Source organism: Diuraphis noxia, unplaced genomic scaffold, assembly GCF_037042655.1.
Source record: "Diuraphis noxia isolate RWA-SAM2 unplaced genomic scaffold, SU_Dnox_SAM2 contig0004, whole genome shotgun sequence".
NCBI lineage: Eukaryota > Metazoa > Arthropoda > Insecta > Hemiptera > Aphididae > Diuraphis > Diuraphis noxia.
This window is the reverse complement of record NW_028301714.1, coordinates 10,512,811-10,656,989: the sequence shown is the minus strand read 5'-3', so window position 1 is coordinate 10,656,989 and position 144,179 is coordinate 10,512,811. Positions and strand designations below refer to the sequence as shown.

Genomic DNA, 144,179 nt, shown 5'->3' with positions numbered 1-144,179 from the left:
TAAACTTATTTATTTTTGTGTATTTCAAATTTAAACAACTTATTTTGTATTTGTGTTGTTAAAAATAAAAATAAATGTTACGACACAACAAATATAAAATATTGACTTAAATATCGCGTGTAAAAATTTTGTTTTTTTTTTCCACAAAACCATTATTCTATAGTATAATATCACAATACTACGAAACAACAAACAAAACATTGTTGGTTGTTTACACGGGACCACTGCTTGAAAGCTACTTTGAATTTATTAGTTTTTAAATTTTAAATATAATTTACTAAGTTCATTATTTATTCATCAAGTAGAGTATCTTTAAGTAGGATATTCATTTTTTGTATATTAATATTATCATGTAATTGTCTGTAATTATTTGATATAATATATATCCGCTTGTTATACTCTGGACTTCCACGCGAGTTTTTCTTAGTTAGGCCCACCGTAATTCTCCTCAAGAAACTAAAATTAAACAATAAACAAATAATGAAATATATAAATATTTCAAAATTTTATTAAAACTACATCAAACCTCTTAAAAACGGTCTAGTGGCGTTTTCTTGATAATGTTATAATACTATATCATAGGGTGAGGGTAAATGAGATATGTTTTGTATAATCGGTACTTTCGTACATAGGTATTTAGGTATAAATCGAATTAGATAGGATGTATTGTAATTTTATTAAAATAAATTAATATACCAATAAATATTTACAAAACATTGGACTGCAGGATCCAAAATAAATAATAAGGTACCTATATAATATGCTTAGATACATACATTTCTATTGAAAAATTGGATCTAGTTGGTATCTTGTGAGTTATTTATGTAATTATACATAGAGATTTTTATTAATTATGGAAAAAATAATTAATTGATAAGAAAAATAGGGAACATATTTTACACCACCAGTTTACAAAAATCATTGTTTTTTATTGCAATTTAAAAATTTTCAGAAAAATTATTTTATCATATTAACATTAATAGACATTATAATATATAAACTTCAAAATAATATTTTTATGTTTTTGACCTTTTAAAAGACATTCACAAGTTTCAATTTAATTTCAGTATATTTTTTTTAATTTCTGCATTTTAATTTCAAAAACTTATGAATTTAATACTAGGGTTTCTTCATAAGTTATTATTACAGTTTCTAATTTAAAAATACATATTATAATGATCCATTTTCATGGACGTCTTAATTTCAAATGTTGATTACATCAGATACTTAAGTTAAAAAGTAATGACTTTTCGTTTCAACATTTTGGTTGTATTGTTTAAATATTTTTATCGTGAAAATAATTAAGCTTTTCGTCATTACGTATAATGTTGTTATTAAAATGTTCATTTTTGAGTCATAGCTATATTAATATATATTTAATTTATTCACTGGTTATATCACTATTCTATTTACGTTTTTTTAAGATACGTTTATATTTACTTAGAAATTAGTAACAAATAGTATGTATTATTTTATAAGTTATGCAATGTTTTTAGTATACATTAGATCGTCATGCTATATTACCAGATTACTTAATATACAAATGTTAATAATAAAATAACAAACTCACATAATTAACTCGTATAATTTGAAGCCAGTTAATAATAATATTTTAATACGAATAAAATAAAACAACTATACATAACTATTAATAAGTGGCTTGGCAAAACGCGATTAGTGAATGGTTACCGCAATCAGTCACGTAAAATGAATGAGAGCACGCACTGCCTGCTGCCACTAGTTCCCGGATGGGTGACCATTGGGTTCTTAGTAGCAAAAACCTTGTCATACATACACGTGTGGCCAACCTATCGTACCAACCGTACTAATTCCTATCATAACCCCTACAATAGCTAATGACCACAGTCTCAAGACCAATAAAAATGTAAAAAAATTATAAACACGTAATAGGTATACTTTCAAGAACTATAATTTATTGCTAAACACGGTTATTAATTGTACGTGCTTTAATAATTTTATTGTAATGATTTACAGATTACTGACTCGTATTATATGTCACACTCGGCAAATTTGCTTAGGTTAGACAGAACACAAGGACGTAGAATACAAGCATATATTATATTATTGACATAGCACAATCATTTTTAGGAATATATAACGATTATACTTTGAATATTTATAGATTTAATTTACTAATTGTCAGTGGCCATTTCGATAATTATATAATTTTTTAATGGATAACAATAATTGAATTATACCTAAATATAATGTATATACATGCATATTACACAAATATCAGAATTATACATTATAAGAACTGTATTTATAAACTTTACATATTCAATGAAAAACGTAAAAAAATGAGATATGTTTACAAAATATCTTTGTATGAAATTTACATGCTTTAAAATTGCTTCCATAGATTTGGATTTATCAATGGTTAGAACGATTGAGGCTCTCAGATTTACATAATATAGTAAACAAATTAAAATCATTTGCTAGTTAAAAAAAAAAAAAATTGTCAAATATAATATAATAAAATTACAGAGGAAAATGTTTTTATTATATAGCTGTTTAAGAATACAATTTATAACATTTTCGTTATCGTATCTGAAATTATCTGTGATTAGTAAGTACAGTACATTATACTGTATATCAGGGGTGGCCAAACTTTTTTTGGTCACGATCTACTAAAAATATACTTCACCTTTGAGGATTGACTTTTATAGACAATTTTTTTTTGTTATTGAATAACTATAATTATTATGAAACATACTTGCATAAAGTGCATATAAACATACAATAAGTATTATTAACTAATTACTAATTACTAAAAGTAATATAATAATAATTTCTAAAATCTAATTAAATAAGATCAGTGTTCGGAACGTTCACTAAAAAAATGAATTCGTTCACGTTCACGTTCAGTCCTTAAAAAAGGAACTCGTTCACGTTCACGTTCATGTTTTTTCATACGAACGCGTTTACGTTCACGTTCTTTGAGAAAATGAACGCGTTCATAAGGTCGTTCATATAATTTTTTGTTTATAAATAGTTTACCAGCAGTTTGCATAAAAACCCATAAACATATAGGTCTCAACCCAAAAATAAAAACAATTTAGACTTTAGAGCGTAATATACATTTTCTAAAGTGTCTAAATTATATACATATTAACATATTATTATTAAATAGTATTAAACTATTATTAAATAGTAAATAAATTGAGCGTCTTCAAAATCGTTTAAATTCATTAAAAATATAAACGTCGTTCACGTTCACGTTCTATTTTTACAAAATGAGCGACATTCGCGTATCGTTCACTAACTATGAACGTGAACGTGTGAACATGCGTTCATGAACGACGTTCTTTCCAAACACTGGATAAGATTAATTAACATATTTTTTGTTGATCTAGGCATTGTTGAAGTGTGACATTACAAACAGATATAACTTATCGACAATTCGATAACAATTCGTGCGCGTTTCCCTAAAAATAAATTCTAACATGATCGACTTTGAATCGACCAATCGACCGTTTGGCCGCCCCTGCTGTATATAATGAATATTATATCGTCATCAATCATCCACGCATATACGTTCTAATATTCCGTATTTCTACCCAACAGGAAATAAAAACGAGTGACAAAATGGTCTTTTTGTTTGTTGTAACCATAAATATTTTAAAATCCTATTTAATTTAAAAGATTTGAATACTATTTAGTATCTTAAAAAGGTATCGAAGTCGTATAATTTGTGTCTAATAATATTATCGGTCACCATAAGCCAATGAAAATCTAATTTTTGTTTGGGACATAATTCATTCAATAAAAATATTAAATTTACCTAGTTCTATTCAAATAAATATAATTAACACAGTATACGTGTTTTGTTTTGCAACAAAAACAAAATACATTATTAAACGTTTAAATACTTAATTATCATATTTCAAACATGAGTATAAGAATAAAATTATTCATAAATTAACCAATAATAATTTTCCTCGTTTAGTTATAACGGCTATATAGTAGTAATATATATTTTAAAATTATCTTCTCAAGCAAACAAATTAATTATGTTTCTCTTTGTAGAATATATTATGAATAAGGAAACATTTTATTTCAATTAGAATTTATTGTATAATTAAATGTGTAATTGTACATACAATTTATAACAAATAAATATATATAGTTGAATAATTCATAACATAAAAGTACGATGCGATGTAGGTATTTGATATAGATTAGGTTTTGAAAAAACATTTGATTGAATAATTTCGTTAAAAAAGTTTTTTGACATCTTTGTATTTTTTGAGTTAATATTATAGTCTCTACATTGTGAATTTATTTTTGATAATGTTTAAAACTATTTATCCTTCAATTATTATTACGACGTAGAACGAGTAATATTATGATTGATTACATTTGTTTCCTATTTAATACTTTTTTCCTGTATATCTATCATGTTTATAACAGAGTCTAATGAATTTTACGATTTTTATATTTTATATATCAGATAAATGATTGTCAATTGGTTTTGATACTGGTATCGTTATTGTTGGTTTTTGTATTTTATTAATTTTGTATATTTAGTTTGTAGTCACATTGTTTGTATGATATTGTAGTAAGCCATATAACTATAATAAAGTTAATAGTGGAAAATAGTCTTTAATCCGTCGGCTTTATATTTTGTCCATCAATAATATTAACAAATAGTTTTAGTTCAGTATAGTCAAATCTACATTTTGAAATTTAAATTTATGTCTTAACAGTTGGTCAAATATTATTCAAAGTGCATCGAGGTGTTCTTCAAAAGCTTTACCAAAACACAACAATCATTTAAATAGCAAAAATTAATATTTTTAGGTTAATCATGCCATCATTGTATTCATAATTGTTTTAAATTTTTGAAGTGCATTAGTTTAACCAAAAGGTTACTTGTTGATGTAGAAAACCTAATAATTTCTATATAATTTTAATTTTCCCCAGGCAAGACAAATTTATTTATGCAAATAAATCGCAAATATTGTGTACAATGGGTAAAGAAAAATTCTTTTTTTGTGAGTTTTTTACTAATATATATAGTCTAACACCATTCTATACTCAGAAGTCAAAGGTTGTTTTATATTTTGTGTCTTATGGTTGATATTTTGGTACTAACTATTAAGACAATTATTGAAGAATAGAGATCAAATGAATATTAAATTATGCCAGCTCCAATAAATCTTTAGTTTGTTTTTCAATTTCTTTTATTTCAGAAAAGTTCAATCTAAAATTTTAAAAATTTTCTGGAGTGCCGTCCGTTAATTTTATTTCTTTACACTCTGCATCTACTTCACCTAGATCCCATTTATTGGTTACAAAAAAAAAAAATTATTTATTTAATACTACTGTATTCATTTGCCAGTTTGCTGGATTTTGAAGTCTAGTTTAATATTCAAATTTCCACACCTAATTTCCGGGAGATATGTCGTCAATGTTTTTAAAATTACATATCAGTCGGTAATTATTAAGCATAAAATCAGCATTATTAGACGCCATAGTGTAAATATTCTCATCTCCCATTCGATCATTACATTTATAGTGAAAATTAAAAATGCTGTGTCGTGATTTTAGCGATTTTCGTGTGAGTGGACACCCTGCGTTTAGTGATTTAAATTATATAAAATTGCAGTTACACATTTTCTCCCGTGTTTATGATAATATGCAATGCGGTAATATTATTATCACTTAATAGTGGTTCTTGTATGATTATCAATTTTAAATTATAGTGGTTTTAATACAGTCGCTAAATTTTCGGTTTCCATATTGGAGTTTTATATTTTGTTAATTTTATCAGATCTATAATTTGTTTGTTCGTTATTAAAAATATTAACTAACGCGTGTATACCACAATTATTACGATTTTCTGGTACGTTTTCAAGTTTAATGAACTTTGAAGCTAAAGAAGTTATTGATTTATTTAATGATTTGTATATAATTTGTCTCTTTCATCTCGCGTTTATCCGCTTCTCTAAAAAACTAGATTTTTAATCCAATCTTTAAATTTGGTGAAAACAATTTGTCCGGTCCAATACTATATTACACCAATATATACGATATAAATTTCTAATAAATTCTAGCGATGTATATAAGTGTTTGTCGGTGGTTGGGCGAAGGTAAATATATATTATAGTGAACACGTGACAACAGATAGGTTAAGTATTAATGGTAATGTATAAGCTCCATACGGCAGAGATAAAGTTTGGGTGTGCCTAGAAAATGTGGAAAATCTAATCACGATTTTAATATTAATGTCCGGCGGTAATTGTTTTAACCCACTGGTTGTACCCTTACCTAATTTCGGTAGGAAATCGTATGAATAATATAATTTATTCCAACAGTGACGTGGTGTGGATTACAATACTGCAGAACACGTAATAAATTACACTTTTCTGTTTGTAATTAATAATTATTATATACGAAGCTCGGGGGAGAATAATAATAACGGCCACCTGACCTCAAGTTTATTGCGACTCGCGATATTTTATTATTCATAGTATTGTTTCATTTGCAACTTTTTTTTATTCTATTTTTTTAAGCTACACACCACTATACCTACATCTATCTATCATCGTGGTTAACAATAATGCTTGACCATAATATTTTGTTCTTATCCGACGTGGTTGAGCAATAGCAGCAATAAGCCGCAATTAATTTGTTCGATCACCACATTGACCATTACCTATAGCGTATCGATCACCAGCATTTTCTCTATATCATAACATTTTTGTCAAGTACCTATCTGAGTAAATGTATATGAATACTTTTTGACTGGATACATTTTTATCTGTAACATTTAAGTATTTTAAAATAATTACAAAATAACTGAATTAAAAAATAAAATAAAATAATTTTGCAACGTCGCATTGGATTTCATGTTCTATCGAACCGTCGTTGAATAGGTAGTCAAAATCGTGTTCTTGGTTATTCTGGCACTGAAGTATACCCAAAGAGGTAAAACGTGCGCAATCGTACACCACCGATATTGACGATATCATTCGTTGCCGGATCTCAGTGCAATATAGTGATAACATTATTATTGTGGTTGTTGTATGATGATTGCTGATGGTCAAGGTCCAGACGACGGGTGCCGCATTATTAATAATAATAGCTGCAAAGGTAAGAAGCCTACGAAGACACAAACTGACTGTGGTCTGACCGGAAAATGGATTCCGGAACGGATGTGGTAACTGTGAGCATGGTTAAACTAAGACGTCAATCATAGTGGGTACCGGATGTCGGACAAAGAAATTCGTAAAGCGCATGTCTTACCGCGCATTGTCCGGAGCTGTCTGCTGTTGAGGACCCGAGGTGACGCCGTCATGGCTGCAGAAAACCTACAATTTACATTATTTACAATAATATTTGATACATTCATAATACTCATAATGTTGAGTGCATTACGCGATATAATATACTTATTATGATATTGTATTTTATTAATTATTTATTAACGGCTGAATATTACTCGTCTTCGGCCGCGTGGCGTGTGCAGTTTTTTGCGTCATAACTTAAAGTTATGTTAGAAATGCTGATTATTCTACTACTACTACTACTACTACTACTACTACTACTACTAAATCTGCAACCGAAGACAATACCATTTAAAAACCAAAAAAAAAATTCTATTTCCACCGCGTATCTCAATTCCTAGTTTGAGGAGCACTATAAGATACAAAATTTGGAATTTTGGAAATTTCATACTCGTAGTAGCTTTAGCGGTTCCGATTAGGCGATAATTAATCAGTCGGTGGAAAACGTTATTCTTTGTACGTGTATGATTTAACATTAATATTTAATGTATTATATCATAACACAAATTAGTATATGATTATTATGATTATTATGTATAATTAGTATTAATAATAATATTTATTTTTTTTTGTTATTTTTTTTTTCCTAATGAACAGAGTAAAACTTTTATTAGCTATGATTGTGAAACATCAATTTGTAAAAGTATATTGACAATTGAATTTTTTTTGTGTGCTTTCTATTGCATTTGCAATTTATGTTTATAAATTAAAAACGTTACCAAAAAAAAAAAATATTTTGCTTTACCATATTATTAAGTGGACGTAATACTGGTATTTGTTATCTCCGTTTTACAAGTTCTTATACCTTCTTAGTGTAGTAAATTTACACTCAGCTGGTCATCACGTTTAATTTTTTTTAGTTTAAAAATTAGAGTTAATCATTAAAATCAACCTGTGATTGAAACTTTATGGTATAAGAACATTATTTGTGTTAGTCGTAGGTATATGTGTTTTTTCTACGATATTTAAATATTTACATTTTTAAGTTAGTTATAATTATTTTTAATTTACGTTGTAATATAAAGTTCGATTTACTCTAATCAATAAACTAAACTAAACATAATTTGCTGACCGTACATTTTCTAAGTTTTGCACTTGTTAGACGGAAACAAAAGTTTTATTACATTCTCCTAAATGTTTTAATGTATTCCAATTGAAACTATTGATGAATATATTAAAATTTAATGGACCGAATTAAAAAAATAGATTATTCAACATTTTTATCAAAAACTATTAGATTTTGATGTTCAAGTATAACCGCGAGTGTCAAATGCTAAACTTGTAATAACACATTAATATTGCATGTTAAAAACAACATAATATAAGTTTTCGTTTTATTGAAATTCCATTTTATCGATCTATAATGATTAAAATACCTACTACCAGTACTACCCATGCAACGAAATAATATACATAATATTGTGTCTATAAAATAAATATTATTATAAAATATAGGTAATATCTCAAATCATGTAAGCAAATATTGTTTTAATCTCATTATTTTTAATAATTAAGCGTAATATAGTACATTTGTTTGTTTTGTATGCATTATTATGCAATACTGTAGTATAAGAACGTAATACATTATAAATAGTTTTTGACATTATGTCATTATAACTTTTAATACATTGAGGAAAATAAATTTACTTTAAAACACTCATCTAACTTAGATGATCTAAGACTATACATACACAAATTGATATAAGATCCTTCCTATACATAGACATATTATAATAAGTTGTTTCACTATAGTTCAAAGCAACGATGAAGTCGACCACGGTTCAATAAACATCAGTTTAAGGATTTTGTGGTACGGTATATAACGTTATATAATATTATTTCATGACTTGTTATTAAAGTTTTGTATTTATATTAAACTATATTTATTTATTATTTTTATCACCATACAAACGTTTTATTTGATATACCTAATATCCAAGCATTATATAAATTTTAATTTGTTCAAAATTTCTTAGAACATTATAAAAAATAGAGTTAAACCAAAACGTCCCCACACACAATAAAAACTAAGTACCTATTACTTCTGCATTCGTTTTATAAACAAATTTAACTCATTTTTACAAAATTGGAAATAATAAATTATAACATTCAAAGATATATAAAACTATAAGCATAATAATACTAACATAATAGTGACGACACACAATAATGATTGATAATCATTAATCTATACAGATAACGACGCTTGCAATTGTATCAAGATTCAATAATACTGACAGTGAGAATATTTGTATCGTAATATTTATTAATTAAATTCTTTATTTATACTTAAATATGCTTTTGTCCAAACACAATAATATACGTAATATCGAAGTGGTGACGTCACTGAACCGTTCTTCCCCCGCGCCCACAAGCCATTTTACCAACCACCCCTAACATAGTTATATTATTGTATAACACATCGCAATGTATTGTATCATAAACTGTATGGGTTTTTAAATGAAAAATGAAAAATAAATAATGATATGTACGTCGACGTGATGGATTATAGCGTTTTGTCGCGAGAATGTTGTGCGGAGCAGTCGTTTAATTTTAGTACTGACGGGGTGAACGACCTAATCGAATACGTTGAATTTAGTAGGGGGATATTTTTAGACTTTTGATTGTTTTTCGTGGAAAATCAACGTACAGTCACGACAGACGTGGAATTCGTGGAAATCCCAGTCACGTATCTAGACGCCCCAACACATTGGATACTATTTTCATAGACCTTTTGGCTTTTACTAATGGAACGGCCCTCTTCACGTTTCCACCGTGTCAAGACAGGTGGCGCTTTTCGTTGACCGAGTTACTCTGATACGGTTAGATATACCTACATTATGTTACGGTAAATGATGTTAGATGGAAATTAACGTTATTCGCCGGTTACTAACGTTATTTACCAAATAAACAGGTAATTATCATTATATAAACCGAATAATCACGTTAAAGACCAAATACACAAGTTATTGTTGTTATATAGACCAGTGATGCACGTGAATGTCAAATACTACAATTTGAAAAATGATATATCTACGTATTTTTTATTTTTTATCTTGTTTAATAACATCACTGTACTACTGTACTCTTTATTAGACAAAAATGAGTTATTGTCGTCTCGTTTGTTCGAAAGAATATTTTTCATTTTTTCGTTGAAAGTTGTGCGAACAGTCTGTAATCTGTACATCGATAGCCATTTTAAATAAGTGGTAAATACGATGATAGTTGTACACATACTAAGGTAAGTAATAATCTATATACATTTTCTATAGGTATGATATTTTCAAATGTTTCCTCCACGGCTCCACCGATGTTATAATATGTGTAATAATTGTATACTGTATATAGGTTCAGTGTCCACCTTATCTGTGGCCGATGTTTTATTGATTCACCCAATTAGTACCACAATTAGTTTAGCGATCACTTTATCATTGCTCGTTAGTCGTTGGCCATTATTTTAAAATCAAATCAAAATTTCCCAAATCATACGGTTATTAAATTTATTCACTAGAAAATAACGATAATTCCCACATTCGCAGGTAAATTACGTAAATAACCGGCGAATAACGTTAGTTTCCGATATAACATATATTTTACCGTAACATAAATACCACATACATTTATACTAAGCGAATATATCTATATAATATGTCAGCATATGCGACTTTTAATATTATATTATTTGGTATAGTATGAGCCGGTTTATGAGTATTAAAGATCTATGATTGGTTTACGATGGTAAGTTGTACCTACCTATGATTGAAATATTCAAAATTATTCTGTGCATACTACTTATAAGTCAAATATTTGATGATAAAAAAAAAACACAGTATAAAGGGATCCAATAACAACTACTGGGTTAAGATACTTTCTCAAATTATAATGCTATTTAAAAAAAAAAAATGAGGACTTTGAATTCGTGAGCACATCCATTTCGATATTATTTATCAGAATCAGCTGACTGCCCATATCATAATTTTCAATATTTGATACAATTTATTGTGGTATATTCAAACATGTTTTTATTTTTCATTTTTGTGTCTTTACTTTTTATGTAATATTTTCAAGTTGTTTAAGCCATATTTGTAAATATAAATAACAATAAAGTCTTTAAAACATAACCATACGTTAGTTTAATTAACTATTCATAACTTTCGACATCGTATATTCTATAAAAAAAAATCTCTTATAACAACAGACACAAACTTCCAGGTAGTCGATAAGGACATCAACGCCAAACTTCAAGCAATCCTCTGTCCGGTAAAGTGTCGCTTTTACGCATATATTGTTCTGTGATAATAATCAAGTACACATATGTGAGAACTTTGAATTTGATAACTTTTGCTAGCACATTTTTGATGATCATAAAAATTATTGATATTTGTGTTATCACGGTTATAGCCTAGATAATATATAATAATAATAAAGTATTTAAACGTCTCCCCCTCCCTTGATTCATACAAGTACCTATACTATTAACATTGTCATCACATTATATTCTTAATGTGATTAATAATTTATATTGGACATACATCAATATAACTGTGCCTTAAATAAATATTAAATATTAAATAATATGGCTTATTAAAACGTAAATTGGCGATACATTTGATGTCATTAATATATTATTATTACTGTGCGCCAGTAATAATTTAATATGGATATATCTGCAGATATATACGAACACGGTATGTTGATGTGTAATTTGTAATACGTACATGTTATATAAACTTTACCCAACATGCCTATGCCAAATCATGTCACGGTTAATCGCTAATAGTGAGTAGTGACACATTTGTCAGTGGAGTCAGTGTAGTCACAATATTACAGTGGGACATGTGACTGTGTTCATAAGGGTCACGTCACATTACGGTACTCTCACGTGACCAAAAATCACAATATAATAATTTGATTGATATTTAGTACCTATAATTCATACATAAAAAAAAAAAAATGTTTAAATTCAAATATAGGTATGTTTCTGATTCGAAAGGTATAACGTCGAATATTACTAGCTATATGTATATACCGAATAAACGACAAATCACTACACTAATGACAACACCACGTGGGAGAGTGGTAGAACTATAAATTAGTATAAATAAACATTATCATATATACTGTTCATTTTTTCTTCAAATTTTAATTAAGTTATGGTAATTGGACATTATTTTTTAAATGAAATTCTTTATATTTGATAATTGGAAAAAATTTAGAACTAGAAATTCTGCTTAACACCACAAGTGTTCAAGAAACCTACAATCCCCCCCCCAAAAAAAAAAAACCAACAGCATCATCCAATCAACCTACAGTTATGGCCTCAGTTGTCAAAGCTTAAAAAAAACTGTATAGCTTCTTGCTTAATTTTATTAATAAATCTATTAAAAAATAAATATTTTTCACCATTATATTTAAAACTCTTGAATATACTCGTACTTAAGATATTTTTGGTGAAAATGTTATATTGAGTTTGCTACATCAGATATAACTAGTGTTTGAAAATTTCATGAAATTTAAAAAAATGAAATATTTCATGAAATATTTCAATGAAATATTTCAAATGTGTGAAATATTTCAGTATTTTAATAAATTTTGTTTTTTTTAAAATAAGTTTTATTTTTATGTATAAAGTAAAAAGTTGTTATAATTTACTTTTATAATTTAATACTACTGAAACCAATCACTAATTACCCATTACCTACTCATTACTTCATTAGTAATGGTTTTTTTTTGTATTAATGGTATTAATGTATTATACATTTAAAATAGTATTCAACATTTTTAAATTGATAAAAAAACATACAAAAATGTTTAAATGATACTATATGTCTATATTAAGTATACCGAATGCACACATTAGTGTACCATACACTTCTATAGTTCTATAAAATTAAATACTTATTATAGATTTATATATACAAATATAAATGTAGTATGCAGGTATATGGCCAAGTTTTTAATAGGAATACTAGTGATAACTAGTAGATAACTAGGTACTGAATATAGTTTAGTTTAGTTTAGTAGATATACCTAAAGCCTAAAAGGAATTGATAAATTAATTTAATATAATAATTTTTATTAATAAAAACCATAAACCATGTCTGTACTATTAATAATTGATAAATAACAATCGTTATAATTTGTTTAAAAAAAAAAATACAATGTTTCACGTTTTTGTGAAATATTTCACCATGTAGTGAAATATTTCAAAATGAAATATTTCAAATGAAATATTTCACATGAAATATTTCATACTTCAAACATTAGATATAACGTACATAAACGCCTTTTCATATGTTATAATTTATTTATTGGGAAGTATAAGGAATAAGAGTGGTAAATGATTACCAATTTGTAAACCATGAACTGTAAACATTTGGGTAAATAATTTCGAACAACTTTTAACTAGTTGCGGTCATAATCAAAAATGACGTACTAGTTGCGGTCACCCCTCAAAAAGGTTACATACTAGTTGCGGTCACCTATCAAAAAGGTTACATACTAGTTGCGGTCACTCAAAATAATAACTAAGTATACTAAATAATATAATATAATATAGTTTATATAATAATTATTAATTAAATATGAAATTAATATTTCGTTTATTTATTTAATTTAGAAAAACGTATCAATCAACATTTTCCTTCCCATTTATATCGAAAATATATCATACTTAGGACTGTCTACACACTATTATTTATTGTGTAGGTATGGTTAAAAATGTTGATACTTATGTTTAAATTATTCGAATATTCGAAACTAAGATCGGAGTATACAATTTAATCTATTTTGTTTATAAACGCTGTGTACATTATATCGAAAAATATGTTTATCGTATAATATAAATTTCGCCTGGAATTGGAGTTAATAAAGCTATGACCGCAATTAAGATATTACCTAAATTGGCGTGACCCCGCAACTGTTATATCAGCTGTTTATCTCAAAAATCGTCATGACCGCAACTAGTATGCAGCCACTTTTAAAGGTCCCATCTACGACGAATTAGGTGTAGGTAGGTACTTATTGGAATCTACATTATACTGTGATTATATTTTATCAGTCAAAATTATCTAGAATTAAAAAAACCCGGGCCGCAACTCGTCTGTACCGAAAATAAACTCGGGACGCAATTCGGATAAGACCATTTTTTGTGGTTATCTTCGGGACACCGATTGATTGACGGTCACTGTAAACTTATAAATATTTTCACCAGTGATATTATTGTTTTTAAATATTATCGAACATTCGCGGTTTATAACCCATAAGTTATTACAATAGGTTGCGAAATCACATGACAACGTTATATTATACCTATTTTAAACACTAAGTTACTAAATATTGTTAAACGCGTATATTTTATATGTCCGGCTGTAGACAGTAAAAAAAAACTCCGGATCAATTTCCAAGTGATGCGTTCGAAATATTTCTTGTTACTTCTAAAATTCAACACAAGGCATAATGTTATAATGCATGGCTTCCACATGCAGTTGATGCAAAAAGCAAGTCTGCAGGTGATATTATACCGTCGTCGCTTCTCAAACTAAGTTTTAGTATCCATAATACCTACGGCCACAGAAGGATTGGAAACCGGATAGGTATATATTATAAAGTTATAGAACGTATATCTTTCAACTAACACTGTTCAAAAACGATGGCAAACGTATCGTTTAACTTGGTTATCTTTTGTTCAAACACCCGAATAACTTCATGATAGGTTAGTTCAGGTTTGGTTAAAACATTTGAATTCAGTATACTGCAGTGAGATCCATTAACCAACTAATAATCTACACACATTTAGGGCCAGATAACTATAAATATCAACGTAACATTCTCTTGTGCATTTGGTAGCGGTGTTATAGAGTCGAAATAAAAATGAGTATAATTACCTAAATATATAGCCGTATAATATCGCCATAGTGTTTCATAATACATTTGAACACTTTTGCACTTTAATTTAGGTTTGGCGTGTATTTGTTCACTTAAATGCGTGCATTACCTACCTATACACATTCGTGCTGAGGCCAAATTTGGTTGAATCAAGCACAATGCTTGATTCAACCAAATTCACACTTCTGTTTTATGCAATAATTAAATCACGCAGGTAAAAGGTAACACCGTTTTAGACATCGTCTATGATATTTACCATCGGTTTTGCAATCAGAGTTGTCAGCTGTGGTTTAATGTCACAATGTGTGGCTCAATCTAGCGATCAGATTATAAAACATGAACGAGTAGACGAATTTACTTTTTAGTATATAATATTTTTAATGCAATATCTAGTGCAACGACGCATATTGTCATATTGGAATAATTTTTCCTTTTGAGTTTTTGGACAAGACATCTTGTACTTTTTCTTAATTCTATAAGTAAGTGATAATGCCTTGAATTAGTTTTTACTGAAATACCAAATCGATAATATTTCAAAAAAATAATAGTTATATGCGTACATTTTCATAGGATCAAGCAAATCAACTTCATTTTAGAAGATAGACAATTATAACTTAAGCTATTAAAATTGCCAAGATATTTGAGTTTTCCGATTTCATCACAAAAGAAAAATCAGGTGAGTGTATTTGTAGAAGTTTTGATTTAAATCTTATAAATTTATAATTAAAACTTTCTTTTTCGTTAGTGTCATTGAAAAAGTTTGGATATATCTTTTCCTCTAAATTACGGTGCACTTCAAAACCACCCAAACGTATAGGTATAATACTTTATAAACTGTGCTGAAAATATTAGCAAAAACAGTTTTAATTTATTGTGAAAACTTTGCACTATTGATATGCATTGGTGTATGACTTAAATGGACATAAATATCACAAGTAACAATTAAACATTAAAGTAAAAATAAATTATGAATAATTTACAAAATAACTTACTTTTCTTTCTTCTATACAGAAGCTACATTATTTTTATGTATTGAGAATTCTACATTTTCTAAGCGACAGAGTTTTTTTTAAGTTTATTATCTATTCGTTATATTATCTTAATTGATTGGTCGAATAAAATGTACCTGATATTAAAATATTCATATTCATCATTTTTTTGGTTTATCCGTTAAATATTGAAGAATGTATTAATATTCATTGTTTTTATTTACATAATAATATAACTATTTTGATATTACCTACATAGGTACTTAATATTATACTCTACACTCCTTATCTTATAATTATTATTTATTAATTTTTTCCCCTCTGAATAATTGTAAATACTAAAACGTAGCCGATATCTTACTACTAATATTATTCTAATTGTTATCTATTGCCCAAATGTTAAAAAAAAATGTAATTTAATCAACAATAAGTTAAGATGACTTACGTCAGTAAAACTTTATTTAATAATAAAAATACAAAAAAAAACAAAATAAAATATTTATTTACTGACTATATGTCTATATAATATATTATATATTACACAATTATTCACTACATTATAGTAGCTCCATGTCCCCAGCATACCCCCACTTTGATTTTCGAGTTTAAACACAAACCAATCGTTTGTATCTGTTTGTACCTCACGTCAAATCTTTTGTACCCTCAATGGTTTTCAAACTATCCCTACATCCATTGTAGGAAACGCTCTAGTGATTCCTAAATCTCTTATTGTTTAATTTTAAATATCGACAACGTAATACACGGACGAGTGACGCTTTAGAAACAGTTATTAATAGCTGGCAATAGCAAGCCATGCTGTTATACACATCACATAATGTTATCTAATAATTAGATAAAAATTGCATTTACAAATAAAAGTAACGGTTTAACTGTGTTCTAATGCATTCATACACAATATAGTAATAAATACATTTTAATAAATAAAGAAAAAAGATATTAAAATGGGGTGTACTAATTTTAGAACCACTTTAAATTCTATTATAATATATTGTCTGCAGTATTTTTACAAATCCATTTTAAATGGTTAAAAAATCCATAAAAGCTATATATTATATTATTTAAGGAGCATATTTCATTAACAAGATAAGATATGACATGATGACTTAATAAAATATGCATGGTGGGCAAAAGTATTTTTCCCCACACCAACTACTATTTTTAAATAAAAAATAGTTATTTTCAAAATGGACTATTAACTATTGTTATCGGACAATATAATTATTGAAGTAATTACCATGTATTGTGTTTATACTATATAATACACGATTATCATAAAAAAATTTTAAATGTAAATAATAAAAAATATTCTCATTCTCTACAAGATAATACCTATTGTGTTATTGATGGATATTTACATCTCAGTAGTTTCAGTATTATAGCATTATTGTTACGGTAAATGATTAAACATTAATCCACCACAAAAAACTACGATGAAATATGTAGGTACATAAGCTTGATATATTTTAAGTACCTTGTTAATATTTATTTAACAATTAATGGTGTATTATAAAAAATGATTCTAAAGTTGCACATTTCATAAAACTAAAGTTGGCGATCCCACGGGGCTAAATGTAGGCCACATATAATACACGCAGGACTTGCAGTGTTTTGAAATACGGGAAAAAAGAAACCTCAAAAACATGTAATAAATTATTATATAAATATATTTTAGTGCCGTAGTCATAAAATAATATTATGTACAGTTGAACAAAAATAAGTACAAAACTTTTAACTGAGATACTTCATTATATTATATGGCAGTCATACATTTAATATAAAGTTAAGGCACTTAGACTATTATATAGGTATTTTAGTGGATAATAAAAATTATAAATTTATAATTAATGTGTTTGTGTAAAAATTTTAAAATATTTTTTTTCAAATAAATACAAATATTTTATAAAGTTGTTATGTGTACATAACGACGATAAAACATATTGTACAACGATAAATTGTATTTTAAAATAATGTATACAATATACATTGATACTTGATATAGTGTTTTGTTGGAATCATCATAGTTTCGACGAATTAAATGATTCCTACAGCATTATCATTTAAAGCCATCATGATGATATATGAAGGACGGGATGAAATAATAACATTGCGGATCAGTGAATATAGTACTTATTAAATGCATTATGTATATGTTGTCAAGTATATATACTTAATATGCAATTTCGCAAATTATTTTCCAACCAAACGTTTTATCTAGGAAGTATTTAAAATTTTTTTTTATATATTTGAATGGATTTTTTTAAAGGTTATGTTTTAAAATATTCATATTCTTGCAGAAATATTATTATTTTTATAATAATTATAACTTGTATACAAAAGAGATATGTAAACTATTTTTTGTTGAATCATTAAATAAAATTATGCCATAGCCCATAATAGACGGATACATTGGTCAGTAAAATAATGTTGTATCGGATCGTTTGAAAAATGTTACGCCAGTAAATAATTATCGAATTTTCAATGGTTTCAAAATAATAAATTATAACTCATTTTCCGTGCACAGTTTTTATTTTTATTCTTTTAAATATTAGTTACAACTTTGAACTTAATATTTTTTTAAGCTGTTTACATATTAATATATAACCATATAAGTTTTAAAGTGACTATCAAATAGTATAAATATCAACTTTATAAATTATGTATGTTCACATTGTAAACAATAAATAATGGCAATAATGTATATACATTATTTATTTAGTAATACAGATATACAGCTTGATATACATTTCTATTTATATATTGAAAATAATGTAATAAAACATTTTATAATTTTTTTTTCTATGTCTCCCTAAAAGCTTCAATTTTAAATGTTGACAATATTTTTCGAAATCTAGGAAATTAACCATTATTTTTTAATGTATTAAAAAATGTAATTACTAATGGCCTAGTTGTCGATGTATATTTCAAATCAATAAAAAAAATAATAAAAAAATTTAATTTAAATTTTAATTTTAGTATTTAATAAAAATATTTTATTTTTAAACCTATTGGTTTAAAAACATAATTTACCTACTATATAGTCACTGCATCTTTCAAAATTATTGAAATATGTAAATACTATAGATTTATAAATTAATTAATTGATAATATAAAAAGAGGTCCGTGAGCTAATAATTTTAGGAAAAGTGGTATAGGATGTCCAGTGGAGTCGATTTAAAATGCGGAATGATTGTACAGTTTTATACCAAATTGGCGAGTGTTTATTCCACATAAAATACCGTTTGGAAGAATAAGTATAAAAGGTCGATAGAAAATTAATTTGTGTTATTTTATAATAGTGTCACTAAATATAATGTACATTGTTAATAACTAAAATAAAATCATATAATATGATATAGGTGCATAGTAAAAATAATTAATAATGAACTCGTTTATTAAATGTTTAAAAAATGAAGAATAAAAGTATACAAAAATTAATATAATTCATAAAACGACGACAATTTAGTTTTTACTATAATATATTAGCAAATACCATAATATTATAGGTATATTATGCAGGTATTTTTTTGTTTCAAATCTTTAAAAATATTTAATGTTGAATTCCCGCATCATTTTTCTAAACATTTTAAAAATTATAATCTTCTGAACTCATCAGCTTCAAACTCCACAGCTCTGAGAAAATGACGCTGTGATATTGGCAGTTGTTTATTATACAGGACATATAAACCCGGTTCAGTTTTTCACTATAATAGTGATGAGTACCTTTAAGACGTATATAATTTTGTACCAATAAACTAATAAGTAATTACATTTTAGTATGTGAATACGTTATTTTTGCGGAAAAACTTTTCTATTCATTAATGTGCAGTGCGTCGTTTTATTAATCGTTATAATATAATAGTATAATACATCATATTACATAACATAAAAAGTGCTATTATAAAATTTGAACATTGTATTCTCACAGAGACTGTGATTACAAGACTCGGAGAATTTTCCCCACCAATCTATTGAAGTAATTTTCGTTAAAATTTTCAACCTATTTTTCATAATAATGCAGTTTATAGGTTTCGCTATTACTGTATTAAATGAAATCAGTTTTATTTAAAGTAGGTACACTGAATGGCTACGTGCTATCATTGTGTCTCGAATGGCGAATACTAGTAGGAGCCTAATATTGTTTAATTATTGGCTATTATTATACAGTATCGTATGTCACTTCTATAGTTTTACCAATGGTTAGGAATGCACAACAGATATACAATGTTTGAGATTAAAATTCAAAAACTAAATTTTTTTAAAGACTAATAGTCGTATTTTTTCAATTTATTAGACGGCGTTATGTATAGGCAATATAGGTACATTGTATATATTATTATAACATTTTAAAATATTAATCATTTTAATTTTTTTTACGGGAGAGAGAAGGAGATTCATCAAAATTGTCTTGTATTCAGAATATTCACGCTCCGGTACTTATTTTTGTTTTGCACCATTTTATTGTGTATAATGTATATAATATATGTGTATATTATGTGTATAATGTATAATGGTAAAATTATATTGTGTGTTTCCATACGTGTAATATTTTTGTACTGGATAAAATGAATTCCATAATTTCCTTTGAGCACTTGAGCACTCAATTTTTTTAATCAATTTAAATTACATATTATGATTTAATTATATTTATAAATAATATAGAAATCGCGGTATAACAACGAACAAAAACCTACCAAGACCCACGGTGGTTATTGTTTGATCATCTGATGATTTTGTGGCATTGGTTTGATTATTTACTTTTAAACAATCATATATATTATGTAGCTAATGAATATAGTAACCGTACGTTGTTACCGAAAATTGTGAAATTCGATTTTACATTATTTTAATCTATCGTTTTTTTTTTTTAAATTTATTTTACGAAATTATACAAACCTAGTTAAGTAGCGGGGTAAGTTTTTACACGTCCAGTCAAGGCTATAACAAACCATTGCCAGCAATTTTATTTCCATCGAGATAACAATAATGATGTATCATACAAAAAATTATCAACACAAATATATGACCGTATATCTATAGGAAAGTGTCGCTATAAGGCCGACGTTTAACCTAAAATCTTCAAAACCACCTTTGTTCTTGAATGATATATATAGATATTTTTAAATCATGCTCTAAAAGTATTGTATTTGAAATTTTAATTTTCAGAAAATTTAAGTAATTATACAGCATAATAGTTTATTATACATTTATACCAAACTAAATATTTAAGTATCAAAATATTTTTATTTTAAATATATATTTTAAAGGCATTATTATGAATTGATGACTATATTTTAATCATGGCTGATTTACATTATTTGAGTTTAAAATACGGTTTGATCGGGAAACTGTGTGTGTGTGTGTGTGTGGCGTGGCGTGTTCAGATGAAACTGCGCAGTACCTAAGTGGATGCTCTGATTTTCATTAGAGTCGGGTATCCATTACACCATGTCATGTCCTGTGTGATGTATATGTAATATATGTGGATAACAAAATGTCATAAGTAACATATTATCAACAGTTTCTTGTTGAATTTACCTAATTAACATGACAATGTACATTAATGTGAGAACCTGCAGTCTTGCCAAAGACACTTATTTTGAATAGGTAGTATTTAAAATTCATATTCGAATTCTTCGGCGAAAAATTATTTGAGTTCAAAATTATAAATACTGTATAAACGTATTTATAGATACCTACTTACAAATTGTTTATTTTTTTTCTTTTGCCTTATAAATCAATTGAATAACCGACTTCATGTTATACGTTAATTTTATACATAACATGCATTTTACATCGCATCATTTTGAAGAACTTAAAAATACTCAACTGTTTTCTATGTCAAAGTATTTGATTTTTGGTTGAGTATAATTTATAATATATATTATTTTATATATTCTTGTTTTTTATTTTTATTTAACGTGATCAAAATTAAAATAGAAAAACTGAAAATATCCATTAAAGTAACTACTTGAAAACTAGTATTTGATTTTGATTTTAAATACGGATACTTTGAGAAAGCATTTAAAATATATATTTGAGTAATTAAAAATTATTTGAATACCTTAGCTCAGATACTTTTATTTAAGTAATTTACAACACTCGTGGAAACCCGATGTAAGGCTGACCGACAGAATATACAGCGTGTAACAGAAATATATGACAGAATGCCATAATATATTTTATATGTTTTTATATGTTTCATTTGTCATATCTTTCTGTTACATTCTGTGTCGTAGTGGTTATAGGAATATATTATACATATTCGTGTAGTGTATCGTATCTACGGAGCAAAAATATTGGATGAATGGTCGTCATTACGACATTTTTCTCGGCTTTTGTCTTACTGCAGTTTGAATCCCAATCAATAATTTGTTTCGCAACTTCTGTGAGTGCGTATTATCATTGCAATAATAGTGGTGTGCAGTGCTACCCAATTCCAGCGGACTCTATATAGTATGACCGTTACTCATTTACATAATATATTATATTACCCATAAGTTCTTGTATATTGCCTGTAATGGATATAAGAAAATACTTTATTTTAATATAGTACATAGGGACGCTATTATATTATCGCGCGTAATTAAATTTACATTAAATATTAATATAATTATAAATCGCAGTATTTACAGAATATAACAACGTGTATACGTGTATACTATAGGGTTATAATAGATAGGTAAGTGTTAAGTCTATTGGTGAATACCTATTAGTCGCATAAATTAAACAAAACAAATGTAAAATGTAGTCACAAAACAAATAATGATTAAGGGAGTCAACGAGGCTTAACATTTCTGCATGCGGATAACTATTATTATCAATTGAAACAAATATTTTTGCACATTGTCAGATACATTTAAATAAATAATGGTTACTATAAAATTCATCTTTTATATTGAGAAATGTTAAATAATATCTATAATAATATAATGGTATAATACGTAGATATATAATTATTATAATAAGAACAAAAAAATTCAACAAACTGCAGTTATTAACTTAATTTGATAAGAAAATAAATGGCAATTGATATAGTCAATACGTGTTGCAGTGTTAATAGTTAGAAGGTATGAAATTATTAAAATATATAATATAAATGTAATGTTTATTTATGTTTAATGTATTATTAGAAAACAAGTTAATCAGATCAAAAAATAGTTAAAATAAATTAATATATATATTTTATGAATATATTTATAATATTTTAATAATGTTTTTATCCTAAATATGTCCATATAATATAATGTAAAGGATAAAGATATTACTTAGTTTAGTATAGGTTCTTTTTATCAAATTATAAAATAGCTTGGAGATACAAATACCTATAATAATTACTATAATTTTCAAATTGTCGTATACTCTACATATCTTTCAATAAATATAAGCCTATATATGCTATATATTGTAAAGGGGCCTAATATTATTTTCAAATATATTATACAAAGTTAAATATTCAAAAACTAATCGTTATTAGTTTCGCTTTAGATTCATCAAAATTGTCGATAAAACTATAGGCTTTAGAATTGCTAATAAAAAATATAATAATAGGCCTATATTATAATATAAGTTATAACCTATTTGTTTGAAAAAATAATTTTTATCACTATAATAAATAGATAAGTACCTATATAACCTGTATAATATAAAAACAAATTTAGCATACTACCTAGCTGCTGCCTGCTATTAAATATTAATTTTACTATAAAAAGAAAATTGAGGAACCATAGAAATATTTATGTATATATTGCAATGGATTTTATTATTACCTATTTATTTTTACCATTTGCATTTTACCGTGATAAATAAAGCGTTAAGTAAAATCAGTTAGAAAAAAAAGCCTTACCAAGCCCAAAAATGTATATATAATAATATAATCCTTAAGATTCCATATAATTTTAACAATCAGAACTACAATCTTATTTATTTGTAGTTTATATACCTATATATAATACCTACTATATACCTATAGTTACTATAGTAATGTCGAGCCATATAATATGTTTAAGTCAGGTCCATGTATTTAAGAAAATGTAAATACATTCTAAATATTATATGTATTATTTCATCGATAATATTGGTACGACTCCTTATCGAAATAACATAAAATAGGTATGTCTGTTGTCAATATATATTTGCATTATATGTCTAATGTGTATATATTACAGGGTGTCCCACGTGGATTTACCTATTGTGATATCTCACGAAATAATGGATATCAAAATTCTCGTTTTATAATAAGATTCACAGGGATAAGAACTACAATTATTTCATTTTTTAAATTTATTTTAATATTTTTGTAAAAAAATCATTAATGTCGAGATTATCTTAACCCCCCCCCCCCCCAAAAAAAAAATGTCTATTTAAGATTAAAAAAAAAAGATTATTTACGGCAAATATTGGTTGGATTAATAATAGTATTAAAATTAGTTTTCATCTCAAGTTTAAATTCGTTAATCACTCCACTTATCACTCTTCTTCATACAGTTGTTAACTCACTCGCCACTAAAAGCATTAAATCGCCTTAATTACTTTCGTCAAAATTAATCCATTATGTAATCTGTACCCTATTTATTATATACATATACATATATACTTATTCATTATGTCTATAATCATCAGACCTTAATCGATAACATTTATCTAATATTCAATATTGATGTTAATTAAGAGGACGTGATACCCGCATGTGTTGTCTCTGTCTTACAAGTGCATTATATGTATAGTAAATTTTACATTCAGCAGAACACGTGTAGCTCCGTTTGCTTAAAAATTAGAGTGAATTGACCTCTTATAAAATTTAAAGGTATGATTGTTATCTAGTCAACCTTATATGCTTTTTATTATATTTAAATTTTAAAGGAAGTTATGAGTATTTTAAGATGCACAAAAAATTTACAATTTTAAAATACTCATAACTCGCTTTAAATTTGATATAAAATAAAAAGCATATGAGGTTGTCTAGATAATAGTCTTACCTTTAAATTTTATAAGAGGTCAGTTCACTCTAATTTTTAAGTTAACGAAGCTACACGTATTCTGCTGAGCGAAAAATGTACCATGTTACGCATTTGTAAGACGGAGACAACACTACATGCGGGTATCACGTCCTCTTAATGTGTATACTATTTATTTTTAAGAACTATATTATCTGTATCGCTGCTATTATGTATATTTTTCTTCTATATGATTATTATGTTATCTTGTTTAAAACCATAATTGTAATGTATTCTGTTTCATCGATAGAATTGTAAATGTTGAGCTATCATAGTATTTACGAATAGCTAATGAAAAAATGCTAGAAAAAAAAAAATTAAAGTATTAATATTTAAAATTGTTACAACAATAATCACTTATCACTTTTATCGTTGCTTTTTTATGTAGGTTCTTCAAAAAAGGACGCCAAAAATATGCTTGCCATCTGGGTATTGAGACATTTTTGCGAAAATGAAAGTTATAACGGCGCACATACACACGACCGCGTAAAAAGGTCTTTTTCAAGACCAACAACTGTACGAAACCACACGTTGACAATTTAATTTCACACTTTTGTCAGGGAAACTTGACTGACGAAGGTGATTTGTAAAGAAATAAGTTACAAGAGGCTGCGGAAAAACGCACGTACCAATCAAGTAACCCGCACCACTGCAAAAGTGCGACATTCTCTCGTCACTCTTAATAAACTCGCAACCAACCGGCACCGGAATTCCCCATAAATGCATTATATATAACGGTGCAGCTACAAAACTTAAATCAGTCTTCATCCTAACCCTCGACTGTCAAAACATAATAGTACAATCAGGTGCCACCAGCGGCATACCTTAAGCGTATCCCGATTGTTATATACAGTCGAGTCTCGATAACTCGAACCTCGATAACTCGAATTTTTTTTTTGTCCCTAGGAAATTCCTATACACTCAATGCAATGTTTGTCGCGATAAGTCAAATATAAAAATAGTTGAGCATAGATAACTCGAAGTCATTTCTTACATTTTATCGTTAGAATAACCGGTTTACAATCACAAATGTACAAATGAAATATTATCCTATGTACAACTGTTGTGCTGTAAAATAATCGGCAGTTGCCGTATATCTTCGCTGTGTAGCGTGTACAATTTGTAGTTATGTCTCTTAAACGTAAATTGGTTACATTAACAATTGCTGAAAAAGTGAACATTACCTATAAGTGAGGGGACAAAAAGTGGTAAACAAAAAAATGAAATTTCCAAGCAATTTAATATTCCACCCAGTACACTTTCAACTATTCTGAAAAATAAAGACGATATTTTACAAAAATATGAAACTAATAAAGGGTCCATGAAAAGAATGAAGATTTGTGAGTATTCCGATGTAGAGGTTAGTTTACTCAATTGGTTTATTCAATGTAGAGATTTAAATATTCCAATAAATGGACCAATTTTAAAGGAGAAGGCCGAATTTTTTGCTACTAAACTCGGCCATAAACAATTTAAAGCTAGTCAAGGTTGGTTAAGCAACTGGAAAATTAGGAATAACGTCGTTTTTCGTAAAATATGTGGTGAAAACGCTTCAGTTGACCAATCAATATGTTCTGACTGGTTAGTAAAATACCTACCAATTATAAATCAATATTCCCCCGATGACGTTTATAATGTTGACGAAACAGGTATATTTTATAAATGTTTACCGAGTCAAACATTTGTTTTAAAAGGAGAGAACTGTGCAGGGGGAAAAAACAGTAAAGAAAGAGTTACAATTCTTTTAGGATCAAATATGACTGGCACAGATAAAATTAAAACACTATATTAATTGGAAAATCGGCAAAACCTAGGTGTTTCAAAGGTATTTAAACATATCCATTAGATTATGAATCAAATAAAAAAGCGTGGATGACGAGTGCATTGTTTGAAAAATGGCTGTCTAATTTTGATTAAAAAAATGAGTTTAGAAGGGAAAAAAGTACTCCTATCTTAATTGACAATTGTACTGCTCATAATACAAAAAAGAAATTCAATTCTATCGAAGTAGAATTTCTTCCACCAAATACGACTTCACAACTTCAGCCAATGGACCAAGGTATAATACAGAACTTTAAAATATTATATCGTAAAGAAGTTATTCGCAAAATGGTTAATGATATATTGATATCGATGAAGGTAGATCTTTTTCGATAAACTTGTTACAAACTATGCGAATGTGTTATAAAGCATGGGAAAATGTCGAGAAAAATACAATTGTTTTATTAAATCTGGAATTTCAACTAAGGAAAAAGAAATCAAATATACTCATTTAGAAAGCGACGATGGAGGTTCCGATTGGAAACTTATAGTAGATCAATCTGATCTGATGAAAAATGTAATCTTTTAATAAATTTTTAATTAATAAATAAGGAAATGCGTTTTAAAATTTAATTTTTTTATTTTAATTATAGTTTATAAATATACATATAATACTTCTAATAAAAAAAAATAAAAAAAAAAAATTTCTAACTCGAATTTTTTCGTATTTTTAAAAAAATTCGAGTTATGTAACTCGAAAAATACATAAGTCGAATTAATTTTTATGTCCCTTGAAATTCAAGTTATCGAGACTCGACTGCATTATCATATTATTGTCACCAAGTGGCATATAATATGACGGCCATTTTACGACCGATCCACTTAATTACAGGCTTGCTGCACGTTATCGTTTCTGATGCCCAATCCCGACGATCGCCTGCAGTCGCACACCAGCGACACACAACCCTGAAGTCGACTCAATGACCAACCGACGAATACTCCACGCCGATTAGGACTATAATATAGTCTTCGTGGAACCAAAATTGTTCTTTTCAGGACAACCTCTATATTGTTTAGGTCACACTTATCCGAATGAGACTCACGGAACGGATGCCACTTTCATAAGCGGCCCCGACGTGATCAGATCTCGTTCCCCACCCAATTTATGTACATACTACAAGCTAGTATTTATTATGTATTGAAACACGTTGTTCCTATGTTTGTTCAAGGTTTCGAAGACCGCTACGCCATCGGTCCCCGATTCCTCATTTTTGTACCCATTATATTATATTTACACAGAAATAAAAGGATTATTATTATTTACTAAATACCAACGAGTTCATTTTTACGAGACAGCAGCGCATTTAGCATGCACAATTCAATTTAATTATAGATAAAATAGATAGTTTGGTGAATGATATAAATGCATGTAACCTGCAGGCTGTGCCGTTATAAGATTTGGCGCCCAGTGCAAAATTAAACCGTTAATATACGGTAAGTACGGTACATAAAAAAGCTTTTGTTGCACGAGGTAATTTTTTATATTGTAACATACTTCTATTAACAACTAATATTTTAATACTTTTTTTCATTCCTTTAAATATTTCATATAATGTAAGCTCAGATAAAATGTTAATAAAATAATCAGTTATATTATTGGTATTAATTTATACATTACAGCACCAACAAAACAGAGGCTAAGGTAAAAATCAGCATTATGGCCCTAAATTATTTTTATGGTTATGATTATTTACGATATTTATTAATTTCTATCTTTTTCATCAATAAATACATAATATTATTTAATTTCAGCTATGACCATTTCCTTGGAGAACAAGAAGGATTATGGACATCGCCAAAATCATTAATGAGAATTCGTTGAAGAACACAAACAATATTAAATTAACCAATTGTTTAATTTCTTTTTACACCTATTATCCGTCATACCTACACAGTGACTTAGGCACTCAATGTCTAAGTTATCACTCAATTGTTGTCATATATATTATATTTCCAAATTATATACACTAATATTGTTATATTGGATATATAATATGGCTAAAATTAGACTATAATATGAAAATAATAATGATATTGATTGATTTCTTTTTTTTGATTCATTTGATTCTGCATGCAATTGATTCATCGAGTTCTTATATCATTGTGTTGTGACGGTAATCTGTGTAAAAAGAAATGATCGAATTGGTTAGTTAAATGTTTTTATACTTAAATGCTTATTATTACTGTTACTGTTTGAAATAATATCAATAAAATATAAAATGTATTACATAAAAGTTTTACGTATATTCTATTTGCGATGTATATAGGCAGGTATACATATCTACTGCTTATTGTGTCCATATATTATGCGCTTCCAATAATAATATTATAAACGGCGGAAGACCGGAAGCGATCGCATCCAAGATAATGAGCGAATGCACGCACGAGGTGTGTATAAACTTTTTATCGCACTACTGCAGGCTACGGGTAATTCATAATAATATTATAATATTATAAACATACCTACCTATATACCTACCACCAATATAATATAATAATAATTTCGTTTTTGTAGAGCATAAAAATGTTGCATGGGTATATTATCATACATTATTATTATTATTATTATCAGGTGTTATTATTAAACCTTCCTCGGGCGGCGGGAGAGAAGTCGACCGCGGCGCGCTCCGATTGGCCGAGACGCCGGCAACCGGTCCGGGGGACGTCCATTGGCCCGCCGGTGTCCGCGCCCACAACTCCGGCGTCTTGCCCTCCGGGGGAGGGGGGGAGGGTAATGCCCACGTGCTCGCTGCTTGCTTGGACGCGGCCGCGGCCTTGCACTTCTTCAGTAGTCCGATAGCCGGTCGACACCGACGTCTCGCGCGCGCGTAACCTCCTCCTGCAGTCGCCGCCGTCGTTCTTGTTGCAGTAGCAGCCGTTGTTGTTGTTGTTGTTGTTGTTGAAGCAGTAGTAGTGGTGTGTGTGTGAGTGTGTATGTGTTTGCGCGCGTGTGTATATGTGCGCGTGCGTTTGCCAGTAGTCGTCGCCGCCGCCGCCGCATCAGTATAGTACCACTGCAGACGGTCGTGTCGTTTAGTTTTCGTGTTTTCGTTCGCCGGTTGTTTCTGTTTTCGGTTTATTTGATTTGATTTTTGTATGAAATACGATATTATTATAACACTCTACGTACATTCGCTGTGGCCGACCACAAAAAAGTATATTATTATTATTACATAATAGACAAATATTAAAAACATTGTTTGGCGCAAAGACGTATATATATAGAGGTATATTCGGTACAACGAGACGAAACGTCATGGGACAATTATTAATGTTCGATTGACCGAAAATTCCTCTCCACGTGCCTCCGTACGCAAAGCGCGTCGACCGGATATTATAATAATCGCGCCTGTACGCTGCAGTGCGATTTTGCGACGCACGCGAACTGTGCAGGGACACGCGCTCAGAGGCATAAGTTTTCGGTTTTCGGATCGCCGCCCGCCCGTCCGCAACGTCATGGAAACGTGCGTGCTCATACCGAAAGAACTGTCCTTGCAGGCGGTGCCAGTGGCCAACGTACAGCGGTCCAACAACAACAGACACCACGCGGAGCCCGAGATCACCGTCATGACTAACGTCAACGTGCCCAGAGGCACGCTCATCTACCCGTTCCAGGGCACGGTGCGCATGGACAAGCTGGACGTTTTCTCGTTCTTGGACGACACAGACGTGAGTGCCGCCTATATATTAATAGATCCTATATTACATTTTAATATGACATCATTGTTATAATATCATCGCCGCCGCGCTGCGATTTCAAGTTTATAGGCACCATCACGATTATAACGAAAATGATAGATATAATATAATATAATATAATGAGCAGATACTGTACACGAAGACATTTTAGGGAGCATCCCAACTATATACAGCTGCAAGTTGTACACTTATTACTACATGACATCCCAATAACGATATTGATTATTGCTTTTTTTTTATCAACTGTTAAAAATTCATCTTGCAAATTTTAGATTAGATATTCATAGATGCGGATTACCTATACACAATGATTAAAACAAATAAAATATAACCACCGGTACTACCAGCTGCAGCAGTAGGTATAAGTATGATTATATTGATTTACTTAAGACTAAAATAACAATTTCTCAAATAAGTAAAAATTATTAAGTCATATGCCGGTAGCTATATTACATTACCGGCATAATATTAAGGTATATTATTATAAATTTTTATGGTAGATTTAATAATCAATAATTCAATTTAATGCAGACGCAATTTCACGAATATCTAATATAATTTCTTATTTTCCATTTAAACACCAATCAGTATATTTTAATGAACTTAGGTATTCAAAGCAAAATTAATGTTATGGGCATAATTTATTGTATTTTATTAATGTAATATTATTGTATCTGTTCTCATGTAATGGCTATTAATGATACGTTCTCTCATATGTTCTCCCTGCAGATGCCGCACATACCTATACATATAATAATTATAATAAGCATATACAATTTTCGCGTAAGTTCATCGTGAGCTTATCGAGTCGTGCCAATGTATAGATTAATGTTGGTAAATTAGTCGCATAAACATTATAATTATAAAGTAATATATAATATAATAATACGTTAATCTATATATAGGTACTCACAACCTGCAATGCTGTATACTAAATAGTTAGTATTTGTTATGGAATTTTATGATAGGATTGAAAAAAAAATAAAACACTGATAAGTTGTTGATGCTTATTAGACGTCGGATTGTATATAGGTTATATAGGTAGGTACATCATTTAATATTATACTTATAGTCGTATAATTATCGGTCGCGCATTTGCGATGTCATCGACGAAGCGGTTCAGTGCGTTTCGCCGCAGTGTATCATAATGTAAAAATTATCACCCTCAATACAACACAACAGCTATTAAGTTATACGTATATAGGTATTTATCGTGTATATTATATCGTTCCCCTATTTGGGTACGCGGTCATGGCGCTGTACACACGCGGATTCCCCGTGATTAATTAACTGTGGGATATGCGATGTTGATTCTGACGACGTTGGGTGGATATAATATAGAACAATGAAATTAATTTTAAATATAACATGCAACACGTACATGCATACGATTGCAATGATTTTTTAAACGATTCCCTAGTTGCACTGCCTGCAAACCGTTTAAAAAAATATTTTCATATAGTTACACCTGCAGTTTTTTATTCTTAATAAATAATAATAGAGATGAGGTATTGCATTATAATATTTCCATATATACACTTTATATTTTATCTACTCTATTTTATTACGTACATATATTTCTGTGTACTCATACTCGTATTATATTTTATCGCATATGGGTGCAACTGTATTATTGACGAGAGACGACAGAGGAAATTTCCTTGATGAATCTTTGTCGGAATACTTTGTACTTGACCATGGCGTGACGCAACGTTATTTTATTGTAGTATCGGTTACATACAGTTTTTTCTCAGATTAAAAGAAATATGAAAAATAAACATATGTTGTTTAACTATAAACTATATATAGGTAATATTCATTGATTGATTCATGAGGAAACAACCGCGCAATAGTATTGTTGTGGTTAGAGGCGCTCCCATTTAAAGCGGAAAACACGTTATAGGTATTATCCGTTCGCCGGAGACTTAAACGGTGGCACACTATCATTACTAACGAGTAACGAGTCTTCAAAATAATAATATCATAATATAATGACGTAAAATACAATTTATTGCTATATTATTCCAATAATGAATAATATCGAATATCTTGTGTATCTGTAATAATTACACAAAATTTAATTAAAATAATCCAGTTTTTTTTTTCGAATTGAGATACTCTCATTAAGATTACTTCTTTTATCTAATGTAAAACATATTATACATAAGCAGTTTACGAAGTATTAGCGGGTTATTATACTATGGTTTATTCATCACAAATTATAAAATTTGAGTAATTAATACTACTTTTTTAAAACTTCTACCATTTTTTTTTTTTTTTTTTATAAAGATTATTAAATAATACTAAGTATCAAAATTTTATAGTGATGTATGAATAAAACTCGTTTTATATTTTAAATACTAATAAAATATAAATCATATTTCATTTAATATTTATATACTCAATTAGTTTTATAAATTTATAATTGAGTAAAAATAAAAAAGTTCACATTAATTTAAAATAACTAGTTATATTGTTATTGTTTTTTACGATTATTTTGATTGCCAAATTAACAAACTGAATTCCTGATATATAAGTCTGTAGATTTAATGAGCTGTTAAAATATATTTCCATATTATTCTCATACTCATATATTATAACAAGCTGATATGTGATGTGTTATAAGGTATAATTCTATATTATTGTTTAGACAGATTTCATAAATTTACATAGAAATTAGTGACTGAATATTGTACCTACTTGATTAATGTATATATAATAGTTTTGCGTTAGTCTTCTGATTTTAATTAGTGTTTAATTGAGGCATTGTTCTTTTATTAAAAGAGAAATTCATAATTCTATATAAACGATTAATCGCATGTGTATATTTTTTATGTCATCTTATAGGAGTTGATATTGAATTATAGCCATTAAGAACAAAAAACAAAAACAAAATCGCTTAAAAGTTTTCTCACTAAAATATTCTTCCGTCTTATAAAAATATTCTTATGGTAGGTATATAACAATATTCACAGTTTTGTGAGTATTAGACATAATATTTTTTGTTCGTTATAAAAGTGCACGATAATGTGCAATTTGAATAAAGCACGCACGCCCATAGGTACCTATACCTAACTAAATATTATAATTGACATGTATGCATCAAATTAAAAACTAGAGGAAAGAAAGCCGAAATTTTTTTTTTTTTTGAAACAATATTATGTACCTATATGTATAGCCATCAAGGATCTAAATGCGCGAGTTATGTATATGTGTGTGTGTGTGTTGTTATGTATCGTATATGTATAATATGGTTAACTAGCGAAATCTTACTTAGTTTCTCATAATTCTCACACGTGATTACTGTTTTCACGTGTGTACACACTGCACAGGTGAAACCGCGGCCGGTCATTGTAGACGCGTATACGGCCAGTATACCTGCAGTGTATTTTTTTCCACCAGAAATACGCGTAATTATTATTCTCGGCTTACACATTTTGTGTGTCTTATGTGTCTATGTGTGTGTTGTGTTTCGCTCGAGTTCACGCTATATATACATCGCACAACAATATAATATATAACAAGTACATAGGCACCTGTTATATACCCACAGTACTCAGGTATACAATCATATATATATATATACATACCTATATGCCTAGCTGTATAACGTATAACATGTATAAGTACATGCGCACACATTAGGGGAAGATCATTACTGAAAGTGTTTAATTCTTTTATCTGCAAGTTTTCACACACACAAGTTTCATGGATGTTAATTGCTCCCCGCGAGGTTTACTATGAGACTGCACTGTGAATTATTATATCATCTATATAGATATTATTATTATATGTGTGCGGCTTTCGACTCATGTGTGGCCCCGTCGCCGTTGCGGCCGCATCGTTATTATACTTCCCGTATAATATGTTCCCACGGCGGAATGTTGTATATATTTTTGTCTTCTTCATTGTAATCGCAATGTGTGTGTGTGTGGGTGTGCACGTGTGTGTGTGTGTGTGTATACATATCATATTATGAATCATAAAATAATTACAATTACACGGCCGCATGTGTTGTTATAATTTGCCCGGGTTGTCGGACATTGTTTTGCGTACAACATAATAATATGCATAGGTAGAGTATATACATATATATATTTATTTATTTATAATCTCCTGAAACTACACTGTTGTTGTAGTGTAGATTTATTCTCGAAATTTTTTTTCGGCAGATCGTTAACCTCATTATAATATTATAACTTCGATCTTGCACGCGCCATAGTTTTGTAGCCTATAAACTGCAGCAAGCGAGTGGCGCCTTTAATCGGGGTAGAACTTACATATAATAATAATATTTGGGCATAGGTAGAATAATATATAGACTACACCAGTGTTCCTTAAACTGTATTCCGTGGAACCCTAGGGTTTCACGTAGATCACTTTAGGGTTCCACGAAGCTTAAGTAATTTTTAAAAAAATTTCAAGAAAATTACTTTAAAGTATCCATTATGAAAAAAAAAAAATACTTGTATATTAAATAATAATGTATAAGTCATATGGAATAATCTATCAGCTAACTCTATATTCAATAATCTATACTTCTACTTAATATTATTATTTATTTGTAAATAATTCTAAAAAAAGCTAAAAAAAAGTATAGGGGTTCTAAGGATAAAAAGTTTAAGAAACGCTGGATTACACAGATATTCGGCACCTTTTTAAATTTTTGACAAATGTAATACCAGTTTATATACAGTAGTCTACATCAATATTTAATCGACGTCTTGAATTACGAGACTTGCAATATTTGAGTCACTTGCATATAATAATAAAGATTTTTTTTGGGGGATAAGCCATAGGCGGAACCTGTAAATCACAAAGATCGTTTCAATTCTTTTTTACCTCTGCTACGTTGCCTCTAAATAACACCAACATCATATAATATTAATATAATATTCAACTCAACTTATTGTTGGACCAAAAAGCGTGTTTCTTATCGACTGTCGCACAAATATTATATTAAACATCACAGTGCGGTAGGGATGCAGTTCGCGGTGCAGATTGTCGTCGGTTCCGGCAGCCATTAAAATACGTCTCATAGATCGAAAATGGTCCAATTACCTCGGTATGGCACGTTATTATATGTTCATGGCTATAAAACATATCGGATTTTTTTTCATTATTATTATTATTATTATTATTATTATTATTATTATTCTTTTTTGTCGATGATCTTCGTGTTCTAAATACAGTGTGTCTTCTCTGCGCACGCGGACAATGATAAAATACAAAACACAAAAAAAGTCACATTGACTCGTGTGTGTGTGAGATAGGTTCGATTTTTCACGGTCGGTTCGTGTACTCTGTTGGCACGTACCGACACGCCACGTTTACTCGCGCGACGATCTCCCAATATAGGTACCTATCGATATTGATAAGGACGCGACTGACCAGAGAATGGAAAATAACAACAACAACTACACTCATAAAAAAAATAAAATAAAATAACACAGTAAAAGAAAAAAGACTTTACCGTTTCCATAATAGCTTTGATTCTCATCGTTGAAAATAATATATAGGTAATATGAAAAAAAAAAAATGAGTAAAAATGTCGGTTTTTTCTCGAAACGTTTAACATTTTTTGCCCAATATCGATTCGTTTTAAACGTATCTGCAGGTACCATACATATTATAATATAAAACCGTGCACACGTGAGTGCCACACTAAGACAGAAAACTATACGAGCGAGATTTCGTTAGTGATAACTGATGATAGGTGATAAAATAATATAATATATATATATTCTTCTTACTGATATTATTTAGTATAGCGAATAAGCTATGATAATAGTATACTGTTTAATGCATGCACATATGGAGAGCAAAATTAATCGAAATGGCTGTAAATAAATGAATATGTAAATTAAGATTCTCGTGAACAAGTTGTGACTTAACATTTTTATGCTGCTGTTAATCTCGCAATGTAATCGATTAATCAGCCTATATATATTATATATGGCTTAATGCCTTAGATAGGTGCCTACCTATATTTGAAAATTACCAATCAAGTAATTTTTCTGTTCGTCTTTAAAACGTATCAGTCGTGTGTTTTATTATTTGTACACAAACAATTTTTGCAAACACGTATATTTAATATAACTTTATAGTGTGACCGTTTTTATATTTTATAATAACTACCTGTGTAATTTCATAAAATATAGATATACACTGCATAATACTTGTGCTAAATCTGTTGCTATACATATCAAAGATACCTAAGTATAATAGTGAAAACTTTTAATATAATTTTATCTTTTTCCTTTATTTTAATCTACAAGGTGATGTAATAAGGATTTAATAACATACCTTAAACATAGCCTCTAGGTGCGGAGAACACAAAATTAAAAATAAATAATAATAATAAATATTTTAATAGATATCTACAACTACAAATGTATTACACTTAGTACATATTTGATAGAGGGACACCCAGTATATCATTTGTCAGTGTTGCTTATTCTGTGGACGCGTAACAAGGAGAAAACCAGATGATCTCGATTCGGATCTCTATAGGAACACACGTGATTCGTTCTCATTAAAAAAAACCAGTCCGACGATTTGTTTATTGGATTAAATGACTGATTGTCATTAATCATTGGATTTCTCTTTGAATAGGTAAAAATAAAATAAAACCCGAGCGTTTTTATGATTTACTTGAAAATGAACCATTCTGAAGGAATCCTTCGATAAAAAAAAAATTATATCAAATTAGTTGTGAATATTAGTATAACTGGTTATTATATTCGTTCATTTGTAAGGCATTTTTTAAAATAAATATTCTGAAAACTGCCGTTAACAACAACGCTTCAATACAAAATATAACATCATTAAAAAAAATTCCGATATTGTATAATTTATATAATATAAGTAATGTCTGTACTTATATATTCATTTAAGTATTGCACAGATATATATGATTTCATGTTTGGTTTGATTCAAATATTAAGATAAATTAAAAACAGTAATAATAACTTTATAATCAACGATAAATAGATATATTAAAATAAGATGATAAATAAATTTAAACTTAAACAATATAGTTAATAATTATACTAATGTAATTATTCAAGTAGGTAACCGCACTAACAATTAAATTACCATACAATAAAATATCTTTTAATCGATAATACAGTTTGTATGTGTAATACAATTTAACGAACACGATATTTGAAAATAAAAATAATATTTAAATATTATTTCTTTGAGATTTGCCCAAATTAAGCTGCCAATATATTCAAGCAGATAACGTCTGCTGTTTATTATACCATATACCAATTTCAGACCACAAGACTACTACAGTGGTTTCCCTTTTGGGTAGGTGCACTGCAAGTTTTTTCAGGTGATTGACTAGTGATATGTGTGTTTTCGACGACCGAAAAAAAAAAAAATACAATTGTTTTTATAAATCGATGCGCACACGATTCGTATATATATTATTATGTCTACTACGTATAGTTTAGGTTTAAATATTATTTTAAAAGGGACACCAAATAACGCATAAGAACAAGTAACAACTTCTTAGATGCTCAATACTCACTGAAACGTTTATTATTATAGTAAGCATGGATGAATCGAAAATAAATGAATACACCGCGCGTTATTCTCTTGCCGTACGGTTTTCATAAAAATAATACACACAAATATTTCCTATACACGTATTATATAGGTATATTGTAAACCATTTCAATTTTTTACTCCGGTTTCATATGGTATTTTATAATTTTTTTTTTTTTTTATATCGTTTAATTAAAACGGGCTAAATTGTTTGCTTTGTGATCGCGCGCCGGTGTGAGTTTTAAACGCTGAACGAACACAAGTGAAAACAAAAAAAAATCAACGCCGCCGCAGAATGCGTTTTTTCGCCGCTTCCAAAAACACGCACCAATATAGTATGTTATACATATATATACATATAAGTATGTACATATATTATATAACTAACTATATAAAACCATGTTATGTATATACATGTACCTACGTCCTACACCCTTCCACCGCGCGCGCTTTGAACATGTTTTTGTCACACGGACATTCTTTCGCGGATGCGCCCGTGTGCGGAATTCAAAAAAAAAAAGCGCTTCACCAGACCAAGCCGCGTAAGACTCGCGCTTATATCTCACATGGTATGATATTATTATATTTGAACATATTATTATATGTAGGCACTATATATATTATATATATATACTGATATACTGCTGCGGAGGGCGGCGGAGCATTTCGCTGACCGATAATTTTTTTAGTTTTTTTTTTTTTTGTCGTCTTCATCTCTTTTCGGTTTGCCGTAGGATGGTGTTAATAGGTTCTTCAACCATCGCCGCCGCCGCTACTCGAAATTCCACAGCGTTTGCGCCTTTTCCGCGACCGCCAGTTTGCCTGCCCCGGCCCATGATGCGAAAACGACCCGATGACTATAATATTATAATATTATGATCTTTTTCTGGAGCCTCGTGATGAAGTCTCCCTCGGGCCACCGTACCGTTTATCATTTTCTTGTGGTGTATCTACCTGTGTAATGTTGCTGTACGATACTATATCAAACGTATTATATGTTACGATCATAATAATATAATATTATACGTGTAAGCTACAACTATAACTGTGTAGTGCTGCAGCGTAGTTGGTCGTCACGATGACTATAATACGGTTACCCGCGCCTAACCGCACCCACTCGTGTGTGTGTGCGCATTTTATTCGTATATTATTATTATTGTTATTGTTATTATTTTACCTATATATATATATTATAATATGCAGTGGCTGCGAAAACCTTCGTCCGTCGGAGCAGCAGCAGAAACGGCGCCGGCAGCAGATAAATCATAATATTTATTATAATATATTATATTATAAGGTACATTGGTACAGCCGAGAAGGATACGGTGACAACTCGTGTGCGTGTGTGTGAGCTGCAAGGGAGAACGGGCCAAGTGATGCATGGAGACACGGTGCGCGTTCATACACACAATGGCATGTGATAATATTATATATACAAAGCGAGGCTTCGGCGCGTTATGAAGTACACGCACACATAATATAATATAATATTATATGGATCGAGAAACCGAGTTAAATAGAGAGAGGAGACGTGATATAGAGTGCTGTGGTCCATGCGTGTATGCTATAATATGTATATACAAGACGCGTGCGATGCTGCAGCAGAAAACGGCCTGTGCACAGAACAAATCATAAATAGCCGCCTTATTCCGTCGCGGACCACACCGAGAAGAGAGGCATTCCTATGCGATCTTAGCGCGTGCGTGTGTGTCACATCGTCGTCTGCAGCTCACCACCATATAGCATAAATAATAATCTTCCGCAATATACTATTATATATTATAATATATTGGTACCTAGTTGTAGGTATATAGGCTGCAGTAGGCACAGGCGCGTATGTCGGTTCTGTTTCGGACAACTATAAAACCGTTACAATAATATATATGAGGATGATGATGATGAATATATACGCAAGTTTGCAGCGGGCGATAATAGTGAACTGGACCGGGTTGGTCGTAACCGGGCAAGAGACATAGAGAGAGAATATTAATTATCGTTATAATTATGCAAAGCATTATAATAATAATAATAATGTAAAACGACTTTGGCACGACGTACGCTTTTGTGAAACTATACCGCCGAGAAGAGTTGTAACGTGTGTGTATAATATATATAGGCATGTAGACTTGTCAAAAACTATATATAATATAATATTGTATACGTCGTGCTCACGGTGTGCAAATGACCGCCGCCGCAGCATCAAAATCGCAATATCATAAAATGCGCAGCCTCGTTCGAAATGCTGCCAGCTCACCGAAAATACCGATCGGTGCATTTATTATTTTTCGTTCCTCGGTGGTCATAATATTAATTCGTATGCCCACTCGCGTATATAATATCATAAAAAATGACATGGAACTAGCTGATAAGGCAGCCAACGAAGCAATAACATCACCCAGCTCGGTACTAATAAATAAAATAACATTTCAAGACGCACTCTCAAAAATAAATAATCTAACTAAAAGTCACTGGCAAGGCTCGTGGGAGAAGACTCCAAACACAAATAAATTAAAAGAAATTAAACCGTCAGTCGACCCATGGAAAACTCCCCCATCCTCATCCAGGCACGAAGAAGTAGTTACCACAAGAACCCGGATTGGACACTCTCGCCTAACACACCTACACCTCATAACAAAAGAAGACAGCCCGACCTGCGAACTCTGTGACAAAGCGCTGACAATTAAACACATCACGCTAGAATGCCCAAAGTTCACCAACTCCAGACAAATCCTCGGGAACCCATTAACTATGCAACAAGCACTTGGCGAAGATAACTCCAAAAACATATACGATTTTTTCAAAAACATAGGCTTAGAAAAATTAATTTAGAAAAATAATTAAATGTAAATATACTCTACAAAATCCCTCTATTGTCAAACATAATGTGTCCCCATAGCTTTAAGATGATCAATACTCTTTGACTACTATTTTGTATTTTGTATTTACTGCAGGCTAATAACCTCAGGAGTTGAAGCCTTATTTAAATAAAAAAAAAAAAAAAAAAAAAAAATGACATGACGTGAAAATACCGCCTATCCGCTTTTGATCTCTGCGTTGCAGCCTTTGCGCCATTATTGCAATAATATTATGTATATTATATGCACTTGTCGTGCTGCTATAGCACTGCAGGTGAATTAAATGCATAATAAACGCAGAAGTATTAAAAATTTACGACGATATTCAATCGCGTCAAAAAACATTTAGTTAAAGATATTTAACATACGATATACCACCAGGAAATCAAGGAAACAAGGAATCGCCTATAAATAATACCATTTGCGGTAAAATATCATATACCCGGTATAACCATATGTGCATGTGCAACAGGTGCAGAATTGCAGTTACGATAGTATGGACCATTATAAAAATGATATAAATTATTATTATTATAGGTACTGGAATAATTACAGTGGCGAAAAAAAGCATCATCGGTCCAAGAGGGTGGCCAATATTATAATTATGTTTCAACACATAGTACTATATATATACAATATAGTTGCGATTTGAAATGTATAGGCTCTGCAGGTGTCATCCGTGAATGGGACATAAAGTCGAATACTGTTTGTGGCGTTGAATTTTTCACCATTCTTGGAAAAGCTGGATGCGGCACAACTAGACTGTTTAGGTCTGATAACACTTAGGACGAAATTCATCAAAGGAAAATACAATTTAAAAAAACGATAAGAATGATGATCTATGCGACGTCAGAAGCAACAGCAGCGGCGGTGTAGATACGCCCGACGAACAAGAACAAATAGAGCGTAGTGCATAGTAATATAATATTATAATATTAAAATAATATAATACTGCCGCGTGCACCTATGGCGTTCGATTCATGAGAACATTCATCGATTCAATGGCCGAGGGAGTGGCGGGTTTTTTTTTTCCATTTCGTTGATATGTCCACGCGGCGCGATCTCGTATTATATACACACGTATGTATACAATATGTATACATATATTGTAATGGGTGGTAGTTCAAGATGAGCTGCCGCGTGTTATGTAAATTATCGGCAAACAGAATGAAAACAAAATAAAATAATAACGGCTACTGGACAAAAGCCGCCGCGCGCATAGTACGTACCTACACACACTCGCGCGTACACTTAATACGTTATAAAATAATATATAAATAAATAAATAAAAAGAACGTTTTATTTTATACATATACTTAATATACCTGCATAATATATATACCTACCGTTTAATGCGCATGGTAAAAAATAAATGGAAAGCCGCAGACTGTCAACAGTGCTGCTGCACATTATAATAATATATATATATATATATATACCTACTCCCCCTCCCCATTATAATCGATTCGTATCCGTGATCTTTTTTTTTTTGTTTTTTCATCGTATTTATATATTATTATAAACTACGCCGTAATAAAATAACGTATAATACCAATATAATAATATAAACACACAGGCCGGCCGTTGTTTTTGGTCGATTGGACCTCATTAAACGCCACTGCCGTCGTCGCTACCTGCCGTATACAGTCAATTTATTTTGTTCTGCTATAATTAAAACGCCGTGTCGTTCCCGCGAGACGCGCACCCGCCCCCGCGCACGCGCCGTCGGCACCGTCGGTCGACAAGAACGGTTTTTTCCATTCCTCAACTCCTTTTCGTTTTAATTAAATCGTATTTATTCGTATTCGGTCCGGTGCAAGACAATCACGATCCGCGGTTACCATAAATACGGTTAAGGCCGGTAACCAATACCATGACGGCCCGGGTAAGGTATACCAGGTTCGCCGAGGTAGGTATAATACCTATATGATAATATATATCTCATACAACATAAACCCACCAAAGACGCATCGTCATATACCGCGGTTCGGTCGTGTGTTTATGCGGAAGAAATAGACTTCAAAATAGTTAACGACAACAATAAAAATGTCGTAATACAACTCACTCGATGGTGCGTTTTGTTTCGTCGTCGCGTCCCATAACTGCAGCGGTAGGTTTATAGACTATATGACATAATTATATTATTATGTTTTATACCAGTACCGCGGTAATGTCATAATATTACAAGTATATTGTATATTATACGTATTATAATGACTACCGAGAACTGCCGCTGAATAATTCTGGTACGTCGAAACGCGGACGACGGGGATTATCCACGGCGTGCGATGTACGACGCTTCGTGCCGCGCGATCAATCGACGACATGTTTTTTTTTTTTTTAGTCATCGAACTTTATCTATATTATATGTACATAATATTATTCAGTACTCAGTTTCGTGGAAAAATAACACAACACGGCAAAGCGTATAATATATACGATGATATATACCTACAATAATATTATTATTTTATACGGACACGTTTCCGACGAAGAAGGAATTCAATCGACGCACCGACACGTCGTCCAGCTAACACTATATTACACAGCCGAAAAAAAAGTAAGTTCTCACCGATGAGGTGTCAAATATCCATTGCGTAATACCGTACAATATTATAATCTAATCGGGAACACTCTGACAAGTTGTCCAATAATAAAATAATGTATAATGTGTACCGACCGAGGTATATATCATCATCATTTGTTACCTAACCAACATACGCGTTTTCGGTAATAAATTATCAAGTCGCTTCTGAGACCACTTAAAAACAAATACGGACTCCAATATTATCGAAAGGGTTTTAAAACTGCATACCTATATCACAACATATTATGGGTACGTATACCACACCTGCATAACACTTTATAGTTTATAATAATAATAATATAGTATATTGTACGCGTTGTGTGGCATTATTATTTTGGTATATGAATATAAGATAAGATCGACATGCAAGAATTAAACGCGATTTTAGTTGAAAATATGTTTAGATCACCGATTTTTTACTATTAATTAAATTAATTAAATTTAAGAATAATTTTACACGGTAATTATATTTTATATAAAGTATCAATTAATAACTATTCCAAAGAATGATATACCAATAATATCCACGTAAGTCCCATTTCGTAGAAAGTATACAGATTACACATCTCCATCGAAGTGTACCAAAAAAAAAAAGGCTTATTAACTATAGCTATTATAATTGTTACATACATCTGTAGAATATATATATTTTCCAAAGGGTATATAGGAGTTTAAGTCCCATAGCTGCACCTCCTCCCATAGATCCACGTTTGCGTGCATCTTTTATATTACAATAATATTATATAATGTTTAAATAACAATATATATATTATGAATATTAATGTAAGACCGTACGACTATACGACAACGACTAGCCTGATTATCGGTTAGGTCGATCAATGCCATGTCACGGCCTCGCGGGCTTAGAATAAACCAGCATCAGCCGATTCACGCGCGCGCACGTCTAGTCAAAGGGGCTCCGTCGTCGACCGTCGCCAATGCCAATGCCACTCGCCGTCGACCATCGATCATCGTCGTAGTCGGACTCTCCTTCCGCACAGGTTTTATGTACACTTTATCATTGCAGCTATATAAGCGGTCGAATATGCAAATATTATTTCTATATACAGAGTACATATATATACATATATATAATGGCGTGTAAAGACCAAGTTAATTGGTAGACGTTGTATATGCCTATAATAATAATAATAATAATAATACACATTATCTATATATATACATATAATAATATATAATATAGACAAGGCAGCGACGGTGCTGATCGCGTTCTTAATTATTTAACTGCGCAGACCCCATTAGTACCATATATACGAGTTATACATATTATTATTACTACTACCTAGGTACCTGCGTTACTATATTATGTGTACCTATGTATAATATATGCTCGTTCGGTGCCGTTTGTGTTTTATACGGTGTACAGCTTGTAACAGCGGACGGCGACCTCTGTAAGTTGCAACAGCGGTCACCGCATATATATATATATATATATATCATAGATACCTAATAATAAAAATAATAATAATAATGATAATGAAAACGGCTGCGGTCGATTTTCTTTTCTCTTAAACTCATCAATTACCGACGCCGCTGCTGCCACCAGATTGAAATAATATATCTAATCGATAATATAATATTTAATAGTCTGATTCGTATCCGGTTTATAGCGCCCATATAATAATGTTGTGTCGCCGTGTCCATTATAGTGGGATAGACCCTGCGTGAATCCAATCGGTGGCTTTCGTAAATAATATAATATTTTAATATCTGTGCGTGTTAAATATTACAGACTAGTTTCGAAACTCGCAATTATCGCCTGTAAATTCGTTATTTCCAATGATTGTTTGAACGACGTATAAAATTATAAAAATATGCAAAGGAGAACAGTGATAATACAAATTTCGACTATGCCGATAAAGTGTGATATCAAAATGATTAGCCGGAAATTATTCACAGTTTAATATTATTATAGAGTTGATGGATATACAATAGAACTGTGTAATATTTAAACCTATTCGAACGTACGATAACGTTCTTTAAATGTGATGAACTGATGACTATTACCCGAGATAAATAAAGAAAAGTAAAAACCTACCTACGTATATAATTGATCATTCTAGTAGAAATCGTAATCGCGTCGTATACTTACAATATCGTACACGACTACACGAGTACCTACATATTTATTTATACATATACCTACCTATACCTATAGTTGAAAAACTGGAGTATGGCACATTGTCCCGATGACCTATTATTGCACTGCACCGCGGGTACAGGGCGAGTGGAAGATGCTTACGGAAAGAAGATTGCAAGAAAAAAAAATTATAAAAACCAAGAGTATATAATACGACACGCACACATTGTATATACATGTATATTATATACCTATAACTAGTTCTGCTTCGACGTGAGTGGACTATATGTGTCCGAGCCGTAAAACACGGTGTTCCATCGCAGACGCAGCATCATCATCGGTATAGGTACATTATCGTCGTCGCTTTATGTACATCGGCTTTCTCTTGTCCGCCGTCGCCATCAGTGTGTGTGTGTATGTGTATGTGTATGTACGCGTATTGATGATTAGAACGTTTATCCGCAATATACCTGCAGCGGTGCGGCGTAGGTTATGGAAACTAGATCGAGTGCGATTATAAGTCTTCGTCTATATGGCCGGATACCGACGACTATCTGCAGGTGTATACTGCAATAAACACGACGATGATATATAAAGCACGGTAATAGTATATATATATATGTGTGTGTGTGTGTGTGTGTGCGTTTATTCGATATGGCGTTATAATATGTATTGCCGCGGTGGCAACCCGCGAGACATGTCATAGTCCAGAAGACGGCGTGAAGAATGTCGGAAACGAAATCACTGAAGCACAAGTGCAGGTCGATCGGCGCGTGCCCAAACCAAACCAAACCGTTTCTACAATATTCTACCTATATGAGGATATAGAATATTAATAATTTAAAATTATATCATATCTGCACTTGTAGTACATATTATGTCCATCAATAATATATATATATATATATATATATATAAATAATACACATATGATATTTAGCCGAACACCATACTAGTTTTATATATGTATGTATACCTCGGGTTATAAGTCAAGCATATTATTCTCCTGTATAATATTTTTCAACCACCTGTCACCAACGATGAAACGACTCCAAAATTTACTTTTCAAAAAATTATTACCCAAAATAGGTATAATATGCTTTTTTTTAAATGCATTATCCGGCGTATCCGTTTACTATTACGTACCTATATGTATATCTGCACGTATTTGATTACTAATCAATGATTAGGTTTGCTTGTGGATTAGACATCTATACTCGCAAAATAATATATAATATATACGTATATCTTTAGTTTAACCTATATGATATTTTAATCATAGTAACTTTGGTATTAACATTATATTTATTTTATTGAAGTGCCTACCTATATACATATATTGTTTTAGTTTATTTTTCAGTATTAGGTACCGTCTGTTGTTACTTGTTAGTTGTTGCTATTATTATTATTATTATTATTATTATTATGCTTAAGTCCATTCAACATTACAGTCGTTCATTACGTAATATTTTTATACGAGTAGGTACCTATAATGTGGACATGTGGTGAATATGCTAATGTTTCGTATCTTCCATTGTTCTCTTTAAAGAGAGGTCATCGAGAATGAAGTAACACAGAATTTTTATACCTCACTTATTGATTTACTGCTTAATTGGTTAAACTTAAGAAATACGAATAAATTGAACGACTTGTTTTGTAAACGATTATATGATAATCTTAAATGACGTTGACAACAATTATTGATTGCTTATATTTTTTCATTTACAAAAAAAAACTCATCTGATAATGATATTAATATATTATTAAATCATAACTCGTTCACCGAGTCTTACATACTATTTAGAAACCCCGATATTAAAACGTACTGCATAGGTATTTTAATAAAATTCTATATTTAATAATTGAATGACAGATGCCTACTACTCGTATGCTCAATAGGAAGTAATAAAGATTCACACATATTTTATGTCATCTAAACGTGTCGATGAAATCTATAAATTATATTTTGTGGTGATATCTTTGTTATTATTTCACAACATTTCGTGGTATTCGCGACGTTACTGGCGATAAACGCGTACTAACCTACCTGTATAACAAATAAGAAATCGTAAATTATATTATCTCAACACAATTAACCTTGGCAATTTTTTTTTTTTTGTGTTTCACTTTGTAAACAACTCGAGGTATATTACGGATCGATTAAATTGAGAGCTATTAGTGGACGTACGCTTAAATTTGAAATACCTACTTATAATATTATTACCATACCATTTTTATTCATCTACTGTTCGTGAGCTAATAATATATCTAATAATGTATATGGTATAATAGACTCGGCCGTTTTTAGCCACCAGAAAAGCGTGCTTAGACGCATTACACATAATATCATAGTATTTTGTATAACCGGTGCAGTGCATAGTTAGTCACGTGAAAAATGACCCCTGAGACGTATACGGCGACTAATTATTATACTGGAGGACCGAGGAATAGGTTTCAACCGCTTACCCGGTAATTACCTATATAGGTACAACGCTGCTGCCTCGTCGTAGTAGCAGTCGCGAGAGCAAAGGAAAAAATAAATAACTTGGAAAAGCGAAATTACACACTGGCCGCTGTCGTGTACTCGTGTGTGTCTGTGTACATCCACTTTGCTGCCAGGTGCCTTATGCACATCAGGAATACATTAAAAATGGGAATAAGAGTAGGTATAATATTATATATTGAAGACGCGTGCGTATGGATGACGAAGAAGAAGAAAAGAAGTGGAAAAAAAAAAGGTATACGTTATTATTATTCAAGTAAAGTGGTCCGGCCAGGTCATTCATGACATGAAGATAGGTCCGTCAGTGTAGATATATATGTATAACACGCCCCAGGCGCGTCATACTGTAGCGCTTGGCGTAGTGCTGGTATGATGGTAGCACTCCTACTTCTCCTCTATCCTGTCACCCATAAGTCAACCATCGCCGCTGTCGTGTTATTAAGTGTTATTATTATTATTATTCTAGATATTTTAGATCCCTTCGGGGCTGCGTGGCCACTGAACGTTATGGTTGGCAATAAAATAATAATAATAATCATAAAAATGTAAAATGACCTGCTATAGCCCATCCCCTCACCCGTCACGCGAGTTAGGATGAAACTATCGGCGAATCTATTTATTTTTTTTTAATGTCTGTACCTATATATTATACACATTATATTATGTGCATATTAAAACACTGCGCTTATTCGATACGGTATCGTATCTCCGTGCATGATGTATATAAATATTAAATTCGTACCTATATATTATAATAAGCCCAACACGTCAAGTGCGTATTATAAATATATACCTATCTGGCTATCTGATAAGACACCCGCGGTGAATCGGTAGCGAAACTTATCAGTCGACGTTGTATTATATATACAGCGGTGGCCTCCGCGCCACCAGGTAATAACCGTAATTATTGTACCATACACCGCTGCTGCGGCAGTGCAGTGTCCGATCTCGGTCTTGTCTCGTTCGTCAGCAACTTCGTATATATATATACTTTTTACGAAAACGGAACAGAAGTAACAGTGGCAGCAGCAGCAGCAGCAACATCGTCTAAACATTATTATACACGTATATATATGCGCCGGGAAGACGAAATCTGGAAAGTGGTCTACTAATTATCGGGTTAGAGAAGGAATAATATTATATGTAATATATATATATATATATATATATACCGATATTATATTATATCTAAGAAGATAAAGAGAAAAAGAAAAAAAACATCAGGATTTATACACGTCTCAAACCGGTAGTACTCTCAGGCTCGTATTAACATTTCGCCCGGAGGCTATTGCTTTTAATAGCACGACAGACGCGCCCGTCCGAGTAAAAAAATATTCCGTTCATTTTATATTCATTACTTTTTTTTTTTTTTTTTGTCTCATATATACAAATTTCCGACGGCTTCTGTGCGTGTGTGTGTGTGAACTTTGATTATCGGTTTTTTTTCTCATTCCATTCAATATACTATAAATATAGGTAGGTATAAAAATATATAACTATCGCATCAATTGACGTTTCTGTATGAGTTTTGATCATATTATATACATATATAGGTAAGTAAGCAGATACTGGCCACGCTGTAATATATGTATGCGCTCCTCCTCTAACGTATAATCAGATAATAATAATAATAAGAATCATTTTGCTATATACACGGGTATATTTAAAACCTATTTATACTCAATAATATTAACGGCGGCGGGAAACCAAATTGGTCGGATGCAATAGTAACGCGCAGAGTAATAATAATAAACGAATCGGCAGCGTACTATAATATACGCACTATATTACCTATGTATTATTGTCATTAATAAAAAAAATTATATATATATACAGGTATATGTATAAATTGTGTTTCGAGATGCGAACATCACAGACTCGAACATTACACACGCGAAGAAACGTGCAGCGCGTAGTTGGTAAAACACGTTTCACCTGTTCATTAATAATATTGTGTAGGTATATTATAGATGCGATCGGTTTTTATAGTAGCCCGATATAATATTCCATCATATTATATACGACATGACTTCCAGCTATTATTTTCCACTTACCGTGTTCAGTTTGTCTATATTATAATATATAGGTACCTACCTACGGCGGCGGCGAGTATGGTCCGCTCGTGCAAGTGGTTTGTATAGATGCACTACACCGAAATTTTCTAATAAACATAAATCAAAATGTAGCCTCGTCGTTGTTTTGTTTTTCCAATCAAAATCATAATATTCGAATCGTCGTGTGGTACACTGGTACGTCCTACTAATTATTAGTACGCGTCCTATAATAGTGATAAGGGAATACCTACAATAATTAATAAAATCATTTCCAATAGTTGATGCGCAAGCAATGCGGGAAAAGGGTTTTTTTTTAGGGGGGGGGGAATGAAATAGCCATCACGGGCCGGCGACGATCATCGTATAAATCATGTTGTGATAGGGTACGGAAATAATAATATTAAAATATATCGACTATATACCTACCCACAAAGTAGGAGGAATACCTAATGCGTATTTAACAAATAGGTTATATTGTTATATACCACATTTTCGAGGTAATAATTAAAATTAATACAAATTCTATAGGTTATATTCTTGTTTTATTTCGGTAGTCTCAGTGTAAAAAATTAAAAAAAAAAATTATGCGTATGAAATACCTAGCTGAAATAGATAACAATATTAAACTCGACAAACTATTTACATATATACACATGATATTATGATTTTTTTGTTCTTTTATTCTACGATGAGCCCCACCGCCGCGCGCCGCCGTCGATGCAACAGTTTGGAGGTATTTGGCACGTTTTGAGCAGCTGCCGTTTTTAGAGTCCGAACATATACATGGAATAAAAATATATATACTGCGCGATCAAGACGATAAAGATCGTCGTGAAATTGTTAATAATAATAATAACAATAAAAAAAAAAAAAAAACAAAACAAGCGCGTATAAGATACTAAAATTTATTATTATTATTATTATTATTATTATATTCTGCAGTGTTCTTATCCTGCGCGATCGTTGAACGCCGTCTATATTATACAATATCTGCCGGGTCCATCTGCACACACACACTGAGATGCTCAGATGCGTTATCCGACCGTTTACAAGACGTGGCCAAAGTTATTGCTTCGGCCGACAGATTATCAGTAGATATATATTATATATACATATAACATATTAGAGTTTGTGCATATGTATTATATTATATGAGTATGAGTTTGAGAATGTGTGTTGTGTGTGTGTGTGAGTAATAAACACCGATAGTTGTACTATATACAACTGCAGCCGCCGTGGGAGTCAACTCGGCGGTGGTGACCGGTACATACAGAGCACACAAATAAAACGTGTAAATATTGTATATTATTGCATTCATATAAATTGTTTTAATAAAATACCGATTGGCTACCGCAGATAGTGTTCGCTTTTTATACTCATGACCGCGACCAGCCGTCCACGGTGGCGGCGGTGCAGGCTGACAAATAACGACCACATATAGGCCCGGTGCAACAGTTATTGCAGCACTCGCGCTGCACACACAAACGCATATTATAATAATATTATGCACCAGCCAGTGCGGAAAGTCTACGAGTGCATAATATGTATATCATATATAATGTATAATATGTTGTCGCGTCATTTTTATCACTTCTCAAATCTTTTTTTTTGCTCATTTTATTTCCGTTTTAATCTACATCTCAGAATTTGTTGATCGATTGTGCGTTTCTATACCATTTTATTATACACATTATGATATAAACGTCAACACATTATGCTAAAAATATGAAATTGCGAATAATAATATATACACTTAACTGCTACATCGACCTATATGTTGCTCATTGCAGCCCATACGCCCATACTTACAATGGATAACAATTTATTATCGCGATTCTCTGTATATGTGTCGCATTTAAAAGTATATATGTATCCACCTATACTAATAAAATAAATAACAGTACGCCAAACATTCCAACATCGAGTTTTACATACGTATAACCAATGTAGTATTTTATGTTGCAACTGCTAATTTTTTTAAGTCTAAAACTCATATTTATATATATATATATCATATATTATGCAACAGCATATAATAGCTCAGAAAAGTTTTTAATGCTTTATTTGCGTTTAAATTTTTTCTTTTCATTTATTTTTGTTGTATGCATAATAATGTAGTATATGTTTCAAATTTTAAATTTCAAATGATATACAAAGTAATAATTTACTTTATAATTGTATGTTTATACAAAAAATTTTGTCGAAAAGACATGATGTTTATATAATCACGGTATAGGCAATCTAAGGATAATGTTTACCATTAAAAATTAAACGAGGTATATACGTATATTAGATTTGGTGTTTGGTAATACTGCATGCAACAGCTATCGCTATGGATACTATAGAACAAGTTCAACAGTAATAGCGACCTTGAAATTAATTTTACATAATAAAATTTTATTATATTTTATTAGGTATTCATAATTTCTTCGTTAATAGCATTTAAACGAAGTATAAAATATACTAAGGTGATGCATTTTAGAAAGAAAAAAATACTGCAGTAATCTTGTTTTACCTTTCATTTGAATTTTTATAGCGGTGATGTCACGTAAGAAAATTGTAACTCTAGTAGGTACCTTATTATCTAGTATTTGTATACAATTGTAATGAATTATATATTTGAAGTATATAAGTTCTAAGAATAAGTGACACGTATATGAAACCCAACAGTTTTCCGCATAGTTATACTTATCCAACCATCATATAGACATGTTTTATACCGTATCATTATTATAATTATTTAAAAAAAAAAATACAAATACAGACGTAATAGTTTTTTTTTTCATTAATATAATTTTTATTTTTACGACATTATAATTTCGTTCGTATACACATATATATATATTTAACGGTGTATTTATATCGTGTATCCCCTCGCTCGCGTATCTATATAATTTAATAATTGCATGCAACAGCAGACGTGCGAAAACTTGTTTTATATTTAATATTGTGTATATAATATACATCTAAATTCGCGTTCTGAAGTTAAATACAAACGGTTGTATTTAGGTTTATTCATTTTGAACGAGATATATGCACGCGAGTTTGTATTAAAAAGTATTTATATATATATTTTTTAACGCTATATTATAAGCTCTTGTCAGGTGTCGATTGTGCCGGCGGCGGCTGCTGCTTCGTATAATAATAATAACAATCTAAAATGCAGTGTAGTACGTGTATGCATGTGCGTAGTATGCTCCTTATGTATTATAATACTGATAAGTCCCGATAAACGTGTTTGTCGAATCAGAAACAGCAGCAGCAGCGGCGGCGGCAGCTAGCATTTGGCCAGAACCGGACCGTCGTCGTCGGATGTATCGCTCCCGGGTTACATTTTCAAACCCACGCCACTGATCGAGCATATATACCCTACCCATAGTAAATATATATATATATATATGATAATATCATACACACTGTGAGTACGTTATGATAAATTGAATGTATAGAAAATAATAATAATAAATATGAACGAAAAAATGTTTATATACCTGTATATAGGCTGCACGCACGACGAACAGTTTTTAACTGCCTGTTAAAATTCCGTTGCGTGGCCTATGCACACGATGCTTAATTAAATAGCCCGCGAGATCATTGGGCGTGACCTCAACTATAATATATAATATATTATAAATTACTATCGCGTGTAATCCGCGCATATACAACGACTACGAATGGGTATATCGTATATATATGTAGGTACGATAATATTATAAAAATATATTATATAACCGCCTGGAATAACAATATAATATTATGCGCCCGCGGTGTTTTATCGGTATGCGGTATACCGGTAACTCGGTCTCTCTGGTATACCATTCAATAATAATAATGATGATAATTTGTTATATCCGGTCATTTGCCGCTTGTTTAAAATATTATTGTATACAATATGTGTTAAAGATGAAGTGTTGTTTATGTTTTCGAGTATAATATTAGCGAGATCGTAATTGATTAATTGAGAACATCAGTGAATAGTGTTATGCCGTTGAATGGGCGTCTAACCCTTTGGTCAAAGATAGTCCACCAACACAATAGTCGTACTCACCTCATATAAGCTCGATGTGATTGTGTGTCCAATATCCTCATAATAGTATAAGCTATTTGCATTCGCCGTCCAACTTCGGTCTACGGTCTATTGATATATCGTTTCTTGATCGGTAGTAGATTCGGTCACAGTGTAATTTTACGTATTATATTATGCTATAATCACCGCTTATACGACAAAAATGCAGTCTATACTGTTCAACAAATATATATTTTACATCATGTGCAGCAGTTTAAGATGATGCATATCGTTGGCAACGTGTAGCGAATGACGCTGGTGGAAAACCTAATATAATATTATAATATATACCAATACGCGATTGTACATATAATGATGATGACTTATGCTTCCGATCGAAATTCAGCGTAACGTATAGTGCTTTTAAAACATAATATTTTTTACGTGCGATTCACATCTTGTCGATTAGTCTGATAAAAACTACGGATAACGATTGCGCGTAGAACATATTTTTTAAATGATTGACGCGATCGGTTAGCTTCTAATAGCTTTCGGCGGACGTTTTCGTAAACACGGCGCGCGTGCGTCTGACCCATCGTAGTCCATCAATCACGGTAATATACCATAATATGTGTGTGTGTGTGTGTGTGTGTGTGTGTGTGTGTGTGTGTGTGTGTGTGTGTGTGTGTGTGTGTGTGTGTGTGTGTGTGTGTGTGTGTGTGTGTGTGTGTGTGTATGTGTAGATAGGTAGGCACGATCGCCAGCAGTCGTCGGATCGAAATCGAATGCTATAGAGCCACGCTGCATCGGCTATCCATCCTCTACATAGTGGCGGTGGCATGCACTCACAAAAAAAATTATAGTCCATAGCCGATGCACAGGTGAATAATAGCCAATAGTTAATGATAATAATTCAAATTTTTTTCTGCCTCATTAAAAATATCGGATTCGTTGTGATGTAATGTTGTTCAAAACAATCTGCGTCGTACGGAATGTTTCGAATCCGTAAAAATGACGAATTCTCGATTATCATACACCGACCATTTTCCTGCACATCCGCCTAATAGAAGGTCCATTACTCGTCTGATTCATATAATATATTATTTAGCATATAATACAGTATTCCGCAATACTAAATAGTATAAGAATGCATGAAACATCATAAATATTATATTATTATAATTTATAATACGACGACAACGGATCGACGGGTATAATATTGTAACGCAATTACGTATATTGAAAAATGTACATTTATAATACGCATGTGATAATATTAATGATTGTAAAACTGTCGTCGTGTTATGATATCATGTTCGCGCGATGTATAAAATGAATAATGACGAATAATATTGTCAGTGTACATGCTGTGGAGGTTCGTCCGTCGACATAGGCGCAGACTTGCAGCGGCTGCACTGTCGGGCGGTGAACGACTGACGTCGTCTGTTAATTATCAACTGCCGCCGCCGATAAATTGAAATTGCCTCCATCGTCTGGTCGCCGCTATTATTACCATTATTGTAATACCCAGCAGCTACTATTGCGCGCCCGTATTTATATGTATAATAATAATAATAATAATATTATACATTTATACGCACACGCACACACACACACACATACGAACAAATGCGCGTGAGAGAGCCGTTCATCCGCTGAACCCGTTTAAATTGCTCACAAATTGCCCTCCGGACAGATAGCCGTGCGCAATTTCGAGCACCTCGCCGCGATATATATTATATACTTTAACTTTATATATACGTATAACATGTAAATATATATATATATTTACATGTTATACGTATATATAAGTACCTACTAGTATGTGTATATATATAATGTATATTTCACATATATTTTTCTTCGTCTTCTTCCCGCCCTCTTCTCGTCCTCTTATCCTCATAACTCTTTCTATAATATAGTTCGACGCGTGATACACATATTATATACATCACATTAAAATGATATATATATACCTAATATAATAGCACATCATAATAATATCGTAGTATACTTATATATATATATAAACGCGCAAGGTATATACACGTATATGATATAATTCCATTCTCGTTCGCCGGCAACGCTCTCGTTGTGTCGTGTCCCGATAACGAAAAGGCGGTTTTATGAAATTGGTTTTTTTATATATATGTATATATCTATTTTAAACCAAAGTCGGGCGGGAAATCGTCGGGACGGGGGAAAAAATAAAACGCACTTAATTCCGTGCGTACGTGTGCAACGCGAGAACCAAGAAACGAGCGTCACGTACGAAACACACACATCGTCTCCGACCGCTGGTGATGCGTTCGCGGACGCGACGCGACGATCCCAACCAAACCACGCGGGGGGGAGGGGGGTTTGATCGAGCTACTGCTACTCTGATATTTTTACAATAATCATTTTGTTTTCAATTTTGGCGTTTAACATACGGAATATATTATTTACAAATAAACGATTACGACGTGTTTATTAATATATAGGGCATAAGCGCCACCAATGCCGCAATATCCATCATCCCTTTGTATAGGTATTTTATTTATTTATTTTCATTCTAATTGATATCATCAAAAGATTACTGAGTCTCACTGAGAAAAACTCACGTGGAGGCCTAGGGTTATCTAGTTTAGAAATAATTCTTATTATTATAGGGGTTTTATATTACATATTTTTTTTCATTTTAAATCACATAAATAATTTTTGTAATAGTGTTGTTTAGTATATAAAATATTAAGTTTTAGTGACATTATATAGGTACTCATATCGAGCCAGTGGAAATTTTTAGCTATATATTATTGAATATTTTAATATAATAGGTACCTAGTATCGGCGTTACATACTCGTGCATTATACCATCGATAACCGTCGACGGTCTGCGTGTATGATAATTGGACGTATTTGCTATTTCCACAGTAGATACCTACAATGAAGTATAATTATAGATCCGGCAACGCGTTTTTCAGAGATTCGATCACCAGGTAACGCGTCCCCGAAGCACGTTTGAAAGTTGAAAATCACTGTGATCGTCCTTATATTTTATAATATTTTCATATGAACCGCATTGTCGCATTGACTGCAAGTACATATACATGACAATATTATAGTTATACCAAAGATTCTACTATAAATATTTAATACAATATATAAGTACTAAATATGATTAATATGATTAATTTGAATAATTTTTCCAATATTGTCGTAGACGTTTTTCACGCGCGGAGACTGTCTAAACTGCAAGATTTTAATCCGGATTAAAATTAAATAATTCATCGTGAAGTGTTAGGTGGTAATACGTTAAAAGAAAAAAGGTCGACTCTTGTAGTCTTGTTAACTATTTACACGACAATAACTAAATTAAAACGCACAATTCAAGTACAGTTCTGAATGCATACACATATTGCTCCAAGCAAAAAATAAAATAAAACACAAAATCAGTTTATAATAAATATGCGTAATATTGCGATTTTCACAGTTATAATATACATATGAATGTATAATTGACGAACATTTTTACGTATGTTGGTTTTGTTTATTGCAGGTATCTAGAGAAATCGTAAATAAATGTATAAACAATTATCAAATCTATACTGTAGTATAATAATATATTATATTATATTATATGGTAGTTCATCGAGTTTGATTTTTATTTTAAAAATATAGGTACCTACATAGATATCAGAATATGTATTGATACATTGAAAAACAAATTTACGATATGTGTCTGACCCGAAGGCGTTTCAAACGGTTTCGTTATGCTAGTTAGAAGCATACTTAAATTTAAAACAAAAACAAATACTTATGCGTACGACGTATGATGTATACGTAGACATATAGTATTCATTATATAGCCTATTAACATTGCAACTCAATAATATTATTACTCATGGACATTTACTCGCTGATTAAATCGTCAACAGTTGTGCTTATATTATTGTCGATGAACATATTATGATATATAAATTAACTCTCTCTGAGGATTATAATATTGTGCCTATAGCTGTGGAGTAGGTGAGTGAAATTTTTAAACGTATTTCTTAGTATACCAGCAGATTATTGTAGTATAAAATACACACCGAACTAAATTTGATAACTAATTATCATGGCCTGTGGGTCTAGAGCAGAGGTAGACGCGAGTATATTATAATGATTTTTTTAGTAGGAAGTTTTCAGTAGTGACTTAAAAACAAAATTAAAGTTATGACCTAAAATAATTTAATTCGGAGATGGATAATGCAATAAATTCTTGGTTAAATAAATAATGTTGGAATAATTTTCGAATATAAATAAATTATTAGGTAAAGCTGTGTGTAAAATATTTATCGTTTGAATTGATTTGTTTATTTTAATTTGTTCTGTTATACAAACTGAAGTCGCATGATTGTTTTCGATAAATAATAATCACATCATAACTATTTTTTCTTGTAAAACATGAATTTACACAATTAATAAGAAAAAAACGTGAAATAATTAAAATTATATATAAACCTTCATTGGATGGCGTGTTTTCTATTTAAATCACACAGTTTTGTTTCTTGATTTAATTAATGTTTACAAACTCGATTTTATCAAACCTTACATAAATTTAATAATTTTTACATTATTACCTCAAAGAATTGACATTTTAAAATAGGTATATAATATAGGTATGTTTGAATACTCGTGAAAATGTAATAGCTCGTTATCCAACACAATCGATATATTTTATTATTTTTGTTTTGGAATATATAATTTTATCATTTATATATTCAATCTAAGTAATAATAAGAATCTAATATTTACAATATTTGGATATTTACGTTTTTGTTGAATCGGATTTACATTTTACATTGTCAATGTATATCAGTAAATTTTTCTCCATTCGATTGCCAAATAAAATGATGACATCCATAATCATCGTCAACATAATAATATTTACAGTCAAGAACCATTTACACTCATCAACAATAGTTCTAGTAAAGGTTTTTTTTTACATTACGCACATGACAATAATTTGTTTATTTCGAAATTCTATACAACTTCTGAATAATAGCCAATATAGAAGTCATTAAAATGTATTTAGCGAAACTCGAAAGACGAAATACAAATATAAATTAAACGCGAGTAAGTCACATAGCGAGTGGTGCACGTAATATTGTGTTATAAATTACGCATTAATAACCATCATTCCTCAGAAGACGGTCAATAACATTTTCAGCTCTATATTATAATCGCTTTCAAACCTTTATTTTGACATAATATAATATCGTGAGACTATATAATATATTCGATTAAAATTATCTGATATATATGTATAGCTTCGATATTATTTTTAGCGTATAAGTACCCACTCATAATTTACTTACCTCTACACAAGTATAGATACACATGTGTAACTAATATGACATGCGATAATATTGTCGAGGTAACTTATATACTGTTTAATATTTTTAACTCTGTTAGGTACTGCAGTAGGTATTACGTTTAATATTTATAAATTATTTGATGTACTACTATATTATTCTAATTGTTGTACTGTTATACTTTAATGCAAAATGGCAAACACGTAATTTGTATAAAAATAAAATAAAATATTATAATATAGTGGTTATAGGTATATCGTTAAGTTCGGCGGTCGAGACGACGGGACATAAATTTTTACTATTTGTACATCGTAAACGATTGTTGTTTGAATTGAGTTCTCTCGGAGTGCTCTTATTACGTAGACATATAATAATACAGTGGTACAGTTATACGCATCATAGTTGTGTGCGCGAGAGCGCGTGATGTTATTTTCACGGTGCAGCGGAAATCACTAATGTGTCCGATTGATGCTGCAGCCCGTGATGGCGTTGTTGTAAATAATATAATATAATACAGTTGTAACTTATTTACGGTTGGCCATGCCGGATGAATGCAGGGCCCGAGAGGCGATCGCGATCAGACGAGGTGATGGTTTTGTTGTATACTCAGTCATCCGGTGGGTCACGCGCGCCCGTCAAATAGCGCGTAACCGCGAGCCGCCGTTCTATGGCGTAGTTCTTCTAACAAGTGCCGCGCGCGGTCCTATACTGCGGCGAAACAGTATAGTATATTATAGTCGGTATGTGTGTTCAAAAAAAAAAAAAAAATTTTTTTTAAAGATAAGGAAATAGTATGCAAATTTTACTCTCGTGTTAAAAAACAAACAACGGAAATTGAGAAAAACCGCATAAAAATAAAATAATAACAATATTATTACTATATAATATATATATTATGTTTAAACGAATAAATAATAAAAGCGTTCTGCTTGAAATCGACAACGAGTGCGTGCGTATACACACACAATTTAATTTTAAAATGACGTATATAAAATATATAGTTATGTATAATTATATGCAGGTATATATTGTATATATATATATAATATGGAGATTCGGTAGGACGGACGGGGTGCGAAATGAATGCCGCGAAGGCGTATACATAATAATGGGAGAAGAATAAAAAAAAAAACCGTCCTCAAATCGGAAATTACGGGATGCACATTATATAATGCATATATATCTATATTTGCTATGCATAGTATACTTGGCAGAAGCGTTTAACCATCATTGTAGAGCAAACATTGCGGGCCGATAGGTATACGTGCGTGAAATCGCCTGAAATCCTCGGTGAAAAAAACAACGGCAAATCGTGATCGCGCGTATATTTAGATAGTCAGATTATTTTTGGGCGGTAGTTATGTATATTTATTTGAACGACGAGTGCGTGCGACACCGCGACGGGGTGCGGGTATAAAAAAATGTTTCATGACGGCGGAGACTTCAACGACCGGAACTGCGCGGAGATCGAAGCGTAGTGTTAGGTAGTTTTTCTCGGTTTTCAAAATGGACGTTAACATTTATATAAACGGTATTCTATTGTATATTTTATGTATTAGACCTATGCAGGCGTTTTACGGGTGGAATGTGATTATTTCCACGGTTAAATATTATTTCAAGCTTGATTTGTTTTCTTTAAATTATAGTAGGAAAAAAAATTATCACTCGCTTAATTTATGTCATTCAATACTGATTGACATCATTATATTAGTATATACATTTATACACGCTCGTTGTTGTTTCGTCCGTGAAGAGTGTTAGTTTCAGAATTAATTAATTTCTTTTTTTCTCGTAAATCGAGTTTAAAAAAAAAACCAACATGCCCAAATAGTTGTGTGCAAGCTATTCCAACGCACGTTATTGTTTATTTTACCTACTTGTTATTTATTAATTTGTTGTCTAAAGAATAAAACTACAAAACATTTAGGTCCCTTAAAATCGTGTTAGGTATTGAATCTATATACTACATATGAACGACATGGTATAATATTGTGTCGGCCATAACCGCCCATATATAGGCTACTCTGATATCAAAATACTTTTATATGGAAAAATAAGACCAATGATACCTATATATTTGAGCAAGCGATTTTATTGAAAAAATCATTATCCCATTCTTAAATATTTATATTAAACTATTAATAAACTAAACCGAATTTTTATAACGTATATAATTGTATAGCAATATAAACGATTATTTTTATCAAGCAAATAGGTACATATTTTATTAGTAGGTATATTCACTAGAACGTGCAAATTTACAAGATTGTTTCAATTATATATTTTATATTATAAAATAATCTTGCATCTTTTAAAAATCTAAATGGTACTTCTTATGTTGCCTGTGCGTAAGTATTTGAAATATTTTTATAATTTCATCGCATAAGCTGAGATACCGGTTTATAAGATATATATAAATTATTATTGACCATATCATGAGTAGATACCGACGGACAAAAAAAGTCGAATTTACAGTAATTTGTCATATCGCCTGGTGTTTGAAATTGTAGAGACAGCCATATTCGAGTAAGTTATATTTACTTAAAAATATTATAATATTCTCCTGCAGGTGTTATTCGTCTGAAATTCATTTGAATACCAGTTTTTGTATTTCAACGCTCTGATCTACGCTTAAATACTATATAATAATATTTATAATAACATTGCATACGTTTTATAATACAAAATAATTATTTTTATCGTGAAATCAATTTTTCGCCTAATAGGTTTTCCGTATCGCTGAAACGAACGATATTATCATTATTATATTATTTATTACTTTATTAGTTCTGTGGTGAAATTATTATATAACAAACCTGCAGTAGTCGGCATGCCGAATTTTTCCTTCAATCGATTATAGGTTACCGATTCGAAGTCTCCTGTCGGTATATAGGTCCTATCACGATGGGTTGGTACAACAATAATATTAGGTATACTAAACTGGTAATAGGTACATAATATATATGTACTATAAGATATATTCTGAGCCGCAGTGTATATAACAATCCATATGAATACGTACTTAATATAATATAATAATGGTATATTTTTAACAAGCCGACCGCAGTTGTATTGGTATAACGACGTTACAGCATCGACTCCGAAGTTTGGAACAATGTGGGTTTCTCACGACGATTAATGTGTATATGTATATGTAGGTACCCACGTCGTGTGAGCGTTTGCGTATGTGTTTTAAATTTTTTTTTCTTTCGTCGCTGCATTGTTCTCAATAATTGGGACATCGTGTCTCCGTCGCCGAGCAGTATATTACACCGCAGCAGCAGCAGCAGCAAAAACAGCAACAGCCTACTGCAACAGTTGTAGACTGCAGCTGTTATTATAATTTATTTATTTTTATCATTAAATTATTTCGCAAATGCACCGTTCTCGTTACGTCCGATCGAAAAACAATATCTTATACCGTCCTGCAACACAAACGAACGATGCCCGAAATAGCTAGGAATATATAATATATATATAGGAGGTTTATGCCCAAACATAATAATATAATTCATTGTGTATGGGTAGGACGACGCGTTTTTCGCAACAGACGTGTGAGACAGGTGCTATGCAGTAGGTTGTGAATTATACCCGTAAAAATCTTACAAACGCAACAGCTAGTGAGTGTGTCTTATTATTCGCGGGATGATGACTTGTGCGATTTGCTCAGGTGGCCAGTGCCCGATTACATATTATGGTTTACGGGAAGTTTATTATTCATTTGTCCGTATCGAGATAATCGACCGTATACGAAATACAGATTTAACGTCATGTAAACGAGCACACATTATAATATACTGTGTAATTTAAAAATATATTATCATAAAGTATATATATATATATATAGGTAAAGTGGTTGTATTCGCATGCATTTTGGCGTGTCGGTGGGGCGAGAGCAAAAATTAAAATAAATACGTAAATATCAATTATGACAAACTTCCGCGAAAACATATACCTACGTATATATATGCATTATGCATCATGTATAAAAATATGTTACACTGGTCTAATTAACACGTAACACGCGAACTACAGGCCGGACACACAACAGGTTTAATGGTCATTCAAACCGCATAGAGTCTTTAATATAATACGTACTGCGTATAATAATAATATTATTACTTACGACAGAAATCCGAGACATTTTTTTTCGCAATTATTTTCGATTCTGCGCGCGTTCTGTTGAGTCTCAATCGCTATGAAGGTTTTTCCTTAGAAAAAGCAGTCGCTTAGCGCCTACCCGCACTTTACAATATCATATAGTTAAAACGATCGCATAGCGACACCATCAGACGCCATTTAATAATATCTCTGCAGGAATCTGGACGGCTCTATAGCCGTACACACAATTATATAATATAATAATATTATTAACGGTGAAACGGTCGGCTGACCGTGTGGGGTGGCCGGCGATAGGTCATAAGGCGAGTAAACATCAATAATATAACCGCCTGAAGCATGTTCGTGAATATTTATCTCTCTATTGACCCGTCAAACTATTATTATATAGGTACCGGAGAAAAAGATTTGTGTGCGCCCGTAAAGTCACCACCACCTCTCGGTCACTGCTGAACACTTGTTATATATTTTTACCTATATGTTATTATATTATATTTTATAAGTACATATATATTGCAAGCAAGCCCCTGGTCGCGAATCGTGACGTGAGTAAGCATCCCGCAATGTGTGATTGAGTTTTGCTGACGAGAAAATTATTTACACCGATGACGATGATATCACAAAACGCATCTATCTATCTATATATATATATATATATAGGTATAGGTATATGAGCCTAATGTTTGACATTAGCTTAAATCTATAACACCAACACCATCACCTCTGCCCACTTTATCTGGACACTGGTTGGAAAAATTACCAACTAAGGTATGCGAATTATCATAACCAACTTACAGTTACCATTATTTAGTAATACATTTCCACGGGTTTTTAAAATTAAATTATGAATATGTAGCTGAAGTCATCTTTCGTCATCTATAACTATATGTAGTGGACTAAACGATTAGGATATATTACTACATAATCTCTTAGTCTTTGATCAGATAATCGAACAATTTCGTACGGATTAATTAATCGAAACTTAATTGCACAGAATATTATATTCTGTATGTTATAGGTATACCTACTGCAGATACTGATGCGAAACACGATCGTTAAAAATAATAACGTTTGAGAAGACCACTATTTTCGTGAAAAGCTGTACTTGCAATCATATAATATATTTTATTACAGATCGATAGTAACTGAAATCGTTGGTCTGCGAATTTTCCGAACGGCGAGTGTTGAAACTATAGGAAATACGAAATAACCACAATAACATTATTGTTATGATTTATACTTGACTCATGACCCTTAACATGACTGCAGCATTAGGCCCAGCAATGACATGGTAAAAAAACCTCTTCAAATAATTTACTGGTTTTATTCGGATTTTCACAATAATAACACTCATTACACGGCAATAGTCAACATTATTTATATCTGTTTCAAATATATAATAATCATCGTCCTTTTCCCAAATGTGGCTTGTCGACTGCGCTGCTGGGTGTTAGGCGTGTCGCGTTTTAATTTTATTATCGGGTGCACGAGCAGTGTACTTACATATTATTAATATTATATATTATACACATATTACAGTAATCTGATCGAATATTGTTCGGTGAAACGATATTATGACATTTACATATATAATACATATATATTATATATACATGCACTATCCAAAGCTATGTATCCAAGCTGCTATACGTTATTATAGAATGATATCGTAGTCGTGGTGGCGTGTTCGTGTGGTTTATTAAGTTTTTATTCAATTTTTTTTTTTTTTTTAATTACGATCTAACCGCGTGTTACCTTTTTATATGGTTTCCCCGCGTGCATTCTCATATAATATTCTTATAAGACTTCTTCGGCCACTACATCATATATAGGTACTGCACCGAACTACTCGTCGACATTCGGAGATAAATCATTATGCGCTCAATAACGGTCGCCATTATTAATTTGACTAGACTTCATTTTAACGCGTAACCTACAACAATATATACAACAACACACAACATTATTATAATTTTGCGCATGTGTAGAATACGTGGTTGGGTGTTATTCGCGTGCACCCAACTGCTGATAGACCCGTCCTATTATGTATATAGGTATACCAACTAGTCGAGAGATTATAACCTCTATTTAATAACACATAAGGTAATCGCGAGTTTAACGGCGTATCAGCCGCGTTCTGGGTCGTAATAAATTATCGGCTTACTATCTCGACCCACTGATAATGATCATTGCGCGCGGCGTATAATACGTGTTAATTAATTGGCTATTAATTGTTAGAGCGCGCGCGCCACTTTGTCCGCCGCTCCGATGAGTATTGCTGCGCGAGCTTAAAATCGTTTTGTAATTATTATTACCGTTTGGACGTCGTTGTTGCTGGAGGAAAAAAAACCAAACGTAGGTATACACGACGACTGACAACCAAGAAGAAAAATATATTCAAGAAATCCTATAGAATGTTTTTTTTTGCTTTCAAACATTCAACGACCCGTCGCTTCGCGGAGTACCTACACCGCCGCACTGCATATTTGTCGCTAGTCCGTTATAATTGCACACTCGCCAATCGCCACACACCGCACGGCGAACACGGGGTGAACACGGTCGGCAAAATATGTATACCTATATCGTTTCATCGAGGTTCATCGCGATCGCTGTAAATAATTAATAATCAACCAATTATAAAAATTAAAATTAAAAATTAACAGCCGATTCGAACGACTGCGGTATTCGTCGCGAACGCGCGTATCTCCCAAAAGAAATTATACTCACCGACTCCTCATATCCACGCGGTCGTCGTTGTATCACGTTTTTACATCAAGCAGCGCAACCATGTTTAATGTGAGATTTATCGAGAAATACAATTACAGAACAAATGCAATATTAATTTCTACACTAAAATGTGTACCTATAATATTGTATTATATACCTGTTTTGTAGATATATAGGTACCACTACACTATCAAGCATACAAAAACCCGCTCGACAAAGTTTTCGATAAGCGTCAGACGGCGTTTTATAAATGCGTTTGAAAATGCATTTGAAACTCGTTAACAAATATCGCTTATTATGCCGACTTCCATTATAGGCAAAAACGGTTATCTGCATAAACCATTGTGTATTATAATTATTGTACTTTTTTTCGTTTGCTACCTCATCAACAGTATCGTTTTTTGCTCTTTTATACGTAATGTTTATTCATTTATAAATTAATGAATCTTTTAAAAGGTTTTCGTTTCCAACTGACTCGATATAATAATATATATTATATAATATAAACGTGTATAGCTGCGGTGAGGTCTCGTCGAGTACAGCGCACATAATATTAGTATACACAATATATATGTATACAATATGTAGTATATAATCGTTATCCTAACGAATAAATTCGATCGGACCAGCTTCTTATAATATGTATTTCGTTCACGAACCTAACCATATACGTGTGCGTTTCGATTGTTTCAGATAAGGCACAGATTCGGTTGCTACGACCAGGTGACCGAGGTGAACAGACTCCGAGTGCGTTATTGTAATTGGGTCCGGTTTTTGAAAATCACGCAGCACCATTCCGAACAACATGTCAACGTATTGGGAACCAAAATAAAAGGTACACACATCAACAACCGGTTCGATATTTATGTTTTTATTTCACCGAAATTCGTTTTTATTATTATTTATTTTTATTCACGACGATTACGCGATTATATTCGGGTATCTTGCCGAACCTGTTCGGGATTTAACACCGTGTGTGGATTTATGGTCGGATCGCGAGCGAGCGCGCGCGTGTGTAAACCGAGACCGAGAACCGTCGTGCGCGTTTCATTGCAGATGTTTAAAAAAAAAAAAATGTTATGATTATTACTATTTTGTTTTTACTGAACAGGCGAACCCATGTACGAAGTGATCAAAAACATACCTGCCAACACGGAGTTGATCGTGCACTACCTGCCCGAGCGGCCGGAAGAGATATTCTTCATGCCCGCCGTCCAATACTTGAGAAACACGCTGTACAGACGTACGATGGACACAATTCTGGAAGGTAAGTCTTTATAGATTATAATAATTATTAAAGTAATATGCTATCATTATATACCGTCTTCGTCGCATACAATATGCGTCCCAGTCGAAGATTGAATTCTCGGCGGGTACCTATATAAAATTATATGTAGATATACCCACGGTACGTCGTCGCGCGTGTCTCCTGGGTCAAGTGCATGCCGATGACTGTCGATAACGCCCTTGTACATAATAGGTATAATTGTTAGTTCAACACCACGATCGCCGACTACAAGTCGATACCGATATGAGAAAGATGTTCCGAACGCGATGAAAACCGCTTCGACACAAAATTCCTACACTTCCGATAAGGCCGACGCGATGGTATTTGAGATGTTTAATCGATCGTGCTTTTCCCGGGAGTTTTTCTCGTACATTTTTCGATAGAACGTATACAATGTTAACTTTCCAGCAAAACGCATTTAGGAATTTTTAGTGAGGTGTGAGAGGTACACCACATTTACCCAACACAGAGTTGTCTCAGTAAGATTACTGCAGTTATAATCATTACATCTTAAAACCCCGTAAAAAAAAAAAAGGATTCGTAAGTAAATACGCCACAGAATCGATCGGTGAGTCAAGAAAACATTATCATCAACGTGTAAATTATATTATCGCGACAAAATTCAAGATTCCCGTTCATCGTCGTTATTCGGCTAAACAGCGGCTGTCGTCCGCGCGAATCGACGAGTGACGAGTGTTCGCGGCTTGCTGTCTTCGTATCTATCGTTTTTACGCAGGAGGTTCAATCTCATATTATATTGTAATATATTATTATTGAACATATTATAAACTTAATCTAAATCGTTATATGCTATAAGGAATATATTATTCGAAATTATCGATATTTCAATGACATCGATTACGCGCAGTAATATACGACGCAGGTACGGAGATGTTATCACGCATAATCTCTAGAATTTTCACGAGCAGCTGCCGTGTGGGGACGTCATCACGCGATCGAGTGCGCTGTTCGATGATAATATAAAACGCTATTAATAATATTATTTTATTATGCGAGCCTGTCTGTAAAAAATATTAACGCGTGCAGATCGATCTGTGTACATAAAACCATCGATCCTGCTGCACCGTCGGCAGGCGATCCGATTGCGTCATCGTTATGACATCGCGTATATAAAGCGGGAAATATCGATTTTTGAATTTGACGTGGTCCGGCCGGTCCGGGTACACTGCACGCACGCGCACTCTAAACGATTGCGGCCCGGCGTCAGATCGCGATCTACAGATAGATAAAAAACAAATTACGTCGCTTCCGAGTGCGAGCTATAGTGCTCTTATGGCGGCGGCGGGAACTGCAGGCGACCTGCATTGTCAGTAATTGAAGTCGGTTTATGCGCAGCTACCTACGATTTAATAATAGTAATGTAATATATATGCAAATGGCCGACTAATTGAACCGCGGCGGTCCTTTGGCCGGCGATCGCGCCCGTCTGTGGTTTTACGCGGGAGCGCGATCGCGCGCGCGAGCGCACAAACAGAAGCCGGTCGGAAGTATTATTATGATAATATATTGTGTATTATGTATATATATGTGAAAGACGGCGGCGACGACGACGACTACGACGACAATAATTACATCGGAATCGCGATACACACACATATATATATATATGCGTATAGTTAGGTACCTATCTATACACATATATATATATATGCGTATAGTTAGGTACCTATCTATACCTACTTATATAACAGAGTTACGCATAGTTTTATAATATATATCGTGTGTACGCGCGCGCATATAGACGAATAAACGAACACCGGCGGCGGTGGCGGCGGCGGCGGCGGCGGCGGAAAACAATGGGATCGTCGGCGCCTTTGAGACCCGAGGGGACCCCCTCCGGAATGCCATATTTATCTCTGGCGGCCGCCACGATATATAATATCGCCAAGGTGACGCGGCGGCGACGGGGCCGACAATTCGGTGCATTCCGTCCGGTGACACGACTCCGCCATTATAACCGGCCGGCAGCAGCCCCAGCGGAGCGGTCCGATTGATGCACGCGATGCATTTTTGCATTTTATTCGTACATTAAATGCAATTGTCTCGTTGCTCGTCGCAGTCGTCTGCCACAATGGTCGTCGTCCGCGCCGTTACACCCCACGACAACCTCCTCAGCCGCACCGTCGTATACCCACCACCACCCGCATGCCGAGACCGGACGTCGTCCTACCTATATATGCACCAGCCAGCGGGACGATCGTCGATCTACAGCGTGATTTATCGATACCTGAACCGATGTACGTATACACATATATATTATTATTATAATAGCCGGTCGGGGGCTTTGCGCTTACCGTGTTACGCTCGACCGGGTTACGATTTAATTTTTCGATCGAAAACAGCGCTCGTCGTGACAGTGTGTTCCCTACTTCTCCTCGCCACACGTCCTATTATAGTCGTTGTATGTAGATCGAGGCACGCTTCCTCATAATATTCGTATGGTATTATTATAATAATAGTAATGACATACAAATCGTCGGCGGTGCAATTTATACGATTCCGATATTTTGAACTGTCGATAATACACAACACCACCTGCTGCGCGATTGTCCGTCCGCGGTAGAGAGTCACGTAAATAGCGATACATACATATATTATATTATTTATCGTATATATGTATATATGCAACGCACGCAGTCTAATATGACTCAAGTCTCAAGGATATATGTAATATATATTTACACCTATATATTACTATATAAATAGTCAAGTATTTTTACATAAATGTGTACTCGGTTGCACGCGTTTAACGTGTCGGTCCAGTTACGATCTCAGAGCGTCAGAGCTCTTAAGAAATGACAGTTCTTCAAATAATTATTATTACATATATAATTTTTTTTCACCCATTTCCAACATAGTAATTACTTTATAGAAGCGTTTCACCTCGTAGACCAGTTGCTGTAGAATACTACATCCGGATCTCACTGCAGTCGCGTTTTGCGGATATATTTTATCGTCACCACTGTATAGACATCTTGCCAAAAATAATGCAAATATTAATGTAAATCTTAATCAAACAAAATCTTTGAGAAACAAATAAAATCAAAAACGACCGCGTTCGTCTATGATATATACATAGGTAATAATAATAATAATTATTAATAATATACTATAATATTACTCAATATTACTGGACGAGCCATATCGATCATGATTTCCGTTGCAGTCGGAAGTCGTGACTTGAATCGTTCCGACAATATTATATAGGTATAATAGTACTTCGCTATTACATGTTATTCGAATGTGAAAATTTAGTGATATGATTTCGACTATTGAAATGGAAAAAATTATGAATATCATACATTCCACTGCAGCTTCCCCGATAGAGACCGGCCGACATGGCGGACTGCTGCAGCTATTGTGACGGTCGTCGTGAATCGAGTATACACGTGAATACTGTACGCAACAACAATAATAATATTATTATTATTATTATTATTACGCTCAACATAATAATATAATAATATAAGCGCAAGGTGGAGTGAAAAAAAAAACATAGAAACGCACGCGCGTTCCTGCAGAGATCTATATGCGCGGACGTCCGCGACGTGTCGGTCGGACAGAGTGTTCCCCCCCCCTCAACCCCGCCGAAAGGAATCGGGTTGGCCGCCGCACAAAAGAAGAACGGTCCCGTCCGAAAAGTCACTGCTGCAATAAGCATCATGAGCCGAGGTCTCCTTTCAATTTCAAAACGTGACGTCTGCAATAATGACCCACAAACGCGCGGGGCACACTTCGTCGGCCGGGCCATTGTCTCGGGATAACACCTCGTTTCGTCAATCTCTGAATCTCGACACGAAATCGGTGGCACCGCGTTCCTCGTGCAGCCCGCGCCGCCGCTTGATCCGCGCGCCCGCGATCGTTGGCCACCACGATGTCGTGGGGCCACTCGCGTGGGACCACTCGCGCGGGTTAATCTCCAGCTCATTCATTCTCCTCGCGTATTCTTCGGCCACCATCGCCGCCGCCGTCGCCAGCTCGCGGTCGCCGTGTCCGCCGCCGGAAAGAAGCGGGCAACACTACACGTTCACTCCGTATAACATAACGCAATAATATTACACACGCACACACATATAGGTACAGTGCGACCGTAGTGTATATGGACTATTGTAAACAAGAGTGGTGTGTGTGTGTGTGTGTGTGGGTGCGCGCGGGCTGTACACGTGTGCATGCATCACCTATTTTTTCCATCACCCATTTATCTCTCCACTCGCGGGGCCGAATCTAACAAGCGCGTATACTATTTTATATGTACATTAGGTACGCACGAGCCGCGTCATCCGCATCAACAATGAATTACGATTTCCTACCAGCACCCACCCAACCGTCCGCCGCTCACTAGTTCACCACATTCACGCACCACGTCGACGTTGGCTCCCGAACGGTTCGACCGGCTAATTACGTTTGGTGATCGACGATGAGCGGGGTGGGCGCGGGGTTCACGCTCGTGTCCGCGAGACTGGCGGAAAAACGGCCGACAGACTATATATTATATTATAATATTATAATAATAGCTAGCGTGCTCGAGATGCGAGATGTTGTGAAATACTATATATATATGTATAGGTACATCGACAAACATACGAAATAATGGTTATATATATATTAAGGCCGTAGCGAATCGCGTTTGGCGATCGTCGATATTATATTATTATTCACCGTTTTTAGATAGACTACCTATAATATAATATATTATAATAATATGTTATGTACATCACATTATTCGATTCGATGTATACTATATTACTATATATATATATATATATGATAATATAATAGATACGCGTTATAATAAAAGTATGCATATACGCCTCCATATCTTACCTTTGTAGAACATCGATGATATGCACTCACGACGTTACTAAACGATTTCGTTAATTACGTATAATACCCATAATATATACTGCAGCTGATGATAATAATAATTAACAAACGTGCAACATTTATTTTACTCGTTTCATTATATCCATTAACCGCAGTATTTTAAGCGATTTTTTCCCTATCGAACGTATATGATTTAAAATTTAAAAAAAAAGCCTCAATAATAATTACCGATTAGGTCATCAAAATAAATCATAATAATATATAACAACATATTCCTCTGTTACTACTTGATTTCTTTACTTACACACACGTCTGTCCATAGCAGACATTTCTGGAAATCGAATCATGTCTATATACTACCTAATTATTATATGGTTCTGTCCACTTTAATAATATACATATGTTATCTGTAATTGATTATTCTCGTTATTGTTTTTTTAATGGTTTTTCTTACTCCGGTTACTTACCTATATATAAGCCCTATTTTAATCTTTTTATTCATTTGATGCTTACCTATGTGTATTATGCTATTATCTAAATACTTCCTCCGCTTTCTTTTTTCCTATTTATATCGTCAACATCTCAACGACATTAACATGATATATATTATATATCATTATGATTGTTATCCCCGTTCGAAAAAGTTTTGTTACACCGTTTAATTTTGTATAGAATATTTTAATGCGGTCGACGATCCACATACTCGTTTTTGTGGTAGTTAGGTATTATATCCATTGTAATAACGTACAATACAATATATATATTATATATATATATTTTTTAAATTAATTTACATATTTGTTTGCTTTAATACTTTGGAGGGATCATCGTTCTATCGCTGCAAATATACGTGAGCTCTGCATAATAGGTACCTACTAAAATTTAAATCTCCCACCCCGAAAGTATTTCACCCTCAATTTTCCACAATATTCAATTTTGGCTGATCGCATGATAATTGATAGTATATAGCATCGAATAATCCCGGTGATTCCGCGTAATGAGATGAGACATTCGTACCATCATATATATATATAGCTATATATGACTATTGTTTCGAACGAGCGAGGTCGCTCGGGGACGTCTTCGAGGCGGCGCGGCGTGGGCCCAGAGTAGATTGACGCGAAGTGACCTTGTCCCTAGCCTTATACGCCGGTACTATACAATATGTTATATATTATATTATAATATTACAACGATATGTACGTTTACGGCTACTTGAATTAATATACCGCGTAAAACGGCCTCGAGCGGCGTGTGAATAAAAAAAAAAACGCGACACTGCAAAGTTATTGCTGCAGAATATTATAATAATGCGTTTACCGGGATCGATACAATATTATATTATATATTATATTAACATTATAAACCCATAATAATATATATTATTATACAATTATAATATTTATTTTATTAATTTATAGTATATAGGTAAAATATACACTACGCCGGATGGTGCCAAGGGTATAGGTAGATATATGTATACGCATAATATACCAAATGCGTTGGGTTTTCGTAATCATATGATTTCGTATTTTTACAACGTGTAGGTACAATGTATACATTCTAGGTAAATTAAAACCGATAGATACATAGAACCACATACGTAGTATAATAAAGGTATCCGCGTATACAACGCATGCCGCTGCGTCGAATTTCCAACTACCCTCCACCTTGCAGTCACAAACTCCGCTGTGGATTGTGCAGTCTACACTATAGACCAGCGGTGGTTCACTAACTTTTTTTTTCTACAGTACAATTTTTTGGATCAAATATAACCATGAAAGACAGGACAAAAAATTACTCATCAATCACGAATTTTCGAGAAAAAAAACAACTATTATTTTAATTATAATTTAAATTATTTATAATTATGAACCGTAGACCGCGGTGACCTTAGAAAGTGTCCGCGATGTACAGTTTGGGAACCGCTACTCTTGACCACCAGTATTTAATTAGTATCGATGATCACTCCAACATGCGTATAATAGGAGGACGGCTACGGGACGGAATGAAAAATTAAAACGAAAAATCGAAATTGAAATGACATGGAATCCTACATGATGTGTATGCGTGATGTGCGTCGTGCGAGCATAATATATAATATAATATAGGTGTAGTAGGGAAAAAACGGAGACGGAATACGTTCGATACGAGCACGCTGCATATACGATCATACTCGAACGCATAGGTACGCATATACACGTCCAAAGACCAATATCGTTGTATAATAATGCGTACGGTTTGTCCATTGTTCTGGTGGCTATTGGTGATTGTGCGGCGGCGACAATATATACGCGAGTATTATATTATTATTATTATTATTATTGTATATACGTGCAGTAGGCACTATTATATATATATATATATATACACACACACACATCATACCTATAATATACGCGTACTTGCGTACCTATACGTACCTATACGCCGTGGCCGAGGCGGTACTCACTTCCAAACGGTAGCGGCACGTCCTTCTATTGTTTGGCCGCCGCCGCCCGATCGACTTCGGGCGCGGGTATTGTCCTCGGTTCTTCTCATCCCCCGGCCCGCGCGTTTTCTCCGAGACGGTGACACGGACTTGATTTGCGTCCGTCGCTTCGATGTACTTGTGCATGCACACACACACACACACACACACATATATATATATACATATATATATTTATTCGTGTGTATGTGTGTGCAGGTATATGGACACATAATATAGGTATAACAGCATAAGAGCGATGGTCGTCACGCGAGACCGAGACGGAGGAAAACCGAGTGCATCTATATACGTAATATACATATAATATATTATACGGGATGCATAAGCGTGCAACATTCTATCTCGGAAAATCGACGAATCGCGCATATATTATAATTGCATACCTACTGTTCAAAAAAAAAAACGCAAAAAATAAATTGAAGATTTACGAAAATCGCTTTTTTTTAATCATGTTTTGAAAGAATAAAATATTTGTATTTTGTTTTTCGGTGGTCTCTAGGGGAGGGGTTGAAAATATAAAATTGTCTGATTTTGGTAAGAGATCGCACGTGGAAGGAATGCGCCACGACCACCATCACCAACGAACCATATTATACATGTATTATACACGAACGCCTATGATAGGATGATAATATTAATATTATAATAGGTATGTACCATCATGTAGATGTAGATACATAATAACAATATTTGTGCCCGTGTAGTGCGTACAGATATTATTTAGGAGCGTGAATGGGGGATTTTTTTTGTTTAGTTTTTTACGGGTGCTCTGCTGCTATATATTACGTGCGTTTTTCACGTGATTCAGAAAACGATGTAATAATAATGCGAAAAATGAATTATTATACAATGCTAATAATATAACATATAGTCGCACACAAAATTTACTCGCGGCACGTACAACGCGCATATAAATTTTTGAGGCAGGGTTGTATACGAGTAGGTACGACGATTATGACGCGTCGTTATAATAATAATATACGTTTTATCGTCACGACGTCAAATAGGTATAGTTATATACTATTGAATATTGATAGGCTACTATAATAATCGGCCGCCTGCGCTTTATAATATAATAATACCTATATGTCGAACCGAAATTAGTTGACGTGTCTGTCACCACTGTAAACGCATTGTTCGACGACGATGGTGAGGCCGTCTCTCGGACCACTCTTTCGTAGATCTGGTGACTGTTGGCCCCGTTGGATGGAAGGTTCATATATAATATGCGGGAAGTGGACTGGAAATATCATTAACTCGACGAACACGTATCGCAACTCTTGATGGACAGTTCCGTTATCGCACCAATATAAATACAGTTTTAGGAAGCGACAGACGATTTGATGTAGACCACGGATACCTCATCGTTTTTATAACAATATATTATGTACCTATTGGCTATTTGCACAACGATCGTCGACGAAACGGTTGACTTGCATTGTTCTATATTATATGACTAGCTGTATAGTCGGACGGAATAAAGTACGCACCCATTCAAAACGGAGATAATCGGACAAATTGTCTTCCGAATCATTGGCCTGCTTTTGTCAAAGAGAACTTAAGTTACTCTTCTAAACTCATCCGCCTATTAATCGGAAAAAATATTCCTCTACAGTTGACGACGTGAGATCGCGTATATCGAATCGTGTATCTATGAGCACTGGACCGTCTGGACGCGACACGAACCGTTTCCGCCAAATACGAATATAAATTGACTCTCATACTATTCATACCCATATAATATGTGTATATATAGTCTGTAGTAGAGTAATAATAATAAGCAATAGCATCGACGATCGACGATCGACTTGGCGAGATTATCGTTTTAATTGGAACTATAACGGTGGACGAGACCACAGTGGCTTTTGCTCGAGTCCGCGCGGTTTAATAATAATAATAATACTTGTATAATCGACCGCGTTATAATAATATTCACTTCACCGTAATCACAGACAATGTAGGTATAACTATAGTACTAGCTATATCTATGATAGTAGGTAACTCTACTTCTATATAATAATAGTGTATGTTTTAATAATAACACGTGTCGAATTTAATTTCAATGATATACGTTCAAGCACAAAGTACCTTTTTAAGCAATCTTAAAACAGGAGAGAGCAAAAACCACAATTAAATGTACGTGTTTTCTTGTATATTATATTATTATATGTGTATTAAAGTATATTAATCGGTCTTAGAATTAAGTTGACCCATTATGTGATACGTTGTACAATAATGCGAAGACTATAATATATGTAGGTAACTCGTTTAAACTACTGAATACTGCATTTTGTAAAACCCAACAATTATACAATAATTATCACTTATTGGTGCGCGTCATCGCGAACTACAATACAATTCAGTTTACCTATTATTATTGAATAGGTATTATATTATAATATTGTGTCATCAACCGATGTTTTTATAGATGATTAATGTAAATAATATTATATTATGTGGTTTGATTCTTATTATATTATTCGTTTGTTCCAGATTCACCGTTGGACCTATCCATGTCGTTACTGTCCCGGGCGTTCGGTACGTCTTCCGCGTCATCGGCGTCCTCCCCGCCCAGCGGACTGGACACGGACGAACGCAAGTCGTTGTCCGGTGAATCGTCTTCGGCCAACTCATTGTCCGGGGACACAGCATCGCTGGACCACAACGTGAACATGATCGTGACTCCGGTGAAACCGAGGCCGTTCCGCGGCGAGCGCACCCTGCTTCCGTGCGAGGTGTGCCGCAAAGCTTTCGACCGGCCGTCGTTGCTCAAGAGACACATGCGCACCCACACCGGTATGTTTGTATAGAATTCATTATCTAATTCCCAACCTTTTTTCATTCAACGCCCCTTTTGGATTTTAAAAATCTCATACCACCGTCTCCCCCCCCCCTCGAAATCAATTTTTTCATCCACCTAGTACCTAAAATCTATAGTCCGATAAGATAATTATTTAGAAGTTACTTAGTATATCTATAAATATTATACCTACATAATTCTGTATATTACGTTTGGTATTTAATATTAGTTTTATTTATAATCAGTTATAAACAATAAAAATATAAATGATAGATGAGCGCCCCTCTCAGAAAAACGCTCCTTCAAAATAAAAAATGCTCACTAGTTGGCGGTAGCGCGCACGTTGCAGGGAATCACTGCATTAGAATATAATCAATGTACTGCAGTGCGAATTACATTTAACCTAAATACGGCGGCAACACTAATTTACCCGAACATTTTTTAGCTATTTATAGGAATACCTACCTATGCTGTAGGTATACTTACATATTATATTATCTGAACAGTTTTCGTTTCCGCGGCGGCGTTCCGAAGTGTTTGTTCGATTCGTGACTCCAAAGTATAATATAGTAATATTACATCAAGAAAACTTTTTCGTACTTACTTAATATTCGAATAACATTAATAATAATATAAATAAAAGGTTGGCCGTCATGGGTTATTTCAAGTTACTCGAGACTCGAATATTGTGGCCTCAAAAAAAAAAAAAAAAAATAGAATAGAACTTTGATACTCAATTTGCAAGTATCTCTTAGACAACAATTTCAGTGATGTCTCGTTTAGGCTAAATGCTCAATAATCTGCATTTTTTCGTCAGTGTTACCACTATCGGTAGGTATCACAAGTTTGCAAATATCATGATAAGTTTTTTTTTTTTAAATGATTTTTCTTTTAATTGGTAAAACTGTGCTTAAGTAAACCAATCAAAAAACGTCGTGGCATCAGGGAGAAAAATCACCGAGACCCACAAAGAGTATCATGACGGTTAACCTGTCAACAGTGTCAATAGTCTCAACACTCATATAAACAATCATAATTCATATGATTATTATAAACCGTGCAAAATACAATTTTTAGCCATTTTCCATAATATTCTCTTAAATGACAATCGTTTTGATCCGGACGTAAAATATCGTCCTTGTGACGTTTTAGAGGAGGTTGCCATACACAGCTGCAGACAGTAGATATTTTCTACGTAAATACATTAAATATTATGCAACACTCACATAACATTATACTGTTATTCCATACGTGTATTTTACCTGTACAGCGGGGTACCATGATCCAATGGCGTACGCACTTTGCCGACGACAATATAAACATATAATATAGGTAATATTAACGTGTAGGTACCTAAGTAAACACATAATAATAAATTATTTCCATAAAACGCCGCGATATTATATTATGCACATATCATTATTGATGTGCATTTAATGTAATATATACCTACACAACGCGCATATAATAAAATGTGATCCGCAGATAATTTCAAGTTTGATTGAAATAAAAAATAAAAAGCTGCATCAGAAAGCTTGGGTACCTCAACAGCAACTTCGCCGCATATACATATAGGTATATATGCATCGCAGTACGAGACTGGTCCATAAACATCAACGATTACGATAATAAACGTTCGCATGGGCTCTCCTCTCGGTCGTTTCCCGAGACCGGATGACGATGTTTTTCTTCTCCATATTTTAATTTTTTTTATTATTGTTATTAAATCCATCTTAAGCCTCGCGTATTCAATTCCCACGGCACGGATAAAAATCGACGGCCGCGCGGGTCCTGTTGACCGACATCCATGTGCCGATATAACACCCCGCATATTGTTATTATTATATTATATTATATTATAAGCTAACTCATGTATATGGTGTGAAAAATTGTTTCCTGTAACTATATTATAATACCGTCGCATACGTTTTCTCATGCAGGTGAAAAGCCACACGTGTGTGCAGTGTGCAACAAGGGTTTCTCTACGTCGAGCTCGTTGAATACTCACCGGCGAATCCACAGCGGCGAAAAACCACACCAGTGTGGCGTCTGCGGAAAACGGTTCACGGCCAGTTCTAATCTCTACTACCACCGAATGACTCACATCAAGGTAAGCCTAGTTATAGAGCTTTTAAGACTTTTGAATTTGAAAAAAATATATATATTTTTATATTCCATCTACATAATATAATATATTAGGTGGAATCAGCGGGAAATAGTAGTAAAACAAATTGTCTGTCGAAATACGTTTGCTTAACGATCTATAGGTACGTGTGTTATTCAATGGTATATATAGGTAACTAATATTATATGCATATTATAAGTATATATAGTCTGCAGTAGAGCATAAATTACCCAGTTCGGCCACTATAGAAGGCCAATAAAACCAGACCGTTGACCTCTTATTATAACGACGTCTTATATACTATCCAACACATGAAATTGTTCACGACAGATTTTTCTCCAAATATTGCACAACTATTAAAATCGATTATTAGTATAGGTATAGTTTATTTTAGTTATTATATTTCCGATAAATGTTTTATTTAAATTTGGTTTTTAACTGTGATCGACAACATCTCCATCCCAAATATGAATTTTTCATTAACAAATTGAACATTCTACATTTAATTTCTGTATAGGTAATATATTATAAAATTAAAAAAAATTTATTTTTATACACTCGATTTCGATATCTTATTTTTAATCAAAATATATAATATAGGTAGTCTTCATTACACATTCTTTATACTACTTATTTTGTAAAATATGCTTCCGAATAAATAAATATAGATATATAGGTATATGAAACGCGACGTGTATCTTATATGATTATATAATATATAATATATAGTATATACAATATAATAAATTGTTGTATAATACATGTACATATTTTAAACGCGTATATTGCAGTATAATTATTGCATTATAATCATTTTTTTTTACATATTTAATATTTTAATATATACATATGCTACTATAACGCGTATAAAAATATTGATAAAAATTCGATAATCAATCATTATATTCGAACGGTGGCTCATGGTATAGAATCGAGTTACACTGTTATACGTTTTAAGTCTCGTCGTGTTCATGTATATAATAATAATCGTATTATTAATATTATTAACATATACCCATAAACCGTCGGCCGGTTAACAACTAAACCGTCGTGACTTTAATACAAGAGAGGGCTAAAGACAGGATCCACACCGCTTCGGTCGGCCGCGCGCGCGTGTGTGTGTACTGTATATCATAAACATATACGATGATTTTAATGTTCTAAGACTCACGCAAGATTATGGGTCTTTAATAATACGTCTGAACCTGTCTGTGGGGCATACAGATTATTATTATCTCTGCGCGCGACGGATTGGTTAGTGTGTATAGATTTATTTTCAAACTCAAATAATTATTGTACACGGAATTAAAATTAAAATCGTGTAGAACACGTAACACCGAGCTACTTATTTGTGGCCAGGTCTCCGCACTTGGAGATGGTGTCCGGATACTGGTGGTTTTAATTTCATGTTTTTATTTTTTATTATTATTATGTGCTCGCAATTTAAAAAAAAAAAAAAAAAAAAAAAAAAAAACAGTATAATAAACCAGAATGGTTTTTAATATTTCGATCAATTTTGTCGTAAACACGAAGGAAAAAGTGGTTTCCGACGTGACCCGAACCTTTATATTATTATTAGATATATATTATTATTATGGTAGGTATATGCATTAGGTTATATAGTTTAAATTTGGGACCAAAATTCATCTCGTCTAACCGGTTGACGGCAATATGACGAGTATATCATTATAATATAGTTACTGCACTCATACATATACTCTTTGCGGGATCAGTTGCGATTCTCTTCAGGTGTGTATACACCATACAGTATATGTATGCATACATTTTAAGTATGTATCATGTATGTACATCATTAGACATACCCAATCGTGAGATCGTATAATGTGTAATTATTTTCTTGAAATTATAGTTAATATAGGTATGATAATATATCGATGGAATATTATATGCATAGTGACGATGGGGTCATGTTTATGGCTATGATGGATCACCTAATGGAAAATTCGTTATTTTATCTTATTTTTTATATAACCTTTAGATTTGACTAAAATCTCTAAACTAACTATGATGAGAAACAGTTGGCACGGGAGGAGGTGTATAATACTCTGACTAAAATTGGTCTGTGTTTTACTGGTTTAGATAATAAACTAATTTTGATCCATAAACTCTAAATATATTCAGGTATTATAGGTTTAAGGATAAGCTTACATTGATCCCGTGTAACAGTTACTAAATCGTGGACTAAATATGCTGTTGCAAGGTCGGCTTGCAACTTGGGCGCAGTTGTTACAGTTATATTATATAAAATACTTTATGTGCATACATCCATGCAAATATCTGCACGTACCAACCGTCTTGTTTAATCAACGTAAAATTATATTGTGTGGAAAATAGTACAGGTATAGACTATAAGAACGTCAGAAAGATAATTTGTAGTTGGTGATGTTATTAATTTTAGCAAACAGGAAATTGATCAAAATAATGTAACACTCCACAGCGTCAAACCCCACATCATCATATCTTCAGTCATCTACCATGATAGATGGTAGATAGACTAACCTAACCATTGCAATGGTTAAAAAATAAATAAATAATTGCAAATTTTTATAATTATTATCCACTTTAGATATATATATAAGAAGTATTTTAATGGAACAGAGAACGTATGGTTTTCAAATACACACTTTTTCATAAAAAACAAACATATTCCTCACGAGTCGCTCTGTTTTCTGCATCTAATTAAGAAGAAATTACAAAACAAAACGAAGACCATTCGGGTGGAATAATTAAATCATAAAAAATCCACCATACACCTCTACATGTTCATAGACTTATGACTGATGGGATGTCATGCGCTATAAAAATCGTAATAGCGATAGCAATATGAAAATGATTAACTATAAAAGAACTAAGTTTAAAAACACATAATACCATATACATCTAATTTAATTAATACAGATAAACAGACAATTAAAATATTTAAAAAAAATCTTTTCATAAAACAAAGAAAAATATTTGTCTTAAAATCTTACTATCTTGTTTCAAATCTTAACCATGTCTCCGCGATATTTTTTCATGATAGTTGAGAATCGAAGGATGCGTTTGTATGATATCGCATTCGTCAAACAGTGAATCTGCAACGTGATAATAAAATACGCAAACTTCCATTAATATTTGTATGATTATTATACCGCGGTAATGGTCACTAATTTAGCTGTCTATGCGGATCCTCGAACTCCGGTCGAGTGGTCCATAAATTATTATTGTTTTAATTGCGTTACAATAATATATAATATGTATGAACGGGAAAAAACATCGGACTCAGAGAAAACGGCGGCGCGCGGCAGATGTGTCGACGGAGCCGGTGCATTATATTAGAATTGTACGCAATATATTATGTAATAAATAAATGCGCCTTGGACACGCAACGCACTGGCACTGCAATAAAATATAATGCGAACGGCACGCCACACGACTCCGCGTCAACAATAACAACGATGACACGACGATGTATTACTGCCATCGGTCGGTGCTGTGAAAAAAACAGTGATAATTTTATTATTATTATGGTATTATTGAAATCGCCGTATCGATTGCTCGGCGGGTGCGCGCAGGGAAAAAAACAGCCATCGAAGGAAATCGCGCGCCATCCGAATGCCTCGACAACATTGATATAATATCATTATAGAGCATATTAATTCGTGATACTGAATTATTGCAGCCAACCCCCCCCCCCCCCCCCCCCAAACCATCGATGATTAGTGGTTGGTGGTAACGTATATAACAGTTTGGGTCGTTACCAAAACGGAGTAGAAGCCATCACACATTTGCTCGATCATATTTTGACTTAAACTCGTCACTGCAATAGTTTGAACAAAATAAAAAGTCCAATGGTTCACGTTAAAAGTTAAATAATGAACATTTTGTGATTATAATATGTCGTTGGAGAGAAGGTTAATTTCTCGAATCCTACAACAACTGAATAACTATATTATATATTAGTGACAAGAGTACTTGAAAATATCTCCTTCAAAAATCAGGGTTATCGATAAAATTCAAAGCATAACAACGGCGTAATAAGGATGAGCATCGTGTTGAAAAATAACCACCCTATTTAACAATATTATCTGCACCGCGGGAAGTCAGGATCGCCATCGGTGTGATATTATTATTATGTTGAAGTGCGCTTACCGCGAAAATAGGATTGTTCCGAAGTGTTGCAGTGCACGTCTTATGCCGCGCGAGGTCTGCAGAGCGCCGGACTGGCGTGCGCGCACCTTAATCGCGGCTATAAAAATATTATCGTCCCGTGCAGTGCACCGCACCGCACCGGTGCAGCGGTGGCGTTTCTTCTCTCGCCGCAACAGGTATATACCGCACCGCACCTACCCGCCGACTACCGTGGTTGTGCGCCGTGGGAACTGTGCACACACACACACGTATGTACGCGTAAGATGTTATCCGGACCGTATCGGCGTCTTATCGTCGTCACGTATCTCCGTCGTATATTATATTCGGGTGCAAACTATACGGTTGTGTTTCGCTCGTGGCCAAGAGGGCAGCTGATGACCAGCACACGACCGTTTCTTCGGTATTTGTGAGGTATATACCGTACACGTGTACATATATATATATACATACTGCATACTGTAGAGTGAAACTATATAATATCATGTCCTTCGGTCCCATACGCAATACCGCGTTCGCCGATATCAATAACAATAATAATAATAATAAATAATATTACATTATTATATGTGCCTATATACGATGTATATACGATGACGCTCATCCACCATATTATAACCGTTATTATTATACTGCTGTTGCACGTTGCATATATATATATATATATAATATGCAGTTCACGATACGGATAAGCGGCGATCGGCGAGCAAAAGAAAAAAAATTCGAACCACGAGTAATCCGATCACGGCATATTATATATGTCATATATATGGCGGTGTGCATTATGGAAAACGTACTATATCGTATGTACCTATATCTATATAATAAATATACGTCTGGCGATCGTATATATTATATAATCGCAGCAGAGATCGATGGCGTGGAAATTCAGTACGACCCGAGGGCTGAGGCGATTTGCGATAAAGTTTGCGATGCATTATATAATTTTCATCATCCGTTTGAAACGTAGCGAATGGCAAAAAAAATTGTATTACGATATCGTGAGCTATCATCGGAGCTGTCGAGTTTATTAAAATTTAACCGCGGTCACAGCAGATGAGTGGTTGTTGTTACCGCGAATGTACTGTCGTGTTATGTATATATATATATTTATATATTAAGCAATACACACGATTATCATAACAGAAGCATATACCTACGTATTTTTATATGTATATCGTATACCTTATAAAGTGGTAATAATCGATCTAATTTCCGGAAACTAACCTGACCGGACGTCTTTCTATAGCGATAATAACGTGGGCGGAGGTGAAGGGTATACTGCGACTCGGAACCCCGAGTCGACGTCCGTGACGGCCCAAGGGTCGTATATTTTGTGTATAATAATGTATAGTTTACGTCCTCCGAATTATATTTTACCAGAGAACGACATTCCGCGAGCCACCGCGATGATCAGATAATATAACAACTTTACTACTCCATTATACGTTTCCCGGGCTGACGCGGTCGCCTACTCATAGTGTACATATTTTAATATAAATTATAATTAATATATAGTACAATGCACGTGTGTACCTACGAATGTTTTGGTATACAGTGCCGAGGTCGTCATCGAAAACCAGCGAACCGAAATACACATACACCTATATATGTATGTATATATATATATATAGGCATATAATATATAATGCGTGTAATAATATATGATATATTTTAACTCGTACCTACCTATATATTATACCTAAGACGAACCACGGGAAAAGAAAATGAGACCATATGACTTCCTGTTTAGATGTGCGACTGCGAGAACGCAACGAGGCCACACGGTAGCCGCCAGTGCCCGGCATTGTATTGATGAACCACCCTCGTCCGGCTCGGTGCCCGAACGCCTGTGCGTGGTGGAGGGTGAGGGGGGAGAGGCCTAAACAAGAGGCGTTTTTCGAGATAGATGAAAAGTTGCAAAATCATCGTCGTCTATCGTACAGCGTGTTCAGCGGTGTCGCCGCCGTCGTGTCGAGTGCAGCAGACGGGTCCATTAAGAAATATAATATAGGAAGAAGTATATAACCAAAGCATTCGTGTTCGGTATATATACAGATACAACACATATACGTATATACGTGTGGAGGCCGTCAGAAAAAAAAACACTAATGACCGGCTTGCGGTCCAGAGGAAATCGTAATTTGACGGCAGCAGTGGCGGGCGGAGCGCGTGCCACTTAAACGCGGGCGCGCACGCTCGACAGACGAAACCGATTGAATTGAAAACGATTATATTATTATTATATTATTATTTATTCTATTCCAACAACAATCGTCGGCTGCTGCTGCTGCTGCGTTGGACTGCGGTCGTGTGCGTTTATAAAACTATATTATGTAGTATGTACTAGGTATATACGCATATACATACGGCGGTGGTAGAGACGTATATGTGATGGTAACAAAACGTTTCCGGCGTTGATGCAGTAGCGTCTCTACGGGAGTCTGTAATCTCTAATATTATATACATTGCAGAAAATAATAATAATACAGCTATACCTGCGTATTATATTATTCATACCACATTTTTGCGGTCTTCATAATAATATTATATTAATGTACGCCTCCGTCGACAGCACTGCATGGAGGAAACGAAATGCGGCGTCGTCGAAGAGTATATATACCTACATCATAAATCGTTAATTTCTTGCCATCGTCGTACTTGTATATTACAATACGTCATGTATAATCTACCGATAACACGTGTTACATTTACAATAAAATGCATCGTACAGACTCAACACATATGCAACGACTTGCATTCAGTCACCGTTTAAAGCCTCTTAATCCACATGTTAACGCCTCTCCGTGGAAATTCATACGAATCTATATCAAGTGCCGTTTAAAAAATATTAGGTACAGAATAAATAAATCAGAATGGATACTAATATGAATTAGGCATAGGGAAATCGTATAAACGAATTCACCATTTTTTTTTATTTTTTGGAGGAAATCAGTATATTATAATCATTATTACACATTTACACATACAAACAATATTATCTTGTTCAAAAATATGGTCGCTTGTTATTGATAATTTATTAGAGTTCCAGAGCTTGAATATTTAAAAGTAAAGCCATACTATTTATTTTATATTTACCTATACATAGTTGAGTAAATATTATAATGGTATAGTATTATTAATATACCTACGTAATTATAAATATATTACATTATTATTATACCTATTATTATTACCTCAATTTATTAAACGTTTTACCATAGTAAATAAATGTGAAATTTGATCACGATTGAATTCAAATTAAAACGCGTGGGTTCCCTATTATCTGTGCAATGTAGTAGGTTGGCACTTAATACGCATGGTATAAGTGATTAACATACATATACCGGAAACCAGATCGATATAATATTATATTGAACAGTATTTATTAATACCACAGGCATTTACATTTTAGTTATTTATTTTTTGGTTTTGTTAACAAACTGTTTAAATATAAAATATCGATTTTGCGAATACCTGGAAATTGTTAAACACGACTGCAGATGTCTTGAACCCGAGGCGATAAAATTTGATATTTAAATTACATAATAATAATAATATTATCCTTCTGGACCGCTCCGAGAGTGGTTTATCCGGAATTGAACAATTTCAACAGACAATACCTATCCTGTATACAATAATGCAGTTGCCGGTATCATGCTATGTATATATATCTTATATAATATCATAATATCATATACTTACCTAGCTGACACGCATATTTTTGTCAGGTGCATCTCGGAGCAATATTGTTGTAAGTTCGTATTATTATTATTTCTTTATTTTTTTGTCGGCCAACTGTCGCGCAACAATACGAGAGAAAAAAAGCAATTACATCACGTGCGTGTTATTTTTTTAAGGAAATGACTGTGTTTCGTGGGCACTCTTATATGTATATACGCTGGGCGTTTGAAGAGCAATTTCCTATTTCACAAAACCATATGGCGTTTCCTTGTGTGCGTGAGTGAGTGAGTGTGTGCGTGTGTGTGTGTACGTCTTTGCCGGGGCGCTGGCGGCGGATTGTAACAATTGCTATTATCTTATTCTTCTACTTCCCTCCGACAATAAAAAAGGGTTTCTGACAGACCGGAACCCCGTGAAAAAAAACACACACTTCTCGGACACGGTCCGAGAAACAATTCTCACAACACCCCCACCCTCATCTGCAGGCAAGGCGATCGGCGCAATGGTGACGACGACAACGAGACTCGCGAGCAAATGGATTGCCGATTTATGTGAATATTATAATACAATATTATAGGTAGATACGGAGCACATCGCAAATAATATTATAGCGTGGTTGCAGGTTACGTATTTATATATTATTATATAGTATCGGAAACCTATGGGCACATTTCGACGTATCTAATATATCGTTATAATTTATATAATATATATATATATATGTATGCGTGTTGCGTACCTGCGTAATATATGTTTTATTCTTCAAAATAATAATGTATGCGAGAAAAAAACACTGGCTGCGGTGTTTCGATCTCGTTAAAAAGCTAAAAAACCCGTTTGTAGCCGATGAATAAAATTCAATGTGCATTTTCATTCCATCAAATCCTTCGGTGTTCGTCTGCTGTACGCGAGACTGTACCAATATTACATTGCTAATATTACGTATGAAAACATTATCGTTCTGTTCTAATATATAATATTATATACGTGCCAATATATTATAATATGTATAGTATACACTGCAGTAGACACCCACCAACCATATTTATCAAATTAAATAATAATATATTCTTTAGTAATCTTGTTCGCACGACACGAATGACCGATCACGGTATAAAATAATTTGCATTTTTTCTCAGCCACTTCGAATCGTTTACGCGGCGTTTGATATTTTTAATCAAACGCGTGGCTGACGGCAACGACGACAACGATTTGAGACTGTACATAATATAGGCGTGAGTAATTTATTATTTTACTGCGAAAACAGCAAGCGACCAGTTTTTTCTCGTCTTCGGCGATCCCGCAACATGAGATTTACCACAAATTTAAATTTAAAATATCCGTCACCAGGCAAAATTACCGATAATTACGCAATAGGTATTATACACATTCAACAAATAATTATAGTATTGTAAAACCTTAAGTTGCGACCAATATATTATTATGACGTGCCCACGTCCTGCGAAAACTCCCAAAACGGCGCGGGGATGTCTTGGGGCTTTAAGTTCCACATAATCATTGTATATCATGGTATTATTAAATGTTTCGTTTAATATTATTGTCAGGATTTTATCCTAACTTACCAACCTGCTAGTATACCTATATTATGTACATAATAGTCAATACTGATAACAGGTAAATTATTATTTCGACAATTACACGATTTGTCTATATTGCAGTATAATTAAACGGAAATATCGTGTTTATATATACATACAATATAGGTATTATACGCTATATAATAAAATATATTATAATAATGTGGTGGTGACGACAGTGTGTGGTGTATATATTATAATATAATAATAATAATAATAATATATAATACATTATACATACGCCATATATAGGTACGCCACGAAGGCTCGCGCGGCCGATCAGAATTGATTATTATTATGATCATTATTGTACAGAGGCCTAATAGTGAAAACATGTCGGATCAGCTCCCATTTGGTGTTGCAATGCCCGTCGTCGTATTGATCGTTTTACAATGGGAACAATGGTCTTGCGAAGGGTTCTCGCAGAAGTCGTTTTCAATATGATTATCATTATTATTATTATTATTTGAGAAAGACGCGCGGTCTGTACGGTTTCTTTGTGGCTCCCTCCTATAGCTCCCCGTCCGCCCCATATATGAAAGGAAAACATTATTATTATTATTATTATTATTACTATATAATATGTATACATTGTTCGCCTTTTGTGTGCAGCTCACACCCTTACATATACTATCACACGCACAAATACATACATATGGGTAGGTACCTACTGTACCATATACATATATGTAACGTTATATTGATCGAATAATTACCGGGCAAGTCACAATTATTAAATTATTATTATAGTATAAAAGTGCATATACGTATATATAATATTATACTAACCTACGTAGGTATTCGCCTTGTGTTGCTATGTGGACGGGAAGAGTCGGCGATGGCGCGCGGCGGACAGGTGGCGTACCCTTACGATTCGTTCCGACAGTCGTCGTCGGTATAGTACTATATTCATATTATAAGAACGTCGTGTTTACCTCTCATATAATAATAATAATAATAATATACATATTATATGCCAGTGTATATATTGTTATAAGAACGTATTATATTCAGCTATATCGTCTCATCCCCACGCGTTTTCTTCATTAACCGGCGGCAGTCCGTTATGCTTGAAAGCGACCGGGATTGCTATATAATATATATATTATTTATAGGTACGTACAATAATAATATTATACACGCGGGGTCCCGTCAAACAGTATTTGGGTCAGACATCCATTAGGACCAAATGCGCCCGACATCACTCCACACCCAATTCCCTCAAGTTACGTCTGTTTCAATCAAATTACAAGCGTCCCATATGGATAATTATGATGATGATGATGATGATTATATGATCATGATAATGATGACGAAGATGATGATGCGCACCTATTCGAATGTATATTAAAAACGCTTTTAAATAACTATACATTGGTACATTATCTTATTTATACACGCACAAATGCAAACACACGGAAGCTAGGTAGATATAGCATATAAAATATAAATACCTATATACCTAGCTATTATATCATAGTAAATTATTTCCCAACGTCACCGGTGTGGTGCGACGAGAAACTGTTATTAAAGTGTTTACAATGTATATGTACATATACTAGTAATATATAAATATACAATATAATTTATACAAACGTAAATAGGTATAATAAGAATGTTCACTGATAAAATATATTTTGATTCCGTTGTATATTATATATAATATATTCTTTCGTGTCAAAAATAATGGACGTCGTTTTCGACTGGATGCTATAAATATTATAACCTATAATATAACCTTACAACGAAAATACGTGATTTTTAATATTATATTATATCTATTATCTACTGAAACAGGACGTTTAGCCGCTCACGATGAGCTCCGATTAGAATCATCCGTCGCAAATATAATACAACGTGAATAACGATCAGCGATAATATATATATATTGTATAATATGGATAATAACGCATGCATCTTTAATTTATAATATATTAATTAAACAAGCTTCGTCGTTATCCTGTACAAATATCTATACATACAAAAGGTATTGAAATATATTGATGTTGTAGTTATATATTATATTTATATATTTATACAATAACATATAGAAAACTTTAATACCTATACATTATTTCCCGACATTGACAAAATCTTGCAGCAGACAATATTGGACCATCGACTCGACATCTGGTATAGTCGTATCGTTGGAAAACAATCGGTATTAGTGGTACCTATATATACCTACTAACGGGTACTCCTCATTAGTTGAAAAAAAAAAGAAGAAAAAAATGCGTCATTGTATTGTTGGGCGAAAAAAATATCAAAAAACCAGACCCGGAGACTTTAACGATGGCTGAGTCTATTGCTGCAACAGTGTCTTAGCATGTACGGTTCTGTCTGTCCGCGTATAATGTTCACATTATACATAGTAATTTATATAATTTATAGCACGGTATACCTCACCATGTACCATTCAGACCCCGAATCAATCGAGAAGTCGGTTTTTTTCCCTCGTCCGTATAAAACATGTAATAAACATCAAGCCATGTGTATAGGTACCTCATCCTGTAATACATACATATACATATATAATATATATATAATATATATATATATATATATATATACTATGATGCACAATTTACTTAAGCCTCCAGTAGCCCGGCGATATCCATCGTCATCAATGGACGGCAGCCGGTTTGGTCGGGTGGTTCACGCGAACTGTAAATATGATACCCATACCCTACACAACACAGTCGTGTTCTATTCGTCGTATATATCCGTAATATACACGAGTGGATCGCGTGCAGCACGAAATAGTGGGGAAACGTGTAGATTTAATAATATAATATTATACCTATAGATATTGCAGGTATTGCAGGTATATGCTACCTATATTACAGTCGATCGAAATGTCTGATTATTTGAGATTGGTCTTGGCCGACGTGCGCAGAGCTCACGACAACCACGAATGTAGAGAGACGAATAAAACATGATAAACTTCCGTCCGATGAATAATATAATATAATTTAATGTACGCGTAATGTTATAAGGCCGTCGTGGAAAGCACTCCCGAAGCGATTGAGTGATTTCCTTTGGTCACATCCCACAGCTGGTACTCACGAGTGAAATATTAAAAAAATATAATATATAATATAATATCGATATTTTTTTTTCTTGGGATTCTCTCGTCGTGATCATTATTATATTAATGTGTGTGTTTAACGCGTTGCACATATCGACTGTATACGCGTACCTGTATTATATAATATTATGTATATTACCCGCGTGTCGGAATAATAATAATATAAATATTATAATATTCGCTCCGCGTGCCGCACACGGAAACCGGTACGCGGCGATGGAAACACGCAAGTGTGCCCGCGACGTTTCGCCCGCAGACTCCCCTACGCCGGTTGACCGGTGCATCGACGCCGGCTGCTGCTGCTTCTGCGCGGCCAACGGGTCCGCGTGTCGTGCGTACCTCTCGGGCGACCTTGGCGTGCGCCGAACAGGTGCCGATTTAGCTGTCCTCTCCTCCTCTCTCCAGCACCCCGGCCGACCTCCCGACTCCTCCCGAAAAGACTTTTTCACCGTCTCCGGGCGAGCGCGCGCTTCCTGACCGCCAGCCGAATATTATAGGTCTCTGTCGCTTCGTAAATATAACCTATTCCTAGCTGCCGCGAGTGCACTGTATATATTATACTCGTAATAATAAAATAATATATACCTATGTAAATAATAATAATAATAATAATAACGTGCCGTTTAGATCATGTTCGGGTTTTCGTCTGCGGCTCGTCTGTTTTCTGATGGTATACGTTTAGCGTTTATCGCGGTCGAAAAATGTCTGCGCGTGGTATAATTTAGTACAGTGACCGCAGGAACCGCGCGTGTTCGAATATAATATCTATTAGGTACCTATACCTATGTTTATGTATCCGATATTATGTGATGTATTTTATGCCGCGGGCTGTGCCTGAAATTTTGTTTTTTCACTTGTATTCACGAAGAGTTTAGATACGTAATATTATTATCTATACAACGATGACCGGTATAAACAGGTGCTCTGAGTTGAAGAAAAAAAAATTACATTTGTCCACCGATTATACATAATAATATTATGTGGGTTGAGAGTACAAAATATAAATAATTACTTGGCGATCATTTCGCGGTGTGTGCACGTACGCGTGTCTTATGCCCACATGACGACTGACGATCTGCTCCAAAATAATTGTCAGTGACAATCTGACGCAGGTTTTCAGAGTATGATACGAGGGCGAAAACGTGTTGAAATCTTTTGGTTGCCACTTGAGGCCCTTTTTGAGATTGAAACCTGCAGCTAAGTTTTGCTAAAAATGTTGTGATTAAGTTTACCCTCCCTCTCTTGAAATCTCTATCGTATACAGCGATTGCTAGGTTCGAGTCGCCTTTTTTGGCATTATTTGTTCTCACATTTGTAGATTTCCCATTACCTAAGTATAATATTATTTTGAGTCTTTTATAGCCTCAACACAAAAATAAAATATGATCATTGACGTTCAATATACAATTGATAAAATATTGTAAATTATTTTGATGAATCTTAATTTTTAATCGTAAGAACGTAACGAAAAATGCATGTGACTAATCCAAAAGGTTTACCGTGACGTATTTATATTATGTCCACATAAATGCACCGAAACACTTAATATTATTATTATTATTATTATTATATTATAGCAGTATATAACGTATATTATTGTATCTATATATATATGTTTTATGCGCAATCGACTGTAATGTGAGACTCGCAATACGCAAAAGTGCAGAACGATGTATACCCAGCTGTATTATATAGTATACCTATCATATACATTTTAATAGATTATTTTACCCGCGAGACCATAAAATAAATCATTTCGGAACAAACCGAACCTGCTTGCAGTATATATCTATATAAACAGTGAACACTGTATATTACAACGAGCGTTATGATGCCCGAACATAAACCGCGACCGCCGTTATGGTTTTTATACGATAGGTGTGCGCGTAATGTGTATAAAAGTAATATTATTTATTATTTATTATTTATTATTATTGGCCGGAATCTGCTGCAGGAATGACCGCGGCGCCTGCGGACGATGGTACCTATAGTAATATACCAATACGTCTCGTCGTCGTCGTCGTCATCTTTCCTTGCAGTGAATCACATACCTTGGTATTACATTATTATATTATTCGTATCAAATACTATGCGCGTCGTTGATGGTTTTTAGAATTTTTATCGTTGTTTTTTTTTCCACGGATCAATTACAATTATTAAACCCATGACATTATTATATGATAATAATGTGCCCAACCCAAAGTCCGGTGGCCGGTGTTTACGATTCGAAATCGACGTATGATGATTATGTTAAAATAATAAATCGCACAATATATACCAGTATAATAATAATGTATAGTGGTCGGCAGCGGCGATCGGTTTTTATGACCCAGACGGTAGAAAACGGTTATTTCGTATTTAACGTCCTCGTTGAAAACTCAATTAAAATCGTCCATAAACGACCGAAACACCGCCCGGCGCGACGTGGACTTTATACCCAGCGTAATATAATAATAATAGTAGTATAATATATTATTATACGTGTAGAAAAAATAGGATAAATAATTGTATATACGTGCGGCTGGTTAAATCGATACGTTATCATACAATATAAATATTGTTATTAAAAATGTTGTATGTTTGTTTGCAGGAAAAACCGCACAAGTGCACACTGTGCGCCAAGTCGTTCCCGACACCAGGCGATCTGAAATCTCACATGTACGTGCACAACGGATCGTGGCCTTTCAAGTGTCACATTTGTAACAGAGGATTCAGCAAACACACGAATTTGAAAAATCACTTGTTCCTGCACACCGGTAAGTGAGTTGTAGTTTATTTTTATTACACATTTCAGTGCCTATTTATATAATATAGTTTAGTCACTTTTGTCACATAAAATGTACCTATAGATGTATATGTTTATTATCATGCGTAGGTAAATAGGTGATGTGTATAATATAATATTATTATACAATATAAATACACCAATATAATAATATTAAGAAATATACAACTACGGTAATAAAATAGTGTATAATATCTACGTTAAATGCACACTTAAGATGTTTTCACAAAGTTTAAATCGATAATAATAGTAATCGATCTTCAATAGGATTTATAATTTACGAATCCCATAAATATATTACAACTGTCCATACATAAATAAACCGTTTTGTCGCACCCAGATTTTAAGTACGAGTGATTTTATTTTTAATGAGATTCGCAGCCGATGTATCCGTAATAATAATTTTAATAATTTTTAAAGTAAAAAACTGTTTTAAATTGTACAGCCTTTCTATACTCGCTTAGATTGTGGTAAAACTATAACGTTACATTATGAGTTACTATTATTTTTATTTATTGAGCTTTTAACAGAAAAAATATTTATTACATACCTACAGCAGTCTTACAAAAACATGATGTTCATATATTTTCATACACGCCACTTTTGTGAGATAGTCATCACTGTCGTCAGATATATAATATAATATTATTAATAATATGCACCTATTGCACCTGTACTAACATTAGGACAAATATTGCCCCTGTATATACTGTAGGTGGTATAGAAAGATTTTCATTATGTCAGAGGATCATATGCCCAGGGCAATCGGTATTTTTATTACGATCATTATTATCATTTTTTTTTTTTACTTTTTACTTATCGTCGACTCTGACGGTCGCTACACGCATATAATATAGTATATACTTATAAGGCACCTACATATGTATACTGTGCTACGTTGTCCAGGTAGGCGATCGTCTTCGTCGTGGTCGCCGGATGGACGGGATTTCGGGATCCGATGTTTTTTTTTATATATCTCTTTAATCCTGCGCGTTAATGGAATTCGTGTTTTTGCCTCCCATCGCACATACACAAACGCGCGTCTTCTACAAAAGTACAGACTCCACTAAACGTACACACACACACACACACACACATAAATATAACGTAGGTGGGAAGGTATTAGGTAGACTGGTATAGACGGTAGGTAGGTAGGTACTTGGTACACGTACTAAATATAATATTATATATGTGTGTGTGTGAGTGTCAGTGCTTCGGGGCTGCCCCGAAGTGATACGATACCTAGCTGATCCACGTCGCCACCGCCGTCGTTTTTATATTATTATTGCGGCGGCGGCAACAGTAGCTCGAGCTGCATCGCCCGATGCTTGATAGAGAAAGAGAGATAGCGAGAGATGCACTTTTGGACGTGCGTGGTATCGGCTACCGGACTTTGATGGAATTATAATAACACACGTTTTGGTCGTATTAATTTATTATTATTTTTTTTATTATTATTGACGTTCAGTTTACGGGATATAAGTCGGTTATAGATATACAGACAACTACAACAACATAATATGCATAATATGATATTAGAATATTAGAATATCTTTTAAAATATCATTTGCAGCGTCACATATAAATATTTAATATATAAATATATAATGGGAGACGAGTGCACCGTTCTGCACTCGTTTGTGTGCAGCGTGTATCTGTACTATAGGTATCCACCACGTGCGATCGGCGTATCGCTGCTGCTGCAGTTATAGATGATAAATTGATGCTGTCAATTTAGGCACGTACCCTACATATGTTGTCGCATAAAATAGGTGGTGGTTAGGTTATAGACAACAGTGATATTAGCAATCGTTAACGTTATCATGTTACTATATCGCCAGGTAACAAAAGCTATGAGTATAAGATTTATCAAAATTATATTCGCTCGGAGATTTCGATACAATTGTACTTTTTGTGAAGACTAGTTAAATACAAATGAATTATGTAATAATGTTCTTATAACTGAACAGTATCGACAAATTAAACTATTCATATAGTAGAGAGCCATATGGTTTCTGAATATTTGTGTTTTGCATACATACATTTATATACATATCTATATTATAATATTTATCTATTTAAAAAATCAACAATTAATAGGTTTAACCACACGTTATGAAAAATTATTCTGACGCCCTTGAGGCTCTTATGATACTATATTTAGTTGTTTTTTTGAAATATTATTATTCATACACACGCATAAATAAAAACGACATTTTTAAATTGTATTTAATCATAACAAATAGGTATTTAGGTATGTATTACGGTGGAAACTATATTATAAACTGTATTATTACATTTATTAAATGTAGGTAGGTAGCGAGAAAAAATATTGTTCATTTCAATATGATCTTTAAATATTCATTTTAATTTATCTTTATACGTTGTAACTTATAAATTATAATAATATATTACGTAGAATTATGTATCTACATAATATAACCTACAGGTACTGTCCCGATTAATATTATATATTTACACGATGTTGCTGCATACCGTCGTGATTATAAGAGTTTTTTTTTTTTCAACAACCATCTAGATTTAGCATACGTAAGTTTGCGGTATATTGATTAAATTGATATTATATGCTCATTACTACGTTTTAATAAAGTCATACATGCGTCTCAAATTGGTTTCATTGTACTTATATATTTTATGTAAGTTATATTGTAAGAAGCAGACACACCGATACCTGTAATAGCAATACTGCATCTACGACAGCTGCTATACTGCCTTAAATGCTATTAAAGGTTATTTCTTCATAATTTTATTATATTTCAAAATCACACGCGTTATTGACATAAAAATGTGTGCGTGCATATACATTTGACGTAATAATAGATTCAATAAATTAAAAAAAAATCCATATACGTAGGTCTTATTATAATAGGCGCGTTTCCTGAGTGTCATATATATAATATATTAGTTACCTATATGTAATAAATATATTATGTACATTATACGTAGGTACAATAATGAATAAATATATAATATAGTATGATACGTTCGGAACATTGCGGCTATTTTTACACCAGGTGTTATTGTTTTTTATTTCTTATTGCTATTTATTGGGCAACGTTATGTTATTATTATTATGTTATGGCCTTATGGGCGCGTGCCTGCAACCCGTGTATAGTTGACAAGTCGGAATGTTACGCGGCGCGCCAACATTTATATTTTATCGTATATTATTATTAGTTCTATATAATTCATGAGTTTAACTTAAAATAACTTGTAAGTATATACTTATGTTATACATATACATTTGTGTGTATGTGTGTTTATTGACGTATTGTACCTATATAGCAGGCCTAGCAGGGGTGGTGAACCTACAGCACGCGTGCCAAAAGTGGCGCGTTTATAAAATTTTAATGACACGCAAAAAATTGAAATTGTGAAAAATTATGATAGGCATTTATAAAATGTTGCTTCTAAAAATTTCAAAGAAACAAACTATAAATATTTTTAAAATTATAATGTTTCTATGTAAAATTGATTATGTAACTATATTTATTATGTTCTATTTAGTGTTCACAATCTTCGAGTACGCGAAAAATTGTCAAACTTTTGATTGCAAAAATTTGGCATTAGACCTAAAAAATGTTCGCCACCCTTGCTATATAGAATGTACACACAATATCGTAACATTCGGTATCTGTATGTATAAATATATTATTCATAATATTTCAGCGAATATACCCAACATCTGTTTGCGTTTACAATAATATTATATTATTATGATAATATGTATAATATTGATCCGATCGACGCAAATTTTTTTCACTATAAATTAGTCGCCCTCCGGCCACCGACGACGTTGTGTACACATTGTAGATACCTATATAATATATGATAACATATATAGTTGCTGTAGTTACAAGCATTGCACACCGTATTATATTATAGATTTATATACTTATATATATAATATGCGGAAATTTAGACCTTGACACTGGTGTAGTGCAAACAGGCGCGTGTCAGCTTTCGAGGGCACGCCGCTAACGTTTAAACATGTACATAAACATATTACACCTATGTTGCCCGACTGTTGCACGCTATGTATATAAAGTGCACGTAATAGCTTTGGCGTTTCGCGATCAAACCCGTTCTTGAACTTGGACGCTAAGAATATTTTATTTATACCTCACTCGGTCCCGCACACATTTTGAAATCGAATTTCAATACGTCGTAATCATATAATACAATAATATTATTATGTTTTACGGTTGTATTATATTGGAGCTAGTAACTATTTTGATGTTAACTATACTTTTGATATTATTTGAATAAGGGCAATAAATAGTCGAATCTCTTAAAATATATATATTTTTTTATAGGCGTGAGTGTATTGGAGCAAGTCGAAATGTAAGTTTATTTTTATTTTTAAAGATTTTACCATACAGTTTCAGTTGTTTCGACGTTTAATCGTTCTTATTTTAATTGTGTTTTTACCCCTTTGGTCAATGATCTCTTATTCTCTTCATAGATATATTAGAAATCCCGTTAAAAGTTTTCATATTCTGTTCTTAATAATTATCAACGCAGAAGTTGACCAGCGTGCTTACACGAACGGTTTCCAAAATAGTTTTTTTGCGATTAACCGACCAATTTTAATGCGTGTTCGCTTATACTGCCCATTAATTGTCCGTATATATAGGTACAACTATTATCATTGCATTTGTCTCATAAAACGAAGAAGACTTCCATAATCGTTTACGAGAGACGCGCAATTAAATATGCGTACTTAATAAATTGAGCCGTTAACGGTTGTCTTTTACTCGTTTATCCAGAATAAAATATAGTTTATTCACTTACGAGCATTACTGGGGCAGGACTATAAAAACCAACCAGTTTCATAATTAATAAAACAAAAATAAATTTAATACTCACTAAAAACACCATAATAATATATTGTTTTAATAGTGAAAACGACAATTCAATTTAATTTATCGTCCACTTAATTCCTTGGAGACCTACTTGAAAAGTAGAACGTTGTCACCAAAACAATAACATTTATTAATGTTGAATATATATATATTTGAATGGAGTATTTCGAGTCAGTTGACTTTTATTGCTGATTAATTATTTTATTGATATTTAACAATTGCCACGACGTAAAAATACGTAGGTATATCAATCTTGTCTATGACTAATGTAATTTGTATACGTAAGTAGTGTGACGAAACTCACCTGCACGCGCAGTCGTGTAATTATAAATACGAAATCAAATTAATCAAATATAGTATATTACCTTATTGCATAATGCTAATATTTGATTTCGCTATAGTAATAGTTAATAATGTGTTTATCAACATAATAAAATACAATGTGGTGTTTTCATAAGTGTACAGGTATTGATTCAGTCTTCTAACGTTAAATATGCGTAACATAATATAATTTTATTAAAATATATATACCTATGACTTATGCAGCTATGACATATTTTACAACGCTGCAGCAGTAATCCGTAGCCGTTATAAAATGTATTTCAATACAATAATTGTATACGCGACTGGAAACTGTTATAATCGAATAATATATTATATGTTATATATAGGTAGTGTAATATAACTGCAACGGCAATCATTAAATCTTACGTTTATAATATTAGTATTTTTTTTATAACAGATTACGACCAATGATACCCGTTTTAGTAGATTTTGTTTTAAATTCAAACGTAATTCCCCACCACCCGTGGATAATCTCGTCAATGATATACAATTCTCGCGAGTTGGGACAAATAACCGTATCATATACATTAAATATTATTAATTATTATATACATTATATTATTTCGTCCGTGACTTTCGATTCTGTATTGCGCCACCCTAAATACTGCAGCGATATATACAATATGCACTTAATATAATAATTTTTCTATATAGATACCGAGTTTTCTGTTTCAATTTACTTAATGATGTTCTTTGATTAAAAGAAGAAAAACACGGCACACAACCGCTCAGCGGCTGCAGCGCTTATACCTGACGGGAGCGCGACCGTATCCCGCCGCCGTCAACAATGTACTCGATCCCCCCCGCAGAGGTGGCACTCCTACCGTAAATCGTGTAATTCCTTCTAAACGTTCCCCCTGAAGAAACGCGAGAAAAAAGAATAATAATATAATAAAAACGCCGAGCGAAAAGGTGTCTACAAGATCATTAATCTCGCAAACACCTCCGCGCGACTCCAAACACACCGCATAGCAATCCGCGGTATCATAATATTATTATGTATTATGTTATATTATTATATTATATATATACACACCTATAGTGAACTCATCGCCGTACGAGCCATATTACGAACATTATTATACTGTAGGTACATAATGCTCACAGTAAACGGTGATATCATTTTTGTCTCGGTCCCGATTTTTAAAACACGAGATAAATCGTTTTTATCATTATTGCGTCTATGTCGGCATTCGATTATAATAAAGATTAAAGACGACGCACGTAAATGCATAAATATATATCATAAAATATATAATATAGGTCAATATTAAGAAATCTATAGCCAGTACGGTCTCGCACGTGGTATTAATAAGACGTCGTCGCTCATTTTTAATTATGGTAGGTACTATGATTTCGAGCTGTTCAGATAGAGTAATTAATTTTGAATAACATAAAAGCGTCACGACGACGTTCACCCCCGAATTCTGTTTTTAGAAATAAGTAAACGAAAGCTTTGACTATATATATTATGCTGATGAGAGACGAGAGTACCCGCAGTTTCCGTATATTGTATGTAGGTAATTTAAAATAATAATTAATTGTACCTACCTATTATATTTGTGTATGCAGTACGCAAGTAACCATTACGCCAAGTGGAATTTTTTTTATGGTGTTTTACTTAATGCTCGACTATTTTAGTTTTTTATTATTTTTCTTGTACTTTTTATTATTATATTGTGTATAAATAATAATAATAATAATAATAATAATAATAATAATATATTAATGTATATTAATTAATTTGAACCAAAAAAATAGATTCTTGTAAAACATAGTTATTTTGTCGTGTAAATCCACGATGTTGGCATTTGCGTCTATAGATTATAATGATAACTAAAATAATAAACCAAACAAAACCCATAAAGGTGGAAATAACTACCTTTTTAACAACTCGTATAGCTAATATTTTATATGATGCGCAATAAAATAATTATTAACCACAAATGCTTAATAAATTGACAATTTGGCATTGTAATAATAATATTATGTTATTATCATTTAACTATATGTACATTAGTAGGTACATTGTAATATACGAATAATGAAACATTATAAATTATAATATTATTATAAGTAGCCCGCAGCCCAAGATTGACCGTCACTACCACTGCAGAGCGTGTACCCATAATGATAATAATATATATTATAATATGATTAAATTATGCATCCGACCGCGCGCTATATGTGTTTATTTAAACCGATTTGTATGCTTTCAAGATGAACAGATTTAGGTTTCGATCGGTTTTTTCCCGACGACCAATTCTTGTTATACCGCACATATACATATTACAAATACACACACACACATACACATTATAATATTATAATATTGTATAAGCGTCTCAATTAAAAATGAAACCGCATGTGTGACGTGTGTGAGAATGTACGTGCAGTGTCCCACGGATTTCTCGTAATCTGGAATCAGAATATTAACGTATACGAATAAGATGATTAAAAACGAGCTTACCATTAAAAAATTATCGTTTCGACAAAGTTATGAGAAGAAAAAAAGCGGTGGGACCTAACAGACCGAACGTTTGACACGCATATTTTCTATATTTTAATAATATTATGTATTCTTATATTCGTTCTGACCGATCTCTTTACATAGTGGCAGTGGAGAACGTTAATGAGTTTACTTGCTGAACTTATTAACATTTCAGAATTTCTTTCTATACGACGACGGAAAACATAATCTGAATTTTTTCACCCTAATCACGTCTGTATATCTATACTGTGCATATAATAATTTCTGTATTACATAATACACGCAGAACGATAGGTAGTTGTTAAAAAGTTGTACGCGTCAAAAACACTAAATACAATTAAATTATTATTTATCTGTATATATAATGTAATATGTACAGTTAATAATCTCTATTACAGTAGCATTATGATTGTATTCTCTGTACAGTGTTTATAATCATAACTATAAATTATCAATCGATATCAGATATTTTTAAACGTTTTAAAAATTACTTACATCAGTGAATTTGTTACCTAACCTAAATTACTATAACAAGATTTGTTCTATTGTACTTACTTACTTGGCATTTGAGCCTTGTGCGATGTCCTCGAGACTCTGGTTCACCGGTCTGGATCTAAACCTAAACCCCTTTCTCCTTCTCTTAACATTATTTTCTTGCCCATTTATATACAGTTAGTGGCGTGTTTAGGGGGTGGGCCCACCCACATTTGTATATAAGTACTAAACTAGTGTAAGTCCGATGCTCAATGAAATTATAGCAAGAGGAGTGGGTAAAACCATTCTGAACTTAATTTTTGTGGCCCATCCACAAAAAAAGTCCTGGACACGCCACTGTTTATATAATTAATGTCCTGCGCTTATTCCGTACATAATATTATAATGTATGATATAGTAATAATAATAATATCTACGATTCACAACAATTTTATAATAGACATAATAACAATATTAATAATATAAACAATAACTTAGGCGACACCATTATAATAATGATAATATATAGTAATATAATATACGTACTATAAGATATTAGCCGGACGATGGCGACTATGATTTACAACCGGTTTGCAGGTTATAATATAATTTTTTCCCATTAGTCCGAACCGTGCCGCTACCTTATGTTACGGACGCAAGTACATACACCCGTCATGGCATCACCTCCCGTAATATTGCTGAACTTGAAACTCGCCACTGCATGTGCCTGTGTATACAATATGAATTCATTATACCTATACCTAATATAATATTATATTATCAGTCCGTACGAATAGGCTGTACAATAATAATAATAATATATAACTGGTGAACTATATAGATACTGTACCTATATGTATATAATATATTATAAAGTACGTATTAGTAAATATATTGTAACATACGATAAACACGACCGTAAATCCTACCGGGTACATTTCCATAATATTATACACATGCGATTCCGTATCTGTATAATATATATTCGTATTTATGTGATGTGTATAGTTATATTATACGGTGGATATAATATTATTATAATATACGTTTTCGTGGGAAAATCTACGTGTAGGCGCCATCACATTTATGATATTTTTACACCAAATTAATTAAATAAATACAAATCGAATACCCATATTTTATTTTTTATCGGTCGTGTCACCGCCGCGCAAGTTTTTTTTTTATTATTATTTTTAGTATTTTTAATTTAGGTAGTTTTTTCTTTTTTTACTACTGCTCGTGTATACACGGGTACATAAAACCATATATACCGTTTCCCGTGAGACGCGCATATATAATTACGAAGGGGAAAAAACGAAGACGAGGAAAAAAAACTCGTTTTATATAACTTCTTTTTTTCCTACACGTCCGTATGTGTGCTGTGTTTGCGTTATAAAATTCACCAAGTTTATTCTCGTAATCGTCGTCGACCGTCTTACAATATAATAATATTATAATGTCATCGCCTCGCCGTTTTCGTTGAAATCGCCTTGAGCGCTGCTCTACATAATAATACATTATATAATATTATACAGAGCATTCGTGTAAAAAGAATTAATATTGTTATAGTTAAACTCTGCCCTGCTTTGCTCTATCTTTATAACCGTACTTCCGTCTTTAATTTTACTATATATTTAGTAACATTTAACAGTAGGTGAATACGTATAATAATATATAATAATAATACGATACTGCTAACACACGCGCGACCTACTTGCGTGTTGTCTTATTATTGTTATTTGTCGAAAAATCGGTTGATTTTACCACTCTTGACACTGATCGACGACGACGACGACTCAAGTGGTTTGGTTCGTCACGCCAATCAGTCGTCACTGCGCGACGTCTGCCGCCGCATAGCATTGTTGTTTTATTCGTCCGGGTAAAACAAATTATAACGTCTGTGAAGAAAAGAAGAAGAAGAAGAAGAAGAAGAAGAAGAAGGAATCATTGTTATTTCGGGGTGTTCATGGATCACGGTGGCGGCAACGGTACCGGCCGGTCCGCTGCGTTTCATTCAAAAAAACGAAAAAAAAAATATAAAACGTCGGATATTATTTTTCACCGCGTATACACACACAACTGTATTATTTTATATATATATATAAACACATTAAATTTCGACAATACCGTAATTTCTGGAACAAACAGATCACCGCGGTGGCAGATGTTGCCGACACGAAACGCCATTATATCACATCATTATATGATATATTTCATAATAACCCACCGAAACTAAAAAATTTTTCACGAACTTTGTACGGGTATACCTGCTGTGTACGATGAACCACCGACAGGTAGTCATAATTTTTTTCTCGTTATATAGTAACCTACCTTTATACACCTGTGTGACTCTGCGGAGGGTGCAGAAATCGCGTGTATACGTAATAGTAATCATAATAGTATTATGTAATATACAGTATATTTTAAAATAATATAGCTACACGGTTAATACAAGTGCAGCTCTGTGTATACACGACGATGCACTGACGGTGATGGATAGTGGGTGTTATAACATTATGATGAGGTAGATAAAAAGTTTAACCTTATATCGGTAGCGGGTGGGGGGGATATGAAATGCACCACACTGCATTCCGCATTGTACCTAGGTATTTTATATTTTGGGTAAAAAAACGCGTATCCACACGATAAAGCGCACTTGTTTATAATATAACACGGAATCGGCCGTGTATAGTGCATAATGCAATATTATGATACCTACAACGTATTAATATTTTGTATTTATATATGTTGTATGCATATATGCGTCACAAAAATGACGTGCGTGTGGGAGACACTTCACATTATCGACAGTCATGTCTTTAGGGGAGATGTGTCGTGTATAATACGTAGGTATACGCGCATAATAATATAATGTATCATCAATATATGTACCATATATAGGTAACCGGATTTTTTTCGCTTCGGGTAGTATTGTAGTTCTTTTTGTCGTTGTTATATTATCATCATCGTAATAATAACAATCATCATCATCGTGTACCAACGATATAATATTATATTGTATACATACCCGCGTATATACCTACCTATATGTACCTATCGTGTGCACTCGGGATCATAATACACGCGCGCACTATATGACGTGATGAAGTGTATTAGCCACGGCCATAAGACTATACGGACTGCGCGTCTTGTAATAATAATAATAATATAATAATAATTGAACGCGCCGCCACTTTTTCATAATAAAATAATAAACCACGGTGTAGTGTGTATTGTACCTTAAGGTTCGTATTTGTGTGTGTATACATATTATATACTATATCTATACACACACACACACACACACACACACCCACACACATATATACATACCAACCAGTGCCCCCCGAGCATTATTTTATATACTCAGACGATAGAGGCATTGATACGACGGTTTTGCCTCCGTGTGAGCGCGTATATACAATAATATCATATAGGATATATATAATATGCGTGTATATACATTTCGTTATTTCGCCGCCACCGCCGCCGGCAGCACGTTGCTTACCGTTTTAGCCGGCGCCAAGACCGGAACGATTGTATAACAATAATATTAATAATAATATTATATGAAAAACACTGGCTGCACTTGCAGCATCACGTCGTCGCCTCGGCGGATCATCCGAATATTATCGTCATTATATATTATATCATCGTTATTATATTATGCTGTATACTACGTATATCGTCTGCAGCAGACAAACGCGTTTGACGACCACAATATGGCTAATATATATAATATAATAATAACAATAATAATAATTATAAAACAACAATATATTATTATTATTGTACGATCGTCTCCAGACGCCCTTAGGACGCGTATCGTACTTGGCCCGTCACGTTGTACGTGCAGCATATTATACACTGCTGCGACACCGTATTATATTATAATATTATTGTCATTATAGTTGTTGTAATTATTATTGACATTAATAAGCATCACTACCGTCGGTTTGTCACGCGGGTATAAAAATTATAAAAACCAATATCATTAGATTAATCGTTTTTTTTTACCACCAGCGGTACTTGCGTATACACTATATAATAATAATATGTTTATGTGCGCGTGTATATAAATTTCACGTGGGAACGCGTCATGTCCGTCGTCATATTTTGTCACCGGGTTCTTCGTGGTTTACCCGCAGGACACATCACACATTACGGGATGCTATTCAATATAATATTATATTCGAGCGCTTGTCTGCAAAATATAGGTATTCCGTGGTCGATCGTGTTGACGTCGGTAACCGTGGTCCGTGATGATAACGTTAAATCTAATATATGTGCATCGAGAAACTTTCTTGGCCTACGAAGAATCGGTTTAGTTCAGACAGGATTCACCCGCAGCCAGCGATCGACGTTAATTACCTTTACCTATGTATCTACGAATTTATATACCTGATTAATTATGCTATGCCTACTGTATTATATAATACTTCCTTGAATCGAATGCATTGATTAGGTATTAATTATTATATACGTTTTGCTTGACGCACTGCACCTTGCACTTTGCAAATAAATGCCACATCTCGTCGATCTCGCGTAAATGGATCTAGAGAACAGCTAGGATCTACATACGCATTTAGCTGGATATCTATATTTATTTTTTTTATAGAAAAAATATTTCTCGTGCCGTCTTTATTCCGGTCAATATAATATATTAACGTGACGATATTTCCGGCCACACTATACACCTATATCTATAATATTATATACAATCATTATAATATTACATATTAAACACAGATAAATTAACGTTTATGGTGTACCTCTACCTATATTATATATACACATACATATTAGATTTTCCGTGGCGGTCATAATATCGACTGTTTTAATTCGTTATCCTTTCGGACACGGATATATACGTAACGGTACGACGTATTATATGTATAATGTACATAGATTTCCGAAAACGTTTCGTCGATGAAGAGGTCACATCTCGTCGAAACGAGGATCTGGTCGCGGACCATAAAACGACTTGATGTTTTCATCGAGTTACCGGTAGTATAAATTCGATATTTTACGGCCGCCATTACGCCGGTCATAACCATCATAATAATGTATAGGTATGCGTCCGTGCAAGACCGGTCGAACGTTGGTTTTCTCTATATTACAATATACGCCGTGTCTTTTTTACCGACCCTTTAGATGTCTCTCTCTCTCTCTCACACACTCTTTATCTCTCTTACACTTTTTCTCTATGACCATCTTGGGTCCAAATGGACGTTATATTATAATAATATTATTGTTGCACGAGCGCGTGTGATCTATACTAACGCGAGCGTCTCATGGGAACCGCGTCATAAACGTCAAACACTCTTGTCGGGTAGGATCACTGCAGTAATAATAATATGCATTCGATTAAAACGAATAATGATAATAAATATTCAACTATATGCATGTCTTATACTATAATATTGTACCGATCATTAAAATAATACTACGGCGAAATACACATAACATAAGGTATTAAAGCAACAGGTGCCCGCGTGTCGCCCGGCAAGGAATTTCAGAACGACTGTACCTATAACGATGACGTGCGCGCCGATGACAGTATTGACGGTGAGGGTAAACCAGTTGACATGTCCATACTACATTATTATTACTGCGACACGGTCACTCGTCTGCTTCTACCGTGTGCCTTCTTCGTGAGGTTCGCTACTGCATGCCGACGGCGCACGATAAATCGAATCGGGCTGGCGTGCATTACTGTCTGTACATATAGTCATTCGATCGATCGTCGCATACGATTATCGTACGGCGATGTCGACGAATTGCATTCTCGGTCGGATATCGTGTTTCGGTTATTATACTCGATCTGCGGTTCAGAATGTCTGTTAGGCGTGGGATCGAGTGCGGAATGGATCGGCTACTGTATATGTGTCTGTATGTTTAGGTATAAGTAGGTAACTGCAGTATTATTATAATATTATTATTATACATTTATGGCTCGGATTTCAATGCATATGAATTTCTTTTATTGGAATGCCTGATACGATATGCGCTTCCTAAAAAATACAAATATATTTCAAGTATTCTAATTGCTACGTAAGACGTATTCCAACAAACGACTTTCAGGGGATTTCTTAACGATTTTGTATTTTTGAAATATTCAAAAAAATGTTTTCACTCATTTCAAGAAATAGGATAAGACAATTTTTTTCAGATTCAATAACTCGATGAGGTAGTAAAACAGCCAAACAATTTTTTCATAAATATTATTGTTTTTTTTTTTTTTTAATGAAAAATAATGTTAGGTGTATTTTTTATGTTTTTACTTTTTAAATCATAATAAAAACATTTATTTTACATTATTAGATCAGTTAAATTCTATCCCTTATCATAATAAATAATATGATATTTTTTTAATGCATGAATTAAAATAATCCGCTACAACTGTCCGTGATAACACTTCGTTCATATATATTATTAGATATAACAAACACGAATAATTGTATGCATAATGTTGTAGTATGTTATTTACCATTTAGGTATACAGACTTGCCTTTGTTGGACGGCCTATGGCCTATATAGAGCTCCAGGCTTTGCCTTTACTCTCTAGATTGATCTCACACCCTCACTGTTATGGACGGTCTGTCATTCAGGTATATTATATTAGGTATACAGATAAAACTCATACTGTCTTATATAAGAATGTTATAATTTTAAGTTGTTGTATTCGAAAATTGTAGGAATTCATTTGAAGTTGTGGTTGCTATCATTAAAACCCCTCGCGGAGACCATGGGCCATGGTAAAATATATATAGTAAACAAATTTTATTTCGAAATCTCTTGACATTATGACAGTTTTTAAGGGTTTACCAATACGGTGGTATTGTATATGAACAATGGATATTGGCGTTCGGATCCAAAATAAACAAACGTAATCCCGAATAGTACACAATAGTATCCCGTGTGTACTTATCTACACCCTATACACCGGGGTGGCTTTCACAACGTGACATAAAATATAGTAAATTTATGATGCGCAGACGGGTTATCGAGTTTTTTCAGTGAACCATCTATTTAACTCTTTCATGCACAGGTTTTTGTATGTTTTTTAGACCTTAGTTGTACGTGTATTTAATTTTTTTTTTTTTAAATTTTTTTTTTTTATATATATGTTTAAAAATATGTTTAAAACAATTATCAAAAAAAAAAAAAAAATTTAGTTATGAAACTCAGGAGTTACAATATGTGGGATTACGTATATCCCACCGTACATACTGAGCTCTTATTTACTCACACACTGTGCCTGTTCGTATAATGAATTTAAGGATTCGATAATTTTTTTTCTTTGTCTACATTGAATCATTGGTCTATACATTCCTACTATTAACTATGATAAAATCAAATAATATAGAATACGGGTTTATACACATGGATTGAACACCTTACCTAGTAAAATAAATTAAAAATAATAAATAAAAAAAAAAATTATTATTACTCTTTTATATATATTTGAATAAAAAAAATCAAATCCTTTCATATTATACATAAATATATAACTAAATCATATTAAAATTAAAAAAAATATGTATCAATACATTAAAACTTATTTCAAATCATAGTTCCAAGACTTTATCAGATTTATCGTAAATAATAATAAATTAAAATTGTATTTCGCGGCGTCGAAACGTGTAGTGTGTACTGACGCGACTAACACTTATTGCACGGTGGGACATATAATGGACGCTCATTATTGCACAAATATTGGGCCATATATTTAGAATAGCTAATCAAAACCAATATTAAATTAAACCATATTATATTTAGAACTAAATGAAAAAAAAATCATACAAATCGGTCGATTCGATAAGGAGAAAATTAAACATTAAGTTTTAAAAATAAATTTATAAATATAATAATTTGATAAAATTAATTAACCGATATTTAATAATCGTAGACTTCTAGAAATGTACACGAATGAGCCATATATAATGGAAAACATATTAAATATCTTAAATAAAACCAACAAACTACTAAAAATAGAAAAAAAAATATTTTATAGGTGGTATACTATTTGTCCCACCGTGCCGGAAAGGTTATTTTTTTGGTGGGACTGTGTATATCCCACCGTGCCGGAAAGAGATAATAGTAGTAGCATATATTATGTTCTATAATGACGTCGGTGGAGATGAGATTAGAAAAAAAGGTTGTTACTTTGATAATTTCGATAACGGCGGGCGACTGTCGCATAACCAACTAAATGAATATATACCTACCGGGAGATGTTGGTGTTCCCTTCGTCCTATAAGCGTATAGTATACAATATTGCTCGTTGTATACCAGCTATTATAATAAATAATACGACATGACATACGCGCGAACTGGCCTCGTTAAAATTCGGAAAGTTATGGCCCCTGCGCAGCCCTCGCCACCACGTTCTATACGCCATACTATCAGCTGCAGCAAATTGCGGAAAGGTCGCGTGCCTGAGCCACCACCGCCGCCGCGGCGGCCGACTTAATAGCGTTTTTATTTTAAATCAACGGAGGACAGGTGAATAATAATAATAATATATTGTATATTTAAGTGAAGACGATTGCGCCGGGGCAGGTGCCTCTGGTCGGCGATGGCGAGTGCAACTAGATTAGTATCTCCCTGTCTCCCCGATGCACATATTAAACCGCGCGCCGCTATCATGTGAGTATAGGCCCCGAACCGCTAGTTAAAAACGCGTCCGTCCACAATTATATACGGTCCTTCTTTTCGTTTTTTTTCTTTACCCCGTCTCCTGGATATTATTAGTTTTTTCCCCACCTCCACCGCCGCCGTTATTTATATCTCGTTTTTCTCGGTACTTATATATATATACATACACATATTAAGTCATGTACACCGCTGGCTATTAGGCACATACTCGTCGTATATAGGCGGCCGCCGCCGCAGCGACCGGTGTCGTCTACTCTCTGTCCGATGCAGTTTCACATATTATTATTATGTGTAATATTATTATTATTTTATATATATATATTTATTTATTTATGGGTAGTATGTATACCGCTCGCACTTGGTCGAATGGATTAACATTTTTTTCCCCCAGTTTAACGATCTATACTCTTAGATACTGCAGCGGCCGGTCGCACATCTTATAATACATACATATATATTTAATAACAATATCACCTGCTCGGGTTGTAAAAACAAAACTGTATGGGTATACGCTTGTAGCAAATCGTAATGATATCGCATCGGGTGAATAGGTCGCCATTGTGTACGAGCGCGCGTACACTCGTGTTCGAACAAATAAATAAGGTACGCATTACAATTATTTATGAGACGTTATACACGCATCCGGTTCCACTGAAAAAATTATGTACACATTGATATATTTTTCATTAATAAAAAGAGTATGACGCCTCTAATTGCTCGGTGCAGCCCTTCCACTGAAGTTATACGATGTGCGCACTGCACAATACTCATAACATCGTAAATGGACTAAAACGCGTGTTCGCTTCGATACATTACGATTTACGATAGAATAAGATTTTTATGTTTTTGTACTTTCAAGTATAGGTATAGTTGCGCATTCGATAAAAGTACATTCATCAAACGATTAAATTCGGGGCATTTAAGTCTGATTGCTTAATATCATATTATACTTGAACAGTTCAACGAAATTGAAAACTATAGCTTATTTATTATATATATTTAGGTACGACTGTACGATGGTTTGATTGAATTGGAGTCCTATTTCAAATTTTCTTTAAAGAGGTGCAGTTAATCAAAAATAAAAATACCCTCATGCTCTAATAACTTTAAATTTTGAGATTTACTTAAATTTGTCTACTCAGAATTATAGTCAACAACCAAACAAACAAATTGATAAAGAATAATATAGTACAATCGAAAAAAATTGTTTTTAATTCTTACAATCAATATAGCGTCATGGATTAAAAAATTTGAATAATTACCGTAAAATAAATATTACCAAACGTTGAAAAAAAAAAGGCTTGGGGGTTAACAAAGTAACATCTCGGATTCCCCCCCTCCCCAAGTAAATACACCATTGGATTTAGTTATACTATTATTGCCAAGTAAACACATATATATATATATATATATATATATCAGTAGTAATCGGTGTACCAACTATACCATATATATAGTAGGTATAAGTATACGCATACACATTGTACATATTTCTTATAAACGTCGTTGGTATTGCGTAAGACGAACCGCGCTTAAATGTAGCTTTACTATTTAGGTACACGAAATCGATACATACCAATATATTGTTACAAATTAGAATAATAATTATATCATGTGCCTCTATATGTGTGTATATTATTGTTATAATTATATCGTTGTATTGTGCTTATTGTTGCGGCAGCGGAGACTGCTCCGAGGTCGGAACGCGTTATTTCGGAAATACACCGAACATGACTAATTAGTAATAATTATAATAACCAACACGAGTTATGGGTTTTATATTAATATAATAATATAATATGATGGTGTATGTATTTAAGAGAACCGCGTGCGTCAGACCAGCTGCGGAACACGACCGAACGATACCGCGTGGCCGTATTTATAAAAAACGCACTCTATCCCGAAAAGGCCGAATTGGCTATATCGCAATGTAACGTATTCGACAGGTTGTTATTATTATTCTGCATAATATATGTCATTATTATGGCGTGTTATAATAACACTGTCGTCATAATAATATAATTGAATTGCGGCTATCGTCGGCGGTGGCCCCGTCAACGAAATTGTCGAGCTTCGCGGTAATTTGCCGGGTGGGTGGGTGGATGCAGTCATCGAATTTAATATTATATATGAATACGCGTAAATGACACGCCACTGTATTAATAGGTATATGTATAATGCATATAAGTTCAACACAAAGTACCTATAATGTTATGCGAAAATTATTTCGTAGTATTATACAATTGAAATTAAACTAAATATTGCTATCTTCTAGCTATATATATTTTTTATTACGGGTGATTAGGGGGAGGAAATATCGATAAAAATCAATATTATAATGATTAAATAAGTTTTAAAAAAACATCTGTTAGAAAAATACATATACCTATAAAGCATTAAAGCCACACATAATAAGTCATATTACTTATAAAATACATTCAATTGACAGTAATGTACAACTTGGACTTGCTTTTGGGTGGGCGCGCGGCCTGGGACCTATTTAGAGTTTCAGACTATAGTGATCTATATGCCTCTATATGCCTCTATCTGTGTTTTGTTTGGTTTTTAGTGATTGCGCCGTTTATTTGTCTTCTGATTTAATTTCAAGAATTATGTTTTGAAGGTAGTTTTTAGGTTTGGGGGTGTGGACATTTAGAAATGTTTGCTCGATAGAGGAACGCCTTGGCTGGGTGTTTGGTTTTCTCTGGGGTTTTTGTCGTGTTCGTGGAGGTACCGCGCGCGCGGTAGTGTATAAAGAATAACCAGTACTGGATCAACGTATTCAAAATATAATATATAACTACCGACTTTTGCCTACTGCAGCTCAATTATTACAATAATAGTATACGAGGTCGTGACCGGTAGTAATATACCATGTTAACGTATACACGGTATATACCAGCGTTAAAACGCCAGTGTAATGATGATATTGTATAATATTATATTATTATCATGTGAGCCGTCGTCGTGATATTGTGCGTTCGGGTGCGAACGAGGCTGCGTACTCGCGGGGAGGCGCCATGCACGCGTGATGCCGGGAGGCGCGGGGTGTCGTGCGGGGGTGGGGGAGAGGCGCCCGATGGAAACGAAACAGAAAATAAATTCAACCGGCGCGCCGTTCGGATTCGGCGGGTGGCGGCGGGCCCGGCGGTGCAACGTAGCAGCAGTATAATATAGTCTCGATCTCGATCCGAGATAAACACGGCTGCTGCACGTGGCTTATTATAGCTCGACGATGTGGTTCGTTTTCCTCTTTCGATTTTTACCTATACGTATACCGTCACCGATGTCTTTATAGGTTCCCTAATTATTATCAATATCGCCGCCGCATGTACACCCCACACACACATACGCGATTATTATGCGTATAATATACTGCATGGGTTACGCATGTAATGAAATTGTTGTGTGATATGCAATTTGGTAGGCATGGGTGATCTCTCCCTCCCGATAATATGTACGGAGTGATCGATATAACTACAGGCTGGTCAAACTACCAAAGTGTTGTCAGAGTCTATAATCTATAGCGGTGGAATACGAACTGTCCGTGCGTAATAAGCTGCTGCAGTTTTGCGCAGATTCGAATACGACACTACGTCTTACAAATATAGTTTTTCACTTAAAGTCAAATCAAAACAATAGTCTGAAAAAGTACTACTGATATATTACGGTACGATTGTGAAATTTGTGTTCCTCAATAATGAACATAATATCATTAACAAGTCTGTGAAAACGTTTTTTTTTAATTTCCACTGCAAAAATGTTTACGGTTAAATGAATCACTCCGTATAATGCGCTGTCCCTATATAATATACATATAGATATCGGTAATAAGTGTGTGTTATTATAGTTCTAGATGCAATCAACGGTGCTGCGAGTGAAATATTATTCGAATTTTCGGTTCACGGACCAGCGCGAGCAATAGTCGTGTCAGGTATATATATATATATTATTTAGTGCAGCGTAATATATTATATATTATGGCCGTGTGTTTTACCGCCCTCGCACACCCCACTCGCACCCGCCGCCGCTCGACCATCACCTGCGGAATGCCCGGGAACAATATCCGACGGTCGAATCGTACACTTAATACAATATAGTATAATGTACGAGGCAATGATTTATATAGACCGTTCGGTTCGTTTTTTTCGTTTCGTTATATCGAAATTAATTCGGAAACAAAAACAACGCAATTACAGGTATTATATTATTTCGCCGCATATCGATCTTTATCGCTGCCAACAGAGTTATATATTATCTAACTGTGTTGTTATAGACCCACTTGTACACGCATCGTTATTATTGTTACAACGGCTGCAGTATTCAAATCATGCACTGCAACAGTGACGGCTTAAACTTTTTTTCCCTCGAATCACGTTTAATATTTTTACACCACTCACCCTAAAATACAGTTATTAGTTATTACTTATTATATTACATTATCTGCTGAGTACACATATTATATTTATTATTAATAATTTAATATTTAAATACCAACCTGCAAAAATGGTCCAGTCTACCTTTTCCTACCATAAGCCCTACCCACCCACCCATTAATATTTTTGTGAATCATGTGATACTCCCTTCGAGACGCCACTGCACTGCAATACATATATTATAATATTTTTATAATCGTTGTGCGGTGGTGCAAAAAAGTTGGTCAACCGCGCGTGCGTTATTTTCTTTACGTTGCATCGAGGCGCGTATATTTTGATAATGTCCGATAATATTATTGTCGATAGTACCTATTATTACTTCTTCGAATGGCAAACGTAGAGAGGCACCCAAAACATACTCATATGTTTAAATCCCGACTATCACCATAAAAATAGTTTAAGCCCGAGTCGACCTAAATATTATTATATTAAAAAAAAAATAATAATATTTTATATTATATTAGGTATATAAGTATAATAAATTATATAGATTCCTCGTGTCCGGGAAAAAGTCGTTCATTTTCACACGCTCGTATCATCATGACGCATACCGAAAACGAAATGTTATTTTCTCGTCGAGTCGCTATCGGATTATTATAATAATACCTATAAGTTATAGGTACGTATATTATGGCCGATGGACGTATGAAGGACTCTGAGGAAATGACACTGTATAATAATATAATATTATAATGTTGTAGCGTACGCGGACGTGTTGCGTATAATTATTATCGTTTTTAAAAACGAATTGACTGTAAGCTCATCGTCGGCGACTTCGTTGCATGTATGTTAATTATTTCGACGTGATGATCGTTTTCGTATAGGTCATGGGTTTTACACTCCGCGGAGGTGTTTTTGTTAATCCATACACGTACGCGGGCGCGGACGTCCGCAGAGACTGTGAGTTGCCGCTTATTATAATTGGTTCCGTGTCGAAAACGTCCGCGTGCGGTGTATGTACCAATATAATATTATTATTAGTATATATATATATATACTTACAAACAATATTTCTCGACGATGTGGCCCAATTATCGCGACGTTTCGATGATAAACGGCCGGAGCGGTTACACTCATCTGGATCCCGCGGTGGTACATATACCGATTACCAGGTCGTAATAATAAGACGGCGGCGGCGGGTGGCCGATCGCAGCCGACACGTCGCGTCGCCGCCGCCGACTCTTAAGACAATACAACTGCACACGGGCGGTATGTAATTTTTAATTTTTCGTTTTCAACGACGGTCTCCCTACGCGGCCGAAAATAACAATAATGATTATATTGACGACGGCGAGCATTACAATCACCATCGTGCCATCGTTATTATATTATTGTATACCACGCGAAATGGATATGGTAAAAAGCCGATCCATAAATAATGATCGTCAGTCGTGATTTATGTATGTGTTTTACTATTCGATCGTAGCGCGTCAAAACCGCGTCGTTTTTGTCGAGTCGGATTTCGGTGGAAATCGTTCGAAAAAATGCTCGCGGTGTACATAATATAATAGTATAATACCATATTATGTATCATAATAACGTTATATTATCGTGTTCGGTAAAAAAAAACTGTACGAAATTGTACATGTATAGCAATATTTCGTTTGATTAAAAACTTCCATCGAAATCTCATACAAAAAACATTTTTCACGGTCCAGTATTACCTATATAAATTATTATAAGCCCACAAGTACGATTTTGCATGGATCATTTACGAGTCACCGCAAGCAATTACACGAGACTGGCGTCTCATACTCTACTCTGCTATACAATACCAAAGTCGACTGATTTCAGCTGCAATTAATCAGCGCTGCTGCAGACACCGCATAATAATCGTCCTCCTTTAAAAATTTTGATAATAATCTATAAATAATAATTCACTATATCTGGGTATCGTTCGTTTCAAGATATCATGTATAAATGTCGTCGGGTCCACTGTATTATTATTATTATATTATTGTAGGTGATCAAAAACACCACTATACACAGTCGAAACCTGCTGATGCAGCTTGCAGCAGGTTTACAATATTAATAAAAATAGAATATTATAATATATACCGTGCTACTTATTTTTATAATAATATAAGTAATATGATTTGAATTTGGACGTATAATTTACATATTATATAGATCGTCGTATATGTAGGGGAATCGATTTTCGAGTGGTCTGTTGGCGGTGTGTCGGTGAGGTGGGTGACGGAGTGGAACACGGTCGATGATGGTAACCGATACGACCTGACGATGTCAGTTACAGGTACACGCGACACCGTGCTATGGAGTAAGATTTTCTATTAAAACGCACGTTTGGAGGTAATAATATTATTATCTATGGACCGAACGAACGACGGTCCGAAACCAGTTTTTCCGGGAGCTTATTATAAACATAATATTATTATTATTTTATCGCATGATACGGTCTCGTCGCGTGCCCGGCGATCCAACCGCGACCATATTATGTACATTCGGCATAAGATCTCATTCCACGATATTATTTTTATTATATTATATCATAGTATATATATATATGTATACCTATAAATATAGTCTACGCGTTTTCAGGTACCTATCTACCTATGCTTATAAGTCACGTGAAGGCCACCTGCGCATGTGCGTGTGATATACATTCGGTGTAAAGCTTTCGTTTGCGGTCCGTCATCGCGCAATTTCGTCTCGGCCGTATAATAAATTCGCGTTTCCCGTGGTTGATTGATTGGACGGCGGCGGCGGCGGCGAAGATCGACGCATCGATGACTGTCAATTATTTTCCAAGGAGATTTCCGATCGAAATCTGCAGGCGATGGCGCGCGCAATAGAGAGAACAGAGAGAAACGCTATTCCTATAACTGCACCAACTTCTCGAATAATGTACCGTTTTCGCGCGCAATTAGTGCGGAGACAAACGAAAAGCCCATTCCTGTATTATACCTACACGCATCGTGTGGGTGCACCCCGCGCAATAATTGACGTCGTCGATCTCGTCGACTTATCAGATGGACGTATTATTATTGTTATATTGTCGTCTCGCTGCAGCTGGCCAACGAAGCTGATCGTGGCTGGTCGCCAAGCCGGCGACATAAATTATGCGTATACTCTACCCACTATAATAGGTGCCCATATAATAATAATAAAGTTCTAGAACGCTCGACGAACGCAAAAGCGGGTAGAAATGAGTTCGGAAACGCGCGCACGATAACGAGCAATAACAATAATAATAATTTCTATTACGATATCAATAATAATATAATGATAATAATAATTACAAAACGAGAAGCCGTATGATTTATGGCGCGAGTGTGTGACGTACGACGGTGGCGTTTACCTGGGAAAGCTTAACACAATGATTATATAGCGTATCTTCAGGTAAACTGCGGTATTGTATTATGTATATATTATTTATATTTTATTATTTTATAAAATCTGTAAGATAAAAACTGGCGGAGGACGGCCATACAGTTTATAATAATATGTGAAATTATATATTATTAAATTATGCAGTGCATAATGGCGGTGTACTGGTGTATTACAGGTATGATAATATATAGTAATAGTTATAGTGGATAGTGTATAATTATTTATCATCATCATTGTCTGTCTCGCCGCACGGGGTGACAAATTAGATCTGATAATATTGTACGCACGCGTTAGATTGCGACTGAACAGCCAGCGATTATAATACATAAGGGATACCGCATAATATACCTATTACCTATACAATAATATTATTATACGACACCTACCTACTATATTATTAATTTTTTTCTCGATTGTGATTAATTCGCGGCGACGTTGTTATAGGTCCCAGACATTATTTAGACTTCCAGCCGTAGTATACACGTTCGCAATTAAATATATAATATACATAACTATTATAATAACATTGTATATATAAAGATACCTGCTGCAGGAGTGGTCCGTGTGTAAAGGTCGCGGGTTTTATCTGATGCAATATTGTCACCTCCAATAGTAATAAATAAATTATATTATATTATTTTACCCAATAATCATCGACGTGTTTGCGGTGTTCACGTGAACGCTAATTCATGCAATAAAGCACGCGTGTGCGCTATATATATAGAGAGAGTACCTATCTCTAGTAAAATAATTTAAACAATATATTGAATAAAATAATATAATCGTTTTGTATATTTCTACCACGGCGAAACAGGTCACAAAAATATGTCCAGAGATATTTTTTATGTAACAATAAGATATCCATGACAAGCGCAGCGCTCTTATAAAAATATTTCATGCAATAAACAATATAATAGGTACGTATCGGAATTTCATGAGATTTTGGATCGAAGCAGACAGGCAAAAACCGATTTTCGCGCTTGATGCACTTACGTCGAATGTCGTCATCGTCGTCGTGATCATATACCAATAATAAGTACGAGCTCATTGTACGGACGGGAGGTGCAGACGGGCTGTACAGCCCCAAAAAGAACGTCTCAAGGGCACTACAGAATTCCATAAGCCGCGCGCGTGTGACCTCTCCCGGTGTGTCCAAATTAATTTTGAGACTGTACATTATAGTATATAATAAAAAAAACACAAACACACATACGCGTTCGCGCGATAATAATATAACGTTACAACGTCTAGACCGGTTCATTCTTCTCGTTTCTGTGTCTCAAAATGCGTATAACTTCGTATAACATTATATACGTATATAGGTACAAGCGAACAGCGGCAGGCATTATTTTTTATTTTTTTCAATTTATACTCTCCTCCGTCCGAATTGACCGCAGTCATTTGTCATGTGTCCCGGGCACGCGGTCGACGTGTTCCGTCTTTGTCACAACGATTTCGGTATTCGTCATCGCCGACGCGTACACGCCGTAATAGGTACCTACACGTAAAAATTGCTTCGTCGTCGATACCCATCGTCGTCGTCGTCGTCGTCGTCTGCTCGCCGGCCATATTTGATCATACCTATAATGATATTATATACCATCAGGTTGTTTCCAGGCGTATAATAATCATATATAATCATTCTCATCAGATTATCTGAAAACCTATAATGTCGTTTTATGATGGGCACGCGCAGGTGTTTTAAGGGATGCTATTACGGAGCAGCCGGGTACGACGTCCCTCGCCTCTGCGTGCGTGTACGAACGACAACGATTATTGTATCGATATTAATATTTAATTATTATGATTGTACATACACACATGGACCGTGCAAGTGTAGCTTTCATCATGTATATGTATATCGATTAGCCGCGATGACACTTACCCGACAGTGGACATACGTCATATACAATTTATACTCGCATATACCTATATACTAGCTATTGTGTATGCGATGGATGCAAACATTTTTTATTCCCGAAGAGAACGCAAGTGCGTGTATCGGTCGTGACTCGCGAGTAGATTTTGTGCACGGGACATAATAATAATAATATTTTATTATTGAGTACACGCAATAACAGAAAATGGGGGCGAAGAAGCACAACGTCCGGGTAAATAACATTGGAATAATAATAGCAAAAAGAAAAGAAAAGGAGTATTATAATATTATTATCTTATCACGGCTTCTCCCCCCGTCGTCCCGGGATGGACACTGCTCAGTGTGTATAATAGTCTCTGGTCGCGCGTAACCGTAGCAGCGTTGCTTGGACAAAAAGCGGCTAGAAAATAATAATATAATAGATGTGTACGTATGTATACGCGACGCGACGACGTATGCAGAGCTATTATTATACGTATATATTATATTTATCAATCGAGCAGGAGCCCCGCGAGTAAATTAACTTGTAATTGCCATCGGTTCATTAACATAAACACGGTCGTGCACCGTTCACTTATCTACCGCTTACATCTGCCCTGCGTCCCATAAAATATATTATATACAGAGGGAGTGAGATAGAGAGAGAGAGAGAGAGAGAGGAATAATATAGGTATAGGTACGAGTGTGTATTATAACGTCACCGTCTTACACGCCAGTCGGTAGGTTATTATTGGTCGGGGCTGATTTACGCGTGACACACGACCCGGTCTCGTCGCCGGGTAATTATTATGTATTTAAATATCGTCCTTCCTGCACCGCAGATGCCGCCGCCCGATGGAATGTTTCCGTCGGCGTCCGATGTAGTCTATATTATACAACTTATTATATATACATTGCATATATATGCTTATATATTACATTATACTATATATGTATTGTCAGCGAATACGCCGCCGCCACCAGCGATTTGTATAAAAGTTTAGGTAGATAAAAATGTGTAGTTTTTAAAACGCCGTCTGTTGTTTCCCTTGCCACCACGTTTAATAATAATTTAATATTCGTGAAATAAACTAATGGTGATAATGACTACAAATAAACGGCGGGAGACTTTGACGAGTGCTTCCCAAAAGTCGCGTTTCTCCCTATATTATGATGTATAGGACGACTGCTGCTGTAGCAGGTGTCTTTTCGCTTTTCGTGACACCTGCCGCTAGCACGCGTCCAGACAAGGATCACGAGTCTAAAGACTTATTATTATTATTGTATTAATTTATCGTATCATGTAATAAATTTCGGCAAAGGCTGAACCCGTGGGCGAAAGGTTACTGCTGCATGTGTTGTACAACAACATCCCGTCATTAGTATTTGTTTTCTTCCCCCTCACCCCCTTTCAATTTACTATTATATTATGTACTTATTAAATGTTAATTAAAAATCCACGTGTGTTAATCTACGCATTATAGGGGGATGGCATTTCGGGAAACAGAAAAACAGTGTTGCGATAATATGATACTATGGGGATATTACGGGGACGCGCAGTGTAATCAGTAGTCACTTCCAGGAGCTCAACCTGATCGAAAACCGATTTAATTTCTATTTTCACAAATCGACATTATACCAATAATCGGTAACCATAATTTAATCCAATGTTCATCATCAGGACTGCGTCCGTTGACTGCGGCAATTTTATTTTACTTTATTATATTGCATGATGTATATTAAGATGTTAAGCGAGGAAAACCTTTAAGACGCTGTGAAACGCTCTTTGTTTGGATTTATTGTTTTGTTTACGACGCCTTGCTGTACGCGCGTGCACACACACACATACACACACCCCTCAACGGAAGACATCCCACGCGCAGCTACCGCGGTATATACCTCGTTCGATATCTGCAGCAGGTATATGGTAGCGGACTGACTGCTACCGCTGATACAAATTATGCGCGAGCATGATTCGAAGGCGTCCGCGGAACACGAGGGGCTGGGCGAAGTCGTCGGACCTACGGGCGAGAAGGAGGGGTTGGGATGGGAGGGTGGTCAAACCCGTTCTCCCCTTGGAATAATAATTACCATCGTAATTTAGCTATTATACGTTCGTATATGCACCGGCCCGAGCGATCCGACCTGTTCTCGTTTCATACCTTATATATTATTTTGTTTTATATATTATACATATAGACACCAGCTATTACACTCTCACACACACACAAACACCTATGCATAATATTTATTATAATAATATAATATAATCTATCTTCTTTTTTTTCTTTGTTTTTAGCGTGTGTTTATTGCGCTCGTGTACTTATGTATATAATATAGTAACTAACCGTGTACACGTAATGAAACGTTGTATTATTATAGTATCGGCCGGTACACGACAGCAACGTATGCATATATTGCACACCTGTGTTATTACATGTTAGTATATTATTATTGTAATGGTATTGCGCGTGGAAAATGTAATATTTATATTAAAAAATAAAATCTCACACGAAAGCTACGGCGGTGGTTTCCGCGGCCGCGGAGAGATGTATAATATACTGGTCCGGTGTATTATACGACGACGACGACTGTCTGATGTGCACGGCGGCAGATCGACGGGTAAACATAAATAATAATAATAATATTAATATAGAACATATGAAAGTAGATTTGGGTTATAGAGACGGACGAAGCGAATAAGAGAAACACGATCGATCTGCTACCTATATATACATATATATACAGCAGCTAAGCAGATGATGGTAATGCGGTTATGAGCCTTATAATAATGTTTACGCGTTGGATTAACGCGTATAATATATATTATAAAGACGCCTATGCTATAATATTATGAAGACTAAATATATTATACGATGAAGACGAAGCCGATCAGATATCGAATGCTTACAAACTTAATATCCACAAACATAAATTATATATTATTATTATCGCATCTATTATAATTTATAAGCATCACTCAGCTCTAACATCCCACACACATATTATATTTTAGATATGTATAAAACTGCAGATAATTTGCTCATGACGTGTACCTATATATCCATAGACCGAGAGATTTCATTATTATCAGTTTCGTTTCGAGTTTATAATATATAAATTAGCACGAGGGAAAACTTCTATTTCTATATCATCTTTGCCGCTTGTTAATACGAAGCCAGATATCACATTTTGTATTATGATTTATGATATTCTGTTATGTAATCGCGCGCAACAGTGACGTACGTAGAAAAAAATTTTGGAGTTGTTCTTTAAAATCAGTTATATTGATAAGTAGAAATTTTTTTATTAAACATACGATTTTTTCTAAGAAAATTTAGTATAATACTTTTTTTTTAATATAAACATTGATATAATAAAAACAATTACAATATTGAATCTAGTTTTCATGAATTTATAGCCATTATGTTTAGAATATCTTAACAATTAATATCTATATTATATCAATTATTTTAACTTGTTAGTATTACATTTTAATTCTGCTTTAGCTGGTTTTTTACAAACACAATTTAATATTACACTTGTCTATTGAAGTATAATATGAGTAATATGACAATTAACATAAAAATAGAATAAGTAAATAACCATACAAAAAATAAATATTTCGGGGCGTGTTTGAACACTTAAAACACAGAGGGGTGTACGTGCCTGTTCGGAGAATTGGCGAACAACATATTATACCTAATAACATATGTGACCGACTGCACGAGCGGATGACTACGATCGATATTATGTATTAAAGTCTCCAGACGTTATCAGTAGGTACTATTAACGTTATTAGAAAATTTGTAGCGATCGACTGGGCTTGCTATCCTGCACATTACGCATAAAGAATAAAAGCGTTGACGACGACGGACATATTTTATTCAATATCGAATTGAACGCGCGCAAATTAGAGGAGACGCCCAGTCAGATGGTCTTGGTGGTTGCAGGAAATGATGACGATTGTGCCCATTCTATATATCTGCTATATGCGTAAATATATACCGACAATATGTATATGCGCGTATATATTGTATTATGTGTACTGGTACTTTGTATAGTGACGGCGGTGGAGGCTGCGACTGCCGACTAGTGCCATTCAAAACGACGACGATATAGTAGCTAGGGGCGGGATGTGGAAATTTCTTCGCCTTATTATAATCGCGACAACGTGACGTTTGAATTGAACAATGCGATGTCTAATTAAAATCGTCTCGAAACGACCGAGGCGACGGATGGGGGTGAGCGAATCGACCCAATCGAAAATAATAATAATATTATTATTATTATTAATTGTTATAATATTATTGTATAATGTATACCATTTCGCCGAGACGACACAGAGCCATCACTGCACGTCACAGTAGTCACATGTCCTACAATCACGTGGTCGGGCACGAAGACAAATTCTCTTTCTCTCTAGCTCTCTCTGTTTCTATCAGAATATATACTAGCACGACACTCATCAACGAAATATTATATTATATACATAACAACATAACTAATAGCTGCTGTAAACGCGACTATGCTGGAGAAAGAATTAACAAATACAATTTCACTAGAAAACCAGTGTTTGCATACCATTATATTATGCTTTTTGAACTAATTCGACATAGATGTGTAATCCTCCTGTTTAGCATTAGATTTAGCATTTAGTGTGTTTTCAAAAGCGATTCAAGCTATACTCTAAACTCTCATATTAATGCCTCTGAGAAAAATTTCTAAAATGTTCGCCAAAATCGGACGAGTGCAGCTTTTTAGTCTATAAGCTACAAACATACCAACAGTAAAAACACAGCAACTCTTTATTATATAAATAAAAAAAACATTCGAATTTCGAGATCAGTAACGAAATTCGTGTGTGAGTTACTGAGCTACCTATATAGAAATCTATATGGGATGAAAAATTAAAATATAAACATACTACAAGGAATACGATGGTTAAATATTTTGGTTCAGTAGTTTCTATAATATGTCTATATATAAGCCTCATCTAAACGTACATTTATTTTTATATACATATTATAATATATTTACGTCGTATACTACGTATATACGAAGTGTGTGTGTGTGTGAAAGAGAGAGAGAGAGAGAGAGTGAAACCCATTTCACGTGTTTATTATTATGGTCCGCCGCTGCAGGTTTTCTCTTGACGCGGAATCGTGATATTTATTCCCATCCGGATAACACGAATCGACGACTGTATAATATTGTAATATAATATATTTTAATCCGGATTAAGGTTTCGTCTTGCTGTATAACATGCATATTATATACGCGTAAACATAAATATCGTAAAATACTCATCGCTTAATATTATCAATTATTTTTATTGACACGACGATAACTGCAGTCTGCAGGTTGTTCGTAAAGTAGATAGCTATAATAGACACGTACTCGTAGTAGGTATATATAGATACATATTATATTCGAAAGCGTAAATATATGATATTATAGATCGAAAATAATAGGTATGTGCGAGACGTATATTTAACGGTTGTGTTTTTTGTTTGTTTCAGGAGACAAACCGCACGCTTGCGAACTGTGCCAAAAGAAATTCGCCCTCGCCTGCAACCTGAGAGCACACATGAAGACCCACGAGAGTGAGTATAGTATTTAATATTATCCGTAATACCTATAATAACCACATCATCTTCATCATAACGTGAGCTCGCCGATTACGACTGTCGTAGCCGCGAATCTGTGTTACCCATAATATATATATAATCTTTAAATATTATTTATTACTCGTGTACACGGAATGATAGCAATTAGTATTAGAGTTTCGACAGAGTCCGCGGTACGCCACGTGGTAGGGATTGTCCTCGTTCTCTATATTTTTTCTCTGTTTTTCTACCTTTTTCTCGCAATATATCTCGGCACAATCGTTATTATTATCTCATCGTTATATTAATTATATCATATAGACTGCAGCATGTACCTACGCGTGCGTATATACCCATCTTACGTAACGTAGTGGTACCCATGATATACTTGGCCATATATAAGCGCGTGCACCCATCTTTACAGCAGAGATTACCGACCGATTCATTAGGGCTGACAACGATATATATATATATATAATAATATAATATAATATAAATACAGGTGGATCACGTTGACGCCGTCTAATGCCGCGATCGCAATATAACGTGTAATTTCCGCAACCCACTAACCACACACACACACGTGTAACATATACCTATATAAGCCATAGACGTGTTATAGTCGAGTGCGGGAGTATGGCTGAGTCCTATAATAATATTATATTATAATTATTATAGTTATATATACGTCGCCTCGCAATAATTACGTATATAGGTAATGAATAGTCTCGCGACGTGTTATTATAATATAATATTACTATATATATTTATTTTTTTGTAAGGGTTGCGCCGTCTGTGTTTACGCGATATAAATACGTAGGTACTATAGAAAACGTCGCGAGACTATGTAGCTGCAGAAGGATAACAGGCTCTGGGCACTGTAAATGTTAACAATAATAATTATAGCTGCGATTTTCTCGAAGGAAGATAATATTGTTATATACATGTACATTGCCATACCGATTTTCCTCAAAAAAAAAAAAAAAATGGCGAAATAGTTCATCACATTTCTGTTATCATACAGTTCTCGTATAATTATTCCTTATAACTTATAAGTGTCCATTCTGATTAATTCATTTCTGTGATGATAGTCAAGACTCTCGAGTAATGAATTCCGCTTGAACTGTAATCTTTAACTGTGTTATTATGGCCGGTTGTGCTACAAGAATATTATAATCTTAACTGGTCTTTATAATATAATATACGCTAATTTTCTGTACATATAAATATGAGGCAGAACAGTTATGAAGCGAAAATTCGCATGACGATCGCTACATAATAATATAATATATATTTTAATGCTGCGCTAATCCCTCATATATTTTTAAAGCGTCTTTTATTACACTTGATTATCTTGGTATAATATGGTTCGGTCACAATCCGGTGTTTGTAATATTAATTATTTTAAGTATAAGTATAGTGAGTGAACGTTTACTACCACCATCATCTTCACCCAATCCACTCAGTCCTGGTATCTTATTTTATGTACTTTACTTTTTTTATTGACTGAATGTAGATTGTAAATATCCGTTTAATTTATAGACATAAGGTAATATGTTAATTATTACTATTAGTATGCAGATAATTTCAATTCAAATCCACTTAAATGATGATAAAAAATGATTGAATTTTAGAAAAAAATATTGAAAATTTACAGGGAAAATTAACCTATCTCTTCAAATTAAAAATAAATCATCCTGTAAATATGTACCTAAATATGTAAATACCTTACATTATTATAACATTATATAGTCCCCGCTCAGCATAAACCCGATTATATTATAGCGACCGCGTGCAGTTTTTACGTTGGCTCAATCTACCTGTAATTATCCGTCACAAGTATATTATAATACACACTTCACCTATCCTTTCGGTTGATAAATATGTACCATAATAGGTGATGTATATTATATTATCATTATTGTATATACGATATATTTATATACAAAGACGTCGGAGTCGCCAAAAGTAATACGAGTAACTAATAACTAATAGACGAGCGCGTATATTTAGGAAAGTTAAAAACTTCCGTGTAATACAGTGTTAATATTATTATTTTTCTCGTGCAGTCTATATATTATTCATTATATGTATACATGCAAGTATAGGCACTTTTTATCGGCTGCATAATAATAATATAATGCTGTATAATTATTATCATACACCTGTATGGGATTACGTACTGGGGAGATCGAGTTTTGGCCGAGACTGCGAATAAAGTTGCTTGGCGCGGTGAATTGAGAGAGCTATATGATACAGCGTCGTCGTCGTCACCGCTTCGTGTATGTAATATATTAATTTCGCTTCATAATTTTTTTTTTTGATTTTCGATCGAGATCGTCGTGGGCAAGACGATAGGAGTGACGGGAGCGGGCAATCGGATGTGCGACGACGGCGATGATAGTATTATCATTATACCCACTCATCATCCGTATAACGATCGGACGGGTGCGGGACGCGGACAGCGTGTCGAATGAGCAGGCGAGAAATCCGAGCGCGCGAATATATGTTATGAAAACGGAATACGTATTAGAGAAGCCGACGGATAATGACGACGGACGTGGAAATATATATTATTATTTTTATACATACCTCTAACACAGGTCCGGGTCGTCTATATACACACATACGCACAGCATATCAATTTATTATACGATATGCATTATAATATTATGTAGATTAACAGACAACTCGCGGCAAACGATAATTTTCTATACGCATTATGTACCTAGGCGTATTATCCGCCGTATTAGGAAAATTATTATTACTTATATGTAGTGCGCGTATCATCCGACACCGCCAATACATCAAACGATGATTTATTTTTTTTAAATAACACACAATATTAAATCAATATACTGTATAATAACAGATATCGGCACACTATTACTGTTATATTATATATACTTTTAATCTGCAGTTGCGAAGTCGTATATTATTATGATATTGCTGCACAGGTTAATTATGATTCGATTTACTCGCAAATTCATATGATTTAAGATTTAATTACAATACTATATCAATATTCGTCGTACATATACTTGCGATTTTCACGGCTGTCGCTGGACGATGACTTTTTTTTTGTCGGATCAATAATGGACGGGCTAAATGTTTTTATTACATACATTATTTATGTGTGAAATATATCACACGCAAGGCCTTTATTTTATGATGGACTATGAACGGATATAAGAAAACTGAGAGCGAAATGTTATTACAGAACGGCCGGACACAAAATTCGTTTATAATAGATATATTTTATTTAACCCATAGGTCATAATAGGCTGCAGAAGATGCGCGTCGTGATCGATATTGTTAGTCATTATAGCTTTTGCTCATAGTATATGCGTTATTTGATATTTTTTAGGATTTATTTTTTATTTTTTGACAGCCACCGCACTGCAGTGCACGTCACCATCACTGCGGACACGAAACTCAAATCCATTACGACGTTTAATATTTTTCTTAAAACGAATTTTTTTTCCATTTTTTTCCCACCGCCACGATGCCGCCGTTCGTATACCTCTCTATACACACTTTCACGCGAACGATATAATATGTTATTATTATTATCATTATATTATACACGGTATATGTGGGCGTCGTTTTCCCTTACGCGTAAACACACGTTACGCGTGTTTACGTGCTGCGTCGGCTAAGTCTAAGGCCTATCGTGAAACACCGATAGTATAATATAGGCATTCTATACGTTTTCAACCTCATCTCGGCCAACTCTCCGCCGAAACGATGTACCTACCGCTCGCGTTTACATTGCCCAAAAATGGGGTGTTTCAAGCCTCTTATTTATACACCGTTATTGGCGAAAACCGTGTGTAGGTATGTATATATATGTACACCTTTTCAGTGAACCAGTCCCGTGTGCTCGCCGCGAAAATTGTCCTCGCATTTATCTGTGGCGCCTGTATTTTATTACATCTAAAATAATAGTAATAATACTACCCAAATTAATAGACATTGGCGTACATTTGGTCGTCCTATTATACACGCACTTACGCCCACCGAATTACCCCCTTTAGGTATATATAGGATAACGAACGGATAATAATTGGCGACCTATAAAAACACTTAAACCCTTAATATAATGCTATCTACGTATAATGATATATATATATAATACATAATAGCCGAGGATCTCGGCAAACACTGCCCTTTATAAATATATATATTAAATCCATTAGATTCTGTCGTTTGGTGGGATTGTATAAAATATAGAAAAATGTTATCCGAAAATCCTCGATATATATCAGCACAATATGTATAATGTGTGTGTATTATATATAATCGCACAAATCGAACGAATGAAATCGGTCAGAAAACATTGTATTTATGAACCTATATTATTATGCTGCAGACTGTGATATTCGAATAATTTCAGACTGTACCTTGCAGATCATATCGCGTTAATGTGATCAGAACTCGATATTTGAAGAGTGCAATGCATATTCCTTACGAAATATGACGAATAAAATCACTGGTTATTGCTTTGGAAATTAGTTCATGTCAAGGTTGACGATTTTTTTGCAATTTAACAACTATAATATATACATATCAAACAATAACCAAACATATATATATATGCTGTGCGCATGCATTTCGAAATTTGCTCAAGTTTTTTCTTGCCACTGAACATCAAGTCGCTGTTTTTTATTATTATTATTATTGTTATAAACCTGTACTTATACATAATACTACACGATAATAATATACGCTCACACTTTAACAATATAGGTACTATTAATAACGACAATATACTTATATATACCTATATAAATTTATAATAAAATGACGTTATCCCGACTCGATCTAGTCGTCGGGCCGTATTATACTATATATTTTAATATGTTTTTAATTTTTTCCGTCTCGTTTTCCGCAGGTGAAACCCAAGAGGAGTGCAACAAGTGCGGTAAGGTGTACATGGCCCCGGAAACGGACAAGGGTCGCGGCGGCGCGTGTCCCGAGTGCTCTCCGGTGTCGCGTCTGCCGTCCACCGACGCCGCATCAGTCGCCGCGGGGGTTTCGCCGCCGGATGAGGAGCGGTCTTACGGAGGCGATTCGGAGGACTGTTCGTCGATCGGATCCGCAGACGACTGCAGCAGCAGCAGGGGTGGCGTGTGAACGGCTGCTGCTGATGGGTAGATGGGGTGGGTGGGTGATGGCGTGACGTGGGTGGCGGCGCGTCTCCAGACGGCTACCGCGGTCCGCCGCGCTCACCCTCAAGACACACGCGTTTGTGTATTTTCGATCATTAATTAAAGGAAAAAAAATACTGATACGAAATGTACAAGAACATATTATTATTATATACGACTCGCCTCACTCGTGGTCGTCACACACTTGCCGAACACGTCTTGTTTCCGTTTCTCATCCGGTGTAACACAACTCGTTGGCGACGTCGACGATTATCATATTATTATTATTAGGCACCTAATAATATAATAGTAATAATATTATCATCGTAAATTATTACGCGTGCGCCCGGCGACTGGCAAATTAAACAAAATGTACAATACGCGAGAGGGAGCACTTAGGCTTTTATCGATTTTCGTGATTTTACGACCAGGTCGAACATAATAATATTATTATCATATTATAATAAGGAGGAAAAAACAATTTTATGAGTTTTCGGAGTAACAATGTCGTAAAACTATACGGACGTAATTAATGTGTCGTCGCGTATTTTTTTATTTTTTCGTATCGCACTCATCATCGTTAATTAATACACCCGCCCGTGTCTGTGTGTGTACTGTGTATATATTTTATATAAATATTTTACAATATCATGTGAATGTATTATAACACGGCGAGCTACCTGAGCGAGCGTCTTATAATATATTATTATTAAAATAAGAATAATAATAAGATTATTACTATTTACTATATTATTATAATTACCTATATCATCATTATTATATTATTAATTATTATTTTAATTATTATAATTATTATCTCATCATTGGTTCGTATAACATAATATAATGTATAAGTATTCGCGTTTAATATTTCTTGGTTTTATTTTGCTCTTGTCGCAACCACGGTATAATATTATACCTAAAGTCGCGGTGAGTTTTTTGATCACGATCGATTCATATATTGTATAATAGTATTAAATACGATATTGGTGAATATCAATATAATTTTTTTTTACATCTAAGTGTCACAGCGATGATGATCTAAATGCGCGTATTTCTGCGGAGTCGCGCTCTTGTGTATAATATTAAATATTATTATTATTATATTGTGTATGGCGTAGTATTTTTAATTCTAGTCACTTTATTATTATCATCATTTATAATTTTTTTACTATGTTTATATACAGTGTATATTTTATTTGTTGTACATATCATTATTAAATATATTACCTATATATTATAATAATAGATCGCTGTAACATGATATATATATATATTTATATTATTGATTTAAGTTTTTAGTATTACTCGTATGAAGAATCTGTGTTTTGATGGAAAAAAATTTTTTTTTTAATAATATTTATTATTCACGTGTAAAATCTATATGCTTAATAAATGTAATATCTCTTGCATAATACATTTATAATATAATATATTATATACATTTTTATTTTTTAACATTGTTGATTTTTAATCGTTAGATATTCCTACAACTCATCACTCCATCCATATACGTATATGCGCCGACAACAGGTCGTCAGCCAAGTCGATCACGGCTTTAAAATGATATCGGTAAATCGCACATTAAAAATGAATCACACCAATATCGGTTGATCACGTATAGCAGGTAAGTACCTAATCTTCATAGACCTCATACTCATAGACGGAACATGTGTCATATAGTTAACTATGTTGACGATACGCTGCGTGCCACAAAGCACCGAAGCACACCGCACATGCGCACTAGCAACGCACGATAAAAATCCATATCAATAATATTGCACAAGTATCGTACGATTGCTGTAGTTATCACGAGAGAGAGGGTCATAATAATAATCGAACTTGCAGACCATAGGCGCAAATCACCAAAAAACATTAGGGGGGCTTAAGCACCAAAAATTTTTGAGGAAACAGACCAAACTCGTGAGGGGCGAAGCCCCTCACACACCCCAATAGTACTATGCTATATATTATATAAATAAAAATCAAACAAACACAACTAAACATTTTATTATTATTATTTATTTATTAAAAATGTAAAGGCAATGTGCGCTTATTTGCAGCAAACTTATTTAAAATTATGTCTTTATCAATGACTAGATAGCTCCCAATATGAATTATCGATAAGTCAGATAGTCTTTCCTGACCCATCGTGGTACGTGTCCTAGATTTCACAATTATTATGATATTATATAATATGTTTTATACGTCATTGCAGTTTAATATATCCAGACGTAAACTCGACATATTATATTATAAATACCTAATTAAATAAATATAAAACTGTTTTTGAATTTTTAATAAATGTAATTATTTTGAAAATGTGATGGTAATAGTACTATAAGTTATAATCACGGGATTCGGGGTGCTAGCATTTCGGGGTGTCTGCAATGCAGACAGTTTTCTACAGCTTAAATGCGGTACATAACCAAGCAACAGGATCACAGTGTGGAAATTGCCTGGCAACGGTAGATCCTACCAACTTATCTATAATTAATGTATTGGACCTGATTCGATTACATTACACCAAACAAGGAAAATTAACGAGGTAGATGATGCTATATTGTTGTAGAACATGGCCACTCATATTTTCAAACACCAAATCGGTTATCACATTTGGTTGAAAATATTAGTGAGTATAATATATAGGAGAATTTTTTCGTTAAAAAAGCTTTAAAACAAATAAACTGTACTATTCGTAAGACGTCTTTATATAAAACGGTATCTGATGATATATTAATTAATTTGAAAGACAGTCATGATGTATCAATAAAACCATCAGTGACGTAGTTGACATTTATTCAATAGCTGAATGGGTTTTCAGAAGTTGTGAACATATTTATAATATTAAAAATGATTTATATGCTAAAATAAAAATACATGTATGCAGTAGTACTAAAAGAATTTTTAAGGATGATCATTGTATAAGGAAAAATCTCTTTATTAACCATATAGAAATTGATAGATTTAAAAAGGCGAAAGATTTTTTCGATTTGAAGGGGAACCGGTGCAGTGTTGAGAAATTGATAGAAGTTATTATTATTTATATATATTTAGATGTCAGATTACACCATGTAACTTATAAGAATCTAATCATGAAAAAATTAACAAAATTAATTCTTTTTCGCAACGAAAAATAATCATCAACTATTTATTTATTTGTAATACTGGTGTACTTAATCAGCATAACAATACATTTTTTATTTTTATTGAATTATTTCAAATTTTTATTATTATTGTTATTTTTACGAATTTACTTTTTGTGTTTAAGACATTTTGTTACCTCATTTCCATACCATTCAGTAATCGCTATTCACTAATCGGTATGTAGTAGGCGCTAGGCAGTCGCTGTCCGCACTCCGCAATAGCTGTTTTCTGAGCGCTTATATTATCACAATAATTATTGTGTAGAAGTTTAAAAAAAATTATTTTTTTCCAAAAAAAGGACATCATCGCTACACGTTTTCTCTTGACCGCATCATTACACAGGGAAGTAGTATATGGGTGTTCCGTCTATAAGTATATAATAAATTCTATGGTAATCTTAAACACGCTTTTGCGCTTTATTTAGAATAAACATGATATTTAACAGGAGCGGTGTAAAACAAGACCAGAACGAATACTCAAGTAAATAATAACATAAATAATCAATAAGTATAATGTTATCTATAATACCCATATTCTAATACATATATAATAATATGATGGTAACGTATACTGGTTATATTATATTTTCTCCTGCAGCCGCGTACCTATAGCGACCGCCTACCCAGGCGCAAATGATATCGTAACATTGAAATCAAATAAAATATGAAATCGAGTCAATGCCGGAATTCCGCGGGCAAACCGATATTCGACCGAATGGATAGTAACTATTAAATACGACCTACGACGTATAGTGTACCAAATAATACCTATAATACTCGTCTATACACCTCTACACAGCTGCAAAGGTCATATTTCAAAATTCAAATACCGATGCGAGCGACGATCCGTATATAGGTACAACATTTCTGTACATATATATATATATATATAAATCAGCCGTACCTGCGACATATATTATTATAGAGCCGTCGGTCAGGTATATATACATATATATATATATATATATATATGTGCACAGCCTGCAGTAAGTATATACATATATATATATATATTCACACAAATTTAATACACTCGTCGCGTTTACATAATATAATATTATATGCCTAATATATTATATTATATCGCAACGAATAATATTACCAGTTCTTGAGTTCTCGTGTTTTGTTCCCGTATCGGTTACGAAATTCGAATCCTATCCGTCGACGATTATATTTTTTACGCGTCGTCGGGTCTCGCGCGTGTGCGTCAATGGCGGTTCCGGTATGCTCGGTAGAGCATCATAATAATATTATCTTCTATTATTTTGTTTTTATTTGATTTAAACGATCTATACATACCCCCATACGTGTTGTGTGAATAATATAATATTAAGCGTTGTAAAACGTTACAGCCAACGAAAATCTGCGGAAGAGCGTTATTAGGTATAGCATTTTTATTGAATTCTATCCATCGTCAGTATAGTTCCTATATAAAATATGGCATGTATACCTACATTATTTTATGTTACATTTTATTTGATATTTCCCTTGATAACTGATATAATATCGATAACGTTTTCGGGGTCCTTGGGGGGTTTTATTAGAGGGGAGGGGGAGATGCGGTTAAATCGTGGCTTATTCTTATCATCGCTACTGGTTTCCAAAATTTGAATTCGGTTGTGCATAACTCATCGTCTGCTGCTACTATTACATACGGTTTTTACTGCGAAATACATAATATTATAATAACTAAATACTTCTATCATTCGATTTCCCATATATTATAATTTTCGTATTACATCTCGAGATGAACGCTGCCGCAGTTGAAAACACCGAGAAAAGGAACAAACGCGTTTCAAAGCAAATATGAAGCTCTAGCTTCAATCAAAAGTGCATTCAGTGGGCTCGACATTAAACGGAATAATGTGCGATTAATAAAAATTTAAAAAACAAAATTTTTAAACACATAATATTATTTCCTCCCCATCAAAAGCTTAAAATTCTCTGAACATTGAATTTCCAGGCTCTACGCAGGCCTGTTCAGATGATTTTTAGGAAACGTGGGTGAATACTATTAGTTGTACGATGATGACCAGACAGGTTCACAGGTGGGTGTTTTAGGCGTTCGAACACCCCCCCCCCCCCCCCCCCCCGAAATATTTGGTTTTTGTATGGTTGTTACTTGTTTACTTATTATATTTTAATGTTAAATGCCATATTATAATTTAATAGACAGGTATTACGTTGTGTTTGTGAAGAACCAACTAAAGCAAAATAAAAATGTAATGTTAACAAATCAAAATAATTAATACGATATAAAAGTTAATCGTGAAGATATTCTAAACATATTGGAAAAAATGCACGAAAATTAGTTTAAGCATTATAATTTTTTTTTTGTTATATCAATGTCTGTATAAAAAAAAAATATTATAGCTAATGTTCATAAAAAAATCGTATGTTAATTAAAAAAAGTTCCACTTTTCAATGACTTATTTTCAAAACCTCCCCCAAAAATGTTATCTACGTACGTCACTGACGATGACTGCAGTGAATCGAATACCTATACACTGACCATTTAAATCCCATTGAAATCTTTAACAATGCTGTTTATGTGAATGCAATAAAAATCCAAAAATAATAATCAAACAAACCGACAAGATACCTAGGTAAAAAAAATAAGATTGTAAAAATGGAATTTGTTGTTAGTTTGTCACATGATTTAAACTTTCTGATAAGAACTTCGCTACGTTTTACAATATAGACTAAAACTATCGCATTGCTTCAAACGCACAGTTCTATAATTATAATAATTAAGATATATCATATATATATATATGCAGTACTCCAGGGAATGACATTTTTTTAGGTTTTAGGTTTTTAGGTTTTTAGGGATTATCGTTTTTCAGTTGACTAACTGTCGAAAAGCCTTAGCGCCAGTCTCGCAGAAATGACAAATATCCGAAAAGCCTAAGTCTATGAATACGGTTGCCCGACGAATTGCAATAAACAGTATTTAGGCATCATATTATATAATAAGAACGATGGCAAAATCAAAACAGCGAATCTATGGTTAAGCTCACGCACGTGTTAAGTGAAATTGTATTCATTTATTTTAAAATTTCGTTTTGTGTTTTGTCAACCTCGTTTTTAGTTGAACTATTTTTTAAATACCCAATAAATTTATGCATATATATTGATTATACTGTTGTTAATAAATTATTATTTAATGCCTACTAAGTATAGTCGTAAAATTTAAAATGTGGTTCCTATAAAATTAATCTTTAACTACGCGTAATATGCTCTATGTAGGTATGCTTTTTTTTTACGGCAATGTCGAGCGACCAATATATATATATTTATGTATAATATTTATACAAATATATAATACACGAATATAAATATTAAATACACCGTTGAATTCGAAGATGTCCGTGAACTCGGCACTGCAAATTTATAAGCAGTAATAATTATCAATAAAATTGTTGGACGATTTCCAAAACGAACTGTTGACGACTATACGAAGCCAAGTTCACGGACGTACATCGCACAGAGCAGCGTCTCATGCGTGATCGACTATATAATATGATGTCGATCACTTTTCTTCCGATTAATATGATGAGCTTTTAAAATACGATTTCGGAAAATCATTTAAATACCACCCGAGGTATATGTAATGTGATGTATTTATCCAAAATATTCACAACGCTTTACGTCATGCCATTGTTATGCGAATCTTTATGTTAACGTACGCGGAATTGGCTTCTCGATTTATCTCATAACTGTTATATAAATTATTATAATGTCATATTACAAATCAACTAACTTGTAATGTCGGTAGAAGATATCCGCAAAACATTTTGAAGGTGGCAAAAAAAAAAAATAAGTATAACTTTCCGCACGCGTGCAGCTCAATCGACATCGAGACGTTTGCTCGAGATATTGTCAACAGGAGTCGTTATTGCAATATGAAAGGTGAAAAAATAAAACCGCCCAAGCACACAACGGAACAGTTTTTAATTCGTTAATAATGTTATACAGTTCACCTGGACATAGTCCGGAAATAAACTGACAATAATAACATTACACGTCATGTGTAAGAATCAATAAGATGTAAACGCACTAGGCCAATGGGTATAGATGTTGGGCGCAAGAATTCCGAACACTATGATGATAAATCTTGAAAACTATGATACTTTTGTAGCCTATACATAATATAGTTTGATCCGTAAATTTATGTATTTAATTCATATATTCATACAACCATATTAGTAGGTACTGACATTTATGATTTTTTTTTAACGTGATCGTTAATCATCGAATTTATTATGACATCGGATTTTCAAAAATACGTCCGAATTATATGTACACATTAATAATTCATTCAAACAGATAATATATTTTATACCTATGACCTTCTTCTGTTTCGACTGACTGTTTTCAACACATTAATAATATTCTAATAATGTAAGATATAGATGATATTAATGTATTATTAGGTTGCTAACTGCTTTTATCGGTAATGGAGAGATTTGAATCCGGTAGCCGCCATTTTTAAAAAAGTGTAGATAAACGTTAATAACACAGAGTACTGCAATGTCATATCATTATATGTTTACATATTATTTTAGGTACCTAGGTATTCATAATTATTATTTATTATAACATATGTTATCCATGTCCTATATATTTAAGTAGATATTTATGAACAAAATTGAATCTTATTATCTCACTCACCTCTATTAGAACACCCAAAAGCACAGCATGAAACTAGCATTATGATGAATTTTCAAAATACCTATTGAAAATTAAATCCACGGAAAAAATTAGTATTTTACAATATAATATAATAATATTGTTGGTGTCCGTTTTAAAGATGTCGGTCTGATAAATTTCTGACTTCATCATATTATCACAGTTAGCAATCTAGATTATTATCTATATCTGTGATTTTGAGGAACGTATGCGTATACGTACCTCTTACTACCCAAACAGTATTGTCCGAACACTATAATAACAATTTCTTGCATCAGATTCCGGATTTACCCCCCTCCTCTCACCACATAAAAATATGATATCAACATAAAATAGTTTAAAGTGTGGCAGACGGCCAATATGAAAATTTTATATTTTAAAATCAATTGACAAATCATCATCGACCGCATTCATCAATCAACAATCATATTATATATTTTCAAAACAATATTAGCACTATGTGTTTTATAAGTACCTAGTTATTAGTTCTTTGATAGTCAATAATAGGTTCTTAAGTAGAACGATTATTATTTGATAGGATTTGCCTATAAATGTATATTGTTAGGTATTTAGTTTGCAGACTGCATGTAAACCATTTTTTTGTAACTTATACCTACATTTGCAAGAAATTTGTTTTTTTTTTATAAATAATACATCAATATAACAGATGATTTTACACGCATTATTGCGGTGTTATTTTGTTGACTAAAATCATATGATATAGAACGCACGCTTTGACGCACTTTTCTCGACGTTCTATCCTCGCATATTATTATTATTATTTAATTTTGTCACGTGGCGTATTTTTAGAACCATTTTTTAATATGAATTTTATTCTATGTGCGCCGCCCTACACTATAGTTTCGCAGCGCATATATGAATATACCTACGTATATATGCATATATGATGAACGTATTAATAATATTATTACCTGCGCAGCTACATATAAAATACCTACCGATATTATTACAGCTGGTAGTCATCTAGAACTCGGTGGGTTTTAGACGGATGATTATTTCGCACGAGTTCAAATTGAAATATTCTAATTTTTTATTACACCGGCCGTGTATATTATACACATATATATTGTAACCAACCTATATATATATATATATAGTGCTCGTGTGTGTGTATGCTTAGAGGAGCGGTGGCGGCATGTTGAGGTACCGGTCTGGACGCCGACAGCGAATCATATTTCATTCGGAAACGATGTAACGGTGAACGCTGGCTGATAAATAATATTATTATATTATACATATTATTGTAATAAAATAAAACGCGATGGGTTGATATTATAACGCCTTAAACATCCGCAAAACCGATCGTAACGATATTTTAATTGCGCATAAAAAACTATAACATTAACGATAAGGTGCAGCAGCATAATATTATTGTATGGGCAGTTCGGATATCGGACGAGAAACGTTTTTATTTTATTATTTTCACAAACCATACTATATATACCTATATACGACGTCAGCCTACTATAGCCTGACAATTTGCACTCAAATATAGTATAGCGCAGGATATACTTATATTATTATATTTATACCTATACATAATTATTGAATTTAGTCTTATCGCCTCAATCGTCGCAATCTACGACAGTAATCGATTATCAGTGACTCCTATACATTAATTTATTTGGTTGTTAATATTTGATAACCACAATAGGCAATACAATGTATTATTCTTATAATATACATGATATATTATTTTATAATGACGCGCTAATGTATAATATTGTCTTTAATGCATATAATAATTGAATATTTTTCAATTTCAATTAATATTTAAATTGTTATATATAACACTCAATTTAACGATGTAAAATATACGAATGTGATACCATAATAATGTGTTAAAATTAAGAATCATACTGACGTTAACTACTCTAGTAAGGTACACTAGGGCATAATGTCTGCCTAACTTTAAAATATTAACAACATTTTGGTAACCAATATATTTTCGAAAAAATATACTAGGGAGCCAATTCAATGGTAGATTTTCGGGAGCCAATTCAAAGGTACTTATTAAGAGTAAAATATTGACTACCTGGTTAGGGGAGCCAATTCAAATGCGCCGATATATATGACTGGTATAGACAAAATATAGTAGTTTTGCACACTACAGGTATATATGTTATGCGCTTTCCGATATGCCGTAATTATTATTACTATTGTTATATATATTTTATATTATATATATTATCATTTTGTGGGACGGTTTGAATTTATAAAAAGCAATCGGATCGGGACTAGACGCGGCGGTAGTCGCTGCTGCACCGATGTTTGGAATGTAGTACCTATATTATTATATACAACAACTGTTATGCTAATAATTAATGCGATCAATTATGTATCGCAACGATTGTAATTGTAATGTTGTTATAATTGTTGTAATGGTAATGGATTGAAAACGGTGACCGCGACCGATTTCGCGTTATCACGATTGACGTTTATCCAAACTGTGTAATTAACTGATAACTAGTAACTTTTTTAAAGATTTTTTTTTCTTCAATGAATAGACCATATGGGTAATGTTTTCTTTTCAAAGTCGATACCGTTTTATTGTATGATGTAAAACGTACTCTGTAGATAAAGAAAAATAGAATTTGACTTTTTATATCATCATATAGATATTTTTCCCCACACTATAGTCTGACTGCATTTCTCGTAAAATCTGTTTTCACATGCGTTTTGGTATACCTACACCATAAAAACTGCCACTGAAAACAGATTTTATTTAAAATTTTTATTGATTTACATAACATAATACAAGCAATTAAGTGTTAATTGTTTTGAATTAATAATAAAAAATAATAACTTTCTCATCACTATGTAAAAATATTTTTGAAAACACGGATGCAATAATTGCTCTAAATAATTTTGAATTATTATGATGGTTCCTCTTTAATTTCAAATGTTTATTTGCCGTATTGTCATCTATAGTTACCTACCTATTATATTAGCGTTACAATTTAATATTTTTAATTATATACAAAACAGTATAATATATTTGTGTTTAAAAAAAATATTAATCACTAATTTATTATTATTGTTGCTAAACATGCGTTATTTCCTATACACATTTTTAGATTTTATTTCGACTCTGTTATCGACGAGTATCGAATACTCAATTTTTCTTACATATTATATACTATACATTATGATGTGGTCTGCAGCTTAATATTCCGATTTAATATCATAAAAAACCATTACTAACGAACTGCAATTGTTCGGACGAAAAGTTTAGTCAATGAAATTATTCGAATTCATAATAAATATAAAATAACAATATCACTCTGTTCACGGTATAAGACTAATAATTGCAGTACATTCGGCATTACAAAATAAAACACGCGAATAATTCATATAATTCAAATTTTAATATCTGCGCAGCATATATGTATCTAAACGGAGGCTGTTAATTTTTATTAAACGCCGCAGTCTATAAAGGTATAATATTATATACGGTAATATTATCATAAAATATTTAATATAGTATATTGTGTTTTTTTTTTTAAAAGCTTACGCTTACCGATTCCCGTCGAACCGGTTTACGAACTTTTAATTTAATATACATATTATACATAAATAGATATTCGGTCGATGACATCGAATTGGTGTCATACATTATTATATTTTAGTATTTTACA

General features: G+C 33.3%; 1 protein-coding gene across 2 annotated transcripts; it reads left to right on the top strand.

The window, feature by feature from the left end:
* The first annotated feature begins 29,823 nt into the window (after positions 1-29,823).
* Positions 29,824-134,140, top strand: LOC107165936 (uncharacterized). 2 transcript variants are annotated; one of them, XM_015514375.2, is made up of 8 exons: positions 29,824-30,693; positions 67,262-67,403; positions 67,680-67,835; positions 77,686-77,988; positions 79,933-80,102; positions 95,227-95,392; positions 127,446-127,529; positions 132,427-134,140. In XM_015514375.2, exons 1-8 carry the CDS (start codon positions 30,481-30,483, stop codon positions 132,666-132,668), a joined length of 1,476 nt encoding a protein of 491 aa, XP_015369861.1. In that variant the 5' UTR covers positions 29,824-30,480; the 3' UTR covers positions 132,669-134,140. The 2 variants fall into 2 exon arrangements, with proteins under 2 accessions (XP_015369861.1, XP_015369870.1); XM_015514384.2 differs by having other exon boundaries at positions 95,227-95,396; positions 132,427-132,569.
* The last annotated feature ends 10,039 nt before the right edge of the window (positions 134,141-144,179 follow it).

Bases quoted from the DNA above. Each gene is read 5' to 3' on its own strand.
- LOC107165936 (XM_015514375.2), top strand. From the start codon at position 30,481: ATGGAAACGTGCGTGCTCATACCGAAAGAACTGTCCTTGCAGGCGGTG. The intron at 67,836-77,685 runs GTAAGTCTTTAT...CGTTTGTTCCAG, and splicing joins GATGGACACAATTCTGGAAG to ATTCACCGTTGGACCTATCC. The intron at 95,393-127,445 runs GTAAGTGAGTTG...TGTTTGTTTCAG, and splicing joins TCACTTGTTCCTGCACACCG to GAGACAAACCGCACGCTTGC.